At 33.1% G+C, this 137263-nt stretch overlaps 2 protein-coding genes and 4 non-coding genes across 6 annotated transcripts; 4 read left to right on the top strand and 2 right to left on the bottom strand.

The window, feature by feature from the left end:
• Positions 1-4201: 4201 nt before the first annotated feature.
• On the top strand, positions 4202-11352 carry LOC146533353 (facilitated trehalose transporter Tret1-like). Its single transcript, XM_085194683.1, has 7 exons — positions 4202-4514; positions 5626-5831; positions 6157-6468; positions 8550-8682; positions 10207-10415; positions 10499-10687; positions 11085-11352. Exons 1-7 carry the CDS (start codon positions 4430-4432, stop codon positions 11319-11321), a joined length of 1371 nt encoding a protein of 456 aa, XP_085050809.1. The 5' UTR covers positions 4202-4429; the 3' UTR covers positions 11322-11352.
• TRNAR-UCG (transfer RNA arginine (anticodon UCG)) lies at positions 6782-6854 on the top strand. The gene has a single exon. It is a non-coding gene; the product is annotated as a tRNA-Arg (tRNA).
• TRNAR-UCG (transfer RNA arginine (anticodon UCG)) lies at positions 7380-7452 on the bottom strand. Its single transcript has one exon. It is a non-coding gene; the product is annotated as a tRNA-Arg (tRNA).
• A 20523-nt stretch (positions 11353-31875) lies between the features above and the next one.
• TRNAR-UCG (transfer RNA arginine (anticodon UCG)) lies at positions 31876-31948 on the top strand. Its single transcript has one exon. It is a non-coding gene; the product is annotated as a tRNA-Arg (tRNA).
• A 3720-nt stretch (positions 31949-35668) lies between these two features.
• LOC146533350 (orexin/Hypocretin receptor type 1-like) lies at positions 35669-108731 on the top strand. Its single transcript, XM_085194957.1, has 8 exons — positions 35669-35869; positions 81546-82327; positions 91969-92116; positions 93012-93153; positions 94145-94266; positions 99038-99194; positions 100284-100396; positions 105073-108731. Exons 2-8 carry the CDS (start codon positions 81632-81634, stop codon positions 105402-105404), a joined length of 1710 nt encoding a protein of 569 aa, XP_085051083.1. The 5' UTR covers positions 35669-35869; positions 81546-81631; the 3' UTR covers positions 105405-108731.
• On the bottom strand, positions 97471-97543 carry TRNAR-UCG (transfer RNA arginine (anticodon UCG)). Its single transcript has one exon. It is a non-coding gene; the product is annotated as a tRNA-Arg (tRNA).
• Positions 108732-137263: the final 28532 nt, after the last annotated feature.

Below are 137263 nucleotides of genomic sequence, written 5' to 3'. Positions count from 1 at the left end.
TATCACGTTAACAGTCACACTCTTGTACTCCCGCAACGGCCTCTTGTATGAAAATGTCTAGAAAATTATTTTTAAATCATTCATAGTAGCTGAACTAAAACAGTGTAGACGGAAGTGAAAACAAACATGGAAACTAATTTTCGCGAGATAAACCAATATGCAGGATGCATTATACATTAATCCTTTCACCTACTCTAATTTAGAAGGTATGTAAGCTCTACAAACAAATATAATTTACTAGTGGACGCGCGCAGCTTCGCTTACTTATTTAGGGGTGAATTCTAAGAAACCACGAAACATGTATTCAATGAAATATTTTTAAGAGTAAGAGCGATTTAAGAATTTTCCCATACAAACTTTCAGCCCCTTATTTGCACCCTTAGGGGGTGAATTCTAGAAAACCATGAAACATATGTTTAATTATATACGTTTAAGAGTCTGAATTTCAAATTTTATAAAAATAGGAGCCGATTTAAAAACATTTCTATACAAACTTTCAACCCCTTATTTGCACCCTTAGGGGGTGAATTCTAGAAAACGATGAAACACGTGTTCAATTAAATATTTTTAAGAGTGTGAATTTCAAATTTTATAAAAATCGGTGTCGATTTAAAATTTTTTCCATACAAACTTGCAAGCCCTATTTCATCCCTTCAGAGTTAACATTTTTCAAAATCCCTTCTTAGTGGATGTCCAGATTACGAAAGTAATCATCTGTCCAAATTTCAAGTTTCTACCATCAGCGGTTAAGGCTGTGCGTGCGTCTTACCTCAGTCAGTGAGGACAAGTCCTTTTATATATATAGATAGTCATATACAGGGTGTCCCAGGAGTCAACGATAAAACGAAACCAGGTGATAGACCAAGTCGTTCAATTTAGGGGCTGGCCCAGGACTTATAAGGATAGTTCTCTAATCCGAGCTCTCGCAGGCCATATATACTCGTCTTTGACACATTGCCAATATGCATTTCATTCATGGAAAATGGTTATGTTACGCAAATGCTGCAGCTAGAATGTATAGGAAAAGATACCAAAACGCTGAACGTCATCCCGATTATCGTGTATTTCGATTTTTCTCTCTTCAACAAAGAAGTAATCCAGCAAGTGTCGTACCATTTCGGAATCCAGATTAAATGCGCCAACTTTTAAAGTTACTTGCAAAAACAGTGTAGTACATTTTTTTTATAGTACAGTCGGTTAAAGTTGGGTGTAGTAAATATTTTGAATTTAATGTTTGGCAAAAACACCACATTTTATTGAAAACTGATGCAGGTATGTTTCAATCTTAAACTGTAATTCACAGAAGGGTTACTCATGATTACATTACAGAAAAAAAAATGAAGAAAGAGTAATATTTGTAGTCCTCGGACTTGAAAAACCATCACAGGGTGTCGGTTTTTCCGATATTTTTTAAAATCAATATAATATGAAAAATACATGACAAAGATTTTTTTTATATTTTTCTCATAACTGTCAAGACTTGGTCTATCACCTGGTTTCATTTTATCCTTGACTCCTGGGACACCCTGTATATCCATTTAATTCAATTAATTTAATAAAAAAGAAGATTCACGCTCACTGCCTCGTAGATGGGTAACCAGGGGGACCTAATGGTAAGACATTCCGTTTTCCACGCACCGCTCAATTTTCGAGACATTACTAGTTGAGTGGAGGTACTCAACGCTCAGTTTTGTTTTGTTAAGAGAGAAATATAGGAACATAAGCAATATTTTGACCCACATTTCCAATTAATTTGATAATTTTCAAACAAAATGAAACTGTTATCGTTATCGGATCAACAAAGATAACAAGAAAATGACTTTTTTATTTATAATAAGTCTTATTCCATTACATTTTGAATATAAATCTTAAATGTGCCTTTTTAAATATATTATTATAAGACTTATGTAATCCCATTCATAAAACATTATTTGTTTCTTATTAAAACTCTGAAATAAGCAAATGTTCTGTAAATAGTAGTGATAAATAGGTTGCTTGTAAATATATTCAATTCCGAATTAATCAACGAATTATTTTCTGTCCTTCGCTCTGGTAACAAGAAAAAGCGCGGCGTTGAGTTACGCTACTCAACATGCAATGTCTGGGAAATTACACGGAAAATGAGCAACGAAGTGTCTTAACAAAATGTCTTGATTAACAGTCACCAGGCTCTGTCTACCCTGCTATAAGCGAGATGAAGTATTTTGTTCAGCTTCATTCTGTATCCCGCATATAGCTGGAAAGGGAAGGGAACCTAATGTTAAGACACTACACTTCCCACTTTCTATTGAATTCTGGAGTCATCGCTTTGCCTCTACACCAGAGTGAAGAAATTAAAATGACAAATATTTCATTTCCGCGAGTGGGAATCGATCTCACAACCTGTCGCGCTTACAGTCAAACTTATCACTCTCAACTCTGCTCCACGTTTGGTCTCTGGCGAAATGAAGTTTGTATCTAAAAACTTTCCTTAGGATATACATGTATAAAGTATGAGTAATCATTATTCAGCATGTTATTTATACTCTATGTATACATTCTAGTTACCTGTTGAAAAATGTTTTTAATAAACAAAACTAATAAAAAACTAATAAAAAATTTGGAAAATAGCGGGATTATCCATTTTAGTTCTTATAGTCCATACACACAAATTTTCCAGTGTAATATTACTATTTTTTTATTTTAGTTTCACGCATTCTCTAATATAAATTCTGAATAAATTTTAAATAAAAAAGAACTGCTATACTTCTTAAATTTCTTATCCAAAAACGATAGCAAAGAATCTTCTATAGCAATAAAAGTAGTATCGGCCGTAAGGGAACTTAAGTGGCCGGATGAGTCAGTTAGTCCGAATTATTGTTATCTTAGAGGTTGATTGTTCGCTAGAGCGTTGTAACTGGCAAGTTTACTATGAATATATATTTTATCATGTTTAGAAAAAATAGTAGTGAAGGCAGAGAATATATAGTCTAGAAAAACACTTCGTCAAATTTGTCCACCTTTTATATAAAACTAAGGCCTGAAACATGATTGGCTAAAACTTACGATGGGCATCTGATCTGACCTGATCTTTATGTCACCGAGAATATAAAAAACATTTTTATATTTCTCAATATTGCTTCGAATGAATCGAACCTATAAATACCGTTATTGGAATCAGATTAGGATACTGATTCAATAGGGTCAACAATTATATATATCTCTAAACTTGGAAACTTGGTTCCCAAGTTGAGTGTATTGAGTGTGTACATGTGTTGAGTGTATTAACATAATTTATTTTACCAGAGGGGAAAAAATAGAATTTAAATATAAATCACTCAACTAATTGTGGATGAAACCCACAACCAACTAAAATCTCACTTTAAATTAAATTAAAAATTTTATAAAATTAAAAGGCGTAAATTCTAACGCGTTTTTGGCAATTTACTTAATAGCTTTTAGGAAAATTGGTAAAGTTCTCTAAATTATTGTTACTTTGCTATGTTAGGACAATATCACATTAAAAGGGAGTTAGGGCGTCGCGGCACAGTGTTTTACTGTAACGGCGACGGTTATGGATACGATTGCCATTTAATAAGTTTCACGCGTTAAATCCCGCAGTAACAGGGTAGATACTTTTTTCCTCATCTAGAGTGAGATACTCTATTCGAGATACATTGCGAGTTGAGTGTCGGAACTCAACGCCCCGCTTAGCCGCCTGAAACTCAACGCCGCCCACGACACCCTCAATTCTTTAACTATAAAGTTATATCTGTTAAACTGGTGTTACACGGGGTCGTGGGCGGCGGTAATCACCATCAGGTGACCCGAACGCTCGTTTGCCTTGTCCTTTTTCCATAAAAAAAATATCTACCAAATCTAATAAATAAATAACTAATAAAAATAAGATTTAGGCCAGTCGTAGCGCACGGGCACAAAAGTGACTGTAAACGCGACTGGTCGTGAGTTCGATTCCACTCTAGGAAATGAAATATGTATTTAAATTAATATTTTCATTTTTACGCTGTCGAGGCGAAGCGCAGCGTTGAGTTACAACGGAACGGAGAACGGAGTTTCTACGATCTGTGTGCGTTATATAGTGCAAAGTTGATTAAAATTTAATATAGTGAAACTACATATAATTTATCAATCCTCCTATACAAGCACGTCACTAAATAGCCACAACGTCCAAACGGAGCACACTATTAACTCTAATTTACTAGTATATTGACTTTAATACACGAACGACACGGCTTCCTCACGTATATTTGTTCTATATCAGTTTTTAATACCGTTTTTACAACTGTAGTATCTATGTTACATTTGTTCTGTAAATACATGCTATCTTCAATGACATTGAAATCTTGGATGTTTGCATTATATATAATATGAATTTGATATGAAATTTTCTCAGTATTATTGTGAAATTTGACGTGAATTTTGTGTAATAATGGTATTTACGATTGCACAAAGTGTGAACAGAGTTGAGAGTGATAAGGGGTCTGTGTTTAAACGGTTCGCGTTATCAGTTATAGGTGAGTAATTGGTTTTTAATAAAGTTTTTCTCTTGTTGATGGAAAATGTAGTGATTATTTTCTTTTTTCTCTTTTTTCTTCTCCGTTTATATATATGCTTGTATTAGTGATGGCGTTTGAGTGACTTAGTTTAATTGTTTGATTTTGACCTTCAATAAAAAAAAAACCTTTAATAAAAATATTTTATATTCATCCTCTTAATTTTTAATACGTAGTTTAGAAGCTATAGTAGATGAGATGGTGATAATTTATATCTTTATAGATCTGTAATATCTGCCTCAAACAGTTACACAAAAATCTATTAACCCTAGTCTACTTATTTCTAAATATTCTTTAAGGCTCAAGTGGCGCAGTGGCACATGCGTGTTAAAAGCATAACGGTGTGGGTTGTATTCCTACTTGGGAAAGATCTAATATTTTTATTAGCCTCTCTTTGTTGACAACGCAAAGCGCGGTGTTGATTTACACTACCCAACTAGCTATGCTTCGAATTTAGTTCCCTCTGCTCGTCCAGCTACATGCGGGATTTAGCGCGAAGCTAAAAGAAATCCATTTAAGCATTCATAATATTCGCTTCAATAAATATTTTCGGTTATTTACTACAGATTTTGTTATTTTAGGTCGTTAGTGTTTCATTGAGTTATTATACAGTACAACAGTATTGTGACTGTAAAACCGACTGGTAGTGGGTTCGATCACCACTCGAGGAGGTGAAACAATTATTTCAATTTATATTTCCATTTCTCTGCCCTGGTGTCGAGGCAAAGCGCGGCGTTGAGTTCCGCCACTCAATACGCAATGCCTCCAGAATCCCGCAGAAAGTGGGGAACGGAGTGTCTTAACACTAGGTTCCCTCTGCCTACCCTTCTGTGTGTGGAATACAGCGTAAAGCTGATTTGATTTTAATAGTTCTAACTATCTACAGTTGTAATTATTATTCTAGTTGTTGTAATTATAGTTCCGCCACTCTAAATATGACAGAAAGTGGGGAAAAAATGTCTTAATATTAGGTTAATGTCTTAATAGGGTTAATTAGTTGTCTAATTAGGTTAATGTCTTAATATTAGGGATTCAGCGTGAAAAAAATTGAATAATCAACATTTTTTTTCAGTCAGCCTACCGTTCTTCACTCATGGGATAGAAAGTACAAATTTATCAATAGCAGACCACTCAGGTCATTTCGTAACCCCATACTACGTGCCGTGGACGACTCTGTCATTTATAGTCACTTGTATACTTAGCACCCCCATACAGGGGTACTTAATTGACAAATGGGGGAGGAAATTTGGTATTTATTTAGTTATTTTATTACAAGGGGTAAGTTCTATTTTTATTTTGTAATTATTGATGTTCTGTATTATTATTCGTTGCCAGGTACCTATACCAGATTTTGTGACATAAATAATACTCAAAAGCAAATAATTCTGAATTCTAAAGAGCCATTGGTAGCCGCACATAAAGTGGCATAAGTCGTAGCGAGTAACGTTATATAATATAGCTTTCTAATCTTTCTTGACTCCTCCAACCAGTAGTTTCTGACATTAGAGTGTTTAAGCAAACTCTTTAACTTTACAATGATAGTGTGTATAGATTAACATAATTGAGAATTAAAAAGAATTGTTGCGGTTTATTTTTGTTTCAGGTCTCATGTATACCACTTCTTTTAACACAAACTGATATCGGCTTCATAATGCTGCATGTGCTATCAGGAATATCGACAGCAGGACTTTACTTAAGTATTCCTATATATATTCGGGAGATAAATTCCAACAAGCATAGAGGGGTTATGGTTGGTTTGATAGTGTTTATGACGTCAGCAGGATATTTAGTCCAATTTGGACTAGATGCTGAGAACATGCTGTATTTGATAGCTGGTCTGGTTATATTGCAGTTTGTTTCTTTGTTCATGGTCGTGGAATCGCCTAGCTATTTGATCAAAATTGGCAAATTTGAGGTAAGCTTTTCTTATGTTATTGGAAAATATATTTAACAGGATTGATTTTTTATATATAATATATAAGTAATATATAAGTCTACAGCCATAATAATAGTCCGTACTCTTTTTTCCATACCGTTACATTTTATTACATTCTTAGAATTTTTTTTTTCTTTTTCTATCCCGATACATGCAGGATATAGCGTGAAACTAAAAAAGAAACAGGCTTAATAACGTTACAAAAAGTAAATATTGCCATGTAAGATGTTTTATTAAAATTTAAAGTTTTAAAATGTTTATATGTGTCTAATATTTCGCACTGTAATAATGAGACCGTGTGGCCTAATGGATAAGGCGTCGGACTTCGGATCCGAAGATTGCAGGTTCGAGTCCTGTCACGGTCGTTTGTGAGATTGGGTGACGATTTTTGTTTTTTATTTTTTCTTTTTTTCACTATAAGTAAAATGTTATATAAAGTATAAAACATTTTATTATGTAAGTTTAATAGAAAAATGTAAATACAAATTAAAAGAGTCCATAGTGATATATTTCTCTTTCTAATTTCAACGGAATTAAATTCATGAAAAATAGTTTAATACAGTTAAGCACTAAATAACTTCTCTTTGTGCGACTTTAAGTATTAATTCTAACATGAAATGTCTTTATATTTGCGTATCGTAGACTCGTGGTGTAGCGATGCTACGTAATTTAACTATATAAAAAGTTAAACATATTTTTTGTAGCTTAAAACTGTATCCCGGGGAAGTCAGATGGAACCTTGGTATCTTAGTACTTGTAATGTGCCATTTCTCCTTCACAATCATTAACTATTTCGCATATTTTATTATCATTTAATAACAATAGCGGAGCCGGAGTTGAAAAATATAAAAAGGAAAAAAAAACAAAGAGCGAGTTGCAGGGAACACGCACGACCGTGACAGGACTCGAACCTGCAATCTTCGGATCCGAAGTCCGACGCCTTATCCATTAGGCCACACGGTCTCATGAATGAGAGTGAAATTTGATGTATACATGAAATTTTTAAATGTTTTATTCTAATAAAATACTCTGTTTATTCTATTTTCTTGGATTTATTTGATAAATATATTTAACAAATAGCTTAATGTAACCAATTTGCGATAGTTTTAGTTTTATGAATATTTTTTTCCATAGAAATAGAAGCTATTGTAAATAGGATCTATTTGTAAGAAACAAATAAAATTAAAATACAATTTTTATCTTCATTATTCACTTTAACTTTATAAATAACGAGTATATAACAATAGTAAACATTAACAAAGAAGAACAATTTATTAAAGAAAAATATTATATATAAAAATATAAATTTAATTCATAAAAAGTAATAAAAATAAAAAACAATCTTATTTGAACTATAAATAAATGAAAACTAGTAATATAAATATGTCAAGCAAAAATTTTTCGAAGCGACATCTAGCGCAGGCTGTATTTCCAAGGCTACGTCAGCGCTACGCCAGTACATACTGTTTGTATGTATGTATGCACATACATACATATCGTCCGTAACTTATAACATAGTAGTCGGTTGTGGCGCAGTGGGACTGCGTTTGTCTGTAAATGCGATGGTTATGGGTTCGATTTTCATTTGGGAAAATGCTTTTATGTAAACTATTATGATTTTTCCGTTCCGATACAAACGCGGCGTTCAGTTCCGCTTATCAACAAGTAATGCCCACAGAAAAGCGTGATGCTGCTTCTTTTCTTAATAAAATTGTCGAATATGAAACTCGACAGCTTTATAAATGAGTATTTTAAATTTTTATTTTTTTATACATGGACTTGGTACCAATAATCTACGGTAAATCTTTAGTAATAAGAAACAATAATTCATCAATCATTGTAGCGTAGCATCGTAACATACGACTCTAAAGGGAACGGTTTTGGGTTCGATGCTCTCGCAAGGGAATGATTATAGTTAAATAATTTTTAATTCCTCGCTCTAGTGGACGTTGAAGTAGAGGATTGAGTACCGTCACTCAATAAGCAATTACCTCGCGCATCTTAGCATTAGGATCCCTCTGCCTACCTAAAGCATTTTTATACGAACCATTTGTTTCCAGATAGCCAAAAAGAATATGGCGAAGTTAAAATGTCTGCCACCGGATGATGAACACATTGATAACGAAATCAAAATATTGAAGGAAGAGAGCGAACGAGCTAAGCCCGATGGGAAATGTCACTTCTTTGATATAGGTAAGGAATTGTGTACAAAACAGATATTAAATCCTTTAATTTTTATATTATTAGATAATTATAATATTTAAAATATATGATAAAGAAATAGATTTTATAAGTATATATCTATGTATTTTATTATGCTTTTATTAATGATGTCCGTCGTGGCACCCAAGTGCAAGCGTGCCACTGTTAACTTGCTAGATTTGAGTTCAATTCCCACTCAAAGAAATTAAATATTTAATATTTTCATTTCGCAAAGCCTGCTTTTAATGGGAACGGAGTATTTTAACATTAGGTTTCCAGGTTCCCGTTGCCTCTCATGTTATGTGCGTCATCCGTTACCGAGTTATTGATACACAATCAAAACTATATTTAGTAAATTAAAGAATGTAAGTAGATTTATGTAGGAAGCCACTAAGAGGTGATCATAGAAAATTCCAACGGGAACAAGGAATAAATTCCTAAAGAAAAGTTGAAAATGACTACTATCATAAGCATACTTATATTATACATATTTCAGTATTTTCTTTTAACAGACAGACCGAAACAAAACACGTACCTACCTCTAGTACCAGTTTTATGAAAACAAAATTTAATAAATAACATTTTATATAGCATATGAGTAGGTACGGAGAAACGTGACTTACAGTCGAGGCACGGACCAATCCATCCACATAATACACGCTATAACACTTGTTTGTTATTGCTCGGATGTGAAATAAAAGAAAATGTCATATTTGTAAAAGGAATATGTGTCATTTATTTATTTGGAATGAATAATTATTTTTATAATAATTTATTTAAAATAATTAAATATATTATATTTGAGGCCAGTCGTGGCGTAGGTGCACAAGTGTGCGACTGTGACTAAAGGTTGTAAGTTCGGTTCCTACTCCAGGACATGAAATAGTTAATATTTTCATTTTTTCGTTAGAACGAGGCAAAAACCGGCATTGAACTCAGCTACTCTATTTGCCATGGCTACAGAATTTGGCGGAAAGTGGGGAACGGAAGTAATGGCAATGGAGACATAGTATTCAGAAGGAACCTGGGAACCTAGTGTTAAGACACTCCGTGCTCATTAAGAAAACTCTCTAAAGTGTTAAGTCTTAAGTAGAAAAAGTACCAGTTATATATTCGTTTTTAGGGAAAATTTCTCTAATTTAGTAATCTGATTTTGCTCCAAATAAACATGTATTTAGTTTATTTGCATTCCCCACACATGAATGCAGTGTATTCAATTTAATTTAATTTGTGCCTTCTCGTAGCTCTGCCCACGTTTTAGAGATATTTTCAGTTTGACCTTTTACTGTTAAATAACTTTATGATTTTTTACAAAATAGCTATAAAACAGTAATTTTTAAAAGATATGATATTTCAAGTCAATAAAAAATATTTTACTACCTTTCTATATGTTATATGTGACTGTTTTTTTACACGCTTTTATTAGACGATACATAATATTATGGTATCAATGACCTGGTGTGATGATGGAGCCAGAAAAAATTGAAAATATTTATTTCTTCTTTGTTTTTTCAGTAAGAAATCTAATATGGCGCGATGAAATGAAAATAGGTTTGATGCTGTCAACAATCAACGTCTTGAGCGGCTGTATAATATTCCTGGACCAAAATAAGACATTGATACAATTGAAAACTGATGTAGACCCCGAGAACTACTTAGTGCCTGTGTGCATGTTCTGTGGGGCCAGTGTGTGCGTTATAGCTGTAACAGTAGTTGACAGAAAAGTAAGTAAGTATTTCTTTTTCTTGTTTTTCTTGAATATCTCATAGTATTAATTACTAAATATAAATTAATATATTTATTACAGTACCTCCTAACATTTGCGTACTCTCTAATGGTTCTGTCAATGGGGACGCTAGCGGTGTTCACGCAAGCTGATTTGACAGTCACCTCTCTGAGATGGCTGCCGGTGGCCTGTCTCATTGTGCTGGTCTTCGCGTATGGGATAGCGTGGGGTCTACCTACTATAATTATGGTGGAAATGCTTAATTTTGAGGTAAGTTTAGATATAGATATAAGTATACTTAGCTAATATGGTCTATGTAAGTCACACGAAGTAACGAACGAAATGAAAATATAAATTTTATTTCATCTCCTCGAGTGGGGATCGAACCCACAACCATTGCAGTGATTTTGCAGCACACTTTGTGCACCTGCATTCTTCATCCGCACTGCGAGAGATTGGAACTCATTGCCGGCATCTGTATTTCCTAAGACATACAATATGAGGGTCTTCAAAAAAAGAGTGAATAGGTATCTGCTAGGCAAGCGTGCTCACCAGACTTGATGCGGTCAAACGCGAGCCTATTCAATATAAAAAACAAAAAAAAAACCTGCGCCACGATTGGAACTATGACTTTTATTTATTGATAACAAATTTCCAATTCTTCCAGATACGGTCAACCATCATAACAGTAATCTTCACTTACCACCAATCGCTCCGCCTCGTCCACGTCATGACGTTCAAATATATAGAGGACTACGTCGGTATTTACACTCTCATGTACGTGTTCGCTTGTGTAAATTTGTTCGGGGCGGTGTACACAGTGTCCCGGGTTCCTGACATTAAGGACAAGAGTGTCAGACACATAGAGAGACAGATGAAAAGGATACCTTTGTTGAAATTATGATTGGTATTGAGGAATAAAATTCTTGGATGTTGTCGATGTTTTATTTTAAAGTAGCGATTCAAAGACGGCTGTTTTTTAAGTTAGTGCCGTATCCTGTTTAAAATATTATTCAAAATTTAATTAATAGATACATTACTCCTATATTCGCAACAATTGTAAGGCCTGGAGCCCTCCTTATTAATAATTTTGTCATATAAATTTGACGATACTGCTATAAGAAACAGAAACTTATGTTTTGGTATCAGGTTGTAAATGCATTACAATTATGATTTAATTAAGATGCTTCGTTTGCTCTTTAATTAATATGCGAACAATTGTAGAATATTGTAGAATAAATTAAAGAAAACTGTGAAATATATTTTTTTATCATATTGTCAAAATAACACGTCACTATTAAATGTCAACAATAAGTCAACAAGGCCCCTCACCTCATGTTAATGCAATAACAAAATTAAGAAAGAAAGAGAAAGTGGTCCTCTAGAATGACGTCCAATGGAGCCCTGCAAATAGACAGTAGCTTGCATACATAAATCTGAAAACAAAATCTAATTTGAATAAATTCTAAAGCTCCAACTATCTAGGTTCTAGACCAATAGTTTCTATATAATTGAATTGTAAAATGGCTGTCTGCTCACCACATAGCTGTCTCTGGTTAACACTCCATTGAAGTGAGTTTAAATCGTTTGACGAAAGACTAATGCAATTTGCTCAGTATTTAGGATTAAAATTCTATTTTATAAATCACTGGAAAAGGTAAATTTAATTAAAAAAATTCTAAAATACAGTTTTTTATAAACTAGATGTGATCATAAAGACATTTTCACGGTCCATAAAAAACAAAACATCGTTAACTCATACAATACCTGGAAATTTGTCATTTCGAACACAAAACTTTGGTAAAAGCCTGACATGTCATTTATTTAAACCAAGCATTGTAGCGAAAAATGGTAGGCTTTAAAAACTTTTACATGGCGGTTAAATTTGATTAAGTATTATCAATTAATTATTCTAGTGTTTTTCAAATATTCTTTGTAATAAAGTTTAGAGAATTTTTTGAGGTCATCAGTGGCACATCGGCACGGTGTTTGACTGTATGCTAGGTAGTTGTGGGTTCGATGTCTACTCGGGGTAATGAATTATTTTCGCTTTGGTAACAAATGAAATACAGCATTGAGTTCTTGCCCCTTCGGTAAAAATTGTGGAACGACGTGTCGTAACATTAGGTTCCCTCTCCAAATAATACATGGAAATGAATCCCCGTTTCCGAGGTGGGATTAAACCCATTACCACTGTGCTTACAAGTAGCCTCCCGACTAAAAGGCTTACATGTTTTTTATATCGTCTTAGTTTACTTAAACTTTTTTATTTTCGTGTCAGTTACATATAAGTTTCACGAACAACGATTCGTTACAAAAAATTGGGGCACTTCATATAAAATTTAGGTGTAATAGACGGTCTTCACGCAAACAGTGTATCAGAAGCAAATGTTTTCCACCACTTATTTAAATTTTACGGTCAATTTTTAACCAGCACTTCTAGCTTCTGTGTTTGTCTCTAAGAAAATTTGTTTACTATTCACCGTGATAGCATGTCCGATTCCACGTAAGGTAAAATATTGATGATAAATATTAAAAATAGATCATATAATATTTTATCGTAAAAATAAATTAGTTTTTCAAATAATTAACTATAAAAAAATATGTAAATAAAAATACTTAAAGTGGTAGGATTGGAACCCACTTGTCGTAGCTTCTCTTGAATACAGAAATCGTAATTATTTTATATAGTACCACATATGATACAACCAGACTGTTAATACTAATTTAAGATTATACTTTAATTTAACGTCAACATGTCAGTAGAACTCCATTAAGGCATTTTCGTTCCCCGAGTGGCGCGGTGAGCTTTTTTTCAATTGTTTTATACCAGAACAGGGAAATCTTTAAAAAAAAATATCATTACTCCGAGCCTACCGAAATCTTAAAAAGAATAATAGCGTTCCTCTTCAGACACTGTGCCATAGGCCCCATATATCTATGTAAATTTTATCTTAAAATCCCACCAATCTGTATAATTTCAGGTAAGACCTTGAACCGATCGACGATATATTAGTAGGGTGAGAACGTTCTGTCGTGTACCGGGAGGGTTCGATTAATACATATCAAATACGCTCTTATCACTTGACAGAAAGTGTTATTTATAAGTAGTTATTAATATGCTGTTGTTTTCTGTAAAATAAATAAATAAAATAAATAAAATAACAAATTAGAATTATGTCACAAATCTGAAAAATACTAGAGATTATCTATAGGTAATTGTTAATTATATTCAACCCACTTTAATTTTAGAGGCCGTCAGTTCGCAGGAGCACAAATGTTTAAGTGTCGCGACGATTGTGGGTTTGATTCCCATTTGGGAATATTTAATATATTAATTTCCTCGCTCTGGAAACGATGCAACGCACGGTTTTGAGTTATTGCCACTCAACAAGGAATGCCTCGAGTCTGGAGGAAGGTAGGAGAACATATATCGGGAAATGGAGTAGGTTATCACTAGGTCCCCGAGTTTCCTCTGCCGACTCTGATATGTGCGACATACAGCAGGGAACTACAAAAAAAAAACAAAAATCTGTAAAAATAAAAAAAGGAAGTATCTATCAAAAACATATTTAGAAAAATGCTTCGTCGCGAGATCGGACTTTATGAACATTTTATATCACCGAATACTCTCTCGTAAAAGTAAGTTAATGTTATTAGCAATAAACTGTTTATTTTATTGCGTTAGCTTCGTGTGCTACGGGAATTAGGTGGAGTTAAATTTGTGACGAATGTACTTGGTCTAACTTATTTGTTTCTAATCGAGGCTACTAGTAAAACCTATCGGTGACGATAAGACCTAGGATATATATGAATGAAGCCGGTTAAGTACGAGTCGAACTCGCACACCGAGGCTTCCGTATCAACTTCAGAATTGTAGGTCAAAGGCAAGTACAACTTATGGAAATTGATAAAATGAAGTTTGCCGGTATAGTTTTCGGATTTTTTTTTACATTTCTATTGGTACATCACCAAATTTCATAACACTCTGTACTAAATTTCATAATTGTAGGTACTTTTCTTTTTTACCTAAGTTTTGATTACGCTGATTTGAACACGCACTTATCGTCTATGGTGAACATTACACAACGTCACTACGTCGTAGATATATAACAATATGAGCTCATAATTTATCTATTCACATGTCACTTGCCCACGTACCAGTTAGTTCCGTTAGAGATTTAGTTTATTTATATGCATAGTTTTCCTATGCCTACCCTGTTATACTCGAGTTATAGTGTTAAGCTAAAATTAAAAACCAGCCAAGTGTGAGTCAGATATTAGCACGAAGGGTTTCGTACCATTATCATAAAATCTAAATCAAGTTTTAATATATTATGTTTTTTTTTGTATTTGTTGTTATAGCGGCAACAGAAATATTTCATCCGTAAAAAAATCAACTCTCTAATATGAGAGATCCTGGTGACACAGGAACAGATAGACGAACATAAGGAAATTCCCCTTCCTCCACTCCATTTCCTTCTATATTTCTAAGGTACTGGGTGTCAAACCTCCTAGTAAAAATTCTGTCATCTTTAATTCCATCATTCCACACCATATGTTTCAAATACGGGCTCAAAGTGGCGAATTGATTGTCTTAATACTACATTCACTACTCATCTGTACAAACTAAAATGTAAAGTTGAAAAGTGTCTATTTAAAGATTTGTCTTTTCGGATCCGAGAAGCATACCCATTACAATAATTACACACATAACCATGAAATGGATTCAAACCCACACCTAAGCTGTCACCCTTCACTTCACAAATTTTTCTGCAAATATTTACACTTAATTACATATTTAAGTTAATTTACAATTCATTAACTCCTTAGCTTAACTCAGGCAGTAAATTTCTCTGAAGCAAGGAAACGCCAACATCAGTTCTGACACATAAATTAAAGAGACTATCTGTTAACGTAGCGTGAACGTATAGTTATATTATGACTATATAATTGTGGGTGTTGTAGATTCGATTCCCATTTGGAGTATTTAATTATTTTCATTTGCCTTGGTGTGGAAACAAAAACGTATGCTGTTTCGCTACTCTACTTGCAATGTTTTGAGAAATTAAAAAACAAATGAAGCTGACAATACATGTAACTCTTAGATTAAAAAGAAAGTTAATTAAATTTTATTATTAGAAGTACGGCTAAATGTCGTCCACTAAGATATTGTTAAGTTTTACTGGAAGAAACTCTAAAGAACCTGATAAATTCTTTTTTAGTACTAAAAAAAATATTTTTATTGGATATAATAGAATAATGTACAATATATGTCTTTTTCAAGTATCGTGAAAATTACAAAAAAAATATATACAATATTATATTGATTAGAATCCAATTAAAGGCAAGGTCTGTGCCAAAAGTTTTGAACTAATTCTTATTTCTTTGTATTATTTGTTACAAATTTCATTATATTTTTTTTTATTTAATATAAAAGCTGAGACTGAAATTGTTTTTAAATTCTTTTTGATCAAAGTCTTTTGTTTTCAGGTTAGGGATGGCGATTAGAGACGGAATCGAATTAGTGAACCGATTTTCTGCTCCAAAACGTCCGATATTATTATCGATCTTTTACATCATGCCTCGGTAGTAGGTACATTTAATGATATTGGTATGAAATTTTACAATTTTATTTCCTTTCTATTCTTTTTTCTCCTTGATTCCCACTCGAGCAAATAAAATATTTAACATGTCCCTTTCCTAGTTTTGGTAACGCGGTACTGAGTTCCGCCATTCAACATGTAACCGTGTCTCCAGAATTACCCTTACCCTGCTAAGTGCGATACAACCTTTCTTTGAACTATCCTAAAGTAGTTTTACGAAGTTGCATAAAATATATATTATGTAATATATGTACGTAATAAATAGATAAAATATATGAATCTCTTGAGAACTAAAGATTTCATTTCGAAGGTCAAATATTTGAATGCGACGTGTGATAAGGGTATCCATACAATTGGCTAAGAATATATGTATAGGGGATGGAATATTGAAAAGTCATTTGAATATTGCTTAATATGTACTTTATATATAAAATTACGTATTCCAAGTACAGTTCTGTTTAATTTGGTACAATATATTCAATAGAAACCGTCCTGACATAGTCGTGACGGTCGTGGGTTCAATTTCTATTCGCAGGATTTTATTATTTTTATTTGCTTGCTCTGGTAACCATACAGTCGCAGCTTTAAGTTCTCTTGGTGAAGTTGGTGATAAGTATTTCTCGATAGAAGCATCGTGAAATTTAGCCATTTTTTATAAAAATAGTATGGTATATTTCTTAGCTTCTCGAATTTTCCGCTTTTCTCCGAAAGGAAGGACTCCAGTCCTGTAGAATTCCACTCAAATTCGTGACATTTTTGTACAACGTGTTGCACTATTATATTGAGTCACTCTTCGTAGATAGAGCGATGTTAGTTTTATATGTACAGATAATGTTATAAGCGTATTTTATAGAATGAGAACCTAAAATTATTTCAGAATTATGAGAAATTATTTTGGAAAACGTAGAAAATGTATTTTAAGATAGTTTCCAAGAAGTGCTTTTACTAAAAATATTTTACTTTTCCTAATGTGCACTTTAAGAATTGAAAAATGTCTCAGAAGTAAGTTAAGTTTAAACATAGAATTATGCACCAAATAAAGGGCCGTCGAGGGGCAGAGGCACATGGGTGTTTGTGGGTTCTGTTCCGGGAAGTAATATATTTAAAATATTAATTTCGCTCTAGTAACAAAGCAAATCAAGTACTGAGTTCGAAAAGCTTCTCGAATTCGATAATTTGGCGAAAAATGTGGAACAGAAGGGTCTTTACGGGAACGGAGTGTAGTTATCTTTATAAAACATTTAAGTAATTGTAGGTACCTGTGGAAATTGCTAAAACTGCCCATTTTTATAGGTACCTTCTATATAACAGACCCGTCAAAATAGTGTTTAGTAATATGATACATTATGTATAAGAAAATAAATTCGAATAACTTAGAAATTTTCTCTAATATATTCCGTAGTCGAATGCCCGAATGGGAACCCTTTGACTTGATTTATTTACTTTTGTTTCTTCTTTGGAATAAATAAAACGTAAACACACTTATCACGTTTGGATGCGAAACGTTATTTAACTTTTAAGCCTTTTAGGTTCTAAATGGTGTTTTTTGTTTTTAGATACGAGAAGAAGATACGAGTGACTGTAAGCGAGACAGGTCTTGAGTTCGATTCCGACTCTAGAAAATGAAACATTTAATATTTACATTTTTCTGATGTCGAAGCAAAGCGTGGCGTTGAGTTCCGCTATTCAATATACAATGCCTCCAAAATTCAGCAAAAAGAGGAGAGCGGAGTATCTTAAACCCTCCGTTAGGCTCCCTCTGCTTACAACCAATATGCTGGATGCAGAGTGAAGCTGAAAAAAAATCTTAATAAATAAAATTCTATTTTCTGTTCTTATAACGCACTAATATTCTGTCGATATGACGATATCCTCACCTTTTTCAAATTGCTGACTTATAAAGTCGACCTCATTATTATGGTTATGGCCATCGTATACACGCCTTGGATTTATATATGACTCGTCGCCACCCTCGACTTAGCGTGACCTGACAGTCCTCGTCACTCTTTGTCTTCAAAAGTTTCAACTGATATTTTTAAGAAAACGCAGTGTCGAGACAATGCTTTCTGTGCTTTACACACGAATTTAATCATTTTGAAACAACTTAATCTGAGTTGCGGTTCTCAACGCCGCGGCTGGTCGTACTGATGCGAGGAAATTCTAAATAAAATATCATAAGGACGGGCATAAGACAATCCGACTTTCCGCCTTAATATATGAAATTATTAAATAATTCATTTCTCTGAGTTGTAATCGAACCTGCAACCGTCGCTTGTACAGTCAGAAACTGTGCCGCTAAGACCCGACGGCCTCATCAATAGTTCTAAAGTGACTGAAGATGTGTGAGATGAGAAACTAATACTGTATTATATTCCCCTAGTTTCTAAGTAATAATTAGGTTAAAACGATAACAGATTATGTATCGTAGATTTAATTAATTAAAATCTGTGCTGCTATAACGATCTTAATTTACTTAGTGCTTCAAAGCAAATGTTTTTTTGGGTTTCGTACTTCAAAAAATGAAAAGGAAATCCCTTATGTCTTGGTGTCAAAGGTGTAAGATCTAAAATATTTAAAATGTCAGTTTTTCCGTGCAAAGTCGAGATTTTTCCGATTTACGCTATTAATATTTTATTTTTTTTTTACTTATTTTTTGAAAAAGAATTATTTAATGACGCCAATTTTTAACTATATCTTTTTTAACATACATGCTCATATTGTGTCAGATTATCTTTTTTTTACCTTTGAGTATTCTTCATAAAACGTGCTCAACTGGCACGTTTGGAACGCGTTAAACAAATAACAGAAGAGAACATTCAATTACAATAACTCCCCCGCTCTGATAGAAGCGCGGCGTTTAGTTCCGCCATTCAAACAAAGTAAGGTTCGTATACTTTTAATTAGAATTACCAATTTTAGATTGTCAATAAAACTTCTTATAGCTTACTGTATTTCCGTTATAATTTATTTAATTATCGTAATTACATAAAACTTTCCCGTTTCTAATATTTTGCTTAAGTCATAAATTACTTGTTAATCTCATTTATGCCCAAAAGTTTGTTAAAACAAAGAAATACGCTTCTGGACACGATCGAATTTCTAAATATTTTATGTATTGAAACAGCTCACTGTATACATTCTTATTAGGATTATAGTATAGAATTTGAATTCAACCTTCTTATACCAAAAAACAAAAAGGAACAAAATTCAATCGAAGCTACTCAATTTAGTACGCATGACTAAAATTTGGCATGTTCGGCGGAAAGTGAGGAACGGAGTGTCTTAACACGAGGTTCCCTCTGCCTACCCTGCTGTGTGCGGGATACAGCGTGAAGCTGACTACGCCCATGCATACGTATAAATTCTAAAACTATTGTAGTAACTTTATATAACGTAAATCGGACATGACGCAGTTATTATAAATAGCTAATCGACTGTGAAATAGTAATGAAGTACGAAATATTATTTCGTAGTTGGTTTGAGTTATTAATAAAACAATTATTTATTCTGAATATACAAAAGTGATTTGTATAGAAATTGTATAGTGCGATATAATAAATGCTATTTATACGAGTAAGTTAAAAGGAATTTTTAAATATAATGTATAATACATATAAGAAAATGACTTCAAGCTGTATCCCGCATATAGAATATCCAGAAAAAAACGTAAAACATTTACTAGAATGAAAATGAAAATAATTAATTCTCCGAGTGGGAGTCGAACCCACAGTCAAACGACCTCAGACACTTTATACGGCATATTGTCAATATATCGCCGTCAACCAGCATCCCTTATATAACGATCTGCTAATGCGTTTGTGAGGGGTAACCCTCCCCTAATTAAGAATAATTAGTACGTTAACACTGAGTGTATTAGTAGGTAGGTTTGTCTATTTGTTACAATTACCTCTTAACTCTCACTTATGTTAGTTTTGTCTGGGTAATTATTTCTCATTGTGATATGCAATTAATATTTGTTTTATTTACTTATTAGATGCTACTAGGGCGCATGGAAACAATATCGATGACTATGTATCAGAATTCAGGTGCAAAGCGAGGAACGGAGTGTCTTAGCTGTAGGTTCCCGCAGTCCACCCTGCTATGCGGGAATATTCAATATGAACGTAAAAGTTAAAATTGATACTTCATGCACTTCCACCGATTAGAACTTTTCTCGTTTGACTATCAAAATTAGTATTAACTGAAAAGCTTCGAATATAAATTGAAAAAGTTCTCCTTCACAAATGTTCATATATATTTTATAGTGAGTTTTTAAGAAATAGGTATTTAATATTGTCATGTCTCGCTCTAACGAGACAAAGCGCGGCGTTGAGTTGTACCATTCACCATGCAATGCCTCAAGAATACGGCAGAAAGTGGAGAATGTAAGTGTTAATGGTTCCCAGGTTCCATCTGCTTACACTGCCATGTGCGTAAAGCCAAAAAAAAACTAGTCATAGAAACCATAAACCACCATATATGTACACGGTACACATAATGTCAATGATAAGGATATTCGTGAGCAAACCACGCTGACCTGATCCTCATGAGATCAACTTCCCAACCGCTTGCGAGTTCACCTAACTTATTAACTAACTGTACGTGTGATATGACTTATCAACGACTTGTGCCAAGTTATTATAATACTAGCGACCGGCTCGGGCCTTGTGTCTTAAAACAAGGTTCCCAATTCCCTCTACCTACCTTGCTATATGCGATACCGCGATAAGGCACTTCTATACCTTCACGAACGTGCTGTATTTCACTTTCTGCCGAATTCTGGAGACATTGCGTTGAACAGCGCAACTCAACGCCGCGCTGAGTCTTATTTCCAGAAAAAAGAGAAGAAAATATAAATTAGTTCATTTCGTCGAGTGGGAATGTTAGCACGAAGACGACGACGTAATAATGACTAACGATTTGTTACTATGGATATAATGTGGTGAGAAGAATGATGGTTCGTAGGCGCGGTTTTAATTACTTAGTAGTACATAACATCTATTCAGGACCTGTGACACATTACATATTTATTGAATCTAATAGAGAATAATGAAAATATTAGGTTGCCGTTTAATAAATGGAAGCAACATCTTTAGATCGAACTCAGACAAGATTTTAGATGCTGTAATTCTCGCATAATTGGCAAACCATTGCTCTTCCAGTCAGACCTTCTCTGACTAAGCTATCTCCGCCTCAAATGAAAACATTATATCATAAAAAAATTACAAGAAATATCTACAACTGTTATAGGATTAATATAGAAAAAAAAAATGTTTAATTTATTATATTTAGAATTATATTTTCACTTAACTCTAATGGTAAATAATTTTTAAAAGATATAACGCTTTAAATGTTACTTTTACGCGTGAGTAAATATGATTACACATAAAGTGCTTCCATTATAAATGGAAAATTGTATAAAACGAGACATACTGCGTCAAATAACACTGCTGCCTTATTTTTAACCATTTTTCGTTTATAAGTATGTTTGACAAAATGCGGCGTTAGGTTTCGCCTCAAGTTGAGGGCACACAATGACTCGAAATATTGGGCGGAAAGAAGAGATGGATGTGTCTTTAAATCAGGTTCTCTCTGTCTGCCATACCATACAGTAATATGTGGAAGATAGGCAGAGAAATATGAAATAGTAAAGAACATTTTATCTCAAATGTTTGTTTCATAAATGTTTTCAAAATATCGTAGCCCTGTCATAGAAAAAAGAGGTGTTGATAATACTTATAATAGTTCCGTTAAAAGATCACTTTTGAAATAGAATATACTTTTTTGTCGTTACTGACATTCTGTGCGGCGTAGAGCGCTGAAATTGATAAATAAGAATGATAAATAAGTTATTTAGAGTGTAAGAGAGCATTAAGAGAGATTTCTTATATATCCAACGTATTTTATACCTAAACTAATCCAAGTAAAAAGTGTAATTTTTGTGTGTCTATTGCAAATATCGTTACCATTAGTAAATATTTGGTGGAGTTCTAGCGCGAAGGTAAGTAAATGCAGCTATTTATTTCCCCCGGGATCAGCTCAGGACTGACATCAATGCCAAGGTCGTTTCAGCTTTTAAGGCGTTATTAGTTTTTCTCTTATACATAGGTTTCTATTTGGTTACATATATGTATTTAATGCCTATATTTACTTATTTATTAGTCTTACGCATTATAGCATGCAGGTACACAGAGTGGCTCTTGGTTTTTCGCTCAAATTTGAGACAATATGTTTTGAAGGGCGGAACTTAACGCCGCCGGGATAAAAATCATTCTCTCCAATGGGAATCGAACCAGCAACCGTACCACCACGGTCTCACTTATTACTCATTTTAGATACACATTGGACTTAAAATTTAGTGAAAATTCTTCTTTTAAATTAAATATAAACATTGTTACAGCCATCTTGTTTAATCAGTATACAGGATGAATACAGAATAAGAAATATGATAAAAACGAATATAATATTCAAGTCGGATATATTTATCTTTTACGCAACAATCACTTTCATTATATCTTGGGGACAAATCATATTAACGGATGCCTTGGGATTTAAGAATTAGAGATCGTCGTGATTATGTGTATAGTGCAAGTTCTAATCCCGCTTGAAGAAAAAATATTTTAAGTATAAAAAAAATAATTTTGCTGTTTATCTCGCAAATAGTAAGGCAGTTCCTCCAACTTAGTGTTAAAGCACTTCGTTTTTCACATTCCGTCCAATATTCAAGATATTGTGAGTGAGTGGCGGAACTCAAGATCATGTTACCGGAGCGAGATTGCAATCGGATCGGAATCTAATATTTTTTTCCCTAAGTGGGAATCAAACCTATAAAGATCGCATTTACACTGTGTCGCTGCGACATGACGGCCTCCTCTCTTCTCCTTGAGCATAATTTGGTCCTTCAGTACAATTTAATTAATCATCGTAATAGCTTAGGGTAAAATGTCATCGCCCTTTGGATAGAAGTTGTCAGTTAAAATCCCATGACGATACTGTAGGATTTTATTTTACCTTCTGACTTTCCTCTCATTTTTCGAATAAAGAAATAGAAGAACATGTGTTTTTCCATCGCTACAAAAAAGCAATAAACAGAATGCAAAAATAATGAATAGAATGACTTAATATTGAACCCTCATTGTCCATTTTGCGAAAAAAAATCCAAAATTTTTAAGTAAATTTACTTATTTTACTAAAAAAGAGACATTTTTTTTCTATTGAAGCGTCCCCATCATATCTTTCAAAAGAATTAAATTAACTAACACTGTATTCGAGGACAGTACAATTCTTCAGGGATCACTCAGTCCCGAGCCGATTGCAAAGTAGATTAGGATCTAAAGGTTGCAGGTCGAGCTTAAATGTATTATTCTCTTAAGAAAAAAGAACTTGAAATTCTTTGGCTTTCTATAAAAAGTATATATTTTTGCATACTACATTTAAATTTTAGTATGAAGTGAAAACATAAAATAAATGCGCAGCGTTAAATTCCGCTGCTGCAGGGCGCCGCAGGGCGGAAAGCGGGGTATTAAGTTATTATCATTTTTGAACTGTGATCATAAGGCATGGTGTTGAGTTCTGTAATGCAACATATAAGTTTTTAATTAAGATGGAAAGTGGAACGGAGTGTTTTGGCAGTAACATTACCACTGCCTAATCTGCTAAAGCGTGAAAACTGTTATTAAGTGGAACATCGGAATGTACCAGGGTCATAATCAGAAAAAGTGTACTTTTTGTGTCTTTTCTTGTCCCGCTACTTTGAATGCGTTTTAAAAATACAATTTTAAAGATAAATTAAATATTTTACCATTTACGATAAATTTATTTATTAACTTAAAGATTTTTGTAATATTTTAAATGTATTATGGTAAGTAATAGTATTTTTTGTTAGTTGCAAAAAACTTTTCAAAATGCTTCCATACAATTTTTCGTGTCCCATTCACCACTTTACTTTTTAAGAATTGATTTGTTACGAATGTTTATGGTTTTATTTGATTTCAGATATGTTTATATTACTTTACCTTATGCATAATCTATCTATATATATAAAAGGACTTGTCCTCACTGACTGAGGTAAGACGCACGCACAGCCGTAACCGCTGTGAGTAGAAACGTGGAATTTGGACAAATGTTTACTTTCGTTATCTGGACATCCACTAAGAAGGGATATTGAAAAATTTTAACCCTAAAGGGGTGAAATAGGGGTTGAAAGTTTGTATGGAAACATTTTTAAATCGGCACCGATTTATATAAAATTTGAAATTTAGATTTTTAAAAGTATTTGATTGAACACGTTTTTCATCGTTTTCTAGAATTCTTCCCCTAAGGGTGCAAATAAGGGGTTGAAAGTTTGTATGGAAAAATCTTTTAAACGCCACCGATTATTATAAAATTTAAAATTTAGACTCTTAAAAATATTTAATTGAACATGTGTTTCATGGTTTTCTAGAAATCACCCCCTAAGGGTGCAAATAAGGGGTTGAAAGTTTGTATGGAAAAATCTTTAAATCGCCAGCGATTTTTGTAAAATTTTAAATTTAGTATTATTTCATTGAACACATGTTTCGTGGTTTATTAGAATTCACCCCTAAATAAGCAAGCGTAGCTGCGCGCGTCCGCTAGTATTAAATAGAACTACTTTTATTGATACATAATTTAATAAATAATATATATTAGTTAGGCAAATTTGTCCCAAAATATTGTCTTTTTGTTACTCAGGGTTAACGTACAATTAAATTATGAACGCAATTATTTTGGATGGTGTTTAATATTATTTTTTATTGTGGCACCATAATTCAAAAAGTCAATGCTGTCGTAGCTACAACCAGTAGTGTTCTCGCAGCAGTTGAGGGGTTCAAATGTTTTAGAGTGAATGCGTGAAGTTACATCTCAGGGTTATAAACGGCTTTTATTTTGGTAAGTATTCTATAATTTCGTTTTCTTGTTTATGTTATTTGCTTATTTTTACAAAATCTCATAAAAGAACTTCAGTGAACTTACAAAGAATTAAACTTAATTCCAGTGATAACGACTCAAATTTTGATATATTTTAAAATAGATTTAATTTTATCATTAACTTTGTGATCTCTAACTAGAAATATATGTTTATTACGTTACGAACTATCATTATTATATTGTTTATATTGTCACTTTGTTATGCTTTCTTACTTTTATAATCTGTTAATCCAACGATTGAATCTTTAAAATGTTAATCTGTGTCTCAAATTTTATTCATATAATATCCTTATTTTGTTGTGTATAATGCCTCATGACATCAGTTTCGTAACAAACATTATCAGTATTGTTACTTATCAGCTACGTTACAAATTCGAAAATGTCCACTTTTCTGACCCACCAATGAATGAGAACCAAACCTAAAGCCCTCAATTTCATTCACAAAATATTACACTAACACAAACTACGAAAACATAGAAAGCTAAACTACGTAATAGCTTCTTCATATAGAAGTTTTTGCTCTATTAAAATACCTTTAAACAAGCATAAGCTTTGAGCGTAAGCTTTTCCATCTCCCTTTGACCTCTAACGTAGCTTAGTGTACAACTATATCTGTATGCATATATATATATATCTTATTCTTTAGACACTACACAAAGTTTTAAGGCCAGAGTTGAGTTTTGCCAGTGCCAAAATATACAATAAATTTAGCTCCTCTGGAGTTAGTCGAGGCGAGGGCGGCGGCGATCATTTACCACCAGGTGACCGTGTCTTGTCCATAAAAATAAGAAAAACTTTAAACTATTTATATAATGTATTGTTATTCTGATATACATATCCGTATTCGTTCAGTAGATTATGCATGAAAGTAGAACAAATATTCCACCTTAACGTTCCACATACATAATATTAGTAAGATTTTCTCCCCTTCTCATAAACCTCTCTACATAAACTGACCTATTTAACATAAATCTAGAAACTAAATGATAGTTCAAAAGCTGATTTACATCACAAATAAATAGTTTGTTTGTTTTGAAACTTTACCTGGCTCGTGTGTTGAATACTAAAGTACCCTTCATATATTACTCGTATATTAATTAGTAAATCCTTTATTTTACTATAAATCGAAATTTGGTATGATTTATTTTTATAACTAATATAACTTTTATTGCAATTGATTTTTATGCTTTTATGAAGTCGAAAAACTTAAAAGTTTATTAAATAAAGAAACTCAAGAGCGATTCACGATAGAAAATAGTCATATGAAATGGCCATAACCGTGTATTAGGAAAGAACCTAAAGTAAGAACTTAGTGTAGAGACATTCCTTTCCCCACGGACGATTGAATGTCGGTCGGTTTTTCGGAATAGTATAATTTTTATTAATCCTATAATTTATAAGGACTTTAATATAAAATCAATGAACAGAATCTGTAATACATGCTATCTGTTTTAGCCATGTCCAAATTAAATCAACCCTTACTTTGCCTGGTAAAAGCCGACACGACGCGACGGCGTAGATTAAATTTTGTTATATTCAAAAGGAAGCTACCCTCTTGACGCGACTCTCCAAATAGCATTTGATGTACCGAGTGATTTTTGTGCATCTCAAGTATTGGGATATTACAAGTCATATCAGTGGAAGACAATGGAATACTATGTAATTTTCGAACTTTTGGTCCAAAGAAAAAAAAATGTGTTGAATAGTCCATCTATCGAGGAAGGCTCTGGGCTAGAGGTTAACATCTTACTAATTCTTTCAATTTAAAGCATTATACCTTCCTACGATCAGAATGAAATCCCGCATTTAGACTTCACTTCACTTCACTTGCATTTGACTACGGGGGAAGTTGCAGTTGAAAGTTACTATAATTGACAAATAATACCATCTTATCCAAGTTGAAGAGAGTCTGAGATGTGAAAAAAATATATACTCGTATATGAAAAAAAAAAAGCGTTTGGCACTGCAACATCTAAACGCAATAAATCCAAAAAGGAATATTTTAATATTTTATTTTATATAGAACATATTTACTTTGTTAAATAGTCTTAGATATCTTCTTAAAGCCGTAGAGGCTTGTATGTCAAATATATAATATTTGTAGCAGTAAGTATTACAGCCATTAACAATGTGAGGACACAGGGAGAGGTCAAACCCTTGTGCATACTTCGGGCACGTTGGAATTTATCTTATTTTTGTACTCATTTATCTTGTCTAAACTACTATGTTAAATACAGTATGATAAATGTTGTTTTGCAGATAACTTCTTGTGTGGTGGGAGGCGAAACTCAACGCTGTATTCTGTTCAACAAAACATTAAAACATAAGCTCTCCCTAGAATGAGAATCGAAAGTACAATCGTCAAAAATTTTTTTGTGAGTCAGACATGTTGACGTCAGGACCTGAATAGTAGAATTTTTCAGGCATTTTTCAGATCACAATATTTAAAGCTCCGAGCACATTATATACAGCACGTATACCATTTGTTGTTTTTATTTTTTAAACGAAATGTTATTTATGAATTAATTTATATATTTAGCTACTATATATATAAAAAATAAAAATAATATTATGTTATTTTATTTATTAATATTATTATTTATTATTATTGTTATATTATTTTATTTTATTTTAAAATCAGTATCAAGACACTCTATTCTCCGTTCTCCGTCAAAGTTCGAAACATTTATTCGATCGATCGAGTTGAATGATCACTCAAATAGTGTTTATTATTTTTATTAATATACAAAATGTAAATAATATTAATAAAAACTCCATATAATTTTCCGAGTTTAATTAAAACAGATCGTCATAAAACATATGAACCTGGCTGCTATCCAATTTCACCTTTATGTGGTCTTAATTTGCATTCTCTTTAACGATTTGATAGCCATTTGAGTTTCCATATATAATTAAAATGTATGTGTCTGTCCTACTATAAGGTTTAACTATTAATAAATAACTTATTCCTTTACTATATTTATATATGAAACCAGAGTAAAATGGTCTAACTCGGAAATGCTTACTATTGTCATCTTGATCTTAGAATAGACTTTATATGGTCAGCTTTCCGATATTTTGGGAGAGATTATTTTTATATAAATAATTGAATGAGTTTTTCTACGGCGGAAGGAACGAAGAAGAAAGACACTGATGCCTCTCTTATTTTATTTGGTAAAATAAACATTAATCTGTTTATCCAAAACACGGTTTGGTCTTAGGTAGTCGTTGACCATGTTGATTCGGTTGCAGGTCAAGTTCAGTGGGTGAGCATCGTAGTGCAGCGTAATAGTATCTCAATATAAGCGAGACGGTTGTAGTTTCGATTTTTTTCAGGGATTTAATTTATTTTATGGTACAAGTAAGCAAGGCCGATAGGTGAAGTTGGAGAAAAACTTTGGTATACAAATGCGTATTGATGTATACCTTTATAAGCTTAAAATGTAAAATTGTTATTTTTGAATATAATTTCAACTACCATATAAACCATATAAAATTTATATTACCCAGAAGTAGAAACAAATATTATCCTTTCGTTACCGAAAACTATAATTCAACAAAGTTAGTGTAAAAGTTTCATTTTCAACGTAATTTACATTGACAACAATGTAAATTTGATTACAAAATCAAATTGTAACTACTTATGGCTTCAAAATAAACAATTGATATAAATTTTAATCACAAAATTTGAATATTATACATATGTAATATCAGTACAGACAATAGTTGACAGGTCAATTTCCACTTCAGAAATTGTTATACAATTTAAAAAAACTAATATTTGGTGAGTACCGAGAATTGCTTTTCTCGCTTTAATAACAAGAAAAAGCACGGCGTTTAGTTAAGCCATTCAACACGCTATATTTTAAAAATTAGATGGAAAGTAAGTTTTTATGGAAAAGAAAGCAAACGAGCGTACGGGTCACCTGATGGTAAGTGATCACCGCCGCCCACAAGCCTGTGAAACACCAGAGGAGCTACAGGTGCGTTTCCGGCCTTTGAGGTTGAGATAGATGGGCTTTTTAATGGTACCCATGTCATATTGACCTGGAAACACTGCGCAGGTAGATAGATCATTCGACAGTTTTCCAGATGTCGTGTATTAAGTGGCGGAACTCAACACCGTGGTTTTGTCTTGTTATCAGAGCTAGAACTAATTAATTCTGAGTGGAGTGGAGTCGAATCCACAACTGACATATTTACAGTCAGAGGCTGTGCCGCTCACCTTCTGTAAACGACGCCCTAAAAACTATAAAAATATAGAATTCTTAAATACAATTTTTAAAAAAATAACAAAAACTGAGTGAAATCGCTAGTCAAAAATTGTAAAAGGTAAATTTCATTGTAACCATCAATTGTTTGAAAGTGTCTTTCATATTATAATTACAGTAGGTACGTGATTTAATCCACTTTTAATGGCGAAATCTTTTGTTTTTTTTTATCATAACGTGTCATTTCAGTGTGTATTGTGCGTGATAATGCGTAGTCTGATCATTTTTTTTTTATTACTTAACGCTAGAGATGGAGAAAACTTAGTGTTAAGACACTATTTTCGATTCTATGATGGTTCGAGATATTACTGGTATTGAATTATAGACGTAGCAATTTTTTTTGATACATACTTTTTTTAATTTACACTCTAAGCGGAGGGAACCTAGTTTTGAGAAGTTTTTATTTCATTACCTTAATATGAATTGAACCCACTCCTGTATAAGTATATTTTTAATACTTTCATGCTGAGTAGACACCGAAGTTCACTCTTTTCCCACAAATTTTCGTTATATATATATTATTAAATGCTAAATGGCTGTACTCAAGGCTTTGTTTTGACTCAATAGATGGAGGAAATCATAATAATTAATTAGCACGAGTGGGAATCGAACCTATCTTCTTTACAATTAAGATAAGTCACGACGGCTTTGGTATATTTTAAAATAAAATATATAATAATATATATTATAACACGATAACTGCATTAAATTCTTTTTAACTCGCCGGGCTTATATGTAATGATGACAGCTACACCACAAACTAACGCGAGTCGACTACGAATGGTTGGACAAAGCAATTTATCACTGTTAAAAACCGGAAATAACATTTCTAGATTACTTCAGGCTTCAATGCTTGTATCGTCGTCTAACGGAGCATAGTGTTTTTAGACAAATAACTACTCTCTGTTCATTTTAGAGAAGCGGAGTTTAACGCTGTGCTTTGCTGATCAGGCTGAGGAAATGAAAATTGGTTAAAAATGTTTGAGTATAAATGTGTTCGAATACAAAAATTCGAAAAATAACAAAAGTGAAAGATGCCTTGCATTTTGCTAAATCTCTAAAATGGAGGTGGGCTGGTCATGTGGCGAGGTTTGCCGATGACCGTTGGACAATCAATGTCACAAAATGGAAAGGACCACATGGCAAGAGAACCAGAGGTCGCCCACGCGCTCGTTGGCAAGACGAGATTGTAGCACATGCAGGAAATGCGTGGATGTTTACGGCAAACGACAGAATAAAATGGAATTCTTTGGAGGAGGCTTTTACCCGGAGGGGGTCCACATAATTAAAACAGAAAGAAATATTAATAATAAACAATTAAAAACAAACACAATTAAGAAATAAAAATATACAAATATACACATTAAAAATAAAATAAATAATATATGTAAATTTTTATGTTAGTTAGTTAAGTAAATTTTGTAATGTAAGCAACATGTATTTTTTGTGGAATAAATAAGCTATTTTTTTATTATTATTATTATATAAATGTGTCTGTTTTTCTGTTAGGTCAGTTTGTCTATTTGTCTATGCGTTTGTTCACGATAATCTCAGAAACGAAACTTAACCGATGCACATATAGCTTTTAATATTCTATTTTGGAAAACTTTCTTAAACATTTACTGATTCTTTTAGTGTGTGTTTTTAGTTTCAATCACTTCACAAATAAAAAAGATATGTCCATATAAAAAAATACACGAGACAATATTACTATTATATAAATATTTTGTTGAATTAACCGTTACGTTTAGCTAACAATCTATTAGATAACAAAAATAATTAAGATGAGAAAATAAATAATTGTGTAGTCCAAGCGGGCAAAGCCATACGGAGGCCACTAGTATCTATGAAATATAATTATAATAATGTGATGCTAAAAATAAATAAATAAATCTCAAAGTAATGTATGAGATATCACACATTTTGTATTGAACGTATCATTAAACATCAATAAAGTAACACGAACAACAAAAGCTCGCTAATTACTTAGAGTCAAAGCATTGTTGAATTTTTTGGGAGCCTCGGTCTTTCAGGAGATATCTTATATCATCAATCCCAAACAAAATGATTTTAATCATGTGATAGTTAATCTATTACACGAGTATTTGAGTAATGGTCCTTGTTCCTTTATTTTATTATGTTTTTTCTTCATTTATCTATGGTTGTGGGGGAGGCGGAGAAAATTTTGTCGTAGCTTCTCGTTATAGATAGTATTATAATAGAGATTGTATAACTGGGGCAAGGATATGAATAGTTTATTTCACTGAGCATTAATCGAAATCGTTTCCCTGGGTGGAATTTTAATCGACAACTATAACTTATTATAACTCCACCGTTGTGTATGTCTTTTCTTAATGTATGTTTTATTCTGTGTTAATTTAGTGCAATAAAGAATCTTAATAAATTTATATAAGATCTGAATATTTTAACATAAGTTTATACAACTTCACTTATAACTACTTAACTACTGGTAACCAAATAAAACACGGCGTTGAGTTCCGCCATTCAACACGCGATGTCTCAAAAATTCTGCAGAAAGATGAAAATGGAGTCTTAGCTTAAGAAAATTTGAGCTTCAAAGATGAAAGTCATATAGCAGCACTGTACCGTGTTTTATAAGCGCTCCTACATAGACCGTGTGGCCTAATGGATAAGGCGTCGGACTTCGAATCCGAAGATTGCAGGTTCGAGTCCTGTCACGGTCGTTGAGATCCATTATATTGTTTCTTTTTAAAAATATTTTTCGCGATTGTTTATGTATATTATGTATAGTTAATACGCTATGAAGTTGCTACGAATATTTTTAACGAGATGCTTACTATTCTTGGAAATATTTTATGTAGGAAACTTACTTCCCAAATATTTATTAATTTACTTTGTAATATTTATAAATTTGTGTTTAAATGACTTATATTCATCTTGGGTTCAATCCTTTTTCGAGGAAATGAAATGTATAATATTTTCATTCCTCGCTCTGGGAATTAAGTTAAATTCTCCCACTCAGCACGCAAAGCCTCTAGCATTCGGCGAAAACTGGGGAATAAAAGTTTCTTAATGGGGATGGAGTGTTTAACCACTAGTTGTCCCTTTGCCTCTGAAGGCAAAAAGATAGAAAGATAGTTTAAGCGGGCAAAAAACAACAACAATAAATACAATTAGTTTGGTGTAGAAAGAAGAGAACGGAATATTTTGACACTAGGTTCACCTGCCTACTTTTATAAACAGCGTGACGATAAAAATATATATTATTTGTTATTTTGTAAATAACAAACGCTTATCGTTTCCTACTAAAAACTCACGTTTCCTATCAACCATAAAAAACTGCATAACATCACGTTTCGACCTTTAATTATATCTTCAATATTAAAAAATGTTCATATTTACTTAATAAATATAAAACGATGACTCACACTTCAGGCCTTATTCTGTACATAGCCGGGTAGGCAAAGAAAACGTAGTGTTAAGACATTCCACTCTCCACTTACCGCCTGAAATCAAGACATGTGTGTTGAGTGGCGGAAATCAACTTCGCTAACGCTTACAAAAACAAATATAATTCTTAAATAAAACTAGGTTTATTAATATTATAAAACTAAAATAAAAATCTTACTTGAATGAAGTAGAAAACATCTACTAAACGTTGAAAGTTTGTCCTAAAACACATTAGGCAACCTGAAAAGTTGTGCAATAAGGCATTTCAAACTTTATTCCCGTAAAATTACTTTCTTACTATATAGGTATTTTATAAGGATGCCAAGTTCTTATAGTGAAAAGCCCTTTAGAGTTCTTATAAATACTTCAAAGGCCCGAAGCGCTGTGGGCTCTCTTACACGATGGTTGCGGGTTCGACTCCCACTCTACTTACTTAAATTATTTTTGCCTTCTGTGGAAAAAAAATTGATATGCATTTAATTTGTATTTCATTTAAATATAATATCTAAAATATTTTTTTTTTTCAAAACTCACCTAAAGGTTTTTTATGTGTAGTACGGTAGTGGTGCAGAGGCGCGAGCGTGTTACTAAAGTGGGTTCAATTCCCACTTGGGAGGAATTAAATATTTGATATTTTTATTTTCATCGATCTGGTAACGAAGCAAAACGTTACGTTAAGTTCCGCCACTCAACCTGCAAAGCCTTCGAGTGAAGATCGGAAGTGTTTTTAAACTAAATTCTCTAGTTCCCTCTGCCTTTCCAGCCTATCCTGATATAGCAATATCAGAGATGGACATGTCCATTATATAGCTCAATCAAGAGAGGACGTTTCGTTCTGGACACGAAACGATGGCTAAAATCCTAATTGAACGATGACGTCACAGTGTCTTCTTCATAAAGCTTCACGGCATATTTGGGATGGTATGGGATGGCTGGCGATATAAACTATGGTAGAGTAGTTAGTGATATTATAATTAACTTGGTTGTTTCGATGGTTGTTTCTATAACCTTTTTTTGAGAGCTGGTTGGGTGCCTGTGAGCTCAATGCGTCTCTTATAATTAACTATCAGTGTAGGCAGAAGGTATTTTGTATTATTTTATATAATACAATTTATATAAAGATATGTTGTGTATTTTGAAGAAATATTTTTTGTTATAATACTTTTCTAAAATAATCTATATTTATATAATTATATTAACATGATAAAGCTATAGAACTTGTTTGGTTCAACGCGCTAATCTCAGTTACAACAGGTTCAAATTTTAAAATATTTTTTTTCGGGTAGTTATATTATATTACATTAGCTGCGGCCAAGATATACAACTCATAGATGTTTCCCATAGACTTTACGAGCGAAGTCACGGGTAAGGGTTAGTTATTCATATAATGGATTCACATCTCATATACTTACTTATAAAGTTGAAATGATATGAAATATGATATACGAGTATTTGATCTAAGTACATAATAAAGCACTTAAACAACTTTCAATTTGTAAAGCAAATTTATGGTACGATAGAAAAATTACTTAGATTTGGTTCTGTATAATTATAATGGTAGGTAAATGAAATTTCTTTAATTTTCCTTGCCTTAAAAACAAGTAAACTGCGGCGTTGAGTTCTGAAAATTAGTGTTTTAAGACTCGATATCCTTTTGTATACGATGCTACACGCGGAGTAGGTTCAGCGCGAAACTAAATAATGTGATGAAAGCTTCGTACCTTTTTATATCTTGTGCTTACTCGGATGCTATTTTAACACCAATTTTATAAAAGAATTCTGTAGAAAATTTAAGCCTATGTATATCGAAAATGTCATCTGCATTTGTTCTTTTTCCCTTAAGCTTTGCAGAATGTTCAAATCCTGTTAGTGTTTTTTTTAAATCCTTTGAAACTCAGCAAGTTAAAATAAACTTAATACTTACATAGATCTTATTACTTACATACTTCACGCTTCACGGTTTATCCCTAGCGGGGTGGTCAGTCAGCCTACATGATGGTTGTTGCAACTTAAAAATATTGTATTGAAAAACAAAAAATCTTCTTTAAGTGTTCCAGCACAGAACCCTAAACAAATCTTATTATTTCCTTTTTGGATCACAGGTAAGTTTATTTGGCTTCCGTAATGTACTTGTGTAAAAGGAAATGGATAGCAATATGAATTTGGAGTAAAAGGTATATTTGACTATCAATTTTGCACTGAAGGCCACAAATTCTGATTTCGGCATTAATGTTTATTTTTTTAATTTGTCCTTTATACACAGAGACTTTTTAAGACTTTTTAACAACAGGTTGTGGGTTCGATTCTTAGGAAAAGAACTATTAAATATTTCATTTCCTTCCTCTGGTAACGAGGTAAAGCGTGGCGTTGGTTTCCGCCACTCAATACGCAATACCTCCAGAAGTTGGCGGAAAGTGGAGGGCGAAAATGTCTGAAAATTAGGTTCAGTTTCCCTCTGCCTATAATTGCAGTAAAGCTAAAGAAACAAAAACAACTTCTTTGGGACAATTCATCCATAAAAAAGTAGATTTAAATAAAACATAACGGCTCTTTTCAAATACTTTTCTAACAACTGCTATTAATAACTATTAGCAACTTCTTCACAAAGCAATAAGGAATAATCACAAGTTATTAAAAAAAGATAAAAGTTAATTGAAATATATTCAATGGCATTTATTTCGTTTCACAATTTTTTTACTATATGGGAGAAAATAATTGAAGAACAATGAACACTCTTACGAGTATGTAAATTTAAGTAAACGTAGAATAATTAAATATTAATTAAGTTATAATTTAGAACTAACAAAATATTTTTATCAATGTTATTTTATAATCTCTACAAGACTTAGCATTATAATAAAAAATATTTTGAAATACAATAAAAAAAGTGAAATAATTTTATTATTTTATACTCTATGTCACTTTCTTATTTAGTCTGTAACGTATTTCTGTCACGGACGAGCGCGGGAAATCAGTTCTATGCCGCTTACGCTTCGCAGTGCATGCCTGATGCTCGCTCTGATATATCGGGAAAGTTTGAAACAAGTTTCCATTTATATTTAAAGTGAATTAATATAAATTAAATAGTTAAAAATTAAATATATATTTAGTTTAATATAAATATATTTTAGTGTAAGTGTTGTGTGTGTTTGTTCGTGTGTTTCTTGGTGTTGAACTTTTGCCAGATTTGAATCGTAAGTGTTAATTATTGTATAATTTAATTTATTATTTGTTTATTAAGAGGATGAGTGAAAACCATTTTGTTAATAATATGACATGCGATCGGTTATTTTCATAATATAAAATAGAAACAAACTTTCAAAAATCATCAGTGTATCTAACAACAATATTAATGGTAATTAGAATTTAGTATAGTTTTAGTTAGTGTAATTTAAAATTATAATTATAATATTTTATAAAAAAAAAAATTTAGAAATATTTTTATATGCGAGTATGTGTACTTAAACATATTATATCGATTCATAATATTTATTTGCTGATATTCTACAATTAGTCCTAATTACTGACAGTCATAATTTTTCAATTTTTATTTATATTACAATATAATTTATTTAACAACTTTATTAAATATCACAATTGATTAAAATGCTTAAAAGAAAAAATAACTTCTGTTCTGTAAACGTGACGATCGTGATTTCGATTTCCGATGGAAAAAAAAAGATCTTTTTCGCTCTGGTAAAGCACCTATGAATTCCGCCGCTCAATGCCAACGCCAGATTTCGACGGAAAGTCGGAAACAGAATGTATGTACTCTGTATAATGTGTGGGCAAATCGTATTAACACTAGGTTCCCAGGTTCCCGATGCCTGCCAGCGTGAGATCGACATAGCGTGAAAATAAAAAAAAATAGACATTTAATTGTAACTTTAAATTTTAGCGATTTTTATTTAATATACATGAACCTTTTTCACTACATTAATATAATTATTATTTAATATTCCATTTTTACAAATCCGACATTTTAAACACTTTACAGTAATCCGCGGTCGTGATCGTTTCCAAAAATGCGAATATATACGCTTTTAATCCGGTTAAAGTGGTTCATTTCAAATACATTTAAGCTTCTTTTAATTCCAAATAGTCAAAGCTTTCAGCTTTATCGCTGACTCTGTTAATCTATCATACTAAAAGTGGTTAACTCAGGAGAAATTTTTGGAAAGAAATATTTAGATTAGTATTTTTGTGACTCTGCAATTTTTTATTAAACCTTGGTGGTTTTCGGTCTTTATATTTTAAACTTTTTCGAAACACTACGCAAGTGGGGTGGGATCAAGTGGGATTTGAATTCACAATCGACAGCTGGAAACATTTCAACCTGCAGTTTTTACCTTTGTAAACAGTTTTAATTCGTAGAATGAATTGAAAGACAGTTCTGCTGAGAAGAGCCGATAAGAAAACCAACAGTTGCTCGTGTCAATATTGAGGTCAGTTGCCTTGCACTAAGATAGTAGCTTCACTCAGCTATATTTTTTTAGTTATAGTTTAGCTCATATAATAAATTAATTTTTAACAAAAACAAAAACCGACTTCTAATAACGAACTAAAAAGTGAAAAATAATTATATAAAGATTTTATAATTTTCAAGTCAGTGCCAAGTAAAACAAACAGGCTTAGTAATTAGATATTGTAGTGAAGGTGTTGTAGCATTAGTTTGACACCGACTTCAAAATTACAAAATCTTTATATAATTATTTTTCACTTTTTAGTTCGTTGTTAGAAGTCGGTTTTTCTTTTTGTTAAAAATTAATTTATTTTACGATTTTTAGTGATGGGTAGATCTTAAAATGATGCTTCTTGAACGAGTGGTGATGGTGGTGGTAGTGGTTGTCAACGAGTGGTTGTGATTGTTCTATGTAAAACTTCATTTAATTAGCTATTATTTTTGTGCAAAGTTACATTTTGGTATATTGACAAGAACAAACATAAAAAGTATTCGGGTGAATTCGGAATCTCCCTTTTTTGAAGTTGGTTGAAAATGAGAACATCCTCTTTTTTGAGATTGGTTGAAAAGAAATGCAACGATCAGGAATCTCACTTCTGACATCAATTTAAAAAGTTTTTGCTTGTAACTATTACAGTATAATTAATTTTTGACCAAAAAAAACAAACTTTCTCAATTTTCTCCGGATTCCATAATCGAAACCTAACCAAACTTTCACCAAATTATCCTTGAAGTGTATCCTTTCAAATAAAAAAAGAATCATCAAAATCGGTTGGCGCGACATTGAGTTATTCGGCTATTAGTCGCGCACATGCATAATGCAAATTTAAGACTTATGTGATTTTCTCATGGATACCATTGTCAGACATGGACCAAAAAAAAATGGGACCATTCGGGAAGCTATACCTTTCACATAAAAAAAAAATATCAAAATCGGTCCACCCAGTTAAAAGTTATGAGGTAACAAACATAAAAAATAATAATAATATTAATAAAAAAAAAAAAAAAATACAGTCGAATTGATAACCTCCTTTTCTTACTTCTTAGAAGTTGGTTAAAAAAGATTAAAGGTTTTTTATTTCCATATTCCACGGAATTTCAGTGTAATTTTTGTGTACGATAAAAAAAGTACAAAATATACTAATACAATAAAGCTTTCTTTAAAATGGAAAATATTTACCATAACATAAAACGCGAATCAAACTTTATTATTTCCAAAATTTTTTTAATTACTCAATTTAATAATTCAGTTTTATTAACACTTAATAATAACATAAAATGGAAAATATATAGATATAAGATATGTATATATATATATATTATAGAAAATATAGAGATATAGATAAACATAAAAAAATATATACATAAAAGCGCTCTGTCACAGTGTAAGTCTCGTACACTCGTAAATCACATTAGTGTCTTTTACACAACACTCAGAGACAAAGGAAAGATAAAACTGAAATTACAAAAATGATGAAATACTGCCGTCATGGCACAGTGGAACAGAGTCGAACAGTAACTGTGACGCTTGTGAGTTCAATCCCTACGTGGCAGAATCTTCTTCACAGAGGGAACCTGGGAACCTGGTTTAGGTGAATCCATTACCATTAAAACACTTTCGTTCACCACTTTCCATTGAATTCTCGATGCCGAATGCCGCGTGTTACCTCTTCATCAGAGCCAGGAATTATAAAAATTAAATATTTCGTGGGGAAATATATTGAATATAATATAAAAGAAAATTCATTTCCACACTTTGGTATATGAAGCGAGCCACTGGACACGCAATGTTCAGCTTCCTTTGTCTACTCGGTTAGAGAAAAAATGTGAAGCTGCTTTTTTCTATAAAACACGTTAAGTAATTCATAATATGTAGATTTAGTAGATTTTATACTTTTTTTTTTTAGATTAGTACAGGGCATCTAGTGTCAAGATGCTCCGTTTGTAATTTTTTTGCCCAATTTAAGATTTATTGGCTGTAAAAGCCACGGTTACGGGTTTGTTTTCCACTCGAAACTGTCATTAATTCCATTTTCCCTACTCTGGTAACAAGAGAAAGTGCGGCGTTTATTCCGCCAACGTTCCATCAACTCGCAATATCTTGTAAATTAGACGAAAAGCAGAAAACGGAATGTTTTATCATTAAGTTCTGTCTACCTACTAATCTAGGTTTATAATATTTTTTTATTTTTATTTTATTTTTATCCAGCACATCCGATTAGGCAAAGGGAACCTAAGATCCTAGTGTTAAGACACTCCTACTCACTTAAAACACTTCCATTTCCCCCTTTCTGCCAAAATCCGGAGACATTGTTAAGTGGTGGAAAGAAAAAAAAATACGCACTTAAGCATACTTGTACAGTAAAAAAGAATAGTTACGTCTTTTGGATACCATCCAAGCTTACTAATTCCTTATTATATTTTATGATATTACTATTGAAAGTGCTAACGATATTATATGAGATATATTATTGATACTATAACCGTTATTACATTATCGGCTGGGTTAAGTAACACTTACCCGGGCCAGGTGTAAGACTCTGTAAAGGGTACCTTAAATATTTATTATTGGAAATCGATTCAATTTATATAATTTTTATTATCTTACTTTGCTTGGTTTTCTGCTTTCTGCCGTATTGGAAAACATTACGATAGTATAAATTTACGCTGAGTATTACGCTTCGAGTATTACGCTACGAGTATTACGCTTCAAAAACTATAAGATTATCTACTTATATTATACATTAAATATATTCGGTAATCGAGGCCTTCGTGGCGCAGGGAGACATAAACGTGATAGTTGTCGAGTCGATTCCCCTTTAGGGGAATGAGTTATTTAATATTATCATTTACTCGCTCTAATAATAAGACAAAGCGCGGCGTTAACGTCCGCCATTTATCACGCAATGTCTCGGTAATTCGACGGAAAGTAGGGAACAGAGTGTCCTAGCACTAGGCTACCTCTGCTTACACTATAAAATAATAAAAAACACTTTAAAAAATATATATATGCAATAGAGCATTTAATATAAACGTAGTGTAGTGGTTGTTGGTTGGTATAAAAATTCATTATATCTATTTCTCTTCTCGAGTTGATAAAGTAGGGCTTTGAGTTTCAACAATTAACAGAAAGTGTCTCAAATTCAAAAAGAAAATGGAAAACACAAGTGACTTATCACTAGGTTATATCTTTAAATGCTTTCTAAAAAAACAAAAGATTGTATATATTTAATTAGTCAGACATATTCAAACCACTCCCTCATACCGCCTAATTTCTTCATAATTATGATAACTTCCACAAATACCCAACTTCTAGTTAACCAACTTCTAGTTATCCTTTGAGTTGAAGGATGGAGATCTCGATCCCGAAACTAGTAAATTCACTAGAAAATTCTGCGGTTATTGCTTATGAAACAAAATGTTTCAAATTAAACTAATTTCGTAGATAAGTGACGGCTACATTTTTAATATTGTAGATGAAACTAATATTAATAATAAAGGCTTTATTAATAATCTAAATAATTGTTATGCCCTGTTTTACCTTTTCACCATCCGTCACCCAACGCACGTTGCCACGAGCATTGAGAGAGATAGAGAACGGAATGTCTTAACTCTTCAGTCTGCCTGTTCTGCCTTGATACAGAGAAAAATCGTAAAGCTGAAAATAAAATGAAAACATATTTAGTTTAGCTTTCATCAACCATTTATAACCGAAATTTGAAATATAACCCTTCAAGTGCAAAGAAAATATGAAATTGCTTGAATTTAAAAGCAAAGAAGCACAGAAGAAATATTTACAATAAAGTAATCACAAAGAAACGTTGCTCTACAATTCGTTTAAGTCGTCTCAGTCGAAAATACAAGTGGATAAAATATAAAGATAAATAATTTATTGAATTATTTTAGTATTTGTTACTTTACGTAACTGAAACCGTTATGGCGCAGTAGCAAAATGTCTTATTGCTAACGAGATAGTTGTGAGTTGGATTCCCAATTGGGGGAATATTAGATATTTCGAAACTTCGTCTCTCGAAACACACGTCAAAACAATACGTCTCTTAGTCTCTGGTGGCCTCTGAAAAAAATAAATACACACCAACTATTTCCTGCTTTCTTTCATGTCGGAGGGTAGGCAAAGAGGCAAAGACGAATCAAGTATTAAGATAATATTGATAAAGCATCATTAGATGTACATGATTTACTTCCGTTCCTCACTTTCCCCTGCATTACGTGTGAAGTGGCGGAACTCAACGCTGCGCTCCCTAAATGAAATAGAACTTACAACCTGTCGCGCTAAGTCCCAAGCTAAGTCTGAAACACTTATATCTCTATATATCACACTGCGTTATTAAATTCTGCTCCTTTGTTCTTTAAGCAGTAACAGAAATTAACATCAAGAAATCAATCCATCTCTTTTAACAAAAGTAATATTAATTCAAATTTCAAACTGAATAGCTGCTTTCATGGTATTGTGTTGTTTAACCGTCAGCTCTTATCGGAAATTAGACATACCTTATAGCTGAGATAAAATCTAACCTTCGTTTCATTTTTATTGCACATTTACAGCAAGTTACCATAGCGGTGTATTTAAAATACTTGATGAACTAGAAGAATGTGTTATGAATGTGTTAATAGTTGGTTCAAATCTAGTAGTATATTTTAGTTTAGCTAACTAGCGGACGCGCGCAGCTTCGCCTGCTTATTTGCACGCTTAGGGGTGAATTCTAATAAACCATGAAACACGTGATCAATGAAGTATGCTTAAGAGTATATATTTCAAATTTTATAAAAATCGGTGGCAATTTAAAGATTTTTCCATACAAACTTTCAACAGCATGACACATTGCATGAGACATTGCATATTGTGTTGGGTAAGTCAACAGTGTGCTTTTAAATAAATGATCCCTAAGTGAGAATTGAAGCCATGGCCTTCGGTTTTAGAAATTAATGCATACAGACTTCTAATAAATAACACCCTTACTTGAAAGGTTATTTTCCTTTATCAATTCCTAATAAATTGATTGTGTGACTATGAATAATTAAATATTTTGACAAAACTTAAATTAGCTTCTCTTTAAACTCCTTATTGCTTCTATTTATTTGATGTTTGAATTGATATTAATTAACTTATATTGATTTAAATTTGTTTAAAATTTCTCGTAGGAATTTTGATTATTTGTTTTGACTGACCGAATCATTTATTTTAGTTTAGTTGACAAACAAGCGATAACAAAACAAAAAGTGGAGACTTTTCGTAGAATTCGTGGAGCTCAACGCCGTCTTTTCATACCAGAATAGAAAAATGGACATAATTCACTCCCAAAATGGAAATTAATCCCACAATACTGCGCCACAACCACACTATCAATAAAATATTTACAATATTTAATAACATGTAATAAAAATATGTAATCTCATAAATTAACTACAATTATTGACAATAACATTTTTCATTAACATAGTAGGTAATATTTGTTATTTAGTTTTCAACTTTAATTTTTATGCAACGTCATCTTGGCTTAGTAGGAAAAACTATTGACTTCTGTTTTCTCTTTATTGTTGGACACATTAGATTCTATTGTAAAAAACGTATAGATAATTTGTCTAATTTTATACTAATGTTATAAAGGTGTAGACTTTGTTTGATTAACCGCGCAACTTAAAATTGGAGAAACCTTTTTTAGAGGCATTGCGCATTGAGTGGCGGAATTATATGCCACACTTTATCATAAGGCAAACTTGCAATGTGCAATATTCTTATAATTTAATATTTCCATTTCCTCGCTCTGGTATTGTTAGCAGAAGGAAGAAATGAGAATGTTAAATATTCAATTCCCTCGAGTGATAATCGAACCCACAACCATCACGTTCATAGTTGCGAGTACCTACACCACGACTGTCCTACAAATAAATTGAAAATATAATATCGACTGATATTATTTTCATCCACCGTACATCGCCTACGTGCTGGACGTAATTTCCTGTTATTCTCACACAGCAAGTAATTGAGGAAGCTCCGCGGAAACACTTGTTACTTAAAGCTTTTAAGTCACATTACATTACAAAAATAAATCGACGCTATTTATATATTAGTGATAAGGCATGCCTGAGGCCATTGCGGTGCAGAGGTACTTGAGTGTGACTGTAGACGTGATGGTTGTGGATTCGATTCTCACCTCAAATATTTAATATTTTCATTTGGTCGCTCTGGCGACGACGCAAAACGCTGAGTTGAGTTATTACTCAATGCACAATGCCTCCAAAATGCCGCGGAAATAAGGATTAGAAGTGTCTTGAAGGGAACGGTGTATCATAATACTATGTTCCCAGGTTCCCTCTGTCTACCGTACTATTTGCGGCATACAAGGTGAAGCTAAAAAAGGTCTATATAATATGTACTCGTATGTATAAAAAAACTAATTCAATCCAGAAAAAGTATATGCTTAGTATGTACAATGCTTGTAAATCGCCATGCAGTTAGTTATACATAAGTAACTTTGTAACAATTTAAAACTTGAAACAGATTTAACTACGCTATAAATTGTAGCATTTTCATTTTGTAGTATAACGACTTAATGAAACGAGATATCAATGTGTAGGTGTATCTTTAAAGTAATCTACACTTATATCAGAACAGAGGGAACATGTGAAGTTAGTGTTAAGATATTCCGTGCCCCCAATAAAACATACTATTCTTCACTTTCTGCAGAATTCTAGAGACATTGCGTGTTGAATGGCGGAGCTCTACGCCGCTCTATGCTTCGTTACCAAAGCGAGGTAATGAAAATATTAAATTCTATTCCTTCGACTGGGAATCAAACCCACAATAGCCCCGTTTACATCCGCATGCCACTACGCCACGATGTGCTCAATTAAACTATAAGCATAAGTATTTTAACTATAAGCTTTATTTCTCAAGAAAATATCCTGAATGGTAATCGAATCCTATCCCACCAAGTAGGTATTAATAAGACAGGCTAGTTGTTAGATATAGTTTTGAGAAGGCACTTCGTTGATATAATAAGTTTGTATTTAGCCTCCCTAGGTGAAGGATATTGGAATAACTTTAGCTCAGCTTTAGTTTCGTAGCGACAGGCTTTCACTTTTATCTTTTTATTTTTCTTCCAATATATTTTGTTAGTTGTAGATAGATAGTTTTAATAGGTGATTATTATATGAAAATAATTAATAAATGTTAAAATACATAAAAATACATGCCATAAAATTGGAACACAAAATTTAGACTTGCCATTTTAAAATCTTTACTAATTAATAAGTCATCCGTTCAAGAATAATTACTGCCAAACTATACAAAAAAATCGATAAAATCAAATTCCAAATTCCTATCCAAAATACCTTATCTTCATAGACTTGTTGAATATTTATACTTATCGTCAAAGACATCGCTCTACAAAGTGGAAGCAGAGGCGAAATCTCTCTCTCGATATTCAGATGAGTTATTTAAATTTTAGTAATGTTGCTCGTATACTCCTTTAAAATTGTAATAGGTAGATGTCTAATAGGACATACTATTTAAACTATTAATAGTAATTAGATAGCTTCACGCTGCATCCCGCAAATAGCGGGATAGGCAAATGTAACTGAGAAAAAGGAAAACTTACTGTACAACGATGACCTCAACATAATAATGATGAAATCGAATTAACACTTCTTTCTCAAATCTTATTTTATAATTGAGTATTTGTGTCACTTAATAAGAAAAACTACAGTGAGATATCACTCAATCCTCTTCGTTTATCCCCTAAAGTCTAACAATAAAATATAGAAGATCTTACATTTCCGGTATTACGAAGCTAAGCTCAATTTATTTGAAGAAAAGTTTCAATATCTGTTTGTGATCTTAAAATACAGTTTTCATCTCTACCACAGAGATAGCTCCCACATTTATTACGTGCATTATTGGCTGTAAAATTTTATTTGGCATTCAACGTGTGCACGTAAGGATATTATTATTTATTAGAAATTTGTTGAAATGCAAATATTTATATAGTAAACAATATTTAAGTCATTATTTATATTGTACTAATATTATAAAATTAAAGTGTTTGTTTGGTTCAACACGCTAATCTCAGCAACTATTGGTTCGATTTTTTTTGTTAAATGGTTTTATTATTTAATTTAAATAAGTAAGAGTTGTGTACAACACATGGCACAATCTAGGTACCCGAGGTAACTTAGCTATTTCCATTTTACATCTGTATCATAACGTAGATTATTATTATTTTTTATTTACGTTTACGCACGAATCAGGATAGGCAGAGAGAACCTGGGAACCTAATGTTAAGATACTCTGTTCCCATTAACACATTTCCGTTCACCACTTTTGCACCGGATTCTCAAAGAATTGTGTGTTAAATGGCGGAAATAAATGCCGTCGACTATATTTGGCATTTAATGCACAAATATTATTTTAAGTAAAATAGACGGTGTCTATTAATATACATAAATATGATATGCCTGTGCAAATATAGCGTCATTCATAACTGTGCCATATCCTATAACTTATAAAACAAAGTCGCTTTTCGTGTCTGTCTGTTGTTTCTAACTCTTCTTCTTCTAAACCACCCAACGGATTTTGATGCGGTCTTCACCATTAAATCGAGTTTTTTTCGTAGAAGGTTTATATATAGTTTATTATTTGTACATTCTTATGTAAATTAACACAAATACGATAAATGTGTATAAAGTCCTACCCGTTGAGACACTTTCGCGCATGCGCTGCTCTAATGGTAAGTACTACATGAAAAAAATGTACTGGAGTATTGTTCCTCTTAATAAGATCTACAAAAAAGTCCGTGAGAGCATATTCGTATCTTTTAAGAATAACGTGTAGTGATCATTTTTCTGTCTAAAAATAATAATTTCAATATATTTTTTATTGTGAGGGATATTTTTCCATAATGTCATTAATCCTTATCCTTTAAAATACTTTATTAATTTTCTACGTTAAACGAAGATAAAATTTGCTTTTTACAATATTTCGAAATTGCGAATAATTTTACAGAAAAACGCATTTAATTGTTGACACATCCCGCCGTTGACATATCAATACCCCCTTCAGCATTAACCACAAGCTCGAAAAAAAACCCGGCTGCCTCTATAGAAACGAATATTTAGTTAGATGCGTTTGCACGTATTGGATAATTGGAGATGAATGTATTATTTAAGCGCGATATATTTGGTTTCACATTTTTTGTAGTAGTTAGTAGTAGGTAGGTTTTTGTTTATAATTTCTTCCTTTTAAAAATAGTCATTTAACTATCTAAAAATAGTCATTTAAATATATTTTATTAAGTACTTGAAAAGATTAGTAGCACAGATTTATAATTACGATACCTACTAAAAAATGCTTGCTGTGTAAACAATTGGAAAATCCTTATTGAAACTACGAAAATGCGGCTTGCATTAGGGTTTAATTAATTTTCACATTGTCTTAAGTGCTTTGCAAACATACATTATATGAATAATCCAGTAGTTAAAGCGGGCAAAGCCGCAAGAGGGTCGCTAGTTTATAATATATTTGTATTGCTTACTCATTCGAAACGGGAACCAGAATTCAGTAAACATTGATTGATGACTTTTTAGATCCGACAGTTGAATCATTTTTTTTATTACAAATAAATAAGAATGAATAATTTTGCTTCTGTTAGTTAAAAAAAATATATTTTCCCGTATTCATAACAAGACGAAGCGGTGTGTTGAGTTCTGCCACTGAATTCTTAATGTCGAAAAGTGGTGAACAAAGTATCACAACACTAGATTCTCACTAAATACAGTGTAAAACTGTAAAAAAATCACTTGTATGGCCTAAAAGAAATCATAAATATTAATAGAACTAGTTCTTCGACCAAAAATCTACCTAATAAATAATATTTAAGTGGTATATTACTTACTATATTTTCACGAGAACCATAAGTAACAGTAATAACTCTTATACCTACTAGATAAGTTTCATAAAATATTCCGTGTACAATATTGACCTTTAAATTACAATAAAGCCATGCACAATAATGCCCGCAAGTATAATACGAGTATACGGCAAAAATATTTGACAAAAGCAATGTATGTTTAATGGTTATTTTAAACTTAATGTTAACTTAATTTTCAGATGCTAGTATACTAGATATATACATGTATATTATAATGTATATTATAATGTATATTATAATGTATATATGTATACTTATAATATAATCGTAACTGATCGGTGTCTGTACATGGAAGATATTAGAAAAGTTGTTATTGCCCCCATTTAACTATGTTAATAGAACCCAAAACAATAATTTTATTTTTTTCGTCTGTTTGTCTGTGCGTTTCATTGCTAAAAAATAATTGAATTGGCGTAAACTTTATCTATCAATATATGGATAATCTTCTTCTTCTTATTCAACGCGCAGACTGAACAACTGTTGAAGTTGGAATTTGGCATGTAGGTAGGTTAGGGTTGGTAGGGGAGCATTAGGAGACGATTTCTCTAAATTTGTATAAGGGAACTGCACAAAATGGCGAAAATCAAACTTAAAACTCTCGTTTACAATTACATGCTATGCCCCACGGCGGTGATGCCGTATTATGCCGCCATTACATCGTATGTCCCCTTAGTTGTCTCGAAACACAGAGAGTAGAGAGTGGAGAACAATAATATGAAAAATAAACACTAATTTTATATAACAAATAATAACGATTGAACCTGTGAACTTGTGTTACAATACTTTCTTATTCATATTTTTCATGTTTTATAAACAGCTTGATCCATCATCTTAAATTGACCAATTTTCATACAAATTCTCGAAATGATCCTTTATTAGATGGAAAAAGGGTCTATTACCGAAATTGCGTATAATATTCATTTATTACTGAAGTTTGCTGAAATTGCCCAAATGATAAAAATTTTCAACTTTATTGCGATGTGATTTAATTTTAGGTTGGAGAGATCGCGTACTGTGGGTTCGTGTCCCGTTTGAAGTATAATGTCATCATTTTGCAATTTTTTCGTAGCAGGGTAGGCAGAGCGGAATCTAGTTTTAGAACATTTTGCTAGCTACTTCCAACCTAAAAGGATAAGAATGGAAAAACTGCACTGGCTTCTAATGATTTTTTTATATTATGAGTGTATTATTGCTCTACGTTCGATTTCGACAATTGTCTCTAACCCTTACTGTAAGGGATTTATGGGAGTAACAACCGTTAACGTTAAATTTAAGCTGATATTTATTCATATGTTTAATATTATAATTTTTTTCAATATTATAAATAGAAAAAAAAATAATAGGTTTTTTGAGGATACTTTTATATTTGAGCTTTTGAGTGAGCTCCACTTTACCACGATGACTCTACTACCATTTCTCTATACATAAGTTGTGAACAACAAACACATTTAATAGCATTTAAGTCTCAGTCATTATGTTTTTGCCTCGACTTGACCTACAGAAGTATAAAGTTAATACCTTCATTTAAAATGTTGTGAGCAAAGTATGTTTTATAAGCAAAGTTCATGACAATATAAAATGGTCGTGTTGTTGGGTGTTTATTATATTTTAACATTACGTTTTCATATTTTTAAGGTTAGTAGAAAAAAGTAAACAGCTTAAAATGAGGCCTTCGTGGCGTAGTGGAACAAGTGTGCTGTAAATATTATAAAAAAAAACAGTTTCACGCTGTACACGTGGGAACCTGGTGTTAAGACACTCTGTTCCCATTAAGGCACTTCCGTTTTTCACTTTCCGCTAAATTCTGGAGGCATAGCGTGTTGAATGGCGGAATTCCAGGCCGCAACGTTATGGATTGGATATTCCATATTTACATTTCCTCGCTCTGGAAATAAGGTAAAGCGCAGCCTTGTGTTCCGCCACTCAATAATAAAGTTACCGGACACTCCGGTTTAATAGGGGGAAAGGGGTGTCTTACATTAGATTTACAGGTTCCCTCTGCCTACCTGTGGATACAGCACAAAGCTAAAAACATATACACAATAACACTATACACAATTAACTTTATACACAATAACAAAATTCTACATTTATCTACTTTCTTTCAATGATCTACTCGTATATTAAGTATATAATAATTTAATAACTTTAATGAACCCATATTAAATCAGTAGCGTTTATCAGGAGCCTCGCGGCCTCGCCCACGTGGCCGCATATTCCACGAGTGGGAGGTAGCTCTGACCGCAGGTATATTCAATAATAACATGGAAACGATTAATGTGACGTTATACTGCCTATAATATAGCCTTCCTCGATAAACTGACTAGATAGTGTTTCATGAGATAAGCGCATACAAACAAACAGACTCTTCGGTTCTATAAATATATATTTTTTAAACTTCACGCTGTATCCCGAACACATAGCAAGGTAAAATAATTTGAATATATTCCACCACCAGTGCAGTCAGATGCTGACCTCATTGATTATAGCCTGAATTTTTTTATTCTTAATATTTTTTTAATAAAAAATGGCAATACTAAGAACGGTCGAAAATATAAAATGTCGATTTTTTTAATAAAATTTTCTTTAAACTGAGCTTTACATTTGTGTGAGTGTTCATATATGTGGAGCGTAGGTGTAACTTCACATGTTCGACCTAAGCCAGCTTATTAGCCAGCGTCACATATTTAATTCTTAATATGTTATTTTTGTTTCCCGTAGTAATAAAGAAATTTACAAACATACAAAAAACTAAAAACAACCTCCTTTGGCAGCCTAGTAAAAAAAAGAAATAATAATAATTATCCGAACATACGTATATTCATCCATTAAGATGACAAAAGTACAGGCGACACAATATTAAAGCGCAATTTTCAGAGTTATAAACAACTTCAACTCGACATATTAGTAATAATGGCATGTGGAATTTCTTATCTTATATTTTCTTGCTTTTATGTACTACATTCGTTGTTATGTTTGTTCATACACAGGATGGTTGTGGGTTTGGTGCTCACTTGTTTTGATTACGTTTAAGCTTAATATAGCTAAGTGTATGCTGGACAGATGGCTGTAGAGAGATAGAAGCTAGTATTAAGATAATTTCCCGACACTAAAACAGAAAAGGAGGAAATACCAATAATTCAAACTGGAATCAATTCCAAAATAATATTCAATTTCTCTATTTTTAGGATTAAGTGGAGAACAGAATCGTTTATCACTCAGTCTTATTACAAAGTTACGTAAATTCGACCTTGACACACTACTTGTTTAGCACATTAGAAAACATGTAGGCATTTAGGTTTATTTATCTCTTCAGGCAACTATAAAACCGTAATTTGTCACATTTATGGAGCATTTGCTTGCAGTTTCACGGTAGATAAAATTTGGGGATCTCGTCTTAACGTGCCGTGTTTATAAACCCTTATTAACGATGTATAGGAACATTCTTGAAATATTTTTTGTTTTAGAAACACACTGTATTATATGAGAGCAGTTATACAGATTCAAATATAATATAATTATAATCTATTTAATTTTTGATACAAAAGGTTAAAAATTATCTTTACATCTTCCTTTCAACTTTAGTTTTCTATCTAAACTACTAACTACCTACTAACTACCCTCATAGGATAAGGTAAATAGAGGAAATTAGTGATATAATACTTGTTTTCTCAGTTTCTACCCAATTTTTGAGACATTGTGGTAGAACTCAACGCCGAGCTTTGTCTACCAGTTCAGAAATTCTACCAGAAAATCATTTAACGCATCACATTATGTACAAGGTTCAAAAAATAAGCTATAGTAACTTAAAATCAATAAATGTAATATTTAATGTCAAACGAAATACAATAAAAGTAAAAATAGAGTAACACGAAAGAACGCCTTTGTTAGATTCAGGAAAAAGATTCTTTGATCATAACCCTAAATCAATTTGAGAAAGAGTTTTATCGAAACACGAACTCCTTTTACGAGAATTGAATTTATTATTGTTCGTTAATATATTTATAAAATACATTTATATTTTTAGTAATTCGTTATGAATAAAGTTCCTAAAAATTATCTGATATTTTATGCTATCTTACAGAAAGAGGTTCCTGATAACTTTTTTTTATTTGACCATCAAACTCTCTGACTAATTTGGTAGACAATAATCAGCCACTTAATAGGGTCACAAGAGTGTGACTGTAACACGACGGTTGTGAGTTCGATCCTCACTCGAGGAGGTGAAATATTTATTTACGTTTATATTGCGCTTATTGTTGCTCTGGTGTCGAGGCAAAGCGCGTCGTTGAGTTCTGCCAGTCAACATGCAATGCCTCCAGGATTCGGCAGAAAGTGGGGAACGGAGTTTTTTAACAGTAGGTTCCCTCAGCCTACCATGTTGTGTGCAGGATGCAATGTGAAGCTGAAAAAAAATCAGAAAATTGTATCATTCCGACCATTAATATAATATGTATAAGGCTTTAGTAGTGGAGACGAGCTGTAAGTTCTGTAATAGATTCAATTAGGTTAAAACAACATAATATCCTTGTGCTCTACTGGCACGCCTATCCTATCCTAACAAAAATAATTACCAAAATGAATAAGCTCTCAATAATTTATGGGGAAAAATTTGAATAGCTCGTATTAATAACACATTTCCCAGTTTTCTATAGGCGGGTCAACATTCAAGGCTGTATTCACATTTTACACAATGGGTTACAAAAACCAATAACCACTTAAATACATATGTATATGTTAAACTGCTTTAAAAAGGGTTACTGATTTGTACTAATATATATTTTAATATTATTGAATCGATCGTGGCACGAGCGAGTGGAGTGTTTTAGCACTGGGTTTTTTTTGCCCACACTTTATTCCACATAAAATACTGCAAGTATATAGAATGTGTTTTGCTTACTTATATCCTCCGAGGAGTTTTGATATCCTGGCTCCATCATTAGCTCATATATTATCATCACCTTAGCTATACATATATTATATCTGACAAGTTTTGAAATAAAATATATTAGAAGTAAGTCAAATTCAGTTTCTTAGATTTAATTACATACTTACAAGTCAACCTAATAAAAAAATGTTAAAGTTTCCTTGTCACTGATACATATTAAAAGAATCATATATACTCTTAAAAAAATGTATGAAAATTCAAAATGTAGTGAAAATACATTTATATTCTATAAACAATTTTCAGGAATGATCGAATCCAATTAATTTTTAGAGAGCTTTAATGGACGCTATTGTTGATCGTGATGGCGCTATCAGGACATACATAACTTTGTTTTGACGTTTACCAACATATAAATAAAGAGGTTCTAAATAACTTTTATATACATAATGTGTTGGATAAGTTGTAGATTTCATGAATTACTTATTATTCATATTTCGAAATAGCGAAAGAAACAGTTTTATTTTCCATATTTAGTAAATTACTTTTAAATTAGCTAAATTGACTGTGAAAAGATTTAACTGAGCTTACAGGATACATTGAATGGTTTCCGGGCTTAACTTATGGACCGGGTCTAAAAATTTATAGAACTCGAATTTGATTCCATTAATAAGGATTATCATTGGCCTCCCTGCTTAATGTCTGTAATAAAAACTTAGCTAAATAGAATAATAGAATTGGAAATCATTTTTTTTTCGTTTCCGTTATCCGTTCCCGTAATAAATTCAAGAGATCTCGGAATTGTTTATAAACCACTCTTAACTGTGAGATCGATGTTGAGATCCTGTTCGAGTGGCGGATCTCGCTTTCGCGATAGACACCAGAGCGAAGAAATGAGAATTTTAAATATTTCGTGAATCGAACCCAGGAAATGTCACGTTCACAATTGCACATTTGTGGCACCGTGTCATGACTGGCCCCAAAATAATCTAAATAAAATTAAAAGTTTGTAGTTCATTTTTATTACATTTTTCTCGTTGCAATAAACTTTGAGTAGTTTTTACATTGTTTGTAAAGAGCTTTGTGAAAATTTCCTAGAAAGAAAGCTTTAGTATAAAAGTTGTAATAACCGTATTAAAAGCTAAATGGTACGTAAACTAATGGTAAGTATATAATAGAATGCAGAAGTCAATCCAAAAAGAACGTGTTTTATGCTTTGTCACGTGTTTCATGCTTTGTCACGCATACCAGTGTAGGCAGAGGGGTTAAGATACTCCTTAATCCATTTTCTGTACAATTTTTGAGACATTTCGTGTTGCGGTTGGCGGAACTTAACGCAACGCTTAGTTTACGAGAACGTGGAAATAAATATAAATGAAATATCGCGCAATGGCGCAATGGTTTGACTTTGATTACACTGAATTTAAATTATTTTACAGGTTTTTGCAATTTGCAGCAAAGCGATAATAATAAACTTGTATGCATCAGAACACTGCTTGAAAAATTACGACTCAAATGTAAGTTTAAAAAGTCTCTTTAAAAATTGCATTAATACTCGTCTCTGTTATCTGACCTCTTCTATATTTGCTATCCCGCATGTAGCAGGACAGAGAAAACTTAATGATAAAACACTCCGTTCCCCACTTTTCATCTAAATTTCAAGGTGTTTTCTGTTGCGTGTTTAGTCTTGTTACCAAAGAATAAGAATCTAAACCAATACCGTCGCAATTTCTTTTTCTTTTTACAATAGCTGTAAAATTTAAACCATTTTAATTACAATAATATAGAAGTTTGTAATCTATATGTCATCATATGTGAGAATCGATCAAAACTATAAGAACGATAACAAAAATCTATAATTTCTTGAGAAATTCAAATAAGAAAAATAAACGCAACAGAAAATGAAACATCAAAGATTTTTATGTTTATTAGATTCTATGGCTTCAGAGCAACTAGTTGTTTACCCAGTTGTACCAAAAAATGCTATATTTATATTAATAATAGAGGCACGGCTAAATTTGCTTCTTTTAAACTCAGCGCTAAACGCTACCGTCTCTATATATCTCTTTCTTCTCATCCCCTGTCATCAATCTCTTTTTCTTGCATACACTCTCGTCAAATACAAGGGTGTATTTCTACGCCACGACTGACTTCAAAGAGATTTTTTAGTGGAAAATGTTATTTTTGATAGTTGCCTTTATACTAAATATTATTTTATTATTTCGTATTTTTTTTTATTTACCAAATATACTATATATTTGACAAGCAAACAGAGTCCACTCTTTAGTCAAATATAAACACTTTATCTTCCTGTTAGGATTATTTTTATTTTCGGTTCTTTGTTCTGCTAAAAATGGAAGATACATTAAGGATAGTTAGTTGGTAGTTATTTATGTTTACAGAACAAGAGTGGGTTCTTTAAAAGATAATTATAACTAATATTGTGTATCTAATTATATAGTATATCTATTTATGTTTTTAAATCTTTTGTTCTTTTGTTTTGTTAACGAAGTGCTTCCGTTCCCCAATTACCGCAAAATTCTGGAAAATTGCTTGCTGAGTGGCAGGACTCAACACCATGCTTTGCCATGTTACCAGGGCGAGGAAACTAAAATATTAAATATTTCATTTCCTCGAGTCGGAATCGAACTCACAACCTATCAATTACAGTCGCATGCTTGTGCTCTTGAATCACGACTGGAATCAATAAACGTTTATTATGATAGGCATAAATAACTTAGTGTTAAGTCACTCTATTCTCTCATTCTCTACTTTCCGCTTATTTAAAAATGACAAAAATGTACTTACATTCAATATCAAACACATAAAGGAATAATAAATACGTAAATTACGTTCGAAAATCGAACCAACGACAACTGTAAATGTACTTGTCAATTTTACTGCGCCACGCCATGCTATTATTGACATAACTCGAAATAGCTTTATAGAGCTACAAAGCAAACAATTCGTAGTACTAAAACCTACATTTTGTGTGTTTGTGTGAATATGAGGTGTTTCTTTTAATTGTTTCGTCTTAAAATCGTAAGGTATGGTTAACCTTCCAGAACACAGTGTTAACGATATTAAAGGAAGGCCTCGTAAAAACACTATGGACCTGCCGGAGTGCCAGTTAAAACATAATAAACGTGACTGGTTGGAAGTTCGATTCCCACTTGTGGAAATGAACTATTATCATTTCCTCGCTCTTGTAATGAGGCAAAGCGCGGTGTGAGTTACGCCACTCAACACGCAATTTCCTCAGAATTTGGTGGGAAGTGGGCAGCGCAATGTCTTATCTCTAGGTTCCCTGGTTCTCTCTGCCTACTCTGCTGTGTGTGGGATACAATAAACTTAAAAGTCTCTTTAGGTGGGCATTAAACGTACAGAACACCAACTAAATAGGCGTGAACAATATGTATGTCGCATATTATCTACGTTTACGTACATTATGATTAATAAACATTTTAAATTGTGAAATTTAGTATATTTTAACGACATTCCATTTATAATAAATGAATCTGAAAGCTTTTGTAAATATTAAACGCTTTATAGTGATGAAAGTAGGCTTAATAAGGGTTGAGTTTCGGATTATAACACGTGTGAATTGTTGAAATAAATATTAAAATTAATTGTTCGCTTCACGCCTCACATTCTATGCATAATGGAGTAGCCAGAAAGGACAGAGTGCCAAACGCTAAGGTCTCTGCATATCTCTTTCGCTTCGTCTACTCTCATCAATCTCTTCATATATACCTTTCGTGGCGTCCATCAAGGTCTCTCCCTGCCTCTCTTACAAGCTTTGTATTTTATATACTAGAAACGATAGAGTTTTTTTTTTTCACCGTTCTTTTTACACTTTTTTCTTGGAGCTCTTGGTGGTACTTTGCCTAACAGAGCGGCAAAATACAAATAATCGAATTCACAACCACCGCGTTTCTCGTTAAACGCCGTCCTACTTCACCACGATACCTCAATGGCTCTAAATTATATAAGTTTTGTTATTCAAAAGGATTTATTCAATATTTTTCATGTATACAAAGTATGATGAGAATAATACGTCTTCATTAAAAAAGGTACAAAGGCTAATGGACACATCTCATTAATGCTTAAAACTACTCATAATGTTATTACATATTTGAAATATTATTTATTTGCGTATTAAGAGGATTCTGAATTGGTACGAATGAGTGAAAATGGGAAACGAAGTGTTTTACCACTATGTTCTACCTGCCTCCATCGTTGTAGGCGAGGGACAGAAAGCTAAGTGCTATTATTTTCTTAGCAGAATTATTATTTCGTAGAGAAAATTGCAGGTAAAATCAAAATGGCCAATTAAACAAATGAAATAAAATTAGGTTTATTTATATAATTCAAACAAAAATCTGTAAGCACGACGGTTATGGGTTTGATCCCTCCTTACACGTAGTGTATAGCGTAGAGCAAAAAAAACATATTTAAATACAAATTATATCTTAAAACCGAAAATTTATATAAACAAAATCGACACAAAAACCTTGTTCCCTTAGGAAATACGCAAAGTGCAAAGTTACACTAAAGTTAGTTCGAGTAAATGTCACGTAAAATTATATTTGCTGAGAACATTTCAAATCCTATCATATTCAAATACGGTGGTTATTACGATATCAATATTTTCTTGAAGTTATCGTTTATATACGGTGGCCTTATTACGCGAAGTAACTGGCTTTCATACTCATATATGACGAAGTTTTTCAAGACACATGCTATGACTGGAATATGAGATAATTTTCTTAAGTATAAGTAATTCACAAAAAGGCGCAGGGGTTCAAACGGTATTATAGACGGTATTTTTCCTATTCGTAAACTGAAATACTTACAGGCGATATATAAATTCTCGCTGTAAAAAACTGGACAAGCACGAGTCGGGCTCGTCCACCGAGAGTTTCGTACGAAAAAAAAAGAAAACGAACCTATTTGAACTGGTTTAAAAGGCGTCTTAATAACAAAATAGTAGAAAAAGTCACTGGAATTGGAACACTCAACACGCAACGCATCCGGAAAGCAATGCAAAGTGTAGAGCCAAAGTGTCTAAATACGAGCTAAGTGTCCTAATACTAGATCCCCAGGTTCCCTCTGCCTATCCTGCCAATGCGGGAAAGAGCATTAAACTAAAAAAAAAGAAACTTAGTCGTCGTGTCGCAATGGCGTAGCGCCTGTCTCTAAATTGTGGGTTCAATTCCCCCTTTGGGGATAATTTTATAAATTTTAAATATTATTTGTTGTTCAGTGTTATGTGTTATATTATCATTTTCTACTTTCTATGTAAATTTAAGGAATTGCATGCTTAGTTGCGGAACTTAACACAACGTTTTGTCGTGCCAGAGAGGGGAAATGGAAATAATTAAGCAGAATCCCGAGTAAAACTCGAACTCACAAGCATTTCATTTAAAATCAGACATTTTTTAAATTAACATGAGTAATACACATAGTGGTCGACGAGATTTTATTCAACGGCCTACATCTGCCGGTCCATGAGTCCCATATAACCCGGTCGAGACTCGGGCGGCTTATCCCTCAAACTGTTTTCTCACGATAAAAAAAAAGAAAAGAAATGCTAACCCTATAGTAGATGTGTAGACAGAGGGAACCTGGGAACGTAGTGCTAAGATAGTCAATTCTCAATAAGAAACTTACGTTCCTCCCCTTCTGCTGAATTCTAGAGGCATTCGAGTATGCCTTGAGGTACGCTAAAAATACTTAACAAGTATGCAGTTCGCAATTTAGAGCAAAATGAATAATTTATGATCATACGCGCGTTGCATTTCATTGCACTGTAAACTTTTATTTGATGTCTTCACGGGGCGTGTTGAGGAACATGTTTATGATACTTATATTTCATTTAATTTCATAATATATTTTATATTATATTATTTTAAGGGACGTACACTCTGTATATATATAGTACCTTCCTCTAGAATTCGGAAAATTGGGTAAAATTGTTTTTGTGGGAACGGTGCTTTTGTGGGAAGTTAAAACATTCCTAGGTTCCCTTTGCCTACCCTGCTATGTGCAGAAGTAAAAAAAAAGAAACAAATATTTCAAAATTTACTTATTATACAAACTCTGATTTTGCATAATTTGGACTGAGGACCAAATGGACATCTCGTCACGTACATAATTTAATCACCTATGTCCTATAATATTTACTGAACTTAGAAAGAATTCAAAATATTATTTTTGAAAATACAGTAGTAGGTAAAGTTACAAACATTTTTTTAAAAATACTACCAATGTTAGACTTAACTGCCACGTTGCATTTTAAACCGTTCGAAGTTTGAGTTCAACATACGAAACTTAAAGTTCTTAGTTAACTTAAAGTTCAAGCGCATTGTTAATATCTCTAAGTTTTCCTTATTCTATTATTTACTTTCACGTTTACGAGTACGTACGACAACAAAATTATATGAAGGCAGTCTTGTTGCAGGGGCACGTGCGACTGACAACGCGAAGGATTGTGGATTCGATTCCCACGAGAGAAAATGTCATATTTATTATTTTCATTTCAAAGGAAATTTGGGTGGCAGTGGGAAACGAAGTGTCATAACACTAGGTTCCCTCTGCCTAACCTGCTGTGGGCAGGCTCATGTGATACAGCGTCAAGCTGATTTAATTATTTTTTGATTTTATTTACATACTAGTGGGCCCGGACGCGGCTACGCCCGCGAAAATATAAGCCTAAATCATTAAAATAAGTTAAAAAATAATAATAAGTGGAGATTTATTATTAGAAAAAATATCTGAGTAACCGAAATGAACAAACAAAAGAAGTAAAAGTAACTAAAGGAAATTCTTAATATTAGAAAAAGTACCTAAAGTTAAAGCCGTGCGCGCGTACTAAACATTTTTCTATATTAAATAATTATTAATTTTTGCGAACAATATTAAATAAAATCTCAAATGATTAAAATTACGATATTTTAAGTGTATAACATCGGTATAGATAACCGAACTGAGATAAATTAATTATAAGCAGCAAATAATTACATAAAAAATAATAGTAATTCGAAAATCTATAAAAATTTACAAAATCATCAAAGTCCGCCCGTTCGCGTCGGTCATACTCATATTACACCGCCCGAAGGCTAGGTCATTTGGAATCAGTCACATCTTAATTATTTATTAGAATGTTATACAGTAAACTATAATTTCCATCTAGATGAAATGCTAAAAGTGACTATTATATTTATTTTCATAAGGATGAATATCAAATTATAGAAATCATCTAATTTTTGTTAATGATTTGTATAAAGAGATTTGTATAAATCTATATCGGCGCGCACCATGTACCTATGCATTAAGCAAACTCACTGTGGGTGACGTTTTCTTAAAACAGCAAACTTTGCAAGCTGTTGCTTAGCAACGCGTAGCGACGATTGTTATTAACATGGCGGAATAAATTCCTTGTCAAATTAATTATTTTAATATATTGGTATATAACGAAAATATTACAAATATGAAAAAAAAAAGTATCCTATGTTCATCCCGGGACCCTCAAGTATCTCTATATGAGTATTTTATCACAATTAAATTAGCGGTTTGGCCCTGATTGCGGAAAAGACAGACAGACAGACAGACAGACAGAGTTACTTTCGAATTTATAATATAGGTATGGATTTAAATGCTTGTTCAGTGATGAATACAACTTAATATTTAGATTAGAGAGAGATTCCTATATTTAATTAAATATCATACTATTTGTTATGTAAGTATTTTTCTTTATAATTTAATTATTTTATCTATATATATATATATATATATATATATATAACTCTTGCTAGACCAATTTCTAGTAAGATCGATTTACTTGCTATGTCATAAAATTTATTAATTTAAAGTTGACAACAGAATGATTTCTAAGTGTTTCTAGCTAAATGAAACTTAGTATAGTAAAATAAAAATATTATTTTAGAGGTCGTCATGGCGCAGGGGAATAAGTGAGCGACTGGAAACGCGACGGTTATGTGTTCGGTTACTTCCTTTGACTGATATTTCATTTCTTCGCTCTGTTAACGAGTCAAAGCGCAGAGTTAGGTTCCGCCACGCAACACGCAATCCAACAGGCAATTTAGTGCTTTGATACACTGTTTACAGGGTTAAAACGGGAACAATATACACTTAATCTTGCTTAAATTATTAAAAACACATTTATATTTTTCTTTCAACAATCGTTTTTCAATTCAAAACATCACTAGAGTTGATTTGTTATCCAATATCAGTGCAAGTGCGTAATAACCACGTGGCGATGAATTATTTATGGTGGAACTATTCACATCACTATGAGTTATAGATCGTTCCCGTATAATTGAGATAAAAAATATTTTTTAAATATAATATAATAAGCTACCTAACATAATAAAAATCTTCGTAACGTCGTAAATGCAATGTACGTAACGTTGTGGGTTCGATTCCCACTTGAAGTTACGAATCATTTCGCTTTCCTCGCTATTGTGTCAACACAAAAACGCCACTCAAAAACACTCAAAAAGTAGATGAATAGAGTGTCTTATCACTAAGTTTGCCTTCCCTCTATCTACTCGTCCATATATACGGGATACACCGTGAACCTAAAACCAAACAAATTAATCCTAAAACATATTTAGAATAAGCACTGCGTCTAATTTTACAATCCACATACAAAATCAGGAGCTAAAAGCTAGAAAGTGAATAAATTCCACGCAACATTAATGGTACAATGTACTAAAGTATATTTAACCGGTGCTGGTGTAAAGAAGTCGAAAATAACTCGGAAACGTCGAGTTATTCTGATCCTTGACATTGCAAATCAAATATTCTGTGCTTAGAAATGGCATGCGTGGATTGATGTTGTGTTGTGACAGTAACCTCCAAAGTGGGTATGTTCCTTCCGCCTGCCCTGCAATGTGGGGAATGTGGCGTGATGCTACAAAAAAGTATTATATGGCATCACGGGTTGGGAAACGGGGGGAAGTAGGCAGAGGAAACATTGTGTCACGTAACTCAACGCCGCTTTTGTGTTCTAACCAGAGCTAGATAATAAATATAAGATAGAGAAATTATATAAAATACATTTTTATATTTTTATTTTTAAACCAAATTAAAAATGTTCAACTAAAGGAATAGTCCAAGTTTCATTAAAATCAGCTTCACGCTATATCCCGCACACAGCAGGGTAGGCAGAAGATGAAAAGAAAAGAGTTAATACACTTTGTTCACCATTTTAAAATTGTCCAAGTTTCATTAAATACAAAAAATGTATATTAGTACATATATTTTGTAGTTATTGCAGGAAAATGTTACCTATACAACTGTTTCGACTACCATTTCTACTATTCAGTTAGCTGTAAGTGCACTCGCTGCAAAACGATACGATCGGTAACGTCAATATTACTTTGAACTCTTTACAAATATGAATTTAAATGCTACAGTTGGTACAAATATTAACAGTGAAGTCAATAGGAGAGCAAGCCAGCCGTGGCGCAGGCACTAGTGTGTGACTGGTTGTGGATTCAATCCCCACTCGACGAAATTAAATATTTATTTAAATTTATATTTTTAATTCTTCGCTCTGGTGTTGATGCTCGCGGCGTTAAGTGCCACCGCTGCTGTATGCGGGATACACCGTAAAGCAGATTTTTTTAAGTCAATACAACATGAAAATATTAAATACCGCGGCCTTGACCTGAAACTAACAGCAAAAGATAATTTCTTACTAAGAAACGTCGCTTTAAAATGAAAAAATGTGAAGTAATATTTTTAATAGAGGCAAAAACTAAGACTTTTGTCATTACCAGGGGGGGCTAAGCGTTGAGTTTAGCGACTTAAAACGCGTAATGTCTTCGATATAGGCTTACTTTCCTGTCTCATTTTTTTAAAGTTTTGTCTGACATAGAGAAATTAGTGTTAAGATACTTCATTAATTAATTACCGCGAAATGTTTCGAGACATTGCGTGTAGAGTGGCGGAAGTAATAGCCACGGTTCATCTTGTTTACTATTGCGGGGAAATGATACATTTGCCCAAGTGGGAATCGAACCCAACCATCATCGCGTTGGCTGCTCAACCTACTTTGACCATTTATATTCCACGTATCACATAGTGTTATGACATTATACACATTTAATATATATATGTACCTACCTAGTTTTATTCATAAGAAATACAAAATTAAATTATCTTCATTCATATTAGACTCACGAAACGTACGTGAGCTTATTAGTATATTTACAAACAAATATAACTAGATGTAATGTAATAAACAAAATATAAATTAAATATACATTTGTATGTTTGTTTGACGCCAATTAAAATAATGAGCGAATCAACGTTAGCGTTTAATTCATTCGTTATGGTCGTTATTTTGATTTTACGCAGTTATTATGTAGAATACTAGTTTTTACTTCGACTTCAGTCGTGGAGCCAGTATAGGGAATACCCTAAATACCCACTCAACACGAAATGCCTCCAGAATTCGGCAGAAAGTGGGGAACGGAGTGTCTTAACACTAGGTTCCCTCTGCCTATCCTGCTGTATGTGGAAGCGTCAGCGTGAAGCCGATTCTTTTTTATGTTATTAGTATATTTTTTTACATTTTATTATTATTTGATAGGTAATTCAAAAGCCATTTCAAAGTAAAGGCCAATTTCAATAAAGAATATTTCATTTTTATTTTCATAAAATGTAATCCACAATTTTTATTACGTAAACGAGAATCAAAAATGTAGGCATATATTTTCAATATTCCCTTCGTAATGAATGTTACTAGCAATTGAAAATATGAAGCTCAAGTGAAATTGTTAGCGGAAAATAAAGAAAAATCTTTCAATGTATATATCTTAACTTAATAAAAACAATTGATTATTAAGTTTTAGTATTTAAACTTAAAATTTTATAAAATTGCATAATTTATATGTACAATTTTATAAAATTCGAATTTTATGAAATATAAATTTAAATCATTATTATTATTAACTAATAAGTTCTATGGGCGTCGTTCATGGATATTATTTACACCCACAAATCCATTTTTTTTACAGAATATCCTATAATAAGCTCCATCATTGTGATCTATAAAATAACCTTTTTTTTAATTTGTTTACCTTTTATCTCATGTCTTCGTGAATAGGGTATAAGTTTTTATAACACACGCAACTGTTGTGTACGACTACTATTAAATGAAATAAAATAAACCTAAAAATTTATACAATATTCTGTGACAAGAAATATATTGAACAGTCCAGAAACATTGCGGTCAGTGTTTTTGATATCTGTTAACCATTTTTATTCCGTACCTACATGAGAGGTTGATAAATAAATACAAGCACAAAAAAATCACGTAGATTTTACACGAAATTTGCCTCCAAAATGTGTAGTTAGTGAGCAAGGTAGAAGGAGTTCCCAAAGATTTCTATATAAAGACATATTTTAATGGGGTCGAACCTTTAACGTCCTTGTGTACACACACACTTGTGTAACTTTCCTATTCCGCGCCACTATGATCTATCATTTTGACTTTCGAGCCTTAATGTTAATAGGACAATGATTAGTTTAAAAAAAATGCTGAGGTACTTCGAATATTTAATAATTACAAAATATTTCATATTTTCATTTCCTAGCTCTGGTAACGAGGCAAGCATGACGTTGAGCTCAGCCACTCAACACACAATGCCTTGAGAATTTGGTAAAAATGAGTATCTGAAGCATGTGAACGAAGTGTCTTAACAATAACCTCCTGCAATCTACCCTGTTTTGTGCGGGATACAGCGTAAAGCTAAAAAGAAACTTCCTGAAAATTTCAAAGGCTTTTTCCTGAACTAAACTGTAAGCTGAACATTACAAAAACGCTTATATACATCTTATGAGTATGAAAGTCATGCTTTCGTTGTGACGTCAAAGCTTATGAGGTAATTTGCAGCACAAGTTGAAAGTTAACATCTTAAACTTACAATCTTAGGTAGGTACTTACTTTGAGACATTACGTTCTTTTCTTTTTAGTTAGCGTTAGTGTTGAATTTTATAGATTGTAAGCTCGTGGGATCGTGGATAAGCTCGATCGTTGGTGGGTGATGTGTTTGACTCCCATCGTCCGAATGAAATTAATTTAATTATACTATTTTAGAATGTTATACTAAAAGTTAAATTATATTATAAAAAAAAGAAGAAATCTTTATCCCTTCCTTACATACGAAAGGCGGCCGTGGTGCAGCAGCACAACTATTAAGCATTACATTATCCAGTTCCAAAGCCTTCTACGCAATATCACTAAAATAAACAAAAATAGAGAAAAGAGTTTAGTCTCTATCTTTATAGAAAGTTAGTAAAAGACGTAAACAAATGTATCACGATTTGAAGTAAACCAAACGATAATTATCATCCCATAACAAATGTACACCAATTAATATTAAATGTAACAGAAACTTCAAAGAACATTTTCAAGGCTTAAATTCATCTCATGGCAGGCAATCTCTCATCTCGGTCGTTGGTAATAAAGCCCACCTCATTTCTCTTAGACACGACTGACGGTATTACAGGGTTCTTAAAAATTCAAACCAATTAGGACTTGCACAATTGTTGAGGCTTGCAGGTTGATTGTAAACGTAAAGGTTATGGGTACGATTCCTAATCATGGGAATGAGTTATTTTCATTTCCTCGCATTGGTGGCAAAACGAGGCGTTGAATTTCGCCACTCAACACGCTATGCATCCAGAATCCGACAGAAAGAAGAAAGGGGAATGTTTTAACACTATGTTCCTTCTGTTTACCCTGCCAATGATAAGATACCTAGAATAAGATTATTTTGACATTCTCCACTCCGTTCTAGACCCAGTTCTATAGATACAATCACAGACATTCTATCTTTTAACAAGTTTCTCCTTGTATTGTATAATACGTTACAATGTAAGGGTTACAGAGTGGCCTTTGGTCTCTTTGTTCGTTCATCTATTGTTATCGTACTGTCTATACTAAGATGTTTATTTAATTGAATCGTTCATTTAGTTCTAAAATTAATTGAAAATTGCCTTTTTGTTTAGTACTATCATTCATCTGAATATTATTATTTAAAAGAAAATATTGTTATTTTTTTATTATAACTATATATACGACTCTAAAAGCATCGATCGTGGATTCCCAATCGAGGGAGTAAAATATTTAGTTCTTTAATTTTCTAGCTCTGGTAACTAGGCAAAGCGTGGTAATGATTTCTGCTACTTAATAAGCAATGACTCAAGAATTCAGTGGAAATTGGGTAACGGAAGTGTCTTAATGGTAAAATTTATTAATGATAAATAAATATTAAAAAATTCAATAATAGATTTTTTTAATCAACAAAAACCTCAAGGTAAATCTGAACCTGCACTCATCATATTAAACGCAAACACAATTTAACAATATAGAAATGTTGTTCTGAAGGTAAAGTCTTAATAAAGATTCAAACAATATTTATATTTAATGTTAATAGCGTTTACATAACAATTTGCTTCGCCTTCTTATATTAAACTAATATAATAGAAGCTAATTTCGTTTTATTAAAGTAGGTATATTTATTTCATTCGTTGAAATATTATTATTACTAAGTACTGTAACGCCCTAGTGGCGTAATGGCGCAGCGTCTGACTGAAAACGCGATGATTGTGAATTTGATTCCCATTTGGGGTAATTAATTTAACTCAACAACAGCCTCAAAAATTTGGTGATACGTAGAGAAAACAAAGCTTCCACTATCTATTCGGTATTAAATTTTGGGAAATAAAAATATTTTTTATTTCCATAAATTTAAGTTCTAAATATAGGGATAAATAATTTATTATTTATTATTAAACTTAACGCACTAAAATATTATATATCTATGACAAACAAGTAGTTTAAACGAGAACCGAATCCACGGCCTGTGGTTTAGCATTTCAATACACTAACTACTACACTAACCGGCTAATGTATCTTTTATACAAGCAAAGTCATTGACAAGAAATAACAAGAGATTTAGCGAACTTTTGATTATTTTCATTGTTTCCTTTGTCGATCTCATTCAGATTTTGTACTTCGTTCTTAACAGTCAATCTGTCTGTTGAGCGGAAGGCGGCAATTGATTGCCTATAAACCCGTCAACGGAAATTGAACCTGCACCAATCGCTGTAAAGCCCATTATCGAGTAAACGGTGAGAAGACGGCGGGTGAATACTTCAATTATTTGAAACTGACGTTTTGTATGGACTGTCACTAGTGCATTTCTGGGTATAAAAGTTTGAATGATTTTTTAGAATTTTTTCTTTTATGCTGTAGGTACTGGTAGGTATTTTTAGAGTATAAGATTTGTAAGAATTTTTTAACTTTCATTTTAAAATAAAAAATAAAAAAAACAAGATGAGAATGAGAAGAAACTACTCAATTCGTTCGCGTTCCATATATTCCCTGTACGAGTGTTCTTGCAGTGTGTGGAGCTCTGAACAGTTCCTTTGATTTTTTATCCAAGAGTCACATCCACTACCCTAGTTCCCTCCTTAAGCTGAAGAACTTTCTAGAAATGTGCTAAGTCCTAGGATCAAATTCGTTCATATTATAGCCTTACGCTATATCCCTCACTTAGCAGGATAGGCAGACGGAATTTGGGAACCTTATGTTATGTCCACTCCGTTCTTTTTCTGCCGTATTCTAGAGGCAATGCGTGTTGAGTAGCGGAACACAACTTGCCTCGTTAATAGAGCGAAGACATGAAAATATTCAATATTTATTTTCCTCGAGTGGAAGTGGAACCCATAACCTATCGCGGTCAGTCTGGCGATTTTGCCCCTGCGCCACGGCTGGCCTCAAGTTCAAATTATATTCATTGCATATATAATTGAATTTACCACCCTTAATCTTGAACCCATGACCATTTCAATACTTAAAAGATCACACGGCACTTTAAACACTCCACATCATTAATTATAACGACAACGACTAATGGAACCGCTACTAAATTCTATCAGGGTCCACGGAAGCGTTATAACGTGCACAAGAAAATACGGTTTAAAGGAATTTTAAACATATCTTTAAAATTAGGTGCATTTTCTGGAAGAATATTACAAAGTATATACGTATTTATATAATAAGTACTTACCTATACGCATACACTTAGCAGGGTAGGTAGAAGGAATCTAGTGTTAAGATATTCCGTTTCCTAATCGCCATTCAAATTCCGAATCATTTTGTGTTGAGTGCCAGAACTCAATGAAGCGCTTTGTCTTTTTACCAAATTACCTCACCAAGTAAATATTTATATTATTTTAGCGAAATTTACATCGAACCCATAACTGTCCATTTGCAGTCGACGTTGTCCTGCTACGCTATGACAACCTGTAATACTTATCAATATATATTATTTTCTTGTATGTTAAAATAATAAAATTTCACATTTCTTGTGTTTGAAATGTGAAATTAATTGGCAGGAAGAACCTAATGTTATCCATTACTTCTCGTTTTTCTCAGTTTCAATATATATCCACTTTGGCGCAAATCGACTTGAGAAAGCGCGGCGTTGAGCCCCACCACTTAACACGCAATACAATAAATGTAAATAACACTAATTCGAACCCGCAACCTCTGACTTATGTAATTCAACAATATAAGATTAATCACAAATAACATACACACCTCATATAACGTAACATACGAGCTATAAATTAACGTAAACCAGAACATTGTTTTAAAGGAGAGAATGTATATGAAATTATTCAATGGAATCCAGACGTTGGAGAATATCTCGAGAACATCAGCGGCATGAAGATTATGCTATTACCTACGTATTCGTTAGTTTATCGTGTTATGAGAATAATATTCTAGTGCTCATATTATGTGAAATTAGTAGGTAATTGTGTGTCTAACTTAGTGTTTTGAGGTCATTAGAGGTTTTAGGTTCGATTCCGAATTAGAGGAATTGATTGTTTTTATTTCTTTGATTTGGTAACAAAGTGCGCCACCGGTGAAATCTGCCGCTTACCACATAATGCAATATTGTCGAAAATTTTACTAGAAAAGGGAGAACGGAATTTTTTGACACTAGGGTTCTACTGTGTACACTTATATGCGAGTGGAGCTGCAAGTGTTAAAAAAATGAAATTTAGTACGAGCATAAATAAAAGAATAGTTGTTAGACAAAAGGATGCCTTGCTAGAAAACATTCATAGCAATTAAAATAACATAAAGGTGCGATAATATTTTTTTTAATAAACGTTCAAAAACGGTCTTGTGCTATCTACTTGTAGTACGTATAATATATTCATTTTCTGTCCATTTCCAAAATGAAAATGTTATAGCGAAAGACCTAAGTTAGTTTAACGAACAAAAATACTAATTAAGGGTTAATCAGTATACACATAGCAAAGTAAGCAGACTCGTACGAATCGAACCTATTACTCAGTTATTTCTTACTAGAATATTAAATATACCATAGTACATAATGAAGCCACTCTAGAAGGCAAATAGCGACGTAGTTCTCTTGGGTGGCGCGGGAAATTAGCCGGAAAATCGAAAAAAAAAAACGATAAAAGATGATGTTCTTACAACAACCATCTTACGCTGCCGTGACGAATAAGCATATGCATGACATTCAGTAATATTAACATATACTCGTATGCATGCATCACGTTGATAGTTGCGGGTTCGATTTCAGCTTAAAGTGAAATTTAAATAAGTAAGTGCTGCTCCGGCCTGGTAAGAGTGGCCGAGTAAGTGTATTTGCTCTTTTTGTCTTGTTTCTCCTGAAACTACGAGAAATCATCCATTCTTGCATGCATTTCTAACCTACTTACATGTGCATTTGAACTTTCTAATTCCGGTAGTTTTGGCTATGTGTTATCTATTAGACTGCTTTTTGTAGTAGAGTAGGTAGAGAGAATCGAATTTTGAATGTAATTGTAAAAGTGGCGGAATTGAATGGTGGATTTTTCTTATTATTAACGCTAGGAAATTAAATTAAATATTTTTTTCGATTACGAATCGAACTCACAACTGTTACATTTTTAGTGAGACGTTGTGCCGCTACACCACTACGGCCTTAATTTAGCTGTTTAGTTTTTAGTAACTTTAATTATTTTCTAAAACGTAATTCATTCAATTTGATCTTTAATTATAATGAAATTAAAACTTTACGTATATTATGTAATAGGCACGCCTCAGTACCCAAATCCCTAATTATTATATAGACCTAATACCATTCCAAACTAAGTCAACCCAAGTTGTCCCCAAATCCATGCCAAGAACATTCTAACTACAAAACTATGTCAAATAGAATATTGTAATATAAACAGGTATATTACTCAAGGCGTATTGTTTTGTATAAAATTATGCTTACTGATATTAATTATCAAAAGTCTAATGAATAGTTGTTTATATAACAAAAATCTGTAGAAAGTGAAACATAATGGTTGCTGGTTCGATTTCCAGTCGTATTAAAGAATTATTTTAATTTCCCCACCGTCTCACCGCCGTGATTTCCCTTTTCATCAAGGTGAGAAAACGAAACTGACCCATTCCCCCGAATGGGAGTCGAATCTATAACTAACATGTCAGGTTTACAGTCAGGTTCTGTACCGTTGCGCCACGATCGCTTGGACACTTGAACTACCTGATAAAACGATTATATTTCAAAGATAATCAGCTTTATAAGTGCAATTTAAATCGTACAATTGAATGCAGTAAGATAATTTGCAGCTGCTCCTCTATGACGCATGTTCACAAAACAGTTCTTCTAACTCTTTATAGTATATTTTAACATCTATATCTGTATAAATATTAAAAACTATTGTAACTCGCTTTGGTTACGAGGCAAAGTGCGGCTTTCAGTTCCTTCACACTACGTGCAATGCCTCCAAAATTCAGCAAAAAGTGGGGAACCGAAGTGTCTTAATAGGAAAAGAATGTCTTAACACTAGATTCAAAGATTCTCTACCTAATTCCTTTTATGTCAAACATGTTATAATAAATTCAATGGTGTAAGATTACGTTAAAATATTTATTTTTATATTAAATGTGAAGACGAAATCGAACCTACGACCATCCAAACGCGTTCTCCAATGATAAAAGCTTAACATAAAACTAATTCATTTGGACATAATTGATATAAAGCTTCAAAGGTAGATCGTACGTTCAATAACGACCATTAGATAATTTAGGCGAGGATGAGTGAACCAAATACACGTAAAACGTGACCCATACCAATTTACGTATGGTATTAATTAAATTTATAGCTTTAACGATATTGGTATCAATCGATTTTTCCTTATTTATAAGCATATATGCGATAGATAAATATAAATCTCTCTGTACTCTACTTTATTTTTTTTTTAAATAAATTATTCTATTACTAGCTATATAGCTTTTTTCCCTTTGGCACTGTCCCTTATAAATTAGGATAAGAAGAGAGCACACTCACCAAGTTTTAAGTGTCAAGACATTCTGTTTCCGACTTTCCGCTAGCCGTCTTTACTGTCTTTCTTGATAAATTTACTATCCAGCACAAAATATATACCACAAATCGAACCAATATGGCCTGAGAATAGTGGTGACTCTTTTACTGTATAAAATCAATAATCTATAAAAAAAATTTCACTTACCGCCGTATTCTGGAAGCATAACGCATTGACTGCCGTAACTCAACGCCGCGCTTAGCCTCCACAACAGAGCATGCATATTCTTTCATGAAAACAAAAAATCTTAAAATAAGTTATTTCTAGTTATAAAATAACTTCATAATAAAATATAGTCACGTGCAATCTCGTACGCTAATTAAATTGCTTGCTCGGTTCCAATAATGTTGTTATATCGAACGTTCATTTGATTTCACTTTGTGTTGAATTAAAATTTTTGATTACAATTTTATATGCTTATATTTTTATTAGCCTCACGCTTTTACTCTTTTAGCAGGGCAGACGGAGATATCCTAGTGTTAAGACACTCCGTCTCTTAAGTTGAGGCATCGAGGCTGTAGTGATCCAGACGCGCAAACGTATCACTTTAAGTGCAACTGTTGTGGGTTCGTTCCTACTCGGGCAATTAGTTATTATTTATTAATTAATAAATTAGTTATTAATATTTCTTCGATCTGGTAATAAGGCGGCGTTGAGTTCTTCCACTCCGTTCGTTCCTTCCACACACTGAAAAAAAAGAAACTCCATTCCCAACTTTCCAATCAATTTTTAAATAGTGCGTGCGAGCGAAGAAATGAAAATATCAAATTATTCATTTCTTCAAGTGGAAATCGAACCCACAACCTATTGCGTTTACAATCGCACCTTATGCCCCTGGGCCACGACTGGCTTCTAGTTAATAATTTGATTTAAATATTTTAATGGTTATCAAAAAGAAACGTATTTTATAACTATCGCTCTGGCTACACCACCAAGTATCATAAAACAGTGCTATATATTTCATATCGGCGCTCATTTCCACAGTATGGCAGTATGGCAGCCGCCATTACTCGTTTATGTTATAATATAATACTATAATTTTAAAACTAGCATCACAAAATACGTTTATATATATCATGAATTTGTTTATTATTTATTTTTTAAACATTATTTAATTATTATATATTGTCATAAATATGTAATTTTATTAAAAAACCTCGGTTGAACTTCAATTATACAGTTTGGAGAAACTAAAAACAAAGAATATTTTTTGTTATGATAACTTAATTGACTGTGATATAGCATCGTCCAATATTGGATACTCTCCCTACATGCATACTTAATATAAAAAAAAATTAAACTAACTTCTAGGAGAAATTTAAAAGAGAGAGAGAGTGTTAAAAATTAATAAATGAAAATAGTTCATCCCCTTAATAGAAATTGAACTTAAAAACCACAGGTTTTTATAATTTCTACCTCTTAAAAAAAATTAAAAAGAAGAAAAAGAAAATGTGGTCTCTTGTGTATTAAGTATGAAACCATGCAGCGCTTATGATAGAGTAAGAACTTAATTACGACATACCGTTAATTACACATAAACTGGAAATTCAACATTAAATGAAAATTATTTAAGTTTAAAAATTATATTCATCTATACATATCTATATATTTTAAACTCTTTCATGAGGTAGTGAGTAACGCAAAATCTAGGTACAGAACAGATTTTTACTTAATTACTTTAAAGTAGTTTTGTATTAATATAATTATATTAATATAAGAAATAATCTGTCTAAACAACGACGACGTATAAATTGAGATACAAACACGAATAAGGCGTAATTTTGGAGCTTACTATGTTTAATATGCTAAAGAGCGCTCGGTCTGACTATCAGCGGAGTTAAATATTTAAATTATTTATATATATAATTGTAATTTGAAAAAATGTATTATTAAGAATATTTACTAACGGAATTGAATTCTTTTTACTCTGTCAGTCGTACAGTATGTCTAATGATGTCTCCAAGTAAGAGTTACTAAATAATAAATATATATAGATAATTACAAATCACTGTTTATATATATTATTTATTGTTTATATATAGTAACAGAGCGGGGAAATGAAAATATTAAATATTTAATTTTCCCGTGTGGGAATCACAATAAAAACACAGCTTTATAAAAAAAATAAGTTAAATATTTTTTTCCTCCCAATTTCAAAGATCAAAAGGCGCCAAACATATTTTCAGCCACGATTATTGCGTATAAATTTTACATGTGAAAAACATAAATGGATATTTCAAATATTAACAGCTACAAAGTTATCGAATATAATCGAAATCGAATCCTAAATGAAAAATCAGTGTTGTGTGCCACTTTTCAGACATTTTTTTCGCGTGTTCAATTTTTCCTCTAAAGAATAAGAGTACAATATTCAAATAAAAGCCCATACCGCGCATACATTTTACGCATTCCAAAGAGATATACAGAACGTTTCCAGTTTTATCTTTCCCCCGTATATTTTTTCTTACGTGATCCCTTCATTGATATTCCTTCACAACTCTCGATGTGTAAAAACATCAATCATAAATGTTTCAGTATAATGAAAAGGCATTTTAAACACGATTCTAATATCTTAGGAGGGTTTACCGTTTCTAGAGTGCCTTTATGCACAAATAATGATAGTGGGTTCGATTTTTACTCGAGGAAATATTTGAATTTTATATTTTTAATAGCACCTATAGTTGAGGTCTCGTAGTCAAATGAACTTTGAAATGAATGAACGAACGAGTTATATCCCTTTTATTCCGTGTGATAATATATACCCTATAGCATTCTTCGATGAATGAACTATCCCATACAATTTTTTTTTTTAATTTTAACAAGTTATTAAGGTTTGCACATTCAACAAAACAAGCTCTTCATCTTTCTAATATTAGTATAGAAGTATAGATTTCCTGGTAAACATAGGGTTCCATCTATTTACAAATCAATTAATAGACAAAGCAAAATTAGTATTGTCGGGTGTGCCATGTTGGTGGTTAAGTGAAAGGCTCAAGAATAAAAACGTAAATTTTTCAGTTTTGGTGGAATTCAATCAATTAAATGTGGGCGGAAAAGGAATAATATATAAGGCATAAAGCGTGAACTTGAAAATTGAAACAAAAAGCTTGTCCATATAAATCAGTTCTAAAGATCCGGAGCTCAAAAACAGCTTAACTTTATCTACATCGAGACAAACTGTAGATAGTAAATATATATAATAGAAATATATTGTATTTCACCTTTATTTGGCGAGCGTTTGGCGTAAATTGTGTTTTGGTACAATTTTATATGTTTTCAAACAAAATTGTATTGAGAAGATTGTAATTTTAGATTGTCTTTGTCATATTTGTAAATAGCTTTTATGTTACTTTTTCTTGAATTTTTTTTAGCTTTATGCTCTATCACGCTTATGGCATATCCCAGGTCCCTTTTGCCTACTCTGCTATATAGCAGAGTAGAGTAGAGAGAACCTGGGAACTTAGTAAGACTCTCCGTTCCCCACCGAATTCTAAAACTTCTATTGAGTCGCAGAGCTCAATACCGTACTTTGCCTCGTTACCAAAACGAGAAAATGAAAATATTATTAGGTACTTCATTTATTCAAATCGGAATCGAACTCACAACCTGTCTCACGCCTGTGCCCCTGTGCCATGACAGGGCTGAAAGTACAAAATAATATTATTAATAATTTTAATAAATTTAAAAAATCAATGTTTATGCTAATTATTGGAAGTCGTGAGATTTAAAACTACCGAAGACTAATCTGCATAAATTACTATACAGTATACTACATACATACTAAAATACACAGAGGCGAGCCGGTCACTTTGTTTAACTTAACCGTTGTCAGTGTGACTAACTTACAAGGGCTTTGAAGTGTAGTAAATTAACACCATTGTTACGCAGTTCTTTAGGTAGGTTTAGGGTCGATTTCCACTTGGGATAATATTAATTTCCTTTTTTTAGCTACACGCTGTATAACTTTAGCAAAGGAACTTCCGATACTTCCGTAATAAATAAGAAACTGTAACCGATCGATACAACAATAAGAACTGTTGTAGATTTTAACCTTGTTTTTCACATTTTGGATCGTTGAAGATTCCAGTAATATATTACACCGAATATGCCGATTTAGATATATTGCGTAAATGATGTCAAAATACTTACAACCTCCCAAATATTCTCATCAGATGACGTTTTTTTTTAAATGGATGGATTAGAAATTTACAACTAACAGCTATCGCTTACATTCTCTGTATACCATATATAACTGGAAAGAGAAATGTAGTGCACCATACACTCAGTTTCCACACTTTCCGTCTAAATTTTTGAAATAATGCGTGTTGAGTGACAGAGCTCAACGCCGCGCATTGCCTTGTCCACGATTGGGAATCGAACCCACAAATATCACATTCTAACTGCCTCATACACAACTTTAATTATTATTATTACACAAGTAATTAAACCCATCATATATTGTATGTTGTTTTTGTATGCGGCCATCATAATCTGCATAACGTAATTAAATTCTGTATTTACACTGTGGTACGCATTGCTTATTGTTTATATTTAATATCTAGTTACGTCGCGAAAATTGGGGAACAGACGGATGTTTTAAGCAGGGCGAACCCGGCTGTGTGCGGGATACAGCGTGAAGCTGATTTATTATCTTTCAATGTTAGATGAAAAATACAAAACATTATATTACCTCTACTCATTATTTGTACGGCATGCAATTTTGGCGCTTGTAATTAATAAAATAAAATAAAACTATATTATTTAATGTTAAACCCATCCGAGGCTGTCGTTGCGCAGCAGCACAACGTCTGATTATAAGCGCTATGGTTGTATGTTCGATTACCTATATATGGAATGAATTACGTTTATTTCCTGCCTCTGGTGATTAGTGCGGGATTGAGTTCACTTTGTACGCAATATTACGAAAATTTAGCGAAAAGTGGGAAACGGACTATCTGAACTAGGTTCCCTCTGCCTACCCTGCTATGTGCGGAATACAACGTGAACCTAAAAAAAGTTATTTTAAAAACAATTGCATTTATACAAATATTCGTTACAAAGGATTCAATTCATCTTTGTTCTCATATCAATAAAGCTATAAGCTATATGAAACTTTAAACGTTATGATAAAACAGCATAGAATTCGATATCAGTGCATACATACTACAAAACATTCTTCCAATCCGTGGTAGTTTAATATTTATAAAAAATATATACATAGAAAACTCAAAAGAAAATAATAACATAATAAAAAATATATATTTTTCATGACGTGCCGCCTGAAAGTAAGCTATAACACAAAAATTAAGTCACAGTTTTCCAAGGTGTTTTTTTTATATCACTACAACAAGCGAAGCGAACGAGCAAGGCATACATGGGGCGAAGCCTTTTAGTTCTTTTAGAACTTACAGTTATTAAACATGAAGCGTGCGAGCCAAGTTCTTATATAAATCTTGTATACTTGAAATGTTTAATTACGACCATACGGTAAATTACAAAAGACATTCATTATAGAACTTTATGCGTATATCAGGTAACAAAGTTTCTTACGAGGTTTACATACATAAAATATTCTATTACGGTTTTAGAAATTCTAGTTAAGAGGCATATTATCACTTTATCTACAGAAATTTTTTAAATCAAAATTAAAGAAAATGAAAAGAAAATAAGTAATTCCTGGGCGAAAGTTTTTTATCGAGCTTTTTAATCTTCTCACACGTTTAATATCTTACAACCATAGATTACGAATGTTGGCATTAGATTTGATGAGGAGATGAGGTGTGGTAGCCCAAATTATATCCAAGATATAATTTGTCTCTTTGTAACATCCAGGATCTTGAAATTGTTTTTAGGTATTTGGAAAAATAAATACTGTTCTTACTACAGTTGATTACTGCAGTAAGAGCATCAGTTTTGTTACTGCAGCAATACGCTTTTATTATATTTTTTAATTTTATTTTATTTTCACTTTCCTTCTATTTCCATTTCATATTGCTTATATTATGTTATCTTCTCACTATATGCTGCTTTCATCAACTTTCATAAGCTGTAGAAAATCTCTTTAGGGTGTTCATTTCCTTGTTCTGGTACTAAGCAATGCGCGGGCTTCATCTCCGCCACTCAAAGCACAACGCCACAAGAATTCCGTGAAAGGGAAGTGGTTCTAGTTCTCAGTACATTTCATAGTTTACCATAATAATAAAATATTCCAGGACATCGAACCCACAATAAACGTTACTCGTTTATTTAAATTGAACCAAATAAAAAAGTGAACTCATATCACATATATTACTGGCTTTAACACCGCAAAAATACCTAAAAGTCTCTATGTAAATTTCTCATATGATAAATTGGAAGTAATTTTTCAGTGGAAGTATTTTATGTACATTTTTCCTTCGTGTTTCGGTAAGGGCGGTGAAAAGGTATCTTAGATCTAGCGTTTTCATATTGCAAGTAATCCGCCCACCTACAGTTTTAGAGTTCCGTATATGAAGAGTGGTATAAGAAATTATGTTTATATTTTCATTTATAGTTTCACGCTATAAAGATGTAAAGATTCTCTGTTCCCCACTTTCGGTCCAATTTTGGAAAAATTGCGTGTTAATTGGTGGTTATTGCTTTTTTTTAAATTTAATATGTTAGATTATTTAATTTTTGAATACGCGTCTTCATTATATATTTCTTATATTTACAAGATCAATAACTAACTGAAAATGTCTTAATTTAACCTATTTTAGAATTTCGTGGCGGCTGGCGGTTGGTTGAGAACATCTTATCAGAATTTGAAGCTAAAATCCTCTTCAATCGAAAATTTTACTTAACTAACTGATCACTACCGACCTACTCAATAAATAAAAAAATTCTGTACGGAACTTACTTTGATATTTAACTTTCAGGCTTGACACCTTTTTATATATTCACCGGCTATTAATTATAGCTGAAATAAACACGTAACGCTCCACTGTAACACGTTTTAATGACGTTTTAGTTTGCCCCAAGCAAGTAAAGGCATGAGGTATGAATATTTAATTTTAGCTACAAAAAAAATGTATAATAACCTATTTTCATTTTTTTTAATACATTTTTAAAGTATTATTTCACACTTGGGAAAAATAAATACTTTTTTCGAAGACCCGAGAAATTTACGTTAAATTTTTTTTAGTTTTTTAAATAGCTAACTTATTTTAATTTTCGTTAGATTAATATCTGTGATCGTTTTTCAGACATTTACTCGACACTAGCTTAATACTGGGTTTTCAGGTCCCTACTACTCTTCTATGCACAAGGAGAAACAAAAAAACCTTATATTCTACATAAATATAATATAGAGGCCATTTGTGGCACAGTGACTCATAGTTTGACTCTAAGCGCGATTGGTTGTGGGTTTGGTCCCCACTCGAGGAAATGAAATGTTTATTTAAATTTATATTTTCATTTCTTCGCTCTGGTGTCGAGGCAAAAAGAACGAACACCACTCAACACACAATGCCTTCAGAATTTGGCGGAAACTGGGCAACGGAGTGCCTTAACACTAGGGTCCCTCTGCCTACCAGCTGAAAAAAATATAGAAATAGAATATAATAAAATATCTAAATAAATATACGCTGCAATTAATATGCTTCTACCATCGCCTATTTATCATTTAAGACGAGATAAGACGGTGCGTTATTTATACACAGTAATGACTTTTTAACCGACTTCTGTAAAAGGAGGAGGTTATCAAATAGACATTTTATTTGTTTGTTACTTAGAACTTTTGGCTGGGTGAAATTTTTATGATTTTTTTTTATTTGGAAGCTGACTACTGGTACTTCTAAATCACTTCACTTTATTTTACAGCCTGGACATTGAATTACTCTTTAGCTTGCACGCTGTATCCCGCACATAGTAGGGCAGACAGAGGGAACCTAGTGTTAAGACGCACTGTTTCCATTAACACACTTCCGTTCCCCACTTTCTGTCGAATTCTAGAGGCATTACGTATTGAGTGACGGAACTCAACACCGCGCTTTGCCTCGTTATCAGAGCGAGGAAGCAAGAACATTCTTGTTTAATATCATAATTTATTTCCTCAAATAGGAATCAAACCCACAACCTGTCACGTAGACAGTCACATGCTTATATACCCCAGCGTTACGATTGGCAATTGCAATTGGCTGAAAGAATAATATTTAAAACTAACGCTCTATCAAATATTTCAATTCATATTAGGTCCGAATATGTCAAATAAAATATTAACAACCATACTTTTAGTAGGGGCGGCGATTCGGTCATTCGAGCGCATCAGATTAAGATACTGGGGATTCCTTGTACTCGGTTACGTACTTCCACCAAATATGAGCTTCCTATGTATGGCCGCGCGTCTAGGATAAAGGATCAGATTAGTAAAAAAAAATTGATCATCGGACATTCTCGAGCGCGTCAGATTAAGATAGGGTAAGTTAGTTACATGCTAAATCGTGTATATTCCACTAATCTGACAATTTGAGAGTGACGCAAAGGAGGGAGAGGGCTCCAAAGTTGTAAAAAAAAAACGTTATCTGGACATTCTCGAGCGCGGCTAATTTTTTTTTTATTTTGAAGGGAATCATTCAAGGATTACGAAAAACATATAATCTGACAAATTCCACAAACCGAAGTAATAGAAATTGACTGATAAAGTTTAATATACCTAAGAATTGCACATATTCCTCTCACCGTATTTCTATTCCTATCGCACTCTTTTTTTATTTATTGGTCCCTAACTCATCAATGAAGATGATAAATTTAAAAAAATACTTGAAAAAAAAAATTTTTTTTGTACTTTTTTTTTATAAATACAAGTATTCTATTTCAAACATACATTCTTTTAGTTACATTCTATTTCTTGAGCTTTTCTATTGATTGCGTTCAATGAATAAAAAAATTGAGGCCAGTCGTGGCGCAGTGGCACAAAGTGTGACAGTAAAACAGACTGGTTGTGGGTTCAATCTCCATTCCAGGAGATGAAATATTTATTGAAATTTATATTTCCATTTCTTCGCTCTGCTGTCGAGGCAAGACAGTGACGTTAAGTGCTGCTACTCAACACTCAATGCCTTCAAAATTTGGCAGAAAGTGGGGAACAGAGTGTCTTAACCTTAGGTTCCCTCTGCCTACCCTGCTGTGTGCGGGATACAACGTAAAGCTGACTTGTTTCTTGTATTGGTTTAAAAAAATATTAATAATTGTCAGATTAAGCAAGTCCCTTCAGATAATCGTCTGATTTTGAGATATCACGTCTAGGGCATGAAGATGAACCATATATATCTTAATCTGACGCGCTCGAGTATTTCAAGATGACGATTTTTTTTTGCATTTTCAAACAACGATTACGAGCTTGCGTCTCATCCAAATCGTCAGATTATTACATAAGAGCTTTTTTTAGGTTCACTTAACACCCCCTTAGAAAATCTGACGCGCTCGATAATATTTTTTTTTTGCCATTTTTAACTCTTACGTACGACCACCTCCACCACGGAAACTGTCAGATTAACATATTTTCATGCTTAAGAAGACGTAGGCAATTGATGATATCAATATCTGACGCGCTCGAGTATGTCCATGGAACAGTTTTTTTTTACATTTTTGCAAACCTATAACCCCTCAACCCACCGGTGAAACGAAATTTTTTATATGACATTTTTTTCTTGTTATCATCTAAGCTTCGCAACACAATAGGTCTCCATGACGCTCGAGTGACTCCACAGTTTGCTGCTTCGCCTCCCTAACTATTTGTAGGCGAGGGGATAACAAATCCGTCAAAAGTATTTTGCATACCGTTTGGAGGTAAACTATTCATGCCATTCTTTATATATGTATACCTGGGCCCAAATCCCGAGGGCTATTTGACTGTAACGATCCCATTGCTTTGTAGGAATACTTATATTTATTTATGTTTATGCTTAAACCTGCCTTTAAGTTGGAATAATATATTACATTTTGGAATTTATCCGCTCATTAGTTTATAAGGACGTCTATATAGACTTGAATCGTGGAAATTTGTTTACCTAAGGTTTACCTAAGGTTTCACGTAGCTTTTCTAGGTTTAGTGTGTAACAGCGGTAGACAAAAATAGGTAAAAATAATTTGAAGATCATTATGATTTTTTCTATATTGGGATTATGCAGGATAAAGCAAGAAAATGAAAATATACTAACTATTATAAATAATCAAATTAATATGTTTGTATACAATAATAGACTTAAGGATTTACTTTACTAATGTGAGTCAAAACGGCATTTTATACCTCAAAATTCTGATTTGCATACAGAAAGTACTAGTTAATATGTCTTTCACATTTAACATTCAACACAGCGCCACACTGTGGAACCAGACGAAATAACTAAACTCATTTAAAGTCATTCTGTAGTTCTGCTTATAATGTCATACAATATGCAACAACTGCTATGAAAATTCAACAATGGTACTTAAATACGAGTAAAATTTTAATCTGCATCGCCGCTTTACCTGATACCTGAGCAAGGAATAAGAATAATTCATTTCTTCTAGAAGGAATCGAAACCACGACCGTCATGTTGACAGTCGCACTCTGTGCCGCTGCGCCACAAGAGCTTTTTGATACGAAATTTTAGATTATGGTTAAAAAATTTAGATTATGGTCGCAGTTTCAGAAAATAAATCAAGATGCTATAACAAGTTTAAAACATTTAACTTATTAAATTTCAAAACAAACAATGTCCAAAGGATGATTCTCACATTTTTCTTAATCAAAACATCTAAAGTCAAAAAGTTAAAGTTGGGAAAAGTTTTAAGCCATGCCACGCCAAAGATTCCAAGCGCATTCAACTGTAAACCTCTAATCTTGTTAAACGTCGAAGGCTCCGCACCAAATAAAAGCATTTAGAGTTTGAACACGATTTAAAACAGAAATACGCTCACGTATTTATTCCTACTATATAATAGTTTAACAATTTTTATATAAGGTCTCTCTTTTCCCGGATTGACTGACTGACTGTGCTATTCAGCTGAATAGTTCTTTAAGCGTTACCGGTTGGCTAGAGGCAAGTGTAACTGTAAATTCACTTAGGTTGAATGTAAAATGAGGTAATATTTTAAAATATTTTTTTTTGCAGATGGCGAATGCAGAACCAGGAGAACAGCGGTGAAAGAAACATACAGATCCCATAAAGTAAACTAGCAGAGATGATAATTTGAGCTTATGAAAATGGCATTGAGAAACTCTTTACCGACTTTTGTAACGATACTTATATGCACTTTGTGTCTAAGTGCACACGAAAGTGCGAAAAAAGTTTATAATAACGAAACAATTTTAAAAGATTTAGATAGTCTTATCAATACCAAATACATTTTAGATATTAGCAAAGATGACACTGTTATAAATTTAAGCTTACACAAATTAAGATTAAAAAGAAATACAAACGAAAGCTTATTTTATAATGAATTGAATAACAAAACTAATAAAGAAGTAAAAGCAGATTTAAACGACAAGGATAAAATGGTGGCAAACAGATCTGATTTGATAGTAGACACAACAGAATTTTATGATGTGAATTCAACAGAAGAACCTTGTGTAGGTGACCCTGAGTTTTGTAACATGACCAAAGAAGAATATATGGACATGCTAAATGATTATATATACCCTCAGCCATATGAATGGGTATTAATAGCCACTCATGCTATAGTATTTGTAATAGGTCTTATTGGAAATGCTTTAGTCTGTATAGCAGTATATAGAAATCACTCCATGAGAACAGTAACAAATTACTTCATAGTGAATCTGGCAGTGGCAGACTTTATGGTGATCCTTATTTGTCTACCGCCAACTGTTTTATGGGATGTCACTGAGACCTGGTTTTTTGGGACGGCTATGTGCAGAATCGTGCTGTATTTTCAGGTATGTAATTTTGGACTACTTTGACATGCGTTTGCTTTCCTAATCTTTTATATAAAGGAAGAATAAAAGGCAGCTTCAATTATTTCCTCAACCAGAGATCGTACCAACAACTATCACGCTTACAGACGGACATAGTCCTACTACGTCACAATGCAATGTTTTTCCTTGTAGTTCATGATTTACATGTTTATTAACTTACGTACGCAAATCTGAAGTCACGTCTGGTATTTGTTAAAAGGAAATGTAGATAACTCAATTTTAGGAAAAGGGTCTAAAAGAAATTCTTGATTAACTTAACATACAAAATGAGATGCATGTAAAGGGCACATTAATGTTGTATAAAAGTACTTACATAAACCCAAAGTTATATAATTACAAATCCACTTGAGGAAAGAAATAAATATGTTCTTAATTTTTTTTCTTACTCTCTCAAAAAGAATTTTAAGAATTTATTAACAAACATAAACTACTGATTCAAATTGAAAATTTCCTTTTTTGTTGGATAGTACATTTATCGAGCAAGGCTGTAGGCATCACGTTACACGAGGCTCGATACATCACGTTAATTGATTTGGTACGAGTACAGTGGGTTACGTAGAAATGGCCAAAGATATTTCTCGATTGTGTCACATGTCATAGTTATTTCCATTTGACAAGGCGGGCGAAGCCGCGCTTAATTATTTGCGGATATTTTATTTTACGTCATCATTAATTTAAGAAAAACTAAGTGTTAAAATATTATTCCACACTTGGGAAAGAAAAAACTTCCATAATTTGAAGGGAGATTACAATTCATTTTAAGAATACCATGGCGCCCACGTTACATTTTCCAAATTTTTTATTTCTATACAATCTGTCATACGTTATATATATTTGATTTTGCCAAAGCCTTAATCCTTTCCGGCATTAGCAGAGCTAGTTACCCTTTGAGGGACGTGCGTGACACGAATGTCCTTCCAATTTGGACAAAAAATTGAATATTTATTCGTTTGGTGATTCTGACCTGAAACAATGTCAAAAGAGCTAACTCAAATTGGTAAATTGGACTCAATTTTATTTTGTTTTTCATATAATCAACTTTCCATTTTCCCATTCCCACCACTTGAAAGTTTGTGCTTGGGGTAGAATGATTTAACAATAGGTTGCCTCTGCCTACCTAACTTTTTTTAATCCATCTCTCTTATAAGAACATGTAGTACAGTATAAGTTGAATAACATATAAATTTTAATCAATGAATTTCATTCAATAAATTGTATTATACCTAGGGGTATAAGAAATAAATTGAATAGACTTTGGATATACATAAAATATTTACCGATCTTAGAATCTTATCTTCCATGCGCAAAATAGGAAAACTATAGAAAAAAATGTCTATCATAAGCAATATTGTTGCCCGCATACAGCAGGGAAATCAGAGGGAACCTAGTGTTAAGACATTCCGTTCTCCACTTTCTGCTAAATTTTTTCGAGGCATTGCGTATTGAGTGGCCGAACTCAACGTCGGGTTTTTACCTTTTTGCCAGAGCAAAGAAATGAAAATAATTTATTCCCTCGAATGGGATGGAACCCTCAATCGCCGCGTTACTGTCTTACCCTACTACTTGCGCCACGACGGCCTCTATCTTACTATTGATTTAAATTTTTTAAATTTAGTATTCTCTTCCCCGCTTAATATTGCAATTTAATGCGAACAAACTTAAGTTTTCGATTGCCTACCTTATTTTCCTATACATAAAGCTATGGGATAATGCTCTTACGTAATGTTGATTTATAATATTGAGTTCCCCTACTCAATACGCAATGTCTCGGAAAATGAAGTGTTTTAACATTAAATTCCCTTTTGATTACCCTGCCAAAATGTAATTGTGCACAAAATAAATTATATATTTTTTAAAATATTTTAATTTAAAGCCAACGCCATGCCAGCGCCAAATGCCAAACATCTGATACGAAATTACTATTAAGAGTACACTCGAAACACAAAAAGGGTAAAGAGGGTTAAAAATAAGCACCTCATTTCAAAATCTCACAACAAACGTTGCTCATTTCACATTTGCCACGAAAATGTATGAAATTAAACTACTTACGAATTTTCCCGAGTGTTAAATGAAAATAAGGATTTAATTAATACCGACCGACCGTCTGTCCGTAACTTTATGATCTTATATAAAATTTATGATTAAGTCCATTTGCTGTTAAATGTTGTTTGATATAATTATGTAGATGTAGGTAACGTTTTTTCACTCGTGACAGGCTAGGCAGAAATAACCTAGTAAGAATATATAATATCTAGTGTTAAGACACTAGTACTACACTCTGAATAGTGTCTACTTATAAATAGACACAATTCAAATTCAAATAAGTCAACAGTAAAGTTAAGTAAGTATACAAATAAGTCATTCAAGTGTAAACAGTACATATATTAATGTCTGACATTAATGTCAAAATTTCTATTAAAGTGTATTCGTACCACAAGACCACGTAATTCAACGCTATAAAAACTTACGCGTTCAGATTTTTTCGGTTTTTTTTTTCGTAATATTAATTATACTTAGTATGATCTAGTACAAAATATTTAAGTTCCCAGCAACTTATTTAAAATATTATAGAAGCTCGTGAAAACTCTCATACCTCATTGTATTCTGTATTTACAAATTGCCGTACAATTATCACGTTCATTAGGCGTCTTGTGTTACATTATGATTAATATTATTTATATGGGAAGATGATACCAACGTTGTTTATTTACGGCTAGAATTTCATCTCGGCTTGTTTTATTTTATTTTTTTTCTTTTTTCCTTTTGCTTCATACATCTTTCACGTGTAAAATTTTAGGGTAAGAGAAACTAATGCTACGACACTACGTTCTCCACTTTGAGACAAAGAAAGTATTTGAGTAGAAAAGTGTTATGTGACAAAAATTAATTTTATAACTTCTGGTAGCAATAGGTACTTGAGAACCTAATGTAAGATACTCCGTTCCTATTAAGACACTTTCGTTCTCCACTTTCAGCCTAATTCTAGAGGTATTATCTGTTGAGTGACAAAACCCACGCCGCGCTTTGCCTCGTTACCAGAGCGAGGAAATGAAAATATTTAATATTTGATTTCCTCGGAATCCAACCCACAACGTTGGGCCACGAATGGACTGGAATCAAACTTAACACACCATTTCATCGTACTAGGGATTTCATCTCCAAAAGGTTCACACAAGAACCACTATGAAAAAAATCGTCGACTCCTTTTTAAACTCGACCTATTTAACTTGAAGAAAGTTAATTTTAAGAATATTTTAATTAAGTTATGATGAGTCTTATTTTTTAAGTCCACAGCATTCCTTGAATAACAATGTGGGGACGCTTCAGCATATTAAAATCGTCGGAATATTAATGTGGGAATTCTAACTATGAAAATGCATTTATATCAGATGAAAATGCATTTATATATAGATTTATTCATACCTTTAATTTTTGTATTCTTTTTTTCTATGAAAATGGTTATGGTTTGGGTGTTATTTTTTCATTAGATCAGCATTAGAGGAAGTGAAATACTTATTAATTTTTCATTTCCTCACTCTGGTGTCGAGTTCCGCCACTCAACACGCAATCTTCAGGGTTCGGCGGAAAGTGGTCAGCGGAGTATTTTAAAACTAGGTTTCCTCTGCCTACACTACTGTATACGGGATAGAGCGGGAAACTGATTTATTTATTCGTTTAACTGATAACATATTTTTACGGAAAACGTAGAGGGAATTTTTTTATAAGTAAATATAATTTGATCGACTCAGTTATTCATCATCGTCGGGTAACTGCATTATTTTATGGCATATTTTCAACTAACTACGGACGTGTTTTTAACGGTATCTTTATCGAATTACTGTAGATAACTTACTTAATTTTTTAGCTTAGCAGTAGTAGAGTAAGCAGAAGGAGCATGGTACCTAGGGTACGCCGAATTCTGGAGTTTCTGGATTTTTGGGTTTTTTTTTCGGATAAAAAATCGAAAAATCTTATGGGTTCTTTTAGCTATATACTCGTACATGCTCCCTCCTCCCTGTCACAGTTTTATTATATAATATAGATTTGTATTTTTTCGTTTCTTAGTGTTGAATAATACTTTAATAATGTTAAAAATTAATAAATATAATTGACAAGTTAACTTTCTAAATCCCTTAAATACACATCACTAACTAAATTTAAATCTTTTGACATAGCATCAAGGTCTCCAACTTATTTGATTTATTTGACCCTTTGCGTAGTAGAGCTTAATTAAGGTTATGAAGATTTAACAAACTTTTTATACAATTTACACTTGTAAAATGTGAAGGAGATAATTAAATTTTTTAGATGTTTGTTTGTAATGTAAAACCACGAAAACTGAATTGAATTGAGTTTTATATATTTTTTTAATTATAGAAATCTGAGAATATCGTCGGCGAATAAAATTTAGTATTTTTCTTTTATTATGGGTGCCTACCCTGCTGTGTACGGGATACAGAGGGAACTTAGTGTTGAGACGCTCCGTTTCGCACTCATATATTCATTATATATCGTTATATTCAATAATTGTTGCATTTCTTGTTAGAATAAAATCTAAAATATTTTAAATTACGATAGATCTTAGTTAAATATTAATTTGTTAACCTATTTTTTTTGCTGAAGAATTGTTTTTTAATACATAAATAATGTATTATCCTAGCGGCGTCCGCGCGTATTTAGCAAAAATTGGTGGATATCCTATATCTTATAAAACAAAGTCGCTTTTCGTGTCTGTCTGTTGTTTCTAACTCTTCTTCTTCTAAACCACCCAACGGATTTTGATGCCGTCTTCACCATTAGGTCGAGTGTTTTTCGTAGAAGGTTTATATATAGCTTATTATTTGTACATTCTTATGTAAATTAACATAAATACGATAAATGTGTATAAAGTCCTACCCGTTGAGACACTTTCGCGCATGCGCTGCTCTAATGGTAAGTACTACATGAAAAAAATGTACTGGAGTATTGTTCCTCTTAATAAGATCTACAAAAAAGTCCGCGAGAGCATATTCGTATCTTTTAAGAATAACGTGTAGTGATCATTTTTCTGTCTAAAAATAATAATTTCAATATATTTTTTATTGTGAGGGATATTTTTCCATAATGGTATTAATCCTTATCCTTTAAAATACTTTATTAATTTTGTACGTTAAACGAAGATAAAATTTGCTTTTTACAATATTTCGAAATTGTGAATAGTTTTACAGAAAAACCCATTTAATTGTTGACATATCCCGCCGTTGACACATCACACAGCTGTATGTTACTCAAGTTTCACTTATCCCTTACTCTCAGCATATAAATAAGTATATTAGTAACGTTGGCCATTTAATGTAGACCAAAACTGTCTTTTACTGTTTTTCATTTTAATAAGTACTTTAAAAGTTGTTACAATATCAAAAAATCCTTGCTGCGAAACGGCTCGCCACTCGCCATGCGTCCGCTGCGCACGCCTGCCTTACACGCATCGGTGGTTCAGTGGTAGAATGCTCGCCTGCCACGCGGGCGGCCCGGGTTCGATTCCCGGCCCATACATTCTATTTAATTTTCCTCACAGGCAGCCACGTCGTGCTTGCTTTTCATCAGGGACAGAATACCCCCTTCAGCATTAACCACAAGCTCAAAAAAAAAAACCCGCCTGCCTCTATAGCAACGAAGATTTATCTAGATGCGTTTGCACGTATTGGATAATTGGAGTTGAATGTATTATTTAAGCGCGATATATTTGGTTTCACATTTGTAGTAGTTATTAGTAGGTAGGTTTTTGTTTATAATTTCTTTCGTTTAAAAATAGTCATTTAACTATCTAAAAATAGTCATTTAAATATATTTTAATAAGTACTTGAAAAGATTAGTAGCACAGATTTAAAATTACAGTACCCACTAAAAAACCCTTGTTGTGTAAAACAATTGGAAAATCTTTATTGAAACTACGAAAAAGCGGGTTGCATTAGGGTTTAATTAATTTTCACATTATCTTAAGTGCTTTGCAAACATACATTACATGAATAATCCAGTAGTTAAAGCGGGCGAAGCCGCAAGAGGGTCGCTAATTTTAGTATAAAATCGTAGTTTACATCTTTTGGTATGATATTTGATTTTGCTCGCAAAAATTTTCGTATTCAATAGAAAATATCTATCCATGCCCACACGGCAAATGCTGCTTTTCCTATGAAATTCCGATCCCGCTGGAATTCTGAGATAAAATTAGACAGACACAATAAAAATTATTTGTGTTCTAGTATCGTAATAATATGCACTTAAAAACATAATTATTTTAAAATCTCACCCAGACAATTTTATTTCTATGTAATAGATTAGAATTAAATATAGGCGTAAACTAAAAAATACCTCTCAAGTTTCCGAGAAATCTACAAACATACCAACTTTATCACGCGTGTTTGTTTGGAAGTCTAAATAGTTCTGATGAACTATGGGATTATATATAAGTATCAATGATTACTTACATAATATAATACCATCCATGTTAGAGTGGTAACCTCCTTTTTTGTAGTCGGTTCAAAAGAATGATGTGTCACTAACCTCTCAGTATACGGTGTACAAGTAAGAATCAATTTATCGTCTAGTGCCCTCAAAGTATTAAAGCAACTATTAAAGGCAATATTTTCAAAATTAATATCGAACTTAGTTTTTAACAAGTTATATTAGTTTTCAAATAAGCTATTTATTATATTTCTATTCTTATTTATTTGAGGCCATAATCACAGAGATCCAGCATCTGAGTGTGAACGCGATATTTGTGGGTTCGATTCCTACTGGAAGAAAAAATATGAAATTACTTTATGTTCCCAGTTCGGGAAGATGAAACATTTTAATAATATAAAAACTACTTTTCAACGTTTTCATAGCTTAAACTTGAGCACTGGGCCAACGTTACCTCAGCGCTCATTCCATTCTAAAATCCATTTTAAATAAACGTTTACAGTCAATTACACTCGAAAAATCCGCGATAAGTGACTTAAAGAAATATTAAAATCTAAACTTCTATACTAATATTACAAAATTGAGTTGCATTTGTTTGGTTGAACGCTCTAATCTCAGAAACTATTGGTTTGAGTTGAAAATTACTTTTTATTTTAGATATGACAAAACGTAATTTTCAACCTGAGACTTAGTGTTAAGACACTTCCGTTGTCCACTTTCCCCCGAATTCTGATGGCATTGCGTATCGAGTGGCGGAATTCAACACTTACTTTGTAGACGAAAGAAATTAGTAATTCATTCTCCTAGATGGGAATCGAACCCACAACCATCGCGTTTACAATGAGACGCTGCCCATCTACTCCACGACGACTTTATCTTTCAGAATCGTTCACAGTAAATTACATTTGAAAAGCCAGCAATAAATAACCATCAAATCGTCGCGGCGGAGAAATAACTAAAGTGCTTCCAGGCCCGAGATGAACGGTTCACACTCAACGCAGGTCCACCTCACTAAACTACAATACTAAAATATTTTGGTGAAGTCCTATTTGTTGGATAGTAAATGCTACAGTATAAACATATTCTTGCTAAATTTAGCGTATAATTATAGCATTTGGATTCTCCACTCTGTATGCGCCTAATGTATCGAGAATTGGGCGATGTGTGGGAAACGACGTGTGCACGCACCTATGCTTACCCAATAGGAAGTTATGTTATTACTAAATATTTTTTCTATTAAATGCAATAAATTTTGGGAGCAATATAATACAAAATCGTAAAAGATTTAAATTATGATTTATTGAGTGTATAAAAAATAAATATAACCATACTAAAATAACCAAGTAATTTTCCCAAAATACAATTAAATAATATTTTTCAAAAATCGCTTGTTACCGCGAGCAAAGCCGGGCGGGCCCGCTAGTAATAAATAAGGGGCTTTAAATATCGGAATCTGATTTGGATGTGTCGTGAGAATTCGTGACAAAATGGTAAAAAAGATTTATGAGGCAAGTGGGAGTTTTAAGAATGACAGGGAGAGACCTCTGTTGATCTTTATGTCACGTAAAAAGCCTGAATCCCAGGAGGACTTGTATGGCGAGGTTGTGATGACAGTCGACGAGGACGACGCAGAATCTCTCTGGTTACCTCGCTTAGTATGAAACCTTGAAGAGTGGTGAAATTCAACGCCACGCTTTTTCTTGTTACCAGAACGAGCAAATAAAAAAGAACTTACCTATATGGAAATAATATTTGGAAGTAGACTGGAAAAATCATAAAGTCCACACAAATGAATTTACAAGCATCCAATTTCCCTTGTATGTGCATAATTAGAAGATTGGTTCAAGTATTCACACCAAGTTTGCGTTATTGAATAACAAACAGCGACACATGCTGATGCATAATGTTAGTAGGTTGTTTGACTTTTCCGTACTTTCTACAATCTTTTAAGATAATATAAAGTTATAATTTTTATATTATACAATTAGTCCATTTCATTTATTATGTGTTTTTTCTTACTATTATAACTTTTCATATTCATCATCGTTTGAGGCTAGTCGAAACGGACCGGCACAAGTATAGAACTGTAAATCTGTACCGGGTTGTTGGTTCGAGTCCTACTTGAAGAAATAAGATATATTAATATTTTAATTTTTTTGCATTAGTGAGTTGCGCCACTAAGCACGCAATGACTCTATAATTTATTTCTACCTAGTCTGCCATATGCGGGATACAGCGTCAAGGTAAAAAAAATAAATAATATTTGTTATAAGTAATTCTAATATTATTTATTATGTCTAACCTTATTAAAATTAAGCAGTGCGAAATATTCATAATCACGTAAACATGGCCTGTAGTATAACAGGTCATTATCATAAAGATAGGAAGGGTTTTCCCTTCTACCTCAGTGTTATATGTAATACTAGCGGCCAGCTCGCGGTTTCACCCGCGTGAACTATGTTAGTCCTACTGACGTCTATGCAAAATTTGAGACTCTTAGCACTTGTAGTAACGAAGTTTCATACAAACTTTCGACCCCAAAAACAACCCCTTAGAAGTCGAATATTGCAAATTCCCTAATATTTCCCGAGCACCTACGTCCTATAAGTAACTCCTTTGCAAAATTTGAGATTCCTAACACATGTAGTTTCTGAGATTTCGTGATGAGTGAGTGACTTTTCGATTTTATATATATAGATATATTTCGTAGGTTGCTTCCAAGTTCCATTGGACAAAGATATTTTATTCCTTTTTAAGCTTCACACTGTATTCTGCTATAGCAGGGTAGGCAGAGGGAACCTGGGAATCTAAGACACTCCCTTTTTCTACTTTTCGCTAAATTCTGGATGCCAGTTGAACTGCGTAACTCAACGAAATGAGTATGTTAAACATTTCAGCATTTCAGCTTTGCTTTTTCTTAGCGTTTCAAACAGAAATTTCAAGAGACACTACATTCTCTTTGCTTACCTTATTACATACGGAATAAGAAGTGTGAATCATCATGAAACATTTCTAAAATGATAATGTTATTAGATGACGAAAGTAATGCAGATGACAAAATAAATAAGTTTGTAGCACAAGCGGGCGAAGCCGCAAGGGTTCGCTACTCGCTAATCTTAAATAAGTTATAAGCTAGTCATAATTATCTTTTGTTACAGTCGGTCTCGGTGACGGTGTCGGTGCTAACACTGACATTCATATCAGTGGACCGCTGGTACGCAATCTGCTTCCCTCTCAAGTTCAAGTCAACAACGAGCCGAGCGAAGACCGCTATACTTATCATCTGGGTGCTATCATTGTTATTTAGTAAGTAACCTAATAATATTTTTATATTATTAGCATTATTATTATTCTGGCAGCTGTGACACAGTTTACACTAGTACGGCTGCCATCGCTCACCTCTACTAAATTGTTGTCTTGTTTTTTCCATATTCTAACGAAATTAGAGTGTATATGTAACATTTAATTACTGAATAAAGCATTTATTTATTATTTATTTATTATTATTTAAGTGTAAGTGTATTCGGCTACATTAAAGAAATTCCATGTAAAGTGGTAATTCTGAGCACAGTATCTATCTATAACATTTATATATAAAAACTCCTTCGTTACTTAGTGATTTACAGACAATACAAAGACCACTGGACTTAGAAAGTTGAATTTGAATTTGACTGCGGGAACAGAATAACGAGATTTTCTATTTTACATATTAAGGTCCCTGTTTCTGTAAACAAAGTTGTGAACGATGACTAGTTTAACAAAAAATAAATGCAAAATAAAATGAGACAGACAAAAGTAAATAGAACTTCCTTTCTTTTTACTGATTTTCAAAGTGTAAACGTAAAATACTGCTTTAACGGTTTTTTGAGGATCGTTACAGTTAAATGGGTCTGACATGTGACAGTCACGAACAGATAGATATATAACTATGGGTTATATACTTTGATTTATTATCACTTTACATGTTTTTTAAGGTCCACGTTGTATCCCGCACAAACAAGGGAGGCAGATCTGGGACCCTAGTGCCATAAACATTTCCGTTCCCAACTTTCGAAGTGGTAGGACTTTGAGTGGTAGGACTCAACGTCATGCACTGCCTTGCCTTGAATGCTAAAACTTTTTTCTACATTTTGTATTTTTTTTTATTTTATTAGTTAAATAAATGATGATGTGCATAATAATTTTGTCTTTCGGCCCGCAGATGTTCCCGAATTCGTGGTGTTACAAGTTAAGAGGAACATGGAACTGCGTTTCAACGTGCAGTATTTTATGCAGTGTAAACCCACCTGGTCCGACAGCAGCGATCTAAAGTGGCACATTATAAAGGCTTTATTCCTTTATACGTAAGTTTTTTTAACTAACGCTGTGTCGTGCATACCGGGTAGGCAGAGGAAACCTGGAAACTTAACGTTCCCGTTCCCATTAAGACACTTCCATTTCTCACTTTCCATCGAATTCTGGAACTTGTAATATGTTGAATAGCAAAAATCAACACCACACTTTTTCTAATTACTTAAGTGGGAATCGATTCTACAACCTATCGCATTTACACACGCTTGTGCCCCTGAGCAATGACTGTCTCTGAATAAGACTTATTTATTTATGGAATTTCTATTTTCTGAGGAATATAAAAAAATCTTATTTTAAATAGTTGTCTAACTAATATTAGGTATTCACAAACTTTGTTAATCACACTGATTTTCGATTGGTAGGTGGGTAGGGGTATCAAAGGGGGGTGATCAAAATTTTCAAGTGAAATTTCGAGTGTTCTTGCCAAAAGTTTTGTATTTAATATCATAATAGAATAGCGGTTCCAAGAAGTTTTCACGATTTGAATTCGAAATTATTTTTCATTATTTACTTATCGTTAAATTAACAGTTTCAAAATCAATTATTGGTTCAGTAAATTTTTAAATGTATATTATTATACTGATAGAAGTCAGTCGCGGCGTGGCAATACGAGCATGTGACTGTAATCGTGACGGATGTGGGTTCGATTCCCACTCAAAAAAATGAAATATTTGATATTTTCAAATGTTTGCTCTAGTATCAACAGGCAATACTTCCAGAATTCGGCGGAAGATGGGGAATGGAGTAACTTATAGCTTCACATTTTATTCTGCATTCGCATAGCATGGAAAGGCAAAAAGAACCTAGGGAACCTAACCAAGCCACACCGTTCTTCTTCGCTTTTCACCCGAACTTAAAGAATTGCGTGGCAAAGTGACGAAGCTTAACTAAAGAGTCGTAGCCATACACATTTTAAATTCAGAAGCTGTAAAATAATATTATATTTCATATATATTATTTTTTCTAATGTTTTACTATCCATAGGTTCCCACTGCTATTAATGATGATAGCGTATTGTCAAATAGTGAGGGTCCTCTGGAGATCTGACAACATTCCTGGGCACACTGAGTCACATACACTGTGCCCTCCAAGTGGACAGACTAATTGTAAGTTTTTTTTTTTTTTTTCGTAAAAATGGCAGAGGGAACATTGTGTTAAGACACTATGTACTCCATTTCTTGTCTACAAAAGGGTCTTAATAGATGAAGGTGTTCGAGGAATTGAATGCCAACCAATGTCTACCAGACCTGATTTTTTTATAACTTTATACTGTATCTCGCATGTTACAGAGTAGGTAGGTTCATTTTGAAATTCTGAAGATAATTGCAATATATGACTTTTGATAACTTTTGATATATAACAGTTTTAAGGTTTCATTCATTTTTTTTTTTTTCAAAATATTTTAGTATTTTTAAGTAATAATTGTGATTTTAGACGATTTTTCTTAACAACATGTCGTTTTAAGAATTTAAGAAAAGCCTCTATTAGTGCTCTCGTACCCTTCTCAACGTACAAGCCAATTTTAGTGTTAAACGCCGCGTAGTTGGTGCGTTGTCTATCGTTTCAGTAATAAATTACTTTATATCCTATAAACAATCCGGCAGTATAACAGACTACAATGTTGATTCGCGCTAAGCACGCAATATATTCAAATATTGCATAATAGAATGGCTTAATAAGTTTTCTATGTCTACTTCGCTTACTGCGTGGCTGAAGAAAAACTGAACTAACATTGTTTAGAACGGCCGTACGAGTACATTATGAACGAGTATTTATTACGAGTATATTATTCAACAACAGTACAACAGACTAGCCTTTCATTTTTAATAATATTGAAATTAGTTCCAAATGTATTCCGCAATGGTTGCGAAGACCTTTGGGAATAGATTAACAGTATAAATATACATTATAGCTGTTAGTCTTTTAGCAATATATAGTAAATTTATGCTGTAATATATGTTTTATATTTTGGAAAATAAACCAAAATCGACGGGAAGTCGCCAACGCAGTGTATTAACGCAAGTTCCTCTGTCTATCCTAGCGGACGTTAAAGCAAAATAAAAATATCAGCCTTACATCAGCCTTTTAACGTCCACTGCTGGACATAGGCCTCCCCTAATTCTCGCCACTCCGTCCGGTCCTGCGCCCTTTGAATCCAGCGGATTCCCGCTGTCTTTGTAAGGTCGTCGGTCCACCTGGCTGGAGGGCGGCCTGTGCTTCTTTTGCCGAGACGAGGTCGCCATTCGAGGACCTTTCTTCCCCATCGGTTGTCGGCCCTCCTGACAATATGGCCTGCCCATTGCCACTTCAGCTTGCAAATTTTGAGAGCTATGTCGGTAACCCGCGTTCGTCTACGGATTTCATCATTAAGAATTTTGTCGCGTAGAGAAATACCAAGCATAGCCCTCTCCATCGCTCGCTGAGCCACTTTGAGCCTGTGGATCACGTCTCAGCGCCATAAGTTAACACTGGCAACACACACTGGTTGAAAGTTTTTGTCTATAAAATATATATATTAAATGGCCAAAAAAAATATAACTGAGTAAAGACACAGCATAACACTTGTTTTTATTTAAGTAATATTCCATTAAGTATTAACATTTCACTTATAATAGATTTTCATATAAACTTTACACGTCCCCCTAGAGAGCTTCAACAAAGATAATGTGATATACCTATTCAGAACATTAGCTCGGGTATGAAATAATAAAATAAATAAGTAATATATTGAGATACACGTCTTTATACTAAGATTATAAAGCTTTAACATTTAAAATTTTTACTTTTTTAAAATTTAAACAGTTTGTTTGGTCGATCGCGCTAATCTTAAGAACTACCGGTTCTAATTGTAAAATTAATTTTAGTATTTTTCTCGTACAGTCCATTCCCCCCAATTTCGGATATGAGTGGCAGATTTTAACACCGTAATAAGTGTACAAGAGTGGGGCCATAAAAACAAATTAAAATAACTATAAATTAAATAACAAATAATATAATTATAACAATCTTTGATAGCCACTGAGCCTCAGCGATACATATGAAACTGTGTCAGCTAGGATATATATAATTTTTATCTGTATATTATAGTCTTAAACTAAATTCATCCACCTAAAGTAATAATAAAACCCATAATATAGTATTATATATGTATATAAAACAGATAATAATAAGTTAGTGAGGTCAAATTTTATGCGTAGGGTTTAAAAGCTAAGAGCTCTACAACTTTATGTCACGTACTAAAACTTTGTTAGAAGTTCGTGCGAAAAATAGTTTTTTTTATAGTCTCATATATAGCAGGATAGGCAAATAGATTTAGTGATCAGACATTCCGTTTCCCACGATCAAGATCTTTCCATTATATATAAAATTTACGAGTTACATATTCGAATAAATTGATGTATCTTGATATAATTTTACATGTTTTTATGATTATTGCAGTAATGTATTACTTTTATTTCCTCGATCTAGTAAGGAAAAACGCGGTGTTGAGCTACGCCACTGAATACTCAATGTCTCCATTATTTTGTGGGAACTGGGAAATGGATTTTCTTAATATTCCCTCTTTCCTCTAACTAGATACGGGATAAAGCGTGAAGCTAAGAAATTCAAGAAGAGAGTGAAGTAAACGGCGGTTGGTTGTTTATAATATGTTCGAGTATAGTTTTTAATATATTATAAATTAATGTAGAAGTTCCTTTATAAAAAAAACTCGCTCATTAAAGAGCAACCATACATTGTCTTTATTAACCTCTCTGCAACGTACACAAGAGCTTAATTGGCCAATTTGTAACGGAGACCGCCTCAGAAACGACCTTTTACATAATTTCTTAGTATATTTTATTTGAAAAGTAGGTGACGTGTACAAATGATTTGTCTTTTTCACACTATTTTCTTTGTAATAAAATGTAGGAAACTTAATTTGTAATAATTGTGAAGAATTTATGAGATCGTCGTAGCGCTGTGGCGCAAGTGTATACTACTGCGTGTGACTGTAAACGTGACGGTTATGGGTTCCATTCCCATTCTGGGGAATTATTATTAGTTTTATTTCTTCGCTCTAGTAGCAAGGCAAAGAGTTACCTACGTTTAGTTCAACCACTCAACATATAATGCCCCGAAAATTTGATTTATAAAATGGGGAACGGAACGTCCCAACACTAGGTTCCCTCTGCCTACAACAAATAAATGTTTTTTTTTTTTTAATTTAACATATTTACTCTGTTAGTTAAATCTTAAAACACTATAATATATTTCTCATAAATAATATACAAAACAAAAATATATTAAATAAAAAAATGATTGTATAACCTCGACCGTGACAGGACTCGAACCTGCAATCTTCGGATCCGAAGTCCGACGCCTTATCCATTAGGCCACACGGTCTCGTATCAAATGTGTTAAAATTAGGAAGAATATTCTCAACTTTTTTTATTCAAGTTGTGAAAAACAAATAAGTAGATATCTAACAATCTGAAATACACGCATTTCTCATTGTTGTATCATCATTATAATGTAAATATATAGATGGCAATGCAATATTATGGTATCGTCGAGCTGGTCTGATGATGGAATTGGAAGATGACCGATGGAACCATGGACTGCCTTCTAATAAACATATAGAATATGTGCTCATGAGATTAGTTTTATTAATTTGAAATATTGCAAAAAATGTGTTATAGATTTTAAACGGGTTCGATACCACTCAGGGGAATTAATTATTTCTTTGCTCTCTAGTAACAAGACCAAGTGCGGAATTAAGTTGCGCCACTCAACCCTCAATGGTTTGAACGGAGTGTCTTAACACTAGGTTACCTTTGCCTATCCTGCTATATGCGGGATATACATATAATGAAGCTGAAAGAAATAAAGTCTGTATTAGGTACATCCTCAAATCTAGATCTAGGTTAGGTCCAGAGCTTTTGATCTTTTCTATTCAAGTATATTTGCCAAAAATTTCGCGAACGGATTTCTTTTAGCAAATACAAATAGAAACTTTTAGTTACTTGAATGTGTGTTCACATAAGCGATATTGAAATTCAATTCGATGTTACAAATTTAGAACATTTTTGGCGTTCACGGTGGTACAACGTATGCTTGAAAACCCGACGGTTGTTGGTTCGATTCCCACTTGGATAAAATTTCCTCCCACTAGAAACATAACAAATGGCGACATTAAGTTCCGCCGTTCACACGTACACGTAATATCTATAAAATTGATCTTAGGACTAAAATTCCCTCTGCTTTCTATGCTACGAGTATATGCGAGATACAGTACAGCAAAAAGGTAAAGGATCAAATGAACTAGCTTCATGTTTTGTACCTACATAGCAGAATAGACAGAAAGAACCTAGTGTCAGAACACTCCTTTTTCCGCCTCCATCCAAATTCAAGACACTAAATGTTAACACAATGACGTTAAAAAATGAACATACATGCAATATCTCTTTACTTTATAAACTATTTTTTTATCACAATGTAACATTAAAAAGCTGGGTAAGGTAAAAAATGAATTTTCGCTAAAACAATGTAAACAAATTTAAGAGCGATCCAACTAAGTAAATGTCGGGTAGTTGCTGTCACGAATTTTTATTGTAACTTTAGAATTTATTCACATTTAACTTGAGTTTTAAACTATAACTTTTCGTTGAGTTAATTAACATCTGTATAACAAAAATGAAATGATAATATCATTTCTCGGAACGGAAGCTTTGTATACCTGTTTTTGCCGGCTAGACAAAGTGTTAGAAACATTAAGCGAAAAGTCGGGTACGGAGTTACAGACACTAAGATGGCACATGGGTAGGCAGCTACCCTGACATATGCGGGAAACAGCGTGAACCTGCAAGAACAAAACTTATTTGTAACTCTCTGCTCTAGGGCTAGCAGCAAACAGGCGGACCACGCCATCTATCCACGCCAACGCGTCCACCGAAGGTCAGCTCAGGTCCCGTCGTAAAGCCGCTAAGATGCTGGTCGCTGTGGTCGTCATGTTCGCCGTCTGCTACTTCCCAGTACATTTGCTTTCGGTTCTTAGGTAAATATGTTATTTTCGTTTTTTTTCAACCCGCCTTGGAAAGCAGTTCTGAGGAGCCTACCAGAAACTGAACGGTTGTTCTTTTAAAATATAATCAACGCAGGGCTTTGCCTCGACACCAGAGCGATGAAATGCATTTTAAATATTTCATTTCGTCGAGTGGAAATCAAACCTACAACTATAGCGCTTACACTCACACACTTATCTCTGCACCACCACTGACCTCTATATTAAAGTTATACTTCTTATTACAGTTTGTAATAAAAGAAAATGGAAGCTCATTTTGTCTAATAATGTAAATGTATTCGCATTGTCCAATATACACATTTTATTATATTACTTTAAAAAAAAGTAAACTATATCTTTTAAATATCAAAGATTACTTCGTAGATCATCTATAAAGCATTGATTATTATTAAATCTAACGTTCTTTCAAAAGTCAAACGTCATTTACGCCTTTGTGCCTTCACTCCGCTCCTTATCGTTTAGTCAGTGTCATAATTGATTTCAATAGCCTATTTTAAGACTTATTGAACCCATTTTAATCTGTATGAAATTTCATAAGATACTAGTTTATGCTACCGACTTTGTATGTTGTTTTTAGGGTTCCGTACTTCAAAAGTTTAAAACGGAATTCTTATAGAATCACTTTCCATCTGGCCGTGGGTCAAGACCATTTATTTTAAGATCGCGTGAAATTGATATCAAATATTTAAGTCCTCGGTCCCTTGAAGCAGGAAAAAATTAAGCTTCTAAGTCAAAGCAATTATAATCATTCATTTATGTATCGATTTTGCTGCACTTGAATTGACACATGATGAAATTCAAATTGAATTTATAATAATTTGTAATCAAAACCTATAGGGCACTTGCCATGGACTCACATTTACCAAATTTGACATTTGACAAATATAAAGTGATAACTTACAATAGAAATAAAGGAAAAAAATAGAAATGTGAAAAGTTATAGGTATTTCCAAACATATATTAGTAGTTCATTAAAATATGAAGTATTTATTTTCACCGAGAGAAAATCGAATCCACGACTGTCGCGTTTACAATCGCACGCTTGATACAATTTTTCAACAGGGTCGCCTACGAAGTGCAACAGAGCGAAGTGATGACCTGCATAGCGCTCATCTCCCACGTGATGTGCTACGCGAACTCCGCCGTGAACCCATTGATTTACAATTTTATGAGCGGTAAGTATGAAATGCGAATATTTGCGTATTTTCATTTAAAAAGATAATAATTGAATTATATTACAAAACAAATATTAATCCACAATATACAAAATGCACTAGTTGCAAAGTCTGTATGTCGTGGAATTTTAAATTAGAACTAAATTTAAAATGATAATTACATAATTAGATTTAGGTTAATTAGAAACAACAAATTGTATAGTTATTAGTTTCTCAATGGAACCTACTTGTCGTATGTAATTTCATTTTAATTTTAAAAATGCTTGATATGTCAATGTATACGGAATACTAATACTAACTTTGGACTTTTTAATTTTTGAAATCAAAAGTCTCCGGAAATATTTCGAAAAGTCCAAATACGTTACTGTTCCACCAAATGTATAATATATGTATATTAATATCTGGCATGAGTTTCTTAAATATCATTCATACAAAAACAAAATTAACATTTGAAATATTGTACATTAAAATTACATAAAGGAATAGGATCTTTTGTACGATTTTCTAATAAAACAGAATATTAACATGAATGAAGAATCAGCTAAAAACGACGGGTGTATTTTGACATAATAAACTCAGAACATAATATGAAAATTATTTGTATTACAAATGAAACTTGCTGTCATGGATGTGGGTTCGATTCCTACTAGTCGGAGAAATTAGCTCTTCCTATTTTCTCACTTTGGTAATAATACAAAGAGCAGCATTCACTTGCCTTATAAACAAATTCTCTTAAAATTAGGTTCCCGCTATATGCGGGATATAGCGTGAAGCTAAAAGGAACAAATCGTCACATTGAGTTTTAGAAAGCAATGCATAGAAATTATTAAATAGGAGTAAAATTGGCGAAAAGTACTTGTTAGTGTCTTGTCACTATATTCGCTCTGCCAATTACTCAAGATATGGGAAATGCATGAATTTACACTTAACCAGTAAACATTTGAAATACAAACAACATAATAATATGTTCATTTCGAAGTAATTTTCTGGAGTCATTTTTCCTCATATTCATCATTAAATTTATTTCTCCATTTCAATTTCTTTTCATAGGTTTCGTAATATTACTAGTGATATTAAGGTTGGTGTTTTAATACGTTTATAAGTCCAATGTAGGTACTACATATGACAGTACAGTTCGATATTAAATACCGATAAAAGTGATAAAAAATACCAATTATAAATATAATTATTTCTATATTATATATAATTTACTACTACAAGTTATTAACAATTAACAACCGATCAAATGAAAATGTTCATTCCTCCATCTAGGAATCGAATCCATAACCGTTGCATTTAGAACCGGACGCTATAACGCGTCATGACGACGTCAAATGATGAAAATAAATATTGATATAAGCCAAAATGTCATTATACACTTGACATTTCACTCTCAAAACAAACCAACCCCCCCATACATCTATATCTACAAACATACATACATACATATATATTACATATTGCTAATTCAAAAAACAATTTCCACTTGAAGCTGGGCACCGATAAGAAATGAATAAATCACAGCCGTCGCGCGTCGATTAGGCGCGTTTATCTCGTGATTGCGTTCACTTGATTGAGTATTTGGGGGAACCAATATTTTGTATTTGAACTCATTATATATCGTGTATTATTGCTTTTCTTTGTAGAATGAGGTCATGGGTGTCAATGGGGGTAGACGGTACATGCCCACCCCATTGTCTAGTGCTTATTCCAGGTTTTCTGAATGTTCTACAGGTTTGCCATAAAATGAGACTACGTCAACAAGATTGCGAGCTAAAAAGTAGTTGAATATATTTAAGTTGATAAACAGAAGCCTAATTGAATTTGCTTTAAGCTGTAGTTTAATTAATAAGACGAAACAGGTTTTATTTCTGAGAATCGCTACCAATTATAATTATTTTATAAAGATTTTCTTGCCTTGTCTTTTTATCACTACTAGAAATATGAGACGAAAATAAAAGAATTCAAAGAAATTTCAACAATTTTAATATCTTGAACGAAATACTTCTGCTTTTTTAACCAAACTACTAGTCAATATATAAAATCTGAAAAAAGGCAGCTTCACGCTTTTTCCCGCATAACACTATAGGCAGATAGAGAACCTAGAGTCAAATACTACCTTCTTTACTTTCCTGCTGAAAACTGTCAAGACATTAATTACGTGCTCAATTACGGAACACAACGCCGCACATTGCTTTGTCACAGCAGAAAAATGCAAATAAATTGTTTCTTCGTAAAAATAAAATCTGAAAATATCAGTTGTATAATGTATAGCTAATATTATCATGTGTCACAGCCCTTACCTTTTGATATAGTGGCGCAAAAAGCAAATGGAGGTAAATTTACTGGCCATGCTTTTTAAACTACATATCCTTTTAAAATCTACATTTGAGGGAATCATTTTTGAAATATTATACATTTCACACTTATATTTGTTATTTGCTATATAAAGTAGCTATTATTCTTAATTTTCTCAATTAAATTGTAGAAACGTGTTCTCATTTCAAACTAGAAATGTTTCAAGACAGCTCCTTAGGAATTTTCAGTGAAGTTTCTACCCATGCTCTACTAACGTTCAAGTTGCTTTGTTCAAATTCGTTAGATATATACTCTAAAAACTGACAAATAGTAAACATTAGGTGGTCTTTTTTTTTAAAATTAATGTTTTTGATTTTTTTCAACTGGGTAGACAGAGGGAACCACTCTAAGGAATCATTTAGTAATATCTTCATTTTATCGCTCTGAGACCGAGACAAAGTGTTTCGCTATTCAATATAAAATGCTTCGAAATAAATTGACGAAAAGTGGGATACAGAGTGTCTTAACACTACATACTTACCTTTGTCTACCGTACTATATACAGGCTACATTGCAGGGCGAAAGTGAAAAAAAAGTACTATAGTGACGACTACACAGGAATTAATCCATATAAAAAGCCTATATAACTTAAAAATTTAATTAACACAATTTAATTAAATTTATTTATAAAACATTAGCTTTCAAGATAAGCTTTACGTTCTCCTCAGAAGCGGAGCTTAACGTCGTATTGTATCTAAATTAAACGATCCGCACAATCCGTAATCCTTATATTCTATCTTTGTCGTGCAAAATTTGATTTATTTCTAGAAAGTGTTCTCTTTTAATTGTAGTTTATCTATTAACTAACTACAACATCAAGCTACCATGAGACCATCGTGGCGCAGGAGACTTGAAGGTTAGATTTCCACTCGAGTGAAAGAAATATTTAATATTTTCATTTTCCACCTCTCTGTATTCATGGGAATGAATTGTCTTAACACTAGTTTCCTCGGTTCTCTAGAGGTGAATAAAGAGTGAAACTAAAAAATCTAAATATTCTTTATTCAATTAAGCTGTTATAAGAACCATTTTTGAATAATCAAGCCACACAAAAATATCAGTAACGTCAATCCTTAATTAAATAGTATAAAATTTATATATTATAAATGAAAAACATATTATTTTGTAAGAAACATTCTTTCGTTGTATAAACTAGTTGGAAGAGAGCTAAGACGATATAAATCCATGTAAGTAGGAGCTTACTCTGGATCTCCTTGTACGTAAAGGGAAGCTTTATTAAAATATAAATTGTTTAACTTTACTTTGACACTGCGTAGGCAGAGTCTAAGAAACATATATGTGTAAAGAACAGTTTTTAGAAAAAGACAATTTGAATTTATTTGATTTTGAATACAATTATTTCGGCGGAAAGTCGGAAACGGAAGTGAAGTGTTTTAACAGTATGTTCCCAGCTTTCCTTTTGCATACTTTGCTATGTGTAGTATACAGAGGGAAAATTAAAAAAAAATATCATTAACATAAATTCTAAAGACAATACATTTATTATACCTCAGGAACAATCACAACTTTTACACTAAAATAAAAATTTTAAACAAAAGACATACCTACTCTAAATGAATTTTAGTACAGTGCCAAAATTGTCTGCTCACTTCCTTCCCGGCAACAAATGTTTAAACGAGTAAATTCACAACGAGCCCGCGAGCCGCATGCATTCCGAATTAAAACACCAACCTAAATATTTTAAGTGACTTCTAAAAGCATTCTCGTTTCCAAAACAGCAAGGGGAATTTTGTAGTATTTAGTGTGTTTCATTCTTTTCTACTTTAACATATCTAATTTTATTTTATTTATTTGAAAAATACGTCACACAAATATTTTGCTTGCAGGATTCCCAGGGTTTTCAGGTCAGTGATGTTATACCCTGATGGTTTGATTTAAAAGATTAATTAGCTTACAATTCTAGATCCATCGAGGCCTGATTCGATACCAGAGTAGAATTAACATTTGTGTTGATCATACAGGTGTTGATTCGATCTGGTTGAGAAGACACAGCATTGGGAACCAGCACGCATTATTTTGATATCATCACTAAAATATTTTTGTCTATACTTCAAAAATAAATGGCGTAATGTGTACTTTTGGACATAAAAATTTGCATGCTTTTTATGATTTATATATAAATATTCACCTGCACGATTATATTTTATCAGTCACTTTCCAACACATTTTCAATATAAATTATATTTTAATATCATTTAAGATTAGTCTACCATTAATAAATACTATATATAATAAATGTGCCAAGCTGTAAAACAAAATTATTTGAATCCCAACGTTAAAATCACATTTTGTTGCAGGGAAATTTCGTCGAGAGTTCCACAGATCGTACTTCAAATGCTTCTGCTGCTGCCTTTCTTCGACCATTCCTGAGCAAAATGGTACATCTTTCGCGCCCATTGGCAGTTCCAGAGCTGGTACCACCCGTACTATTGTCAGAAGAAACGATTCTTGCGCGAGCTACCGACTTACTCACTTATCACCTTCTAACCATAACAGTATTAACCGTGAAGGAAGAAATACCAACACGTCTTTCATAGAACATATGAATGGAAACCGAAGACTCAAAGTAAGAGATGATTCAATCAGTGAATCAGCTCGGTTCACTTTAACCACTGATATCCGAGATTGACCCTTAGGTAGGGACCTATTGGTTTACACGGACAGACACCGCGACGGTATTGGATATATAGCGAGAAGCACTAACAGCATTGATTGCAAGCCGTATTACGACTGTTTCAAGGGCCAAGGGCAAAATGCTAGACATGTTGGTCCTGACAGAATTGAAGTAGAGCGTCACAGTGACACGTACGCAGACTACAGAGAGTGTGATAAGGAAATGAGAGAACTGTTCTCGGCAGATGATCCAAAAAACGGATTTAAATTTAAATTTAACCGCAGTTTAAACAGCTGTCAGATAAAAAACAAGAGAAAGGTTAATACAGTGTTTTAAAGTGATAATTTTTTGTGTGAAGCAATTCGTTTGACTAAGCCATATGGATTTCTATAATGATTTAATTGTAATATTTAATAATGAAAGTTATTTATAATTGTCGTCGTTAAGTATTTATGTATTATTAGGTCGTAATAAAAATGTATGGAATATATAATAAATAGAATTAAATATTTAAATAATATTGTACATATTATATATTTTCAATATCTTAAGGCCTATAAACATGTATAAATTTATAAGAATCCTAATAATTCATAAGTTTAGAATGTGTGTGACGTGACGCGACGAATGTGGGTTCGATTGCCACTTGAGGAAATTAAATATTTATTTACATTTATATCTCCATTTCCTCACTCTGGTCTGGTCTGGTCTGGTGTCGAGGTAAAGCGCGGCGTTGAGTCTTGCCACTTAACACACAATGCCTCCAGAATTCGGTGGAAAGTGGGAAACGGAGTGTCTTAACACTAGGTTCCTTTTGTCTACCCTGCTGCTTACGGGATACAGCGTGAAGCAGATTTGATTGTCATTTATATACTTCAGTATTCGAACTTATTACCACTGTAAACATTACTACATTTAAAAATTTAATATTGACAATACGTATCGCTATAATTACTAGAATTGTTGATTTTTCGTATGTCTGTTTGTAAACACCCTCCCTCCTATAAAGTGCCACACAATTATCCGTTGACCCAAATTCTGAAAGCAAACTATCAGTTATTAGCCCATGTTTATGACCTTACACACTTGTATGTTCCAGAATAAATTTGGGTAGAGACTTATTCGTTCTTTTAATATAATTGGGAAACGGTGTGACTTAACACTAGGTTCCCTTTTGTGATATGTAGGAAAAGGCGCGAAGCTGTTTAGAACTGATCGAAGATTTATTAAATTAATAGAAAATTATAATTATTAAAAAAAAACTTATGTCTCGTGATATCCTTATTAACAAATCTAAATTATTAAAGTAAATTTCCGAAGTATGGGGCCGTTGTGAAACAGCGGCACAGCGCTTAATTGTAAATGCGACGTTTGTGGGTTCGATTCTCACTCCTAATTCTTTTTTATATATTTTTGTTGAAGAACGATATATTTTCGATACATCGAATCGATATATTTTCCAAACGTGATGTTACTTACTTTAATATTTTAAAAAAAAATCCAAAAAAAATTTCCTTAAAAACAGTAATAATTTATTACACAGTGGAATTGATAATGATGAAATTCAGCTTGCGTACACTTCAGAGTTCCACGTTCTTTCAGCTCCCTCGAGTACAGATTTTTACAAGGCCTCATTTGCTGGCTCAGCTTCGTTGCTAGAATATAAGTAACTTTATGGAAAACGTTATTTATTTTTAGATTTCTAAAATGCCTGCCTAAATTAGGTGGTGCCTAATTTAAGGTGGTAGTGAACTCGAATCTTATCTAGGGGATTGTGTTTTTCTTTTTCTATCGTAGCTCCTCGATTTAGTACGCATATAACTTAACGTGCAGAAGGAACTTAGTGGTAAGATACTCAATTTTAGATTTAAAATCAAATTTTCGAGATACTGATGTAGTGACGGAATTCAACGCCGTGTTTGTTGGTAAATGAAAATGATTGAGAATTAATGAGAATCAAACCCACAGCAACAGTTGTACTGTGAAATTTTTAGAAGATTACTGTAAACACAACAGTTTTTACTTTCACGCGTTCTGCCGCTACGCAACGCTGGTCTCTGTAAGTAATTAATTTTTCTAGTAAAGAAATACATTCCACTTGAGCGAAAAATAAGATTTTTTCATTTTAATTCTTATACGATTTTATTCCAGAGATGTATTTATTTCTTTCTTTAACAAATTTAATATTTATAGTTATACATAGTATTTTTTTTCAACATTTTCTGTGTTGGTTTTATAACAAAAATGTAACTTCACAATTTTTTCCATAAACATGAGTGAGTGCAAAAAGTGGCGGAACTCAATGTCTTCTCTCTTGTCACCAAAGCGACAAAATATAAATAATTAGTCCCCCAAGTGGAAATCGAACCCCATCACGTTCATGGCAAGCAGTCATGGCCTCATTATATTTCTTAAAAGTGTCATATTACAAAAATATCACTTAAAAGAGGTTAAAGGAAGGACGCTATAGCATATCTATAGCTCGTATGTTAGTAAACTACACGCAATAGCGCAGGAAGTACCCAATTAAACAACATGTATGTATATATGTATATACCTACTCGCTAATAACAGCAAAACAGTATTCAGAAATTCGTGAAAACCAAAAGTCTTACTAATTAGGGGCTTTTAATCTTTCTAGCGTGTTGAATGGCGGAACACAACACCGCGATACTAAAATAAAACCAAGATATATGTAAACTACATGGGCGAAACCGCGTGCAAAACCATAGTATTATCTAAAGTATAAGGCTTATACGTAAAATATCTGAATAATTTATTATGAAACTAACCATGTTTTGTTTGGAACCGTTATTGTTACTTTTCATATAAGATTCAGTCTGAGAAATTAGTCTTTTGTTTTGTAAATGTATTCAAAAAGCTTCTTATTTGTGCTCTCTCATGCACTTACTTCTGCGTGAACTGTATCCATTAGACTATGACTAATATTTTATTTAATATATTAAATTAGTTTTGATTTCAAATTAAAGGCCGTCGTGGAACGGTGACATAAGGGTATGGACTGTAAACGCGACAGCTGTGGGTTCGATTTCTTCTCGGGGAAATTAAATATTTGTTATTTAAATGTTCTTGGTCTTGTATCGAGGCGCGGCCTTAAATACCGCCACTCAGCTTCATGCTGTATCCGTAAATATAGAGTTTACAGTAACAGATTTAAATTCGTATTTTGATACGCATGCTTGCATTTTAATGCATTCTCCTAAGCTATTATATAATTATTCAATAAGATATATTTTTGTGTCCTACCTTAATTTGTAAATATATTTATAATTACTTAATAAATTGTAAATATTGTATGTGTAAGGTATAAATAAATTATTATGTGGATTATTTTGTTGTTTATTTTTTCATTTTTAAGCTTTACCGGCATATAGCAAGGTAAGCAGCGTCCGTTCTTCACTTTCAGGCCAATTTCTTCTCTTTCTTGTTATCAAAGTGAGGGAGAATCGAACTCGCTCTCATAACGTTCGAACGAAAACGTTTTCAGTAAGTCGCACCGCTGCGCCACGATGACCTCAATTTTAACATATCAGAGTATCAATATTTTAGTTTTATATTACAGGGTTAATGAATGGTGGTAGAGGTTTTTTTATATTGGGAATTACATACACACGTTCAAAAGTTTTTTTTTTTATCAGCTTTAAGCTGGACCCCTCATGTAATGTAGGCAGAAGGCTAATATTAAGACACTTCATTCCCGACTTTTCGTCTAATTCTGGATGTAATCAGTAATAATTTGCGAAGTACAGTTAATAAAAGAAACCATTATAGTTGAACTATTAAAAAAACATAAAATTTGAATCTCATCTACATTATTGAACCACAGACCTAACACAAAACACAATCTAAAGCACTAAATAAAAAAAAACAGTTAAAATAGTTCGCAACAAGCCCCCATAAAGCGAGGTTAGGCTAACGACCAGTAAACCCCATGGACTCCGGGATTACGGGCCTGTAATTCTTTAAGTTATATGACAGCTTGACGGTTAGCTACGAGGGATTTTTTTGTACCGATTGCTTTATGCGTTTATGTATTTTCGTTGTGCGTTCGATTTCCATTTCGGGAAATGAATAATATTTATTTCTCCGCTCTGATAACAAGACAAAGTGGCGGAGAGTGGCCTAAGTCTCTTCTGCCATTCTGGATGTTCATCAACCAACCTATTTTTCTCAACACTGACCCAACTAGTAATAATTTGCATACCTTTCAAAAGGATCAGATTTTGCCAGAAATATCCTTATAATGTCCATTCAAATGAATTCTATGTGACAAAAATGTTTAGCATAATAGGTTTTACGTTATAAGAAAATAAGTACTAAAATTCATTGAAACTCCTAAGCCCAATGTAATAACGATTCCAAATCCTCAGATTTTACGTACCTACTTTGGGGCATGATTGAAAAAGTTTTCGTCATCTACTGAGGGCCAGCGGTCCTCAACCGTTTGTGTTTATTTAAATTAGCTAAGTTTGGTTTTTTGAGTGAATCTGAAACTTACTACAATGCTTGTATAGAAATAAAGGCGTCTCATTTGTAAACAAATTTTTATGATTTTTGTAAAACAAATTTTGTTTTAGTGAACTTTTGACGGAAGCTAAATTTGAGGCTTGCTTTTATAATTCACTCCTGCTTGTATTTTATGTCAAACTAATTGTAGTCTGCAACTCCGTTTATATGAACGATAAAATTTAAAATCTTATTTCCTTTCCCGTAAAAATGACTGTCTGAATGCTTCCCAAGGAACCTACATACAAAAATTAAGCGGATTACGCCGGGTGTTTGACTGTCTGAAACGTATGGGTTGAGTCGCAGATGTCAACGCCACACTTCGTCTTGTTACAAGAGCGAGAAAATAAAAAAATGTTTATCGTCTTCAGATCTCTCAAATTTCATCAGCGCACATCAGTTTTAAAAGATAAAATATAAAAAAACAAGAAGTTAGGGAGAAAAACAAGCAGATAGAGAGAAAAACAAGAAGATAGAGATTTTCGCGATTATGATGACGACGTGGTCACAAGTACGATACACGTGACCACGAACTACAGCAAAATGTTTAAAATGTTGACTTTCCAAGAATGTATAATACTAAACATAATCAATTCAGTTAAAGAGTTTCATTTAAAACAAAATAAATTTTCCACCTCCATACTTTGAGATTCGTAGCCAAACGGGCAAAGTTCATAAAATCAAACGACAAGTCATCAAGAGTGATTATTATTGACAATCATTGTGGGGCTCCAATAACGCTGTGATAATGTCTCAGGAGCTTATAAAAGCCAAGTTACGACGAGATCAGGTGTCGGCCGGTTGATATATCGATGTTTTAGAGATGCTGGACTGGGGTGAAATGGTTTTAGCGGAATTTGTATTATGAAAGATGTTAGTAAAGGTTATGAGGCCAACATGGTTCAGTGAGACAGCGTAATGAATGTAGATGCGATAGTTAAGGGTTCAAATAAGATAATTGAAGGATGTAGAGTTCGCGCTCAAGCGAGTAGAATCTATGAACTTAGTGTTAAAACGCTCCAAATTTTCTTAATATTGCATATAGACTGACGGAACTCATCGTCGTTAGCCTAGTTAACGGAGGAAGAAAATGATAATAATTCATTCCACCAAGAGAGAATCGAACTCACAGCCGTCATGTTTAGCGCAGGTCATATTATAGTGCAGCTAATGTGTGCTTGGCTGTCGTGACTATGAACTCGAATCCATGGAAGTAATTAGTAATTATTGTATTTCCTCAAGGGGGGATCGAACCCACAACCAGTCGCGTTCACAGTCACACATATATATATATTATTTTGTATACAGAATTATTGTATAAAATTTAACAATCTAACAAAGGTCCAAAACAACCTAACGCTTCGTTAGCGTAGCACGTACATATGTTAACTGAGGATAACTCGAGCATGTAAATTAAAAATGCCCTCAAAACTTTAAATTTTGCTTATACATGGATTTAAATGACAAAAGCTGTACCTACCTAGTGGTGAATAATAGTATTAATTTACGAAACATTTTTTTCTTTATTTTTATTTCGGAGTATCTATATTGATAAGAACATAATTATAGATTAATGGCCAGAGCGAGTTTCTTTCATTAATGTGATGGTAACTAATACTCTTAAAATATTTGAAATATAGAGGCCGCCCTGGCACAAGTGTGCGACTGTAAACACAACGATTGTGTATTGCATTCAAGGAAATTATATATTTAATATTTTAATTTCTCCGCTCAGGTGTAGAGGTAATAAAGCGCGGCTTAATTAGTTCTACCAGTCAATGTTAATGTCTCCAAAATTCAAGGAGAAATGACGACGGAGTATTTTAGCATATGGAACCCTCTGCCTATTCTCCAAGATCAAACAAAAGTGTATATATGTTATCTACCTCGCAATAATATTCGTATATAATCTATCTACATCGTTCCTAAAATACATATACGTATTTTGTAAAATGTAACCAATTCACTTAATTTCAATGTACTACAGCCGTGGGGGATGTCCAGACCAACCCCTCTCCCTCCTCCCTCCTTCTGTTGTTTTCTAGTTGGCAAATAAAAATGAAAATGAAGCAGTGGAACAATGCGGCGCAAACTTTTGAATACTGAGTCGTATCTGTATTTGTAGAGCTTTAAACCAGAAGACATGCCAGAGCATAATGATGATATTTATGTTTGAATTTTTTTTTTTTATTAAGTATGTCTATTTGCTAATTCTTTTTGACATCCTCAATAAGAAGGATGTTATAAATTTAACCTGTCTGTGTCGGTTTGCCTGTGTCTGTGTGTCTATATGTCTGTAGACGGCTTAGAAGCGCACCTGCGCTCCCTAGCTATGTTTTATGAATATCGCGGATTAGCAGTGTAAGAGCTACAAGAACTTTACTGGTGCAAAGTAGCTGTTTCTTTTATTAGGCTTAGAATGTTGATTTAGATTTTTAGTTTTTTCGCTTTTCAGTGCTTTTCGTTTATTTATTTTTTTGTAAAACATTTTTAAACGTATGCTTTAAACAAGAGGATGGACGCAACTATAATTTTATATATTGTCCTTTAATCTTAAAATTTACGAACGCCAAACCTATGAACGAATCTTTCAAAAGAATATGAAGGAAGGTTTTATTTACTTAGCATATTAATCAGAGAGATATCGGTGTCAATAACAGTACTAAAAATATTTATTCATATCACTTCGATGCTTACTAATGTTTTTAGGTCTATAGCAGCTAGATTAGGGCCACGTTTCATATCCGTCGCGATAACAACGCCATGTGGTGTATCACGTATTGGTGTACTGACGGATTGGCCTCTTTTACCTGGCATTATGATATCTTTTATTTTGAACCTTATTTGTTGCTAAATAGAGTAGATTATGGTATGGTAGAATTATATTCACGCGTCAAATTAATTTTATTGCCTCGATAATGATTTTGATGATGGACTGATGGAGGAAAACATGTGTAAAATTTTTTTTGGTAAATATTTGTATGTTTGGAAAAATCAATGATGTATTAGCCCTAATTGGCCCGCGTTTACAGTCACACCACGACTCGCCTCTATTCGTAATATTTTTTTATAATTAAAAAAATTGTTTTAGTGTTTATTTCTATTGAAAAAACGCATTTATCACGACTATAATAAAACTTTTATGGAGGGGTACTCCATAAAATATATTTTTTTTATTAGAGACACCAGTTTCTGAGATTAGCTCGCTGTATGTGGGATACGTCCATGTACTTAGCAGGGAGGGAACCTAGTTTTAAAATACTTACGTTGCCCACTGTCCGCCGAATACTGGAGGCGTTGCGTGTTGATTGGCGGAACTCTACTCCGCGTTGTCTCTTTACTAGAGCGAAAAAATGAAAACACTAAATATTTCATTTCTTCGTCTGGCCTCGAAATAAACAAACAAGCTCTTACAAATTAATATTATTATTCAACTGTATTTTAAATGACAAAATACAATATAATTAATCCATATTAATCCCAAGAACGTTAAACGTTAATAAAAGTTATTTGCCAAAAAAAAAAGAATATTTTCCAATCAACGATAAATCCTTTCTATATGGAGAGGATATACTGAACATCCAGTGATTCTATTATGGCTGAAGGGATAAAAATCTAATTAAATTTTGTGTGTTATTAGGAAATTCTTTGAAAAATTGTCGTCCTTATTTTACCTACATGTTTAGCCTGCCGTTGTTTAGGAATGGGTAAATTTTGTAATATAAAAGTTTTTTTTCTCAAATTCTCAAACCAAGTGTAAAGACACTCATTTTCTATTCCTCACTTTCCACTGAATTTTTAAGACATTGAGGAAATGAAAATGTTAAATATTTTATACCCCTGAGTGAGAGTCGAATCCATAACCATACCATGCTTGAAATTTATTTAAGCGTTGTTTTCCGTAGCATGTAAGAGTTAAAAGCTTTATAGTTAACTTCTAACGTTGTATAAAGATATATAATTCTATATGAAAATGCATACGCCTGCTTCCATACAGTTCGAATATTTGAAAAAGCGGATTTTCGGGGATTACCGGAATTAACTGGAAAATTAGTTCGGATAATCAAAAACTTAAAGCTTAACTAAAACTTTTAATCCATATTTAGATTTAGTCCTTAAATGACGTTAAAATTTAGTAGCTGCGGATAACTCCTAACCAGTCTTTTGTGATGCTTTGCAGGGAAACTTTAAAGTGATCAGAACAATGCCTCATTGTTCTGATCAGCGTTGTATTTCGGAAGTTTGTGTGGCCTATAAATATTAGTTTTATAGATTTTATTTTCTTTGAATTTGACTTTGTAATTTTGCTTATATTTTCTAGAATTTCTTCGATGTGAATCAAACTTATACGAATATTTAAAAATTACATTAATCATGAATTAGTATACAAAAAATATTTATAATAATCTAAATTACTCCCAAATATTCATACATAAAAATGTTCCACGCTAAATCCCTTATTGACCTTAATACCTTTGACGGTGTGAAGAAGGCTTAGTGCAGTTTAAAGTGCGGCAAGTGTTGGTAATCCTGTTCTTGACCTTATTAAGTTACTGGAGTTACTCAAGTTGGTAAATTCGGAGCCATTTTGAGGCAAGTTTGGAGGAAAATCCCTTGTGCGTTGAGGCACAGTATATGACTTAACGGTTGCGGGTGCGATTCCATCTCGGGGGAAAGAAATATTTAATATTTTATGTTCATCTCCAAAAAATGGAGGTTTGGGGAACCTAATATGAAAATATTCATTTCCCAACGCCCGAATTGAGTGGCAGAAGTCAACACCGCGCTTTATCGTGTCATTAGAGCGAGGGAAGGAAAATAAAATATTGCTCGGGTGGATGGACCCACATTCGCTGTGTTTACAGACCATGTGGGATCTTCGTCTATGAACTAGCCATACTAAATAAATTTTTGAGGTCCTCATGGTGCAGGGAGACTAACGAGGGAATGGAAATTCGAGGGAATGAATTCACTCCTGAGAATTAATTATTATTTTTTAATATTTTCATTTCATCGCTCTAACATCAAGAACACGCAATGAACACGCAATCCCTCAAAAAAATGTATCTTAACACTAGGTTCCCTCTGCGAACCCTGTTGTACGCGGGATACAGCTGATATATTTGATTTTTTTTACTAATTACATTTAATTTTATAGAGAATAAATATCAAGTTTTAAATGAATAAATAGTTAATGAATATAACTTTGTAGTGACACTGTGTCGTGCGTCGACTGTAACTAAAGTTTTAACTTCGAAACTACGAACTAAACTTAAACAGCGAACTCGATATATAATGGAGCTTACAATGTTCTATTACCAAATACATAATCTAAATAATTATTTTTCTAAATAGAATCTAATTGCGACCAATCGTGACGCAGGTCACATTAGACAGAGGGAACTTAGTGGTAAAATACTCCGTTCTCTGGTTTGACATAAACGTAGTGTCTTTGTGCGGTAAAGCGTAATGTAAAAAAAGGTAAAGGTAATCTTTTTTATTATTATTTTTTTTAGCTTTTATCCTGCACATAGCAAAGTAGGTACAGGGAGCCTGGGAACCATTGTTAATAGACTTCGTTCCCTATTACGATACAATTTCGTGCGAGTCGAGTGGCAGAACTCACAGTGCTTTGCCTCATTGCCATACAGAGAAAAGGAAATGACAAAACATATTTCAATTCCCCCCAGTGGGAATCGAACCCAAACCATCCCGATTACGCTCGTGCCGCGACGGCCATATTATTATTTACTTAAAACATTAATAATATAATATATATTACCTAGAGTGCAGCCCTCGGCTGTTTGCAATTTAAATTTGAACAAGATCAAGCCTGAATAATTGTGTTGCAAATTAAAAATGTAACTGAAATGAGCGGATCATTTATTTTGGACGAAGTTTATTGAAATTTTCATTATCAGTTGGGGGAAGGGATAGTTTATTTAACAAGCATTTCGTAATATGTAAATTTTGGAGTTATTTAAGTATTCATGATTATAAATCGTGATGGCGCAGCGGGACTGCGTCGGTCTGGAAACGTTCGGTTATTATTTCGATTCCCATTCGGGGAAACTTAATTGTATACTATTATCATAAAGCTGAAGAGATTTTTTGGTTGAACACTTATCTCATGTGCTACTGGTTTAAATCCTTAAGTCCATTCCTCGAGAAAGGCTACATTACATGAGGACAGGAGCATCTCCCGCACTTAGAGTCTACGCTACTAAGACGTAGGTTTGTGAAACTATTATATAATTAACTATTAAATAATTTGGATGTATAATCAATTTGTATAACTTGTAAACTTTCAATAACAGACTAGCCACTTTACTTTATCCAATAATTATCGAGCCACGTGCAACCCATATAACCTTCGATCACTGTTGTAAATGATTAATTTTGTTATTACGATGATTGAAGATGTAATTACCTTACTATTTTAGTAGTTTTTTCGAATATTCGAATACATAAAACTCAACACCACGCCTCGTCCCGCCGGAGCGGTAAAATGAAAATAATTAAATGCCTTACCTGAAAATCGAACTCACCATAATCTCTACTAGATAAAAACCTATATTATGAAACTATTTGTAAAGAAATAGGCCATTACTCCCGAACATGATATACTAATACGAGTATACAACTTAACCCTTACTCGAGTTACAAAACTTTGTAACTGTGTTATATATTTTTTTTATCGAAAAGGAACAAACGCAAGGAACAACGAAAGAAAGGATTCGATACCCACTCAGAAGCTAAAAAATAAGTATAGTGGGTACTGTTCCCACTATACATAGTTAGAAACAGGCTCAAAGCCACATTGCTGAAACAACAGAAATATTTTTAGCCAAAGTTTGAGAGATGCTTCACACAACTTAAGATGAGTTTATGTTTAGTACTTTATTATTGCTATAAACACTGATCACCAAGCAGCAATACACATATAAACTTCTAGTATATATAAATATATTACTTTATTTATCATACGTTTATGATATTTAGGTAAAATCTCAAAGACCTTAAAGTGAAATTCCTCTATACAATCTTGGAAGTGGCCGTAAATAACTTTCGAGGACGACAGGCCAAAGTGCGTGAAACTTCTGAGAGCAATGTCAAAAGTTCGAGATAAATTCTTACATTTGCCTCCTCTCTGCTTTTGGAGACTACTTGTTGCATGATCAATTTTGGGAAATAATTTTCGGTGATATTTGTATAGTATATAGTTTAAAAGTTCTCTAATAAGTTAATTAATAACTGAGAAGATCTACAATTGAGGGCCTGTCTCCAGTCCCTCGGACCAGCTCTTCTCATTCTAAAAGCATCTAAGTGAGTGCCCGATATAATTAAGACATCGTCAGCGATCATTTGATATAATAATTATGTTTACTGATAGACGGATGCCTCTTTAGCCTACAAGTGAGTTAAGTGACATGAGAAAACCACACCTCAATCAATGTTAGACCAAAGTTTAAATAAGTCTATCTTTTAAACGACATCTTTCTTTTAGAACAGCTTTCTTCCTTAGGTATAATATTAAAAGATTGACGTCGACGCGGTAACAAGAAACTTTCAAGTTCTTACAAAATTCACTATCTGGTTTGCTCATCGACTTCAGAAATAAAATAAAATGTAGAAAATCAGATTAAAGGAAGTTCCTTTGCAGAATTATTTTCCGGGTCAGTGGTAGTTTCTTCTGACATATTTTTATGTTAGTTATATAAAAGTGGACGTAATTTCATACTTTCTGGAAATCATATTATAAGTATGTTAGAATTAAATTTTCTCTGTCTACAGCATACGTTTACAGAAAAAAAATAAACCATCAAAGACACCACTAATTGAAATGTTTCTTTAGCTTCACACGCTGTGTATCCCGCAAATAACAGGGTAGGTAGAGGGAGCCTAGTCTCACTCTAGTGCTCCTCTCCCCACTTTCTACCGAATTCTGGAGGCATTGCGTGTTGAGTGGCGGAACTCAACGCCGCGCTTTGCCTCGACACCAGAACAAAGAAATAAAAAATATTAAATATTTAATTTCCTTGAGTGAGAATGGACACACTTGTGCCCATGGGTTACTACTGGCCTCATATACTCAAGTACAGTAGTAAACTCAACTATCCGGCCCTCAGTTATACGGATTTGCGATTATCCGTACTATCAACCGCGAGCATCTTTACTTACAAATAAAATTATAATTTGTCGTGCACGCGTGTCTACCCCAGTTGGGGCCGTTAGTATTAAATATGAACGTAAATAAGTGTATTACATCGCTTGTTAGAAGATTTATATTTTAATTATATCTTAACAAATATTGATTTTCCTTTGTCTATATTTATTGTTTTAATAAACACATGGCTTGTACTTTTTTTCGCACATTTGATTATCCGAATTTCCGATTATCCGAATGCCTAATAACAACTATTAGTCTAGTTAATCGAGTTTCTACTGTACTACAAAAATTATTTAATACATACAAATATTAAATTAAATAAACAAATAAAAAAGCAAGCCCGATTTTCCTTCGTAACGAGACTGTCAGCCAATTTGTGATGTAAACATAACCCCTTAAAGTTTTTAACTAACTTCGATCTCCTGTGCTTTTGTTTATACCATAAGGTATATGGAATCTGAAAACTGGATTAGTGAAGTTCTTTGGTCGGTAAAACTTTTTAGGGGTTTCGTACCTCAAGAGAAAAAAATTACACCCTTATAGGATTACTTTTTTGTTATCTGTTTGTTCGTTTATCAATCTGTTAAGTCACATCGCGAAAACGTATCAAGCTGAAAATAATATCTAATATTCAGGTTTCAAGAGCAGAAAAAATTAATATTCTTAGTCAACATAATCAAAAGTTACGAGCGTGCATCGTTAGTGCTGCATTTTACATTAAATTTGCCGCGTAACAAAATCCCTACACCTGATTTTCATTTTCCTTGTATTGCTAAGGCAAAGCGAGGTGTAGTTCCGCCACTCAACAGGCAATGCCTCCAGAGATTGGCGGAAAGTGGGGAGCTAAAGTGTCTTAATGAGAACTTCGTAGAGTATCTATCAACTATGCTATGCGCGGGATACAACATGAAAAAAAAAACACTAAAGAATTTTTACTTAAACATATAAGTTCCTAAATTTTCAGTCCCCTTTACTATAACATTTACATAGAATATCTAATATCTATTAACATTATCTATAGTGTCTATACACTATCGGTTTTAGTGGAGATTAATTAGGCGTCTATTGAGCGAGGTACCGGACGTCCATCTCGTATAGAATGATGAATGCGACTTGTCGGGTGTTGGGTTACCCGCAAATCTGATTAGTACTATAGGAGCAGTGGTTAAATTATTGGCAAAATCTGTTGAGACGGATATAGCAGTGTCTTAAAATAGCTTGAAATCTAGCGGATATCGTATAGCGGATATCAAATTTTCACATAATATACATTTCGCACCTGGTCCGTACTGCCGTCTTAATAAAACTTTATAAAATTATTGGACTTACATATATTCTAAAGTTAATATTCCTTTCTTTGATATGACAAAAAATACAGTTTTTTATGTGTGGCGGGCGGCGGTAGTAGCTACTTATCTATAATATAAATAACTGAAGTCTTTTTTTTTAAGAAACTCCGTTCCCATTAAGAGGAAATGAAAATATTAAATATTTCATTGCCTAGAGTGGAAACCGAATCCACAATCTGTCGCGTTTATAGTCGCACGATTTTGACCTGAGTCACTGATGATGACTGAGACTTGCCTCAACTTAACAACAGCTTATCTTAATAACACTTTAAAATAAGTACCTTTAAATAATATCTACAGATAAATTTGCGAAAAAATGGTGCTTAGAAAAATATTATAAAAAATTAAAATCTCAATACCTCTTATGGAAATATTTACCCGATGAAGATGAAATTTAATATAACATTAGACGTTACGTCCACGGAGTGTTATAATTAAAAATTATTTTCATTCCGCCATGGTTTAATTTTCTCAGGAGATTATAATGATATGATTATCTTTCATTTATTAGCAAAATGCTAAAAAAACTGTGTAAAAGCGAATCTTATTAAAATTTAGAGACCAGTCGTGGTTCAGGAACAAACGTATGTGTAAACGCGACATGCTGTGAGTTCGATTCACACTAGAGGACATAAAATATTTACTATTTTCAATTCCTCGCTCTGATACCAAGGTGAAGCGTAGCGTTAAGTTCCGCCACTCAACATGCAATGTCTCCAGTATTCGACAGAAAGTGGGGAACAAAGTGTATTAACACTAGGTTCTTTCTGCCTACCCTGCTATCTACGGCAAAACTACGAACCAAGTTCAATACTATTAATGTTTATGGCGTCAATGATAGAAACATTTAAAAAGTGTGTGAAAATTCAGTAATACAAACTTGAAACATGTTTATTCGTAAAGTGGTATAAGGAAGGGGAGTCCGTCGTGGCGCTGGGGCACGAGAGTGTGACTGTAACGCGACGGTTCTGGGCTCGATGTCCATTTGAGGGAATGAATTATTATTCATTAATATTTTCATTTCTTCGCTCCGGCACCAAGGAAAGAAAAGGCTCGGCGTTGAGTACCACCACAGCGTGAAGCTGATATAAACAACCTCAAGATTACGTCACATAACACACTTCTGAGGCGTCCCAATTTTTTTGCTCGAGTTCGAATGACACATGTCTCGATAAATGAAAATTAATACATTTCTAGGACCTTTACAAAAAATGAAGGCGGTATTGAGGATTTCTAATCCTAAGGGACGAGCTTTTGCTGACGAGAAACCAGATTTAATGGCCAGCAGAGACCATCCATCTATTATTGTGAGCAAAAAGAAAGCGTTAAGTTAAAAAAAATCTTCACGAATCTTTCGCTTTTATACAGAGAATCTGGTATTAAAATATTTCGAAGACGTTGTGTATTGTAAAAGCGAAGCGTGGAAAAAAATGGGGAACGAAAGTGTCTTTACACTAGGTTCCCAGGTTCCCTCTGCCTACTCTTCCATTGCAAGATACATCTTGAAGTTAAGCAAAAACATACTTTACTAACCCCAAAAGTAGTCAAAGGGTTTCGTCCCCATGGTCGCAGTAACAAGTAATCGTGAGCTGTCATACAACCGTCCGTTAACGATCCTCTCAATATTACAAATGTGGTGGAATATTCAGCTTAGGTCGTCAAGAGTCGATCAGTGTAAGGAAATCGAACTACCTCATGAAATTTGGTCGGAAGTTAAATTTAGTTATCTATATCTAGTTAAGTCGTTGTGTGTACGTAATGGTAGTAAGTTCAAAATCTCAACAAAAAAAATCTACTTCACGCTGTATCCCGCACACAGCAGGGTAGGCAGAGGGAATCTAGTGTTAAGACACTTCGTTCTTTTGATTGTAGATACGGAACCCTGAAAAATAATACTATTGTCGAGATTACTAGGTTCACATTCAACCACCGCACTCGTTTGTAATTGTAAAAAACAGATTACAAATATTTAGATCAACGGCCCAAATAAACAGTTAGATGAAAAATAAAACATAATATTACCGCGAAAGTGTCCGTTATCGAGGTGTTTAACGGTGAAACGGACAGCGAATAAGCAGATTGCTTATATTTTGTAATTTTTACTATTTTAGTGGGAAATATTTGTAATTTCGAGGCCGTAGTGGCGTAGCAGCATACATTCTCCATGGGATCTGAATGTAAATAGAGAAAATGACTGGAACAGGAGAAAGCGCGGCGTTGAGTTCCCCTACTCAACATACAATGACTCAAAAATCGGGCAGAAAGTGCGAAACGGAAGTATATATAAAAGCTTGTCGGGCGATTTACTTGTGTAACTAAACTAGTGCTAATTTAATTATGTAAAATCTGCTAAGTTTCAATTTTTAAAGTTTCAATTTAATTAAATATTGATTAACGCGACAAGCTTTTATGATCATATAAATTGTGTACAATGAGGTTATGAGTTGATAGTTAAAATTTAAAACACAAATTTTATTTTCTCCTTTTTAAAGCGTTTAAATAAAAGCTTTTTCTAAAAATGATTTTTTGCTTATAATTTATTTTTTACTTTTTAGTTACCACTGGCTAGGTTTCTCACACTAGAGACATGTACCACGATTCCTCTTCTATGGTTAGGAATGCTGTTGGCGACACTAGACCCTTCCCGATTACAGTGGGGGTTCACCAGGGCTCGACTCTTAGTCCGTTCTTATTCAATGTAGTGCAGCCTCCATGGCTGATGATGTATGACGACGACATAGCACTCATTGACGAGAACGGACTGACGCTGGAGCGTAAAGTGAACCTCTGGAAAGGTACGCTTGAGAACGGCGGTCTTAAACTAAATGTGTCGAAGACCGAGTACATGGCCTGCGGGAGCCCGGACTCGAGCACGATCCTTATAGGTCCTGAGCCAGCCGTTAACTCAGAAAAGTTCAGGTACCTTGGATCCGTTATGCACGAGTCTGGAGGCATCGATCACGATGTCCATGGCCGGATAAGTGCTGCCTGGGCCAAATGGCGGGAGGTCACTGGTGTGGTCTGTGCCCGAAGAAAACCGCCAAGCTCAAGGGATTGATATACAAGAGCATCATACGACCGGTTCTTTTATACGGCAGCGAATGTTGGCCAGCACTATCTCGGTACACTCAGGAGCTTCACGTCACGGAAATGAAGATGCTGAGGTGGATGTGCGGCGTAACGCGGTCTGACCGCATACGCAACACATTCGTTCGAGGTAGTCTTGGGGTCCGTGACGTAGCGGATAAGCTCCAAGAGCGCCGCCTGAGATGGTTTGGCCACGCTACGCGCTGGTCTAAGAACTATGTCGGATGCAAGTGCCTTGCTATATCAGTTCCTGGAGTGAGACCTCCTGGACGCCCTAGGAAGCGCTGGTTGGATGTCGTGATGCCGGATATGAGAGCCAATGGTCTAACCACCGAGGACGCAAAAGACCGCGCAAAGTGGAGTAGGTTGAGTAGGAAGGCAGACCCTGACAATAGCCGGGATTAATGCCAGGAGGAAGAAGGTTTCTCACACTAGATGTCATATTATTTTTCTAATTATTCTCGGCAAGCCCTTTCATTTGATACCCGTATTGTAGATGTGCATAAATAATAACTATTCCACCATCTTAGATGTTCCGCCATATTGGATTTAGAAAAACGTCACATTATTTTTAGAGTTACGGTCAACGACCCATTTTATTTAATATCTATATTGTAGAAATAGACCAAATAGATACTCGGCTATCTTCAATATCCTCCTTATGGGATTTAGAGTGACATCACATTATTTTTCGAGTTGCTCTCAACGAATCCTTTCATTTGATACCCATATTGTAGAAGTACATTAAAAATAACAATTCCGCCATCTTGTATGGTCCGCCATATTATATTTAGAATGACGTCACATATTTTATCGTGCATTGTCATCCAAAGTAAACGTGTATACAAAATTTCAGCTCAATCGGTTGAAAATATCTACTTCAAAATTGAGCTCTAAGATTTCACCCGAACCCACATACATACATTGCAAGTTAAATAAAAGCTTTTAACAAAAATACATTTTTGTTTTGTTTCCACTAAACAATTCGGTAAATTCTGTTACGCTGTCGTTATAATTGTTTATATTAAAGTTTAAATATAGCATTTTTCAATTATATTGTTTGTTTGTGCGGATGTAATGCTAATGGAAATTATGAGATATTTTACTTAACGCGTTGCTAGGAATTTTATTGTGCATACATTTAATATGTTGTGTTCTAATCGAAAAGCTTTAGTGATAATAAATAGTAAAAACAACTAAAAAGCACTCTTTTCTACACTAAGAGCTAAATTCTATAGAATTTGCTCATAGAAATAGATTATATGAGCCAAGACTTAGAATTCTGCTATTTATGTCCTGGCTCCATCATCAGACCAGTTCAATGATACAATTTTATAGATGATAAAATTATATCTGCCAAATATTTATTTTTAAAAAAAGAATCAAGTTTGCATAGTAGTGCTGTCTTCACTGTCTTCAGGGTTGCTACAACTCGTTCACAGTATTCTCTATGAGGCCCACGTCGGTTGGGGTCTACGGAAATTTCATATAAACACTGTTTTGTCAAAAATCATACTACTTTTGATCCATTTTTCTTTCAATCTAGAAATTAATTATATGATAGATTTTAACATGGAACAAGCCGACCTAATTCGATTCAGTGGGGATTGAACCCATAACCATCGCGTTCAGACACTAAACTGCTCTATCGACACGTCATCTATTAGTATATCTTTATTAAAATTACCGAAAAAACATATGAAAGAACACAGCAATATGCTTACAGTATTTTAATAGGAAAAAGCTATAATAACGAAGTTTTTGCAAATGTCTTAACACGCAAAGTGAATTCTGCGATTGAAATATTTATGAGAGATAGATAACAGAAAAAACATCGTTCCCAGCTCTAATAGTTTATTTGATAGCCACTTGAGTAATGTATACGGTTAAAGCTACATACAAGCTTAGTAGAAACAATAAATTGGCATCAGTAGTGAATTCATTCGCCTTTGAAATATCTATTCCTAGCATTTTTAAATTGTAATTCCACACAAAGTAAAGAAACTTTTTAAGACAACCTGGATTTGAAACCGCAAACCTTGAAAGCTGTCTAAGTATTCCGACCACTAAACCATATCTTTTCATAATTTATAACACTTTTTTTATATTACGGACAGAAAAATATTTTATGTAATGTTTTATTTTGAAAAAGCAATAGTTGAAATTTCTAATCTTTCTAGGATTTTAAAAGCAATATATTTTGTCATCGAAAGCATGTGATTATATCTTCATTTTTCATCCATACATAAACATTTCGTATAAGAATACCTGAGGTCATACTTTTCATTCTCTCCACTTTTCCACTAAGCTTTCTCTTTGTTCCTTTAAATTGCTAGAACACAAGTAAACAGTATTTTTTCAAGCATTAATTCGTTTTTCTCCAACTAGTCAGTATTTTTTCAAGCACAAATTAATTTCACTACTTTTAGTAAAAGCAATATTTTTTGGATTGAAACGGGTTCAGGGCCTGAATCTGTTCAGTACTTTTCGTTCTAGGTCACTAGTATTGAAATATATAAATTTTCGTTTCATAGATCTGGTTAGACGAATCTGCTTAGGTCGAAACCAGTGACACACCGATAATGTAGAGAAAGAAGGAAATTATTTAAATCAGCTTCACACAGCAGGTACCTAAACGGAACCTAGTGTCACGCTGTACGTAATGCTAAAAAAATATACACACAGTTTACTGCGCCATGATAGCCTTTCATTTTAAAGGACAAACTTTTCCAAGGACTTACAGAGTTAACAATAATCATTTGATTAATGGTTCTCATTCGCCGGACCTTTGCTTGTACACTGTAATTAGTAAATTAATCAAAACCACCCATTCGGTACAGTGGCCTTCTGAGCGTTAGGGGACTATTACATATAGTGTTGTTATCAACTGAAATCAACATTATTAATGTTATTAATAAAGTCGAAGTCAAATAATTTTATTCAAAATAACAAGTTACATACTTCATTTTTAGAATGTCATATATTTTTCCACCAGTTCACTAACTTTTTTTAAATCGACTTTTTTTTAAATCAATTTTATATAAACACGTACCTATTAATTTATCTGTTAGTATTATTTTGACGCTATTGAAGCTCAGTTGAATGGTGAAGACATGATTGTGGATTCAAATTCCATTGACAGTTTGTATATTTAGAGCTATAACGTGGACTGGTTTGAAAAAGTATAGGAGATATAAAAGATGAGGTGTAAAATGTCTTGTTAGGGTTTGGTGTCTCAAAACGAAAAATAGGATTTTTTTATAAGTTTGCTTTGTTGTTTGTCTGTCTGTCCGTTTAATACAATATTTTTTTTCAAGATCACGTGGAGGTGTCAAGCTCTAATTAATATCAAATACCCAGGTCCTCTGGTTGACCTAGAACTTGATGCGACAATTTAAAACAAAAATAGAGTTAAACATTTTAATATATGCGAAAAGACTATTTACACAATTTGTTTGCGTCTTCAACAACATTTCGTAAAGTTCAAACACGTCATTGTTTTCTAAGAATTATCTTTCTTCAGCACTGTCTCTCTACAGATTTATTCTTGATTTCCATTTTATAACAGACACAATCCACTTTTGTATAATCTTTAATATCAAATGGAAATTTCTTTGGGAAATTTTAACCCAATAGAACATATTGATTTCTTTACAATATTTAAGAAGTACAAGAATCTACATAAATCTACATAAATTGCAATACTAATACGTAATAAGGTATAATATTAATAAAAAACGCTATGTCACCCATTTCGTGGATGAATATGCCGCAATAGGCGCGGCTTTACAACGTTCACTCAGTTTATATTTACTACTAGATGACGCCTACAATTTTCTTTTAGAGACTTTACTGAGGCCAGTCGTGGCGCAGAGGCCTAAGCATGCGTCTGTAAACGCGATAGGTTGTGTGTTCGATTCCCAGTTTGAGAAATGAAGTATTTCATATTTTTGTCGCTCTGATAACGAGGTAAAGTGCGATGTTGAATTACGCCACTCAACACGCCATGTCTCTAGAATTTAGTGGAAAGTGGGGACGTAAGTGTCTCATTGTCTAAAAAGAATATAATAAAAATAATAATTAAATTATCCTTGCTATGCCATTGCCAGTTCTATTTTATATAGTTTTTATACTAATAAGCAATAGGAACATAGGGTTAAAAAAAATCCTTTTCATTTATTTTTTTATGTTATAGTACTTTCGACAAGGTTTTCTCATATACAAAAGTTCTGATTTTATACTGCTCTACGAATAATAAAAATAATTTGTATAATTTCCAATTAACTTAATTTATACTAGCTTCACTTTACACTGTGTAGACGTAACAAATAGAAATCAATTAACCTTACGTATTTGCTAGCTAATTATAGCACCGAAGTCTAAAAACATATACATATAGCTATAAAAATGTTACTAATGAAACATTCGCTAGCGGAAGTGATGGTAAAATACTTACCGATTCTTCAAAGGAACTGCTTCCTGCCTCAATGGTAGCTTTTTTGGCGATTTAAAAGCGTTTATAAAACTCTTTGAATAAAAATTATTTGGAAATGAAATTGAAATACTTACGAGTATAATTTATAAATTAATGAAAACTGGGTTAAAAATGTAGAACAGAGTGTTTCGACTCTACGTTCCCTCTAATTAGTTTACTTTTATGAAAGAAAATATTTTTATATCTTATAGAAAAGTATTCATTAACTCTATCGTGAGTATAGTAAATAAATAAACTTATAGTTCTAGCTTAGGTCTAATAATACTAGGTACAGCTACTAACAACCCAATTAATATTGTCGTAGACATGTTAAAGCCGTATACTAATTTATTACATACATTCTCAATTGAGTGTCTTGGTATTAGATTTGCCCTGTCTATGTATGTGAGAAAAGGTGAAAAGCTGAACTTTGAAGCTCTGTCTTATTACTAGGAGCGAGGAAATGAAAAAATAACTCATTTCCCCAAATAGAAATTGAACTAGATCTTTCAATTCTAAACAGATCAGGAAATTGATCTTTCTCCAAAAAAACACACAAGATATCTGGAGACGAAATAAGTAAAACATTACACAAACACCAAACGACAAAAACACAAATAAACAGGTCAACACAACAATACAAATGGCGAAGTTATTCAATAATTTCGAACGCACTCAAAAGACTTTAGAGTGATAGTAAAACGGTCGCAGTTAAATGAGAGCCCGCTTTACGAGCGACAGTATCGGGTTTATAGTCCTTACTGGTGATCCACCGACATTTGTTTTATTGCTAAATAGACTAGATTTATATTAGATTCTTTGTTTAAATTATAATGTTATCATCATACTTAAAGATCCAGGCCAGTCGTGGCGCAGGGGCAAGAGCATGTGACTGTAAGCACGACAGGTTGTGGATTCCATTCCCATTCGAGGAAATGAAATATTTGATATTTTGGTAGCGAGGTAAAACGCGGCGTTGAATTTCGCCACTCAAGACGCAATGCCTTAAGAATTCAGCGGAAAGTGAGAAATTGTCTGAATGGGGATTGGAATTTCTTAACACTAGGTTCCCAGGTTCCCTATGGATACAGCGTGAAGCAAAACAAGATATTTAAACTAATAATACTTATTAAGTAGGGTTCTTAGTGATATTCCGCACTAAGAATCTTACTTAGTATTATAAATATGAAAGTTTGTTGCGCTTTCACGTAAAAACTACAGAACAAATTAACATTAAACTTTACAGTAATACCCAAAGATTAAAATAATACATACTCTATAATTTATGTAAAGATTTTGTAAAGATCGCTAGTAGTAAAATATTTTGAAAAAATGTATAAAAAATTGTACTGAGCTATACTCGAACTCGCGCCTTTTGGAGACCGTCCAAGCGCTTCTGACCATTAAGCCATAGGCTCTTATCAATCTACGTACCATTACTGTAGGTTCGAGCCTTGCTAATTTCATTTGTATATGTTTATAAAATTCTATGTTTATATGTTCATTTTTACCTATTTTATAAACTACTTTATGCAGCGACTTCACCTGCATAGACTCTACAGTTATGGCTATAGCGCTATTTCCCATATTGACGTGTGGAAACTGTATTTAGGACGTCTAATTCTAAATGTTTTTGTAAAAAAACCTATTTTATACAAAAATATCCAATAATTATTTTCACATTTATAATTAACTATTATTTTAAGTTAGTGAAGTCTTAAGTCAGGTATAAAGGCACTGCATTTCGATTTACGATTAAACCACTCAGAACACTTTTATAGCACCTATTGCAATTTTATTTTCAACCGCTTGCGTCCTGAAAAGAAGATAATGTTTTTTATTTATATTTTGCCAGGCAAAAATTACTTATTACTTATTAATAGTAGTCTTTATTCGCGCTAGTAATATTATAAATACAGTATAAATCAATTTGGAAATTAGACAAAAATAAAATATTTTCGCCTTTCTACGAAGCTAAATGTCGACTCGCGTTACGCTAATCATTTGTAAATTTACATTTGACTGGTGAATTTTATGAAAAGAAACAACAATTATTATCATCGCGTCTGAGATTTTCCTGTTTTCCTAAACGACGAAAAATAGGTTATTGTATAAATTTTCGACCTTTTCATATTATAAAAAGATCATCTATGTAACAGCGTCTGTCTGTGAACTTGATGGTTGAGCTAACATTTGGCTAATTACTCTGGTAAGACATATCGCGGCGTTGACTTACGTCTATCAACTCAACAACTCAGTCTCTCGATTTCGCATGGAAAGTATCCTTGAGGGAGTTAGAAATGGACGAGATCTGAGAACCTAATGTTAAGACACTCTGTTCTCATTAAAACACTTCCGTTCCCCACTTACCGCCGAATTCTTGAGGGATTGCGTATTATTTGTAAAGCTCAATGCTAAGCTTTGCCTCGTTACCAGAGCAAGGAAATGAAAATATTTAATATGCAATTCCTCATGGGAATCGAAATCCCAGATTTTAGACGTCCATGAACGAAGAGTTCGTGGTCCTTCAGCTCATTTGCCCCTTTTTGCAATAAAAAACATCTCACAACCGTTGCCTTTACAATAGCACGATACCCTCGACTTAATTCATTATAATAAACTCTTGCTAATTTAGTAAGTATAATCATTTAGAAAAAAAAACTACACTAAGAAACAGTATTTTAAACAAAAAAATTAACAATTCATCAAGCGAGGTTGGAATTAACCATCACTTACAGTCTCGCTTCCTCTCAATTGCGCCACGCCGGCGTCAATTTCCTGCAAACTTCCTTATTTTATCTTATTTCTCAGTAAATAATCAATTTTAAAGATATTTTCTTAATTTACATAAAGGAACCTGGAAAGTTTTACTGAAAAAGGACTTTAAGACAATACACGGCGTTGAATTCTTTCACTCACTCTTTTACTGTCTATTTCTGGGCAGAAAGTAGGGAACGAAGTAGGGAAGAAAGTATAAAGAAATGAAAACTATAAAAGCAAATAAATTAATTTACATCATGACTGTTGAATGTCAATGTTTGTAATGATAAAGACAAATAATTAAAAATTTTCGAGTCAAAACCGTGTAAATCGAAAAGCTTGCAGAAAATGCATAATTTTGATATTTAACAGTTGTGATTTTTTTCAATATTTTTAGGTGTAGAAATAAAAATAAAATGCATTGACAGGTTAAAATATGTAATATATTACGGAAACACTGTTTTTTTATTTAACTACAATACATTAAACAGAAGAACAAAAAATAAAACCAAAGGTGTTTTATTATCATTCATCACTGTTAGAAATTACTCTCATTCTTTTTTTCGGAATCGAAGGTTCGAATTCACTTTCATCACTTGAATTTATTTGTGCCGATTCGATGTTTGAAGCAGAAATATTTACATTATGAGAGATGGGAATAAAATCGGTTATTAACAATTGCTTCGAATTTTTTGTAAGATCTTTGTAAACTTGTTTATATTGAGCCAAGCAGCGATTCATGTCGCGAGTGCGATAAAAACAAAAAAAAACTTATTTGGAAAACCGTGTAAAAGCGAAAAAAAAAGTACCGTGTAAATCGGGGGATAGGTGTACTTTTCTTGTCAAGTTGTTAAAGTTAACGTATTACTCAATAATTATAACAAGTTAATAATTACATTAAAAATTATATTAAAAAGATTAAAGTCACCTTCCCAAAGATTGCATCATCCGTCGCCATGCTATCAGTTTATTTAGTTTCTGTCCAAATCCAACATGCCGCGGTACATTTAATATAAGCACGAACTACGTACAATAAAGTCGATGAGTTGTGGCCGCACGAAACTTAACTGTATATGGTTGCGCAGAAAATTTCACTTACTTTTGATTAACTCGATTACTTTCCAAATTAAAAATGCGGAAAAGCTAACTTCAAGTGGACACGACTCATCGACCGTACTGTATAGACAGATACGTATAGTATAATCAGATTTAATTAAACCACTTCAGTCAAGAGTCACTGGCGGACATTTTGTAAACTAATTTCGTAAATCTAATTATCTGTTAGGTTCTGTTTGAGATAGGCTACGCAAAGTTTAGTGGAGGATCGTGGGGGGATGGAATGTCTTTTTTTAGTATATTTTTTTGTTTTCATGCCAATTTTAGTAGTGCTCGACGTGTATGACATTAGTAGTAAAATCTGCAGTAGGGAGGGTAGCTAAGATACATGACATCCCATTAAAAAATATTTTTAAACTTCTAACGTCAATTTTTAAACAAGCCACCAGCTTATAACATCATTTTAGTTATTATAGACTATCCTTCTATATTTCTTCCATTGACTCTTCTATATTCCTTAAATATAACTAATTATTTTCATTTCTTGTGGTAAAAACGTCCCAGCGTCGCGTTCCACCAATGAACAGGCTATATCTCGAAAATTGGGCTACATGTGGAAAATGGAGTATAATCGAACCCACGTCCGTCGCAGTCATCTACTGAGGCACTGCGCCAAAGTTTTATCCCATAGCCATAAAAGTAAATCACACTAAACCAAGATATAAAGTATCGCACTAAAAAACCTAATCCTACAATGAATGTATACAAATGGAAGATCTTTGACCAGACATCTCGTACACACTTGTTTACTAAAATATTTACTGGATTTAAACGAAATATAACGTCTCGACTTGGTGGTAGCTCAATAATCTTAAATCAATTTCAAATTATAATCTTAAAGATATATTTATGTATGTATGTAAAAGTTCTTACATTCGTCGAGAATTTCTTAAGAGCTAGTATGATAAAATATTTATAGTGTTAGAATAAACACTTATTAATTCCAATGAACTCTGATAGAGCTGATGTTAGTAATGAATCTTAGTTTTGTTTTTAATTAAACGCAGTAATAGCTTTACATGAAAATATATATTAAAAATATATATTGTATTAAAAAAATATAGATTTGTAGAACAGTAGCGGAACCCTACGCCGCTCCTGCCTCGTTCGCCCACGAGGCGATGAAAATATTTTAAATATTAAATTACCCAAGTTGGAGTCGAACTCACAACCAGTCAGGATTTCAGCACGTGCACAACGACCGATATTTGTTTAACCAATAGAATTAGGCCAAGCATACATCAAGATATTCTAGTATAGTTATTATATTAGAATTGTATTCTTGAAGTGTCCAACACAAGACAGTGTTGAGTCCCGATACAAAGTTTTGAAATTGTTCAAGATATTGAGGGTAGTTGAAAACTTATAGTAGACTTGAAGTCTCCGGCGTCGTTAGGAAATGTTACAGCATGTGTTGTGACGTCATTAAATGAACTCTTTTTTTAATTTACAATGTAGAATAATAGCTTGAAATTGTATCGAACGTGGTAGGATAAACTGTATAATATTAGGACACTCCGATCACTATTTTTTTTCTAATTTAAATAGCGAAAATCAATACTGTGTTTTAACAATGAATTATTTTTTTTCGGTCGGGTGTCGAGGCAAACCGCTACTCAACACGTAGTACCTCCAGAATTAGCCAGAAAGTGGCGATCGGAGTGTCTTAACACTAGGCTCCCTCTGCGTTTATTCCCGTGAGTGGGAAATAAACCCATGCCCATCACATGCTGTTAGATATTGTCCCACTTCACTCAGATGATTTCAAGAAAATATTACAAAGATAAGTTCCTTCGAGCCACAACTTTAATGCCCAACCAAGCATGTCCAAATTGCGCCTTGACTGCATAAAATATAATAAGTTAAAATTAAAGTTTTTTTGTTTTAACTTCACGCTGCATACTTCGTATAGCAAGATAAGTAGAGTTAAAGAGGATTCACAATATAGGGCCAGTAACAGTTCATTCTCATATTTTTGCTAGAGATATATTCTTATATGTGTGATTAGACCAGAACTTAACCGGCACGTTTCTTGTGTAAAAACGTTTTTAAGGACTGAAATTAAACCGAGAACAATTGTCATGCTTACAGGCAGACATAGTCAACATTTTAAAGCTAATAAAACTAAGTTTTTCCCAATATTTCCGAAGAGACGGGAGACATGACAAGATAAACTGGATAAAACATGGAGAACCCATTAAAAGCGTTATTCAGATACAAGCACCCGAAATCGGATTGTTGCTTTCTTTTCGAATTAGCCATTTTATTTCTAAGCGATTTCGATCTCTGACATTTTCCTTTCGCAAATTTTAAAGTAACTCCTAAAACATGTTGAAAATTGGACAGAAAGTGAAAAACGGATATCTGAGCACAATAAGCCGCTTATTATAAAATGGGCGAAGCTGCTTGATTTCTTTATTAAAGCAAAACTGCATCAGTATATAAGTATCAGAATTTATATAAATATTGTATACCTACTAAAGAAGTTGGGGACAATAACTAGTAAGTTGTTTTTAGGTTCACGCTGTATCCCCCACATAATAGGGTACCTGAGAAACTAGTGTTAAGATACTCCGTTCCCATTAAAACGCTTTTGTTCTCACTTTTCCCCGAATTCTGGAAGCATTGCGCGTTGAAGAGCGGAACTCCACGATTAAAAGGAAATAACCTTTGGCATTTACAGTCACACACTTGTACCCCCGCGCCACAACTGGTCTCATAGTAGGTATATAAATATACATATAAATAGTTTTTATGCCTGCCTCTAAGTCGCTTACAAATTCCTTAGGGGACGCGTCGACGGCGTTTTGACAACAGTTTACAACCTCGTAAAATATATGAGGATCGAAAAATAGGCCTAATATAGAAAATAGCGTGTGTTTGTCAGTTCATTTTATACGCTGAAATGTTCTTTTAAGCCCTTTTATCCTGAAAGATCTTTTAAACTGTATAGACAAAATATTTTTATTACTTTGAGTGTCACGGACTAGAAAAGCTGAAATTATTTGGACTAGAGTTTAGACATAATATACAGATAGAAAGTGTGTGATATTGACTTTTGATTTCGTCATTAAAAAACATATTTTACTTCATGAATAATTAAAATAGACTTCGTGTCACTGTAGGATGGCATCGAAATTTGAACATGGCCGATGTGGATTCCAGTTACTCTCGGAGAAGTGAATTATTTTAATGTCTCGCTCTGGTAAAAAGATAAATCGCGGCGTTGAGTTCCAGTACTCATCATATAAAGTGTATATACACAAAGTTCTCTTTGTCTACCTTGCTTTATGCAGGAGAAGTTAAAAGAATACTTAACTTCCCCCAGTCCACATTCCGTTGGTTTTTACACACATTGCGTGCTTCTCACCGCCACCTGACGTCACACGACAACGACCTTTGAACAATTTACGATCAAATATCCATATGAAAATGAGGCGCTTAAAAAATGGTACAATAAATTATAATTCATTTGGAAACGTCAGAATGTCGACACGAATTCTTTCGTTCCATTTAATAACAATGTTTTATGTTAATAGCGAAGATTTCGTCGGTATTTATGTATTGTAAATGGAGCACGCTACTTCAGGGCAGGCCTTCGCACTGAGGGCTGGTGTGCGTCAAACTTTTGGGGCGCCTTAACTTGAATTTCAGGAATTCTAGTAAGAAATAGTTTCTGTTTTCTGTAGGTTAATCAATTTTTTTTTGTTCTAAATTAAATACTGAAAGCAATTTTTACTCAACTTATGAGATAGTTTGTGTTGAGTGGCAAAGTTCAACATCACGCTTTGAGAACAATTTTTCTTGTTACCGAGTTTCGATTTACTCCTTCAACTTATGGGCGTGGGAATTGAACCCACACCACAGGACTAAGATTAAAATTCAAATTTAACCAGCTTCACGCTGTATCCCGTACACAGAAAAGTAAGGGTATTATGGAGGCATTGCGTGTTGAGTGACGGACCTAAAGCCCAGTTTCCCTTGCAAGCGGAACGGACCCATTAAGGACTACGTTGAACCCGCAATAATACATGGCAACTCGCGTTAATTTAAATTTAAACCTATTTTATCTAACCCGCTCATCTCTCTTTCGCACGGAAAACCGGGCTTAAGATTGTAAATAACAATACAATTAATTAATAATGTATACCCTACATACATGTTGTATGGGCTGTATGGGAGTAATACAACCTCGTGATGACATCTGAGCTACTTCCAATAATAGCCTGTCATGCTGGTAAATTACAAACAATAAGCTGAGGCACCCCACTCAAGTTGACATGTTCAGTTAATTTGCTTTAACTCGGTTAGATTTACATGTTACATCTACTTAGATAACGCTATTGATAGTCGTGTGTGGAATATGATATTAGGGCTCGAAGTTCTTCCATTTGTTAAAAATCGGCAACTGTCTTTTTACCCGACTGCAATGAAGCCCAAAAGTAGGATTATTTTTTAGCGTAGAGTATTTATGTATGTATGTCCGTTCGTTTGTTCCCTTGTAACTGTTAAACCACTGGAGCGGTTCTGATAAATGTTACGTCATTGCATTTATGTAAAGATGGGTTTTTTATTCTCTTTATAGGTCATTTGTTATCGACATGTTATCGATAATTTGTAACTAAGTAATAAAATCTAAGAAAGTGAAGTTAACCCACTTGTAGCAATTGATTTCATTTCCTTAAACGTGAATCGAACCTACAACCTGTAGTGCTTACTGTAGCATGTTGGTGCCTCTGCGCCACTACAGGCATAGCTACAATATATAACAATAATATAGCATCGCCGAGCTGGTCTGAAGATAGATCCAAATAGCAGTATATATATTTACTAGTGGACCCGGACGCGGCTACGCCTGCTTCAACTATAAGAATATTTATTAAATATATTCATTAAATTATTTTCAATTTTCAATAGAATTAGTAAGAAAGTATAAGCTTAAATAATCAAAAAGAATAATAAGTAGATACACATTATTAGAAAAAAATATCTGAGTTATTGAAATTAACCAACAAAAGGATTAAAAGTAACTAAAGGATAGATATTCTTAATATTAGAAAAAGTACCTAAAGTTTTCCGTGCATGCGTACATAGATATCGACTCTACGAAATAACTAAACATTTCTCTCTATTAAGCAGGATAATTTTAGCGGGCAATATCAAATAAAATGAGAAAAGAACCAAAGTGTAGCTTAAATTAATTATAAACAGCAAATAATTACATAAACATTTACAATAGTTCGAAAATGTATGAAAATTTATAAAACCGTCAACGTCATCTGCCCGTTCGCGTCGGTCATACTATGCCGCCCGTAGGCTAGGTCATTTGGAATCAGTGACATCTCCTTGATTATTTAATAGAATGTTATACAGTAAACTATAATTTCAATCTAGATAAAATGTTAATAGTGACTATTATATTTATTTTCATAAGGATGAATATCAAAATGTCGCGGTAACGGTTGCGTAGCGACGCGATGGTTGTTATTAACATGGCAGAATAAATTGCATGTCAAATTAGAAAGTACTTTAAAATATATTAGTATATATGTGTAATGTAATGTTATATAGCCTATAGCACTTCTGAAGAATGCAGCTTTCATACAAAACAAAAACAATGAAAATCGGACCAGTAGATCCAGAGATCTTAGCGTTCAAACAAACAAACAAACAAACAAACAAACAAACAAACAAACAAACAAACAAACAAACAAACTCTTCCGCTTTATTATATTAGTATAGATTTAAATTCAAGTAGAAACTTATTCAGTTAAACATATTACATACATATATATTCCTTGAATAAAGGAAGCTCAACTACTAAAGGAAATTGAAAAGATTGAGAGGCATTACGACACATCTTCATCGTTGCTTTTTTATATCGTCGTTTCTTAGTTAGGTGTGTCTTTATATATAACGTTCGTGTTCTAATATATATTTACAGTGCAGATCATGAGTTCGATCCCCGCTAACGGGAATTTTTATGTTAATTTTGTATTTTGGTTTAGTTTAAAATACATGAGTTCTACCACTCAGCAATATTTCTATAAAATATTTGAAGTGAAGTGTACTAACAATTGCCTCTTTCTATTTACCATATAATAATATTTAAGAAGATGTCAGTTTTATTATGTAGGAGTGTGTTTCATTTAAATTTATATATTTGTGATACATTGAAGACATACATTAATAGCAAGGCAGAGCGCAGATTTGAGTTCAGTCACTACTTAATGTCTCTGAAATTGACAGGAAATGGGGAGCGGAGTGTATTAATAGGTCCATCTGTCTATCCTGCTATGCGCGAGAATAACGTAAAGCCTTTATTTAATTATGCACGTATTTTTAAATTCTTCATAATGTTTCTCCACATCAAAGAAAAAAATATTATTAC

The sequence above is a fragment of the Heliconius melpomene genome, chromosome 12 (genome assembly GCF_056956725.1).
Source record: "Heliconius melpomene rosina isolate 202511_hmr_F chromosome 12, ASM5695672v1, whole genome shotgun sequence".
In the NCBI taxonomy this organism is placed as follows: Eukaryota; Metazoa; Arthropoda; class Insecta; order Lepidoptera; family Nymphalidae; genus Heliconius; species Heliconius melpomene.
The sequence above is the reverse complement of the archived record's forward strand: the minus strand, read 5'-3'. Positions and strand labels throughout refer to the sequence as shown.

Excerpts from the sequence above, each read along its gene's own strand:
- LOC146533353 (XM_085194683.1), top strand. The coding sequence starts at position 4,430 with ATGGTATTTACGATTGCACAAAGTGTGAACAGAGTTGAGAGTGATAAG. Across the intron at positions 4,515-5,625 it reads GTTCGCGTTATCAGTTATAG|TCAGCCTACCGTTCTTCACT; the intron begins GTGAGTAATTGG and ends ATTTTTTTTCAG. Across the intron at positions 10,416-10,498 it reads TAACAGTAGTTGACAGAAAA|TACCTCCTAACATTTGCGTA; the intron begins GTAAGTAAGTAT and ends TATTTATTACAG.
- LOC146533350 (XM_085194957.1), top strand. The coding sequence starts at position 81,632 with ATGAAAATGGCATTGAGAAACTCTTTACCGACTTTTGTAACGATACTT. Across the intron at positions 94,267-99,037 it reads TCCAAGTGGACAGACTAATT|GGCTAGCAGCAAACAGGCGG; the intron begins GTAAGTTTTTTT and ends TCTCTGCTCTAG. Across the intron at positions 100,397-105,072 it reads GATTTACAATTTTATGAGCG|GGAAATTTCGTCGAGAGTTC; the intron begins GTAAGTATGAAA and ends ATTTTGTTGCAG.